Source organism: Prinia subflava, chromosome Z, assembly GCF_021018805.1.
Source record: "Prinia subflava isolate CZ2003 ecotype Zambia chromosome Z, Cam_Psub_1.2, whole genome shotgun sequence".
In the NCBI taxonomy this organism is placed as follows: domain Eukaryota; kingdom Metazoa; phylum Chordata; class Aves; order Passeriformes; family Cisticolidae; genus Prinia; species Prinia subflava.
The window spans coordinates 67,617,616-67,761,794 of record NC_086283.1 but is presented as its reverse complement, the minus strand read 5'-3'; the positions used below and the strand labels follow the sequence as shown (position 1 = coordinate 67,761,794).

At 39.4% G+C, this 144,179-nt stretch overlaps 1 protein-coding gene across 4 annotated transcripts; it reads right to left on the bottom strand.

Annotated features, from left to right (window-relative positions):
- Positions 1-54,556: 54,556 nt before the first annotated feature.
- ZNF608 (zinc finger protein 608) lies at positions 54,557-137,731 on the bottom strand. 4 transcript variants are annotated; one of them, XM_063422682.1, is made up of 10 exons: positions 137,121-137,731; positions 132,995-134,041; positions 99,622-99,877; positions 65,880-65,967; positions 62,959-65,410; positions 60,717-61,134; positions 59,999-60,171; positions 58,919-59,072; positions 57,604-57,685; positions 54,557-56,653 (listed from the first exon to the last, which is right to left on the bottom strand). In XM_063422682.1, the coding sequence occupies exons 2-10, from the start codon at positions 133,877-133,879 to the stop codon at positions 56,647-56,649; spliced, it is 4,515 nt and encodes a 1,504-aa protein (XP_063278752.1). In that variant the 5' UTR covers positions 133,880-134,041; positions 137,121-137,731; the 3' UTR covers positions 54,557-56,646. The 4 variants fall into 4 exon arrangements, with proteins under 4 accessions (XP_063278752.1, XP_063278751.1, XP_063278753.1 ...); XM_063422681.1 differs by lacking the exon at positions 137,121-137,731 and adding an exon at positions 136,567-136,693; XM_063422683.1 differs by lacking the exon at positions 137,121-137,731 and adding an exon at positions 134,993-135,706.
- Positions 137,732-144,179: the final 6,448 nt, after the last annotated feature.

Below are 144,179 nucleotides of genomic sequence, written 5' to 3'. Positions count from 1 at the left end.
GGTTCTATTAAAACACTTATATTTGTAGATATTTCTACAGACCTTAACTTGTTTGTAGAACTGGAATTCCTTGCTTCATTGTCAAAAACCTTTTCATAGATTGTCTGATAAATTAATATGTCAGAGTCTTTTAATTATAAGAATAAAATAGTGCATTAAGGCTCTCTTGAGTTCTGTGTTCTTTTACTGATCATCATCTGCTGCTGTGGGAAGAAGTATGAGAATCAAAGCTGCCAGAGCTCTTCCTCCATGTATTTGCTGTCAGCTTGATGATGGATGGACATGGATCACTGTACATAACCCTCCATTCTGCATGGGCATTCTGGTAAATCTCTCTTCCAAGGGAGAATGTATCTCATTGTTCCATTTGCATATGGCATACTTAAATTTTTTGTCATTTAAAATGACTAGTACTGTTAAATTCCACTGTTCCTCATGCCTTTTTCAGCTTTAAGCTTTAAGATAGTTTTGTTTGTGTGGTTGTTAATTCTTACCTTGTGTTAAACGTGAATCTTCGTTTCATACCTACAGCCTCTGTGTCATTCAGCATTTCAGAGGCTTCTGTTACATTTTGCATTCAATCATTCCTCTTTTGTGATAACAGATTTTGGTTCTTAGTCTACTCAAAATGTATTCATATGGAAGTTCTCATCTCTGATTATCTCTGTTATACTTTTTGTTCTATCCAGTCATGTAGCTCAATATTTTCACATTTCAGACAGCTTGAAATGCTTATTTTTACAGCTCTACAAACTCATGTAGTTTCTTGTATTTAGCTTACCTGAAAAACAGATTATTCTGAAACACATAGCAGTGGAACAAATTTTGAAGAAAAAAATAATATTTTGAGTTTATCTTGGAGAAATGTCTTAGAAACTAGCAGTGGCTTAGCATGTCTAATATTTTTACCCATTTTAATGTCTATAAAAATAATAAGTTTAAGATTTCTAAAAGACAATTAATTTAATCAAGAGTCTTCCAAATAGTAGAGAAAGGCAAGTCATACTTGACTCAGTAGATGTTCAAATATATGCATTGCAACATTATTCTGTGACAAATTGATATGATTATCTTCAGTTTGTTCCCCCACAGTGATGCACAGTTCATGGCTATCCACAGCTGACACTACTGTGTGTAAAACAGCAACATTTGTGTTTGATAGTGTTTCATCTGTATCACTTTTATTATATCACTAATATTTTTATATCTGAAAAATAATTTAATTTTAAATCTATTTATAGATAAATACCTTATGAAACTTGGCATAAAGTAATTTGGTTAAAAGATGGATGATTTGTAATGATGGTATTGCATGTAATTTATATTTCTTAAATTACAAAGGTATAATTCAAAATAAGAAAGCTTAATTTTTCTCTCTAATTATATGGTTGTCACATGTATGGCACTGGGTGGTCTCACTACCTCTGCACAAGCATTAACATAGGTGTCCTTACTATGTCTCCATCATTTAAAATCATCATTTTCCATATTTTATAAACAAAAATATTTAGGTATCCAATTATTGCATTTCTTAAGCTGTTAAAGGTGTCAACAAGCAAAAGTTAAGATGATCAGTGAGCTCACACTAAGTGATTTCCCCAGGATCAAGCTAGAAAAGCAAGCACCAGAGTTTGCCAGGCAGGGGGAAGACATGTCATCTTCCTTTCTAGACATTGTCTCCTACTTTAGACAAAATACCTCCTATGCTTTGAACCCTTTCTTGAAAAACTTCAGTCTTCAGCTTATTGCTGACTCCAAATACAGCTGCTCTGATTTTCCAGAATTTAAATTTGTGCTTATCTTTGGAAGAGCCTTGCTTGTTTTGCTGCATCACGCGTCAGACAGGCAGCTGGGGGAGAACTGCCTGTCAAGGGAAACAAAGATCCATCAAAGATTTAAACATGGACTTAAGACCAAAGCCAAAGACAAGCAAAGAAATGATTGAAGCCAACTGTAAGTACTGGTTTTTTGCCACTGACTAAATGAGATTTCAGCAGGCAATTTAACATGTACTTATTTGGAGTCAGTGGGATGCAAATCAGTGGGATCTATATATACCATGTGGGAGAATGGTAGGCTTGTCTTTCCAAGTCACCATTACCCATGATGGGGCCCTCCTCTCCTGGAAGTGGCAGAACAGTTATATCTGCCTGTCCATGGGAAGCAGTGAATCAATTCCTTGCTTCACTTTCCTAGTGTGCATGTCTTTTTCCCTGTTAAGCTTTCTTTATCTCAACCTGCCATTTCTATGGTTTTTATCCTCTCATTTTTTTTCCTGATCGCACTGGTGATGCAAGTGAGCAGGCAGCTGCCTGGGGTTGGCTGCTGGCTGGGGTGAAACCACAACACACAGGTTCAATCCTAAACAAATTTTGAAGCAATAAGACATGTCTAAGGATTTTATGCAAACATAATTTGTAAGGATTGCATTTTATTGATTATTAATTAAAAGAAAACATGCAAATTTCTAATAATTTCACAGAAGAGTACAAAATGTGTTCTTTCTGGAGCCTCCAGCACCTTATTCAGAGAGGCAACTTTGGCTATATCTACCACTTTCAACCATAAACATTATTCAATTACATGAATTATATAATTGTATGGTCTAATGCATCTCCTGAAGTAGACTGCACTTATGAGATTAGATTGTTTTAGGAAGCAAGAAAGGCAAAAATCATTTTGAAACATAAAAATTCCAGCTACTGATGGACAGGTCCTCTGTATTTTGTGCACACAAAACACTTATTATCCTACACTATGTGTTCTGCAAGAGTACAAACGTAGGAAACTCCCTAATCCTGCAAATGTGGAATAACAATAAGGCATCAACATAATTTCTTAATCTATTTCTCTGCAAAACAAAGATGTGTTGTTTGCCACTGTAAGACAAAAATGTCTTATTGTAAAGATGTAATGTGGAAAAGTACAAAAAGCTAGCAATACAGTGGCTGTAGACTATGTTTATCCACTGAAATTCTTAGAGAAAGAAAACCATTGTGCATTGCATTTATCTCACTGTAATATTTGACAAGGAAAAAATATATATCCTCAGCTGACTGTTTCACTGTTGCTAAAAACAATGATAAATTTAACACTGGTAAACTCTTCCCAACAGTGCTTTTTTTGCCTAAAGCAGGAGATGTGTGCTGTTTGATGGGATGTAAAGGGGTTGCATCCACCCCCTGATGCATAGCTGGCATTTGGGAACAAAAAAGAGATTCCTCTTTGCTGTCTAGTCAGGAGTGGGGAGTGGGGAGGGGGGAGGGCAGAACTCCTTTGTGCTGGGTCAGTGTATTCTTCCCTGAGAGTCATGGGAGTTAGGGTGTCTCTTGTTTGTGATGGTCATATTCTTTCCTTCATGTTTTTTAAAAATGTAGAGCTTGTGCAGAATCTCTTAAGACTACAGTAGATGTTTCTCCCCTTCCAGTACCTTAATTACACCTTTTGGAGACTGAATCCTTTCTGAAAATCTTTATTATGTGGTATTTTTTCTGCAAAGAGAAAGCTCATTTGTTGGACAAAAGGGCTTTCTCTTTTCTATTTGTTTATGATAGGGCAATTAGACTTCACAGGAAGGTTCTCTAATAATTACACAAAGCAAAGGGAAAACCTTAATTAAATTTTAATGATGAGTACAACTGTGCTGATTAGGATAATGTGGTCATTATATCCTACCACAAGACTTTTTGTTTATATTGTATGCTGCTAGTACTTATGAAGCTTATCTCAAAGTTTTATTTATCTGAATTTGGTAATCTCTGCAGTTATTAATTACGAACTCCACTAATACTCTGATCACTAATATAATACACGTTCTTCAAAAAGACACAATTATATGAACCACAACAACATTTCTGTAATAATTTTCTCATGCAAGTTTTAGGAGCTCAGTGACCTAAAGTATACTGGACTTCAGATATGAGTAAATTAAGTGTCCAAAATGGTGATGTGGATGTTGTCTAAAAGAGTTTTTGCTTCCTTTTGGTAAATTGACCAGATATCTTATAAGGTGTGTGGGCTGAAGAACTTGATCTCTTCTTCTGTGACAATCATTGTAACAATTTTGAGCCTAGCAGAAATGATTGCAACAGAGGGCCCTGTGTGGAGAGACATCTAGACACCTAAAGGCATGACTTAGCCTGCAGAGATGTAGTACAACAGCACTTCTGGTATGCTGTGATTCCCAGTAACTAGGCAGGCACCTGAGCCATGTGAGTTATCCATGAGGTGGGTAAATTGAGAGATGTTGAAAGTCCAGATGCAGACCATAGGAAAAGCTAAATACAGGTCTGTTTGCAGAATTTTGTGGGGCTGGCCTGTGCCTTTGGTATCTTCATGTGTTTCAGATGTACAGAGCCAGATTTTCTGGAACAGCAACAGCAGCCTCACGAATGAGAAACGTGATGAATCACATCATTGAGGCACTGGGTTACCTTCCTCTGGTAAAATAATATTCTTATATCGAAAAAAATCATATGTATAAAGTCAGCAAGATCAAAGCAGGAACTCGTCCAAAAACTGCCCCTGACAGTGCACACTGGGGAGAAGAGCAGACTGTAGCCTGGTAGCAGTGTGTCTGTGGCAGCAAAACCTCTGCGATATATAAGCAAACTAAGGCCAGGACTTCAATATCTGGTACAAGGATAACATCAGAGGGTGAGGTCTGACATTAGCTTTAAGCACACTGTTATGAAGTAACAAACTGTGGAAAATGAATGTACCACCCTATTTTGTTTTAAGGCGTTACCTGGGGTGCTATGAGCCCAAGCACTTTATAGCTTATATCAAGCTGAGGTTTCCAGGTTTCCACATTGCTTACTCAAGCACCAAAAGCACATGCAGTTAGAACTTGAACATTCAGATATAATAGATCAATGCACGTTTCTTATGTTCACACCTCTGTGGAAAGAAATGAATCCATGAGTACATGTAAACTTTACAGCTGGCTGTGGGTAAGAAAGTATAGAAACACCAGTGCTGTGTCAAGGGACATCTGAGGAGCAGAGTCTTAGCTTATGGTCTGCACCTATCCCTTTTGCATCAATATCAAGATAGGACACTATCTCCTTCAACTTCTGTTTCAATTTTAGAGTTCTCATTTGCACCAGCAGGTAGCTTGGGTAATATTTCTTGTGTACCCCAAAGCAAATGATCACTGGCAAGCTTATTGCCATCTTAATATACAAAATGGGTAATGACACAAGTTATGGTATCATTCAGCATCCACTTTCCTTGGCATGTCGTTAGAATAGCAGCCAGTTCTCAACTGGCTCCACCTTCTCTGCAATTTCTTTGCAATGGATCTCCTGCAGAATGCTGCTTGCTGAGGTTCATACAAATTGTGGCCTACCTGGGGGGAAGGCTGTACCAGTGCAAGTGTAAATTACAAAATGCATCAGAGATTTGTTTGGCTGATTAACTTTTTTGTGCTTTAAGGTGGCTGAAAGCAAACAGCTTTGCAGTGTCAATGATTTGCCACAGCTCTCGGTCCCTCATGTAGGATGTGATACTTCAAAGGAAAGAAGTATGAGCTAGCAGGGGCAGAAACAAATAGTTTTGGGTGAACAAAGGGCTCAGTCTTTGTAATCTAGTATTTCAGATTGCAGTGGCAAAGGTATGGAGGACAACTTGGGGTCTTTATTAAAGGATGTCTAAAGAAATAATGAAGCGTGAAGAAGTGATGTGATCAATAGATTAGCTCCCGTTTGCGTTTGTTAAAATTCTCACCTAATTGCTTATTGGGTCTGCCCATGGCCTTAATTGCATACTGGTATGTCACCTTTGAACTCTGCTCTGTTAATTTTAATTGTAAACAATGAACTGCCTTTTAAATATTTCCTCCAGTTTTCCTTCTTTTCTGTCACAACTGAACCTATGCCTCCCTGACGTATTATAAAAGGAAATGTTTTTTCCTCGTTGTGCCTGGAGACTTCTTCTAAGTCAAAAGTCAGAAGTTACTAATGGCCTGGGCCTAACACTGGCTCTAGAAGCATCACCACTACTTATAATAAGCAGGAAAGGTGACTCACCAAGTATGAACCCTATTTAACACACCTGTGAGCACAAGCACGTCCCTGTGTCCAAAATATTTCAAAACACCGTGAGAGATAGAAATTCTCTCAACGGCACAGCAAATGTTGTAGAATTTGTGGATTAAGATTTTTTAACATTGCCGACAGACCTTACAGAATAGTATTGCACCAATAAGGTCCTTCAGCTTAATATAAGTGAGGAACAGGTCTTTCTATCCATTGGGTAGCATTTACATTTATTCCCTTGTATGTCATGCAGAGCCATTAATCATTCTAGCAGCCTCTCTACCTCATAGGAGATGTAGGGCAATGATAATGTTTTATGTGTGCAATTAATTCTGTACCAGTTGTGTAGTTTCCAAGACTACTGCTATTAGAGTATTGACAGGATTCAGAACAAATATGCGGGCACCAGTTTAGTAATGATTTTAATATGATAATATCCTGTTACTCAAAACACAGAATATTCAGACCTTAAGTTTTACATAAGTGTTATTTGTTAAGGCTTTCAGAGAACTAAAAGAGGATTTTTTATTCCTGCTGCTGCTGTTAAACAAATAGCACAAAATTAACATATCAGCTGGGTGTGCATAATTCCTCAATTCTCCATCACACAGTGAAAGTCACCATTTGTGAACTGAGAGAGGTAATTTATAATGAAAATAAAGGTTATCCAGGGCAAACAAATGATGCCAAACAAGTTGCATATACTTTTAAAGGTTTGCTTTTAAAGTTATTCTACCTTTCATTCCTGCTAAAAAGATTTCCTTAACTGGATTCTCAGCAAAGCGACAGATTCAATTACACATCATAATAAAAATGAGGGAAGTTAAAAAACTTTTAATTTTTTTTTCACAAGGCAACACCCTTGCATTGCATATAGATCTTCAACTGAGGAAGGACAGGACTACTACTCCTATATCTTTTTATGCTTTTTCCTCATCAACTTTTCATTTTTGTGTTACTGTATTATCCCTCATTTTGCCAGGAGATGGGTGTACACATGAGCCCCTCAACTTTGAAGGCTACCTTTTAAATGGACATGATTTTCCCCACTATTTTCAAAAAAAAGTATATTCTTTCTAATATGCATAGAAGTGTGAACTGGTGGCGGCTCCTCCTAATTTCAAATCACATAATATACATGTAGCTAATATGTCTCCTTATAGAGCGGAGAAATATCTTTTGTAATTAGTTTGGACCAATTTGATTCTACAGTTTGATGGAAATATTGAATGTATTAGCCAACAGCCCTCAATTTGGCAGACCTGTGTCAGACTTGCTCCTCAGAAATATATGTGGACCAATATAAGAAATGTTTTGCCTTCATTGGCTTCACAGTGTGGTTATTAAAAATGATACATAAGTACAAGTTCTATTCTCTCTACTTCACAGTTGTGGAAACTGCAGAGTGAAGGGAGATGTAGGTTTTCATACATTCCTTTCCAATTCGCTATGCCAGATGCACACAAGAGATGGAGGGAACCAACAATTTCTTGTGTTCAGGACAGGACTTGGGGAAGAGGACTACTCACTGGAGAAAACTCCAAGAAGCTCTTGTGGTTGTGAACACTGCCTACTCTCCACTTTTACCTTTGCACCACTGTGCAACTTTTTCAAACATGGAACTGAAAACAGCCAGACATTTTACAGGACTTGACAGACCTGCTGCTCATATGCCACACGTGGCAAAGACTAGCGGGAGGGAATTCCAGCCCCACTGTGAGCAGTCTCCACGTCTGCTTTCTGCAGTGCAGCCATGATTCACCTCAAAGTGCCTGCTTCTCAGCTCCTTCACAGCCCTGAAAAGCAATGCACACAGTGCCCTGTTGCCACTGGGATGGTTTCACCTCCTGATCTGTCTCTCCATCAGTAACTCACCGTGCACAGAGAGGGAAAGGGTGTGTGCCTCTGTGGACATGGGTGAGACTCAACGGTGATAAATAACCCTCCTTATTCCCCTCAAGGGTCTAAGATAGCTCAGTCCTTCTCAGGCCTAGGAGGATTATATCAAGAGAGACAGGAAAAGGATTCAAAAGAGGCTCTCACCCTTTCTTTGCTGCAGCGATCTTTATTCCAAGTTGATGTCCCAGGAGAGAGGGAGATCTCAGGGGGACAGGGGCCTTTTCTCAGGATTTCTGAGGGAGGGGCAAGCTGGCACACAGCCAATGGGGTCAGAAAGGGGAAGGAAGGGTCAGACTACATGACAGGAGTTCCAGGGGTCCCTGAGGGAGAAGACACCATTTCCCCAGGGGAATGTAACACAACGGCATGTATAGCAACAACCGCCACCAAAAAAATCCGCGTGACCTCGGTGGCTGAATGCTTTGAGTCTGCTTAGGAAGCATAACTTTGGTAGGGTTTCTATTAATTTTAATTGCTCCCTTTCACGGCTCTGTGTGAGGAGGATATTTTGACCTATTTACTTGTAATGTTTTCGAAGCTGTTTTGCAGGACTGGAAACTGGATTGTCAATTTTATTCACAGACTCTACTCATGATGAAGGTGGTCTCAGTAGAAGGAGGTCTCTTGGTGGCCTCTCCAGAAGCAGGATATTCATCCAAGAGACACTGCAAATGTATAGCAAGTTTCATCATCTGTGTTAGATATTCTTATACATTATGTGATACTTCCCTTCCTTGATCCACAGGTTGAAGGAGGATTTTTCCCTTTTACACCTTCTTCTGCAGAAGTAGTAACTACAATATGATTTCCAATATGCTGAAATACTACTTCTACTATTGCTATTTAGTAATTCTATTACATTATTACTAAACAACTACTAGTAGTACTAGTAATATTACTACTACTATGACTAAAGTTCACATCACCTAAACGTATGTTTTATGGAGAATTTAAATTAGCAAAATGATGTACACTTCGCAGTGTATGTATGTATTACTTTTTTATTATCTTCTGTTTATATAAAATTAAACTCACTCCATATTTTAGGTTTTTTTCCACATAGTCTATAACTATAAGTTCTCTGCATACATTGAATTGCTGTTAACAACGTAATTAACTGTAGGTTTTTTTAGTATTAAAATGGTGAAGGAAAAGATAATAAACATGTTGTCAGAAATGCTAGGAATGCCTGAATTCTGTGATTAATATCTGTGAATCTGTGAGTAGCTGCTTGCCAATTTGTTCCAATTAAAATGTGAAAAAAGGTTATTCATTATAAATAGCACAATTATTACATACACTGCTCCTTTCTTTCTCTCTCTCCCTCTCTCTTTTTTTATGTTAGAATGAAGATAGTTTCTTCATTAAAGAAGCAGTATGTAGCAAGGTTGGAGTTGTTGCCCCATTTTATCCTATCTAAGTAACTTTGTTTAAAACAAACAAACAAATGAAAATATGCAAACCAAAATATTAGCTTCATGTTCTGTTTTTATTCATACAAAGAAATAAAAAAGGATGGCAACTGGTCAAATCAAGCATTTGTCCAACAAGCAGGAGTTAGCATGAGGTGCTTCAGAGTGGGACACAGCATACTTTAGCACAGCGGACCTACAGCATGGTGTAGGTTCTTGTTTCTGGCAACTCATGGACTAGAGACACCCATTGGAAGTTGAATCAAGATCCTCATTTTTAGTCACTGAGTAACCTAATTCTGTGATTTTGTTCAAATCTCTATTGGTGTTCCCTAATGCTCAAGGCCTTCGCAGTTCTCTGAAGAAATTAATAGGACAATGTTAGTTATAACTGGTATAGAGAAAAAAAGTAATTTTTGTTTCTTTTGAAGTTATTGCCTAGGATTTCCATTCAATGTTTCCTATTCCTGGTATTACCAGAAAAGTAGGGAAGCATTTCCTTTTCACATTTTCAGTACTGTTTATTATCTTACAGGTGTCTGTTCATCACATTTCTCCAGACTTGTCTTTTATCCCACAAGACCTTCCAAGTCAATTAAATTTCTGTGTTTAAAAATAGCTCCATGTGCCTGAGAATCCTTGGTGTCTCTTCCTGTGAAACTTCCTCAGACAAGGTGACCCTATTTATATTTAGGAATCAAGATTAGTGTTTTTAAGTGTATTCAAGATTTATAAAGTAGCATAATGCGATTTGTTTGGTTCCCAATTTCTTCATATGCTACCATTCCTTTTGCACAGCTGATGGTTCATCGTGTTCATATCTGATTTGTTTTGGAAGAGCTGAGTTAATGCTGGCAGCAAGGCTAGAGCAATAGGAAAAGGCTGCAGGAGTGTTCCCCTTCCCAACACTTGAGAGATGCCTAAGGGCACCTGAATTCCATCAGCTCCTGGGAGTGCTCCCCAGATAGCAGTGAGTAAAGTCTCACAGAACATATCCACAAAGGGGCTGTAAGTCTGCAAGATGTGTTGAACAGAAGCGAGTGGAAGAAGCCAGGAATGAAAATAAGGCACAGAAACTGGGCACCAGCCTAGATCCAGGCTGTTTCAAGGTGGTTCAACTCAGTAATTTGCTCCTCCGTTCCCCCCTGGATTTGCAAAAAGCAGGTTTCACTGATGATTTGGCCTAAGCTGTTCTGTAGAGTCATGTCATGCAGAATTAACTCAACCAGTAGTCTTTAGGATTTTCTCCTGAGTGGAAAAATAAAAATAATCTAGTTTATTTCTTTATTATAATTTCTATCTTTCTTTTCCACATCAAACATGTAGTAGTTCCACAAGTTCCCTAGATATGTTCTTGGTTCTAATGTACTTAAAAGGAAAGAAAAGGCAATTTTTTGCGTTTGATAACTTACTCTTCAAAACCTTTTCTAGCTTTCTTTGTTTTTGCTTTAGATTTGTCTTGTAAGGGTTAATAATATTTTCTATTTTTTTAATATATAGTGCTTCTGTATTCTTTTTATTAAGGATATCTTTTTAACTGCATCTCATAACTACAGCTTTTAATTGTGAAAAAAAATTAAAATATCATTTAAAAAATTATCTCGTGAGGCACTGGAACAGGCTACCCAGGGAAGCTGTTGATGCCCCATCCCTAAAAGTGTGCAAGATCAGTCTGGATGAGGCTCTGAGCAGCCTGGGCTAGTGGGAGGTGTCCCTGCCCATGGTGGGAGGTTGGAACCTGATGAACCTTTCCAACTCAGAACATGCTACAATACTTTGGAGGAAGAAGAAGCTGGGTTTTTGGAGTTGTAGTGTTTCTGCAAGCATGGAAATGGGGACACTGCACCCTTTTTTCTCTATATCTTGAAACTTTATTGGTTCTACTGGTTGGCTTAATTTTAGGAATTTTTTAGCCTTGATGTTGCTTGACCTGAAGGCACACCATTAACTAATTACCATAGGCAGTCTAAAAATGAAAAAGAGAACCCTAGAGAGTCAGGTGAAAATAAATTTGAATTTAATGAGGTCTCTCTGACAAATAGCCAAGACAAGAAGGTAGATAAATAGAAGACAATATCACTAATTTTTGTTCTTAATTTTAGCACAGAAGGAAATATTACAGATCAAGTACAATTTCTTTCAAGACTAAAGCATGCAAAGAATATAGTAGTAGAAGTAACAATAATAATAATAATAGTAATAGTAATAGTAATAATAATAATAATAATAATAATAATTAGAATATTTGTTAGCTGGTTCAGGCTAAGAAATACATGACATAAGTAGATCTGTTTTCCTCCAGCACATAGGGCACACCTTCCTTTTATGCAGTTTGCCAGCATACACTGACTACTGGGTTATAACTGATTGTGTGACATGGTTTATTTGGAATCCAACCTCACATTTTTGCCATATACACTTGCCAGTCCTATCAATCATTTCCAACATGAAAGACACATTGTCTAACTCCTGCCCAGCTGCAGATTTTCATGTTACTAATTTGAATTATTTACAGTGTATGAGCTTACCCTAAGAACCATGCAATGCAGTATATTGTTTCCCTCTTGGCACTGTTTATAGCTGTAAGAGAGGAGCTACTGTAATTTTTGAAAATTGACATAGTATCTCTTTATGATGTCTTGTTAGCACATGCTGAACCTGTTTGCCCTATCACCTCCTTTAAAGTAGATACCATGATCTGTGGAGAATCGTTGGCTGCTGCGGCATGTGAAGATGTAATTCAGCCTCATGCACCCTCTCTTCCAGGAGAGTTGGGCCAGAGAGAAATGCTCAAGAAATTCCATGCCGTTAAGCAGATTTCAGATTTGCTTTGTGAAAATCTCTGTCATGCAATAAACCATGCATCGAATAAACTGTGAGTAAAAATAGTTTTGTTATGCTTTCAAGCTTCTGGCATATCTCACCAAAATATGCCGAGCTAAGGCAAAATGGCTCTCCAGTTTTAGTGAGATCTCCTACTGTTGACCAAGTAGCAGTGGCAGAAGTAATGTTGTCTCACAGACCTAATTTTTATCACTGCATTATCCACTGTTTCTCAGAGCAGATGCTTCTTGATTTGTGCCAAAATGTACTACATTCAAGCCAGTGACACCCATATGAAACAGTTTAATCCACAGCTAATCTACTATATTGTGTGGTCAATGCTTTCCTGTGCTTTCAAAGGTGTTACTGTGTATGAGAATAAAATATTCGGTAATGCTGCTTTAACAGCAACTTTAATTGAACCCCTATCAAAATGATAATCCCCCAAAAAAATCTTACAGAGCAAATGGGGGAAGAGTACAGGGCTTTTTTTCGTGATGAAAGTTGCTATGGGATTGATATCAGTGATACTCACTGTGTTAATATATGGAGTAGATATTGCATCAATATTAATGTAAATGGATTTACATTAATAAATGTAATTAATAAACCAGAGACATTGACTCTCTCTGGTTAAACCTGGACAAGGCCTAGAGGAAATATCTTTGAATGTTTTTTCTTCATCACTCATTTTAGCTTTTCAGCAAATATCTGACATTTTTGTGTTTAGAAAATAATTTTGCACAGCAAACAAAAAAGCATTCTGTAATACAATTGCATAAAATGAGTCATTAAGGGGTTGATCCAAAGTCCTTTGAAGTCAATAAGAGGTTGCCATTGACATCAGTACCTTTCGGATCAGATCCTCTAAGGGACAGATATAATAAAAGTTGATGACAGAGAAGAAGGTAAAGCTAACAGGTAGATAAAAGGAGATGAAAGGGGGGGAAATTGCCACACTCACCCTAGTTTCATAACACTACCAGTAAATCCATTAGCATATTTAACCACTTAGGATGAATAAGTTTCTCTTTCCCATGGTCTGTTAAGTGATAGGGAGAATACACATACAATATTACAGATTTTCTATCAGTGCAGGCAGATATAAAAAATCACGTTCAAACATAATGTTCATAAAACACTGCACTTACAGAGGCTGTCACTGATTTACGAGGCAGTACAGTTTGCAGTGAAACACGTGTGAGACATTCAGTGTCTTCCCAAGGGTGGGTCTTTCCTCATAACCTCTCTTCAGCCAAGTAGTGCAATGCCAAAGAGCTATAGCATACCACAACTCAAATGCCTTTTCAAATATTATTCTCTTTTCATGGCCAGCTCCTTTCTTCTTGAAAGACCTTTCTTCCAAATACTATCTTCAAGTATATTTTGCTTGGTTCTTTGTTTGTTTGAGTTTTTTGGTAGAAACCCTCTGTCTTTCCTTAACACCCTTCTGCAGCATCCATTCTTCAGCACCGTGTTTTAAGTATGCATTTTTCAGTAAGAACAAGCTGAAGTTTAAACAAACATAAAATATTTTTTCCAGTTGTAGATGGCATTTTTAAATATTAATATGCATTTATGGAAATACACGCTGGTGAAAGGCATCTCATTAATATCAAGACAATATCCAGCAATGTCGTTTTGAGACACTTATTTCTGAGCTATGTGTTTACTACAACGTGCACACTTCCTGTAGCTCTTGCCTGCTTTTTCCTGCTATATATACATAGTCCAGCTGGGAAGAAATGTGAGCACCTCCAACTGAAGGCCAAGCCAAATACTAGGTCTTTGTGTGTCTTTGAATTTATAGAAAACAATCCCACACAGAGTGCAATAGTACAGTCAAATACATGCAGATAGGTTTGAACATCTGATTCATTTAAATGCCTTCAACTTCCATATTTGCATCAACCCTGAACTTCATATTCAGCTCCTAAAAACACTTTTTACTTTTTTAAGCAATATACCTTAAATGCCTTTCTACTCAGGTCATAAATATTTAACCATTATGTCTTTTGTTAGATTTTTCTAATAGCTCTTTGAGAATTTTCAGATTTGAGTATAAGTAACAGAATACAACCAGCTAGTCATATTATACTATAATCTGTGTTATTTGAGGTCAGGTTTCTTTTGAAACCTCACAATCTAGACTTTACTTTCATGATTTATTACATCACAGCTGCAAAAAATTGGCATTAAGTTGGACTTGGACTACTTCACAGAGTGCACTGTGAACACATGTACCTGAAATAAATGAAACAACAAATATTTTCCTTGAGCAGTGCTAAATACCAGGGAAGATTTAGAGAGCAGAAGCACTGACCTATTTAGGACTGCCTACTGGGGGACTGGGCAGGCTTCCTATCTATCCCTATGTCCTTAGATGGAAAGAAAGCATTTGACAGTGCCATGTTGAAGTATTTAATATTTTTGAAAGGTTTATAATTTTTGTCTAACCTTTATTAAGAAACTCTAAACAAAGGGAAGAGGTATCATTCAATCAAGACCTTATTTTTGTGGATCAAGTTCCAGACAATCTGGCCTATGGTAAGTAAAATTATCAGTTAGGGTCAAGTAATGCCTAGTGGTAAATATGGCACCAGTGTGGGAGCATCACTTCTGCTTGTACATAACCACAGAGACTACATGTTTTTAAGTAAGTTTTAATTGATTATTCAAGGCAACCCACACAGGTAAGGAGGAACATGTATTAATGTAATTAAATATTTATGCAAATGGAAAATCTTGGATATTTTTTACAAACACTTAATGATTATGTTGGAAAATTTTACTCTGGTCTAAAGCAGCAAAAACAAGTAGGTTGAATCCAAAACACAGGGGCTGTGTTTTGGATTTGTGCTGAACACAGGGTTGATAACACAGAGATGTTTTTGTTATTGCTGAGCTGGGCTTACACAGAGTCAAGGCCTTTTCTGCTGTTTGTACTTCCACACTGGTGAGGGAGTTGGGAGTGCATGAGAGGCTGGGAAGGAGACACAGCTGGGACAGGTGACCCCACCTGACCAAAGGGATGTTCCAGACCATGTGACAGCATGCTCAGTACAAAAAGCTGGGGGGAAGAAATGGCATTTGTCTTCCTAAGTAAGTGCTACACATGATGGCTGAACACCTGCCTGTTGAACACCTTCACTGATGGAGACCAGTGAATTAATTCCTTAATTTAATTTATTTGTGTACATGATTTTTGTTTTCCCTATTAAACTGTCTATATCTCAATCCATTAATTTTCCAGCTTCTAGTCCTTTCCCTAGTCCTGTTGGTGGGGTGAGTGAGCAGCTGGGGTCTTGGATACTGGCTGGGTTTAGACCATGATATATCATTAGAGAATAATGGCTTCTTTTGGTGGGGTTGGTTTGGGTTCTTTTGCATGCTTGGCTTTGGTTTTCTGGGATCAATCATGATGTAAACTTACCATGCTAGACCTGTGCAGTCTCTTATTTGCTGCTTTTTTTTATGCTGTGCATGACTTTATTTATAGCAAAGAAATAATTATAGAGTTGTCATTGTATCTCAGTACCTTTCAGAATCTGTAAGAGGTAGACAGAGTAAATCTGGACTTTTCAAAACAGCAATAGCAGCTGAATAAAAATTATTATAAGGTTCATTCACATGACAGCTATTAGATAAGAAATGGTCTGAGAGCCAGAACTCCCCCCTGTGAATGCTTAGCAACTGCTAAGGAATTAGAGTGATGCTTCTTAAAAGCTTTTCCAGGATATTACATTTGAAACCAAGATATTATAATGCCAAAATGTGAGGAAAGGACTGCTCTTCAGATGGTCAAGCTCTGTGTCCCAAGTCACCACAAATTGTGATCTCAGGATAGCCAAGTATTTCCCACAGCAGGGGCCAAGTGGCAGCATGAGCTAGGAGCCCAGAGGCCATCTGGCTGCCATGAGGAGGGCTCAGCAGTGTCTCTGGATAGCTCTGCTCATGGCCCAGAACCTTCTGCTTGTTCTTCTGCTGGCCCACATGATGGGGAGTGGGCCCAGCCTGAAGGAGCCATGCTTCTCTAATGGGTCTCGTGTGCTTGCATGGCAGGGAAGGGATTCAGGGAGGTCAGAGCATTCCTGTTGAATCAGGCTGCTCAGGGCAAAGACCAGTTATTTTTAACTCCCTCCAGCTCTCACAGCATGCTGAATGCTGCAGCCCACTGACCACCCTGCTGGGCCCACCTCTGTCTTACACCAGGGAATCAAAACAAGACACTGCATTTCCAGTGTGGTCTCACAAGTGAAACCCCACAAACACTTACCCAAGCAGCCCAAATCCCACTTTCTCCTTCCACACTGATGGAACTGCTCATGAATGAGGGGATGAGTTCCACTGCCTTCACACAGGTGTTGTTAAGAGATGTCCTTTCCCAGACCTTTATGTGTCTGAGACACCCATTTGCTTTGTGCGTAGTTGAAGTCAGAGTTTAGGAATCCTGTGGCTTTCTGGAGTGGCAGCTGCAAAACCATGTCCCTAGCCTACTCGTGAGGGCAGCTGAGCATCTCCATCAGTGGTCAGTTGTAGAAAGACACTCTAGGAGATACTCAATCCTGAATATCAGGTGGTACCCTAACAACTTTCTCTGTCTCTTTCAAGACAAAGGTGATGGCCTCAAAAAAGTCATCTTGTGGCACATACCTGGCCACTCACTTGATTAAGCATGTGCCTTTATCTCTGTTTCTTGTCAGGCGCTCCACCCTAAATACTCCTCACCTGCACAGACTTCAGTGCTAGTCCATTCTTTATGCTGTCATGAACACCAAAATGTCATGATTTAGAGTCCTGGTTTACAGCTAGGCCAAATAGTTGTATTTAGCATAGAGTATGTGGTGCGGGGCGGGGGGTATGTTGAGTTGAGTGTTTCTTCATATATTTCTGAGGCATAAAACTGCCAGGAGGAAACTGAGAAGGGAAATTTGCAGGCAGAGTAATAATGGAGGAAAAGACATGCTGTAATTCTGCCAATTCCATTGAATTTAAAAGCAGAATATATATCTAGGATAATAAAGTCCTTGGACCTTGTGTGAAAATTGGCCGCTGGTAGAGGACAGAAATACCCCCAGTGCCCATGCAAAGGGGAAGAGTGGCCATGCCCAGGGACAACAAGCTCTGCCTGAGAGCAGCTGCCTGTTCAGCAGTGCAGAGCTGCTCTGGGGCAGACTTGGTCCCCTTACAATGGGGTCAGCTGAAAGGTTGAGGGGCAGCACTGACTATGTGTCTTGGTTTGAAAAGGTATCTGTCAGGGAAAAACTGGAGTTTCCCTTGGAATGGAGAATGTAAAAACCCCTCCCTCCAGATTATTATAATTTTGCAATTAGGAGCTTTCAGGCAAAAGATATTGGAATAGGAGTAACAGTTCTTTACCAGGAATATTAAAAAAAAAAAAAAAAGGCAAATACAGTAATACAAAAAAAACCAAACAAGCAAACAAACAAAAGTCCTAGAAAACCCTGATGGAGTCAGGGATACGACCTGACACCCTGTCGGTCAGGGTTTTGGAAACAGTCCAAATAAGTCCTCCTGGAGTGACAGATGTGGTTCTGTTGGAGTAGTGATGATGACAGATGTGATTTTACTGGAGTAGAGATGATCCTGCAGTGGCAGTGAGATGAGTCCGGTCTTCCTCTGAGAATCCTGTGGAAAAGAGGATGCTTGGTGTTCCTACAGCTCAGTTTTTATCTTGGTCAGAACAGCTGGCTCCCCCCTCCCTGCACTGGGTGGAGCATCTCACAATGGGATGGTGTAATGTGTGATGTCACTGGTGAGCCTTAATGGCCCATTAACAGAAGATATCCCCCAGAGGGTGGACAGTGGTGGAAGAGATAAGAAACACTGCCCCACCTGGTTTTAACAGCTGGCTCTTTATCGGAAGGCATCCACCCCCCTCCTCCCGTGAGGGGAGATAAGAGATAAAGACAAAACATCTCCCGAACTGGTTTCAACAGATGAAATAGAATATATATTTATTTTGGTTATATAACCCAAGACAGGATGGCACTGTCCAGGTTAAAGCATGCTGCTCTGTAGAAAAGTAGGTTTCATTAGTTCTCCTATTCAGGAAAAAGTATCCTTCGAAATGGAGGTATCAAATCACCAGTAAGCTCATGGAACTAACAATAATGTGTTACTTGATTATTCTGTTTGTCTAAACACCTTCACCTCTAGTCTTCCCTTTTCCTGTCAGTTTAGACTGATGTTTTTAGGGGCAGAGCTTGTCATGCTGCAGGATCTTCACAAATTATTAAGAACATTTTTCTCAACAACTGTTCTTAATAATCATGAAAGTCCCGCGGTATGGCTCAAAATATACATATTATAATATATAATACATATACTGTTCAGAAATGTTGACTGATTTAGAGCCCAAAATAACCCAGATGAGTAGGTGAGCTGGTCTGGAGCTGTCAAAACTGGCTCAGCACCACAAATGTGTCAAACAACAAGCTGAATAAACAATGTCAAGAGAAACCAATAAGGTATTAACACGGGGGTTGACAGCAGGTGTTGGGCCTCACAATTAACTACCAACTACAAATAAAATCTATGTAATGCTTGGAACTACAACAAGTTAAAACAATTTAAAGATCAATCGAGTGGTTTAGTTTTGGTTTGGGTTTTCTGTGCCAGAGAGGACAGAGCTCACATCAAGCTCTGGCAAAAACTGGAGACCGTGGTTTTTTGTTTGGTTATGCAGACCTGTATCAAATGCCAAAGCTCCTTTTCTAGACTGTTTTCATCTGGTCCTTCTAAAACCCAAGCATAATCTCCTGAGCCCAGTGAGTTTTCGTTGTTCCCTGACCTGGCTTAGGAAAAATCTTCCAATGACACACACAATGGAGATATCACACCATGCCTATTTGGCTTTCTGACAACGCTGAAACAGACATTCCTGTTTTCCTGATCAGTGGCACTCGCCTCCAAGCATGCGGTATTGCACTGTGAACTGACCTCTGCCATAAAAATGCACACATGATGTATATAGATGTGTATACATATATTCATTTATATTCCCAGTACAGTAGATGAAATAATTCTGCACCATATATATTTTTGTGCTGTTAAGATACATTGTTGCTTTGCAAGCAAAACAGTGGATCTTTCATTTGCCGGTGACATTGCACAAAGTGCTTATAATTCAGTGTTAGCTTATCAGCCGTCCAATCTCCCACTCCAGGGAATGTGTCAACCATCAAAAGGAGTGGAGGAGGTGTGCTGAATCTTAATGGCTTCTGTTTCATCAGACTCACTTTCTTAAGGGCATTTAATCAATGAGGACAAGTAGTAGGCAGATTTTTAAATAAATGTGTCACTTTAGGTTAATCCTCAGTACAGTTGAATGTATTTGTTTATGCGATTCCCCCGAATATGTTGCTCTGCTGCTCAGCTGAATTGATAATCTGTAAATCAAAACATGTTACAAATAGTTTTAAACTAGCCCTTGAGCAATGACTTCATTTGACCTACTGGTATCTAAACCATTCAGAAGTTTCAGATCCAAGGGTGTTTAATGTCAGTTTTCTGTTCAGCACAGTTTCAAGTAAGCTTTTGGTTCAGTGAATCCAAATTGGGTTTTGGTCATTGCATGCATATAGGAATATTTTTGTATAGGTTTTTTTGTTTTTGTTTTTGTTTTTGTTTTTTTGGTTTTTTTTGGGTTTTGTTTTGTTTTGTTTTGTTTTGTTTTGTTTGTTGTTGTTGTTGTTTATTGTGGCAGATTTTTTTCTCTTTTTCTTTCTTTCGTTTTTTCTTTTCCTTTTGTGAAGCAGTCTTTGGGAAAAAAAAGGTCACAATCATTTGCAATATTTAAGCATTGCCACATTATTACTTATCATTCTCATATAGCAGGGAATGCAACTGTACACTAGGATAAAACAGATAACTTTTTAGAAGCATATTTACTTTTAAAGCAGAGAAAACACAAAATCAAATAAAATTGATCAGATGAGTGCGTAGATAAATTCATTTGTGCTCGTGCAGGTGATAAGCAGCTACCCATGAGTTCTGATTTATGATGTTAACTCCCTGCTAATTAAAACACTGAAACCATTTATCCTTCTCGCTCACATATGAGACAAAGATTAGCAAAAAACTCATGGAGGAAAAAAGGATCATGCATTAGCATACATTAATCATGTTAGGCTATTGTAAAATGGATCTAAATTATAATTATACCAGTATATATCAGTGTTCAGAGAGAGGTAAGCTGGCAAACTAGTGGGAAAAAAAGCTAGCCCATCTGTACTTCAGACTTTCACTGATGTAAAACATTGGCAAGGCTGCTTTGATTTACACTGATATGAACAAGATTATAATTAAGCCTAACAGCTAGACTGTATGCTATTTGTGCTACTCAGCTGTGAGAACATATAAGGCCTGAACGTGCAGCCAAAATCCCCTTGGAGACCAATGCAAACTTCACCTACACAACTACCACGGGGCTGTACTGTGTAAAAATTATTCTCTGCTTTAACAGAAAACTTTTACCTACAGCCATTTATGGAGGCCTTTTGCAGAAATACTCTGTAGATCAAAGTATGTGACATTGCAAAGGACATCTGTGATTATGCGAAGCTGCTTGTGTTATGTAATATAAATCATTTGGGCATGGGCATCCAACCAGAATATGACTTTCCACTTCTTGTGAGGAGTAATTAGATCTGCGAGAACACACCATGTGCACGGTAGTGAAATGATATAAAATGCATCAATGGATCTCACAGAAAAAACAGGAAATAGGGCTGAGGAGATGTTACAGGTGCTCTCAGCAGTGTTGGTGTGATTTCAAGGGTGATTTTCACATGACCTTAACCTGCACAAATTCTCTTTTTCAAAACTATGCAACACTAGTTTATAAACATATATATACATATAATGAGTACTTTCATATCTTTATTTGTCTACCGATGTGAATCCCAATTTCCCTTTTCTCCATTCAAGTTAAATTAAGCTAATTCCTGTGCATTCTACTCGTATATTTGTCTTCCTGAGACTGCAATCTATTTTACTTTCCTACCTTGCTGGAGGGTTTGAAGACCTCACATAAAAAACGCCACATTGCTTAACCAAGGATCTTTAGTATGGATCTGAATGCCATGTAAATCAAACCATTCTGCAAACTGTGCTTCAACCTCTTTAAACACATCTCCATGTTAGCTTTAACATCATTATGTCCCATTGTGATGAAAATGGACTTTCTGTATCCTGTGATAATGAAAATAGCCACTTTATGCAGTTTCTGTCTGCAATTATCCAGGCTTTTCTCAGACTCTAGAGGAATCTAAGCTAATTGCTTTGGGACTTTTGCTACATTTCCATAAATTCTTTGTTAATTTTTCATGAGAAACAGTTATTGCAGTTGGCCTTAAAGTTCCCATTGTATTCAATAATGTAAAGAAGTCATTATGAAAACATAACCAATTCACTAATGCCTCCATCAAAGCTACACTCTTTTATCTACATGTATTCTCAGGTGAGACTGAATGACTCACCCAAACCCTTCATTGGCACTGCTTTTTTTTCCCTTTTCTTTTTTCTTTTTTTTTTTTTTTAATTTTCTTTTTTCTTTTCTTTTTTCTTTTTTTGAGACACTTCTTTTCATTTGTGTTTACTCAAAGTAAATTTAAAAGTGGTTCTATGTGGTGCATGACCTTGTCATTATGGGACATGAATTGAGTTTCCTTTATCTCGGGGCAAGCTTCTCAATGCAAAAAGCAGCAAATTTGCATTCATTTTGGTGGCATCGTGCCGGTTTACACTCCCTACAGCACCAGCCGCAATGAAGTCTGTGCTACAAAAAACCAGCAGTGCAGGCCACTGAGATGATACTTTAAAAGTCCCCGAATCATATGAAACTTGCTTGGCCCCCTCAGAACCCTGAAACATGCTAATAACAATGAAAGCACCTACGCATTTTAAGAGCTTACTGAGTGTTAATGATTTTCATCTTTTAACTCTTTCTGCTGCTGTCATTAAATACTGCCATCTTTGAAATCAGACATGTCGCACTGGCAGCTCTGAAGCAGCTAAGGCAATCTGCGGTGCAAGACACACACAATGATTTTCTCTTGAATGCTGCAACAGAAGAATATGTAAACTACCAAGAAACAAAAGAAAAGTACCACTGTGAAAAAAATCACAGAGGAAAATTAGGATAGGCCAGTGTTTTTCTAGTTAAAGAACCCTGCTTAGAGATATGGTTTACTGAAAGCAGAGGCTTTGCTGATATCAATAGAAGCCATTATAGATTAGAACTGAATCATTTAGTGACCTATCTTTCTCCAAGGTCCTCTAAGGTCTGATTGCTGAAAAAGGCAAGGGATTGTAAGCAAACCTCAGAAATCTCTAAGGTCTGACTCAGAAACATGCTCACAAATCCCATTGCTTATCCTAAGCTTTTCTAAACCTCTTTCCTGTGGTAATGAAGCAGATGATCATTGCATGATTGGATCTCTTATTCTCTTTTAGGTAGGTGGTCTAAAAGAAAAGAAAACCAATATTGCTTGTGATATTTATCTTAAATGAAAAAATCTTAAATAAGTAAAATGTTAGGGTACTTTTTGCTTTCTTATCAAAAAGATAAAGCTGGCTTCAATCTTGTCCACAGATTAAGTTTTTTCACATTTGTTACTGATTTTCCAGTGCTGGAGACTACCAATTCAAGACCTGTGCCTTTTCCACACTTCCCAGGAGCTGTGGTGCTTTATTCTCCAAGAAAGTGACTGTTGTGAATAGGGATATTGACAGCATATGGCACCACTCAGGATGCCTGAGTGGATGACATGTTACACTGGAGGGAGATTTACTCTGCTGCAGCTCTTGTTGTGCGTGTTCCCGGGCAGGCACATTCCCAGACTCTCCCCGATGGCAGTTTTACTGCTGCTGCTTTCCGAGGATTTGCTGCCACTGATGCTAATAATGAGACAAGTGAAAGAAGCTGCAAGGATGAGGTTTTGGCTTATAAGGAGTCTCAACCATTGAGTCTTTTGTTACTGTAGTAATATCAAAAATAATAAGTGGTATTAGGGCTCTAAGCCTTCCATGTGTACAATTTCAAAAGTGCTTGAGCACTTTACTACTTCACCGTCTCTATTTTATCCAGAGCACTAGATATATTTTTTTTTTCCCAAGAGGTACATCTGACTCTCTCCACACTGGTTTTCTTGCATACAAAATGGGGTTTGCTTTGAAAGAGAGAAATGATTGAAAGGCCTCCAAAATCTCCACCTATAAGAAAATTAATGGTCTTAAGAGCTGGTCTGCCTTTCTTTTCATCATCTTCCCTCCAGCATCTGCTCCACGCAGCAAATTTGACCCCATCCAGAGTGGATCAGGGAGGAAAATGGATCCACTGGCAGGGTTGGTCTCCCAGCTCATAAGGGATGTGCAGTCATGTCTTTCCCTATAGTTTCTGAGTGGACCAGTGGATACAGGATATTATTTGGGGTGGCTAAACAAGGTGGTAACCAAGAAGGACGGAACAAAGGTTATAGAAGACAGGTGGGGCATGAAGATCTGGAAATGAAGAGATACACCTTAGAAAGAACAGAAACGCTTGAATGAATATGTGTGCACATCTGTCTACTCACAGGATTGATGCAGGGGGTGAAAGAAGGCAAAGAGGAGTGGAAAGGTGAAAATGCAGGAAGCACTTCCAAGAGTTTTGCTCAAGACTACAGCAATGGCCAATGTTTGTTGGACAAAGAGCTGCAGCAATGCAGGAAAATATACTTAGAACTTCTGGGGAATGTTTGGCTGTGCTTCCCTAAGTAAGTCATCCTGCTTTGTTTGCACACGATAATTGCAACATGTTTTACAAACTGTAGCTTCTTTACTGGTAACAAAAATTTCACTTGGGTAAATTCAGTCCTGTAGACCAGGTTTATTGTATCCTGAATATATTCACAAGTTCAAACAGGCTAGGTAATTCCTTCTTTTGTAGCTTGGTTGTTTTGGAGGGGGGTTTTACATGTCGATTTCTTTCTAGCTTTGTTATTTTTTTTTCTGCTCTGATATTACCTGAACCAAGACAGCAAATGAAGTGATTACACGAGCTAATGAATGTGACGGATCTTTTCCCTTTTCTTCGCTTCAGTATCTGCTAAATAAGTGAGAGAAAGACAGCTGCCTGAAATCTGTGTGGAAAAAGACTACAAAAAAGAGCAAACACATACATTAAATAGCTTTGATTTTTCCAAAGTCCTTGGTGCTTACTTTCAGTATAGCAGGCAATAAAGATTATTTCAGGAAAATATGCACTAGGACAACATAAATTTTTCCCAGAATTGTTAGCTAGATGTAAGACTGATGAGAAAAAAACAAAAACAAAAACAAAAACAAAAACAAAAACAAAAACAAAAAAAACCAAGCAACCAAACAAAAAAAACCCCAACAAAAAAACCCCAAAAAAACAACAACCCCCCCCCCGCCCATTCATTCTTAAAACATCCTTTTTCTACTAGCTGAATGTATGGGGAAAAAAAATCCCTTGAAATATATATATTTAAATATAGTACCTGTTTTCAGATAGATGTAGACCTATCACATTTCAGCTAGCTACAATCTGGAGACGACTGTTCATTGAAAGCTGTTGGGAAGATAAAGTTCACATGCTTTCAAAAGAAGTCCCAAAACAAAACAGAAAACACCCTGAAAACTTTTGGCTGTTAAAGTCCATTATGTTGTCCTTTCCTTCAGTGAAGGATCTCATAGAAATGCTGTTACAACAACAATGAAAAACACATTGCTTTACATGGAGCTTCATTTGCAAACTCCCTGTGGCTAGTGCACTTCTTTCCCAAACTGAAAGAAATGAAGTGTCATGTGTATCAGCTTGTTCTTCATTGCTCACATTCCTCTTTATGTTGATGAGAATTTTTCAGTACAAGCATTCAAGAATGGTACTTTACTTAAAGATACTGCGTTATATTAAGCAGACAGTATTGTCATTATTTAGCAGCTATGGTATACTGTGGATGCAGTCCTGTTGATTTTATTAAAAAGAGGCTGTCAGGATCTATAATTCACACATCATTAACTGCTTCATTAAGACTACAGCAGCTCTGTGAGCCCTAAACTTGTTGCAGTTGCATGACAATACAGGTAAATGTTCACTGGTTGAGACATGCAAGCATCTCCAGTGACTTGTTCACTGGATAATTAAAAGCCAGTACTGTTTTTTAGGACACACTTTTTTCAAACTGCAAGCATAAATGCATAAAACATGTTCACTTAGAATTGATTTAAGTTAAAAGCATTACTTTGCAATGAGGTGTGCAATCTCACATCGTCAATCAAAAAAAGGCAATAACATACCAAAATGTACAGTCATTTAAGTATTTTCATATGGTTTGGGTTTTCTTTCCTGAAATATGAAGCAACCTGTGTGCTGAAGCACTATGAAGCAGAACTGTTACAGACATGAGCAATGTGAATCATATTTATTTAAGAATTTAGAATTAATGAACCATTAATTAAGCAGAGAAAATTTTCATTTTCCTATAGTTTTTACTGAGTCCTGCCTTGGTTTGAGGCAAGTTACGAGGATGTTTCCACCCTTGCTTTCCTCTCTTCTCTTTCAATAGACATCTCCTTCCCTCTCTCCTTGATTATTTTGTTAAGGCTCCCAGCTCAGAGATAAAAACAGCATGGATTTTGAACTGCACTTTGGAGCCTGATAGACTTGAGCAGATTTGGAAACAAGCAAAAAGATTTGCACTTCATGAATTATGTAGGAGCCTTCTCGGTGGGATGCATGAGCAGTTCTCACAGCACCACGGAGAGACCACTGAGAGCACCACCATCACGCTTCCCCTCTCTTCTCTGTGACCTTTTTGCCTTCTTCCACCCATGATCACCACTATTTGCACACCCCTGTGATGAAGAAGTGGGAACTGGTCCAGCAACTCATGCTGCTGGCTTTGGTCCAGCCACCTCTGATGCCTTGTCCCTCAGAAGAGCTCTTTGACACCAGGACACTGTCCATATTCTGCAAACACACACTTGCTGTTGGGAAGGTTTCCTTCTGTTGCTAGCCACCACAGATTTCCAGCCTTCCTCACCTTTGGAGCTGCAAGCACACCATGCATGGGGTCCCTGGGAAGATCCTGCCCATCTACTCCAGTGACTGCAGCCTCCCCTCATAACCCTTTACCTGGAGTGATGCCTGAAGTTTTAGCTTTCATGTTTTTCAATTCTGTGCTGCCTAGGTGTGTAGTTCTGAGCCTCGTATTTAGTGCCAGCAAGCTCTCTTCAGAGAGCAGGTAGACAAAACAAATCCTTTTCCTGCTGAAGACCAAGGACAACTTTTAGGTCCAAAAGCATAAACAATGGTGGACTGAAGGGAGAAACAAGACGGATGAGACCTCACAACCTGAAGCTGTAATTGTACAATTGAACCTTTACATGCAAATTGACCAAAACCTGTAAAAGTGTGGGACCTTGTGATCAATTGTCCATTTTTTGTGACCGTTCCAAGTCCACCTTGGGTCTAGCCTTGGTCAGGGTCTTATCCTGCCCAAGGCGTACCCTGAAGGCCTTTCAAGAAATATTTACTTTATTCTCTAGCTCTGTCCAGTCTCTGTTTCAGGTCAGCCTTCCCAAAGCATCAGGAGCACCCTGATCCCTTGGGACACCCCAAGAGCTCAGGAGCACAGGGTGTTTGGGCTGCCATGGCTGGAGCTGGAGGACAGGTGCTGCAGCAGCTGCTCACCATTGATGTCACCAGGCTTGGTGTCCCAACAAGTCTGCAGCAGCCTTCCTGGGGCCCAGCATCCTGTACTGACACACCCAGCAACAGCATCCTGCATCCCTAAACCAGTGCTCTGGCTACCTACAAGTGCTCCCTGACAATCAGAGAACAGAAATCTGCCTTCTTTCCAAGAAAACAAGCAAAGGTTTTCCAAACAGCTTGGCAGCCCTATGTGAGTCTCAGTGTGATTCTAGATCTAGGGTTATGGTCAAAAGAAGAGCAAGGCCAGAGCTACTTTGAGTGGATCTACAAGGGGGCTGCCAGACAAAGCTAAAGACAACCTGGTAGTCACACTTTTCTCATTTTTTATCATTTCTTATAATTTGGATCTTTTGGAGGCTGCTCATAAAATTAATGCCATGATATTGTATTCACTGTTATCAGTCGAGGAGCAATATGCAATGCATAGTTGACTGAGATTATTTCAGTAGTTAATTTGAAATTTTCTAACTTAATTCCTTGAAGCTTTACTAACAATGTAAATACCACAGTTGTTGCCATAATTTTATTTTTTTTTGTCAGTAAAAAAATTATATGTTTGTCAGCAAACATATTGGACATTCCTTAGAGCCAGTACATGAACATCTATACTGACATTTTTGTAGGGAAATATTCAAATTCTTATTCTCAGATTGTTTATTTATTTAGGTGGTTGGTTTTTTGTTTGTTTCTCCTCTGCTTTTGCTTAGAAAGATGTGCATACATATTTCTACTCAGTCACAGTGTATTCTTTCAAGATTAAATTCCAGGTCTCATGGAGAATGTATTATTCTCTGTGTGAGGTGTCAATGTTTCTAATAATACTCTAATCAAGAAAAAAAAAATCTCACCAATAGCACAATGCTGCCAGCTATTTTTGCTGAAGGACAGTGGCTAATAAGGGTCACCACTCACAACATAGTTACAATTTATAAGCATGTTTGGGCCAGAAAACTTTGGCTAGGCTATTCTTCCTATGTTTTGGTGTACTAGTGATTACTGAGAAATAAGATGAGCTATAATTTCTAAGCCTTTGTCTTTAGTGCTGCTCAAAAGTGTTGAGTGTGAAAGGACAAAGCCCCATGTCTATTTCCTGTCATTATCACCGGTGAATACTTGTGCTCTCAACAACAATGGTTACATTGGGAGATGGCAGATTTTGTGCTGAAGGGTAGTCACTGTCTAAATAATTACAGGACAATATTTTTCACTGTGACCTTCCACTGACCTTGACCATGAAGTATAAATTTCTTTGCTAGAAGTAAAACACAAATTCCTTCCTGTCTTTCCAGGAAGGATGGCCTAAGATGTGGTAGTAAATTCAATATGCCCAAGGCCATTCTCTAGCCAAACTACACAGAACAGGACACATCCTTTCCTCTAAATTATGCTATCATTCAAAACAAGGCAACCAAATCCAAAACTCTAACTTGAGTATAGGTCCATCTCTGTCCCAGAAGATGGTGTGGGCCAAATCTGGCATGAAGGAGCCCTGGTATTGTGTTAGTATGAATGGGTAAGCCTAGAGCCAGCATGGTCCCCAGATTTCCTTAATTTAGCAGTACAGAAAGAGCAGGACACTTATTCTGATACTTCTGAAACTTTCTGGGGAGTAAATCTACTCCTTCTGTGTTAATTTTACTTGGAAAACTTGCAAGAAATACAAGGAAGGTCAGTAGTCACCACCGCAGCATCTGAGTAACTCAAATCGTATTTTACACATTTTCCAGCTCAACTAGCATATTCCTTTCACAGCGTTATGCTTTCCCTTGAATTAGTGTTCAGCTATCAAGTTGAAAAAAAGAGATGAGAAAAATCCAATCAGTTCAGATATTCCTAGCTGATCTGATTGTGTGGGGACCTGTTTGTGCCCAGATCAGGATGACCAAAGCATTGTATCTATGGTAAATCAATGAGCACTAAATGCTACAGAAAGTTAGCAAAGCTTAAGTAATTGGCCCCGCAAGATACCATGGGGCAATTCTACAGTAAAATATTTTTCCTAAGAGACCATCCAACTTCAGAAGAGTTGAAAAACCCAGCAATCTGCAATTATGGACTGCAAACAAAACACTACGGAACTCAGCATGTCTAAATCTTTGTGACAAATGATTGCAATTTAAAAAAACCCAAACAAACAAACTGGAAAAGAACAGAAATGTTTTTTGAACAGATGCATAGCAAGCTAAAGGGAAACCTGCCCTATCCATCCCATGCAATTCCAGAAACCCGCAAACATAACAAAAAGATTCAGGGGAATCAGAAAGTTTATGTCCAACATTGTCACAAACATTTCTTCTGGTAGAATCATCATCGTCATCATGGTCATCATCATCATCATCATCATCCTTTAGTGACCTACAGCAACCATGATGTTTGCACATGTGCTTAAGTCCTGTAAAACTGAAAGGTCCCCTTAGGAATATGTAGGTATCACTGTCACGTTTTTAATACCTATACATATACTTAAAAATACTTATATATTAATATATACATATATTTAAAGTAGACATATATGCCTACTGGATCTCAGCATGAAATAGCCTTCAGAGTTTACACTTTATGCCTTAACAATACCTTAAAAATCAGCTGTATATGATGGCCTATATGACCAGTATTTTGGCTTACAACAATTTTTATAAGTCATTCTAAGCCAGTTCTTAACACTCTGCCTTTCTAAACAGTAATGTAAACCTCCCTTACTGAAACATCATTTAACTTCTGAGTTTTTCTACAACAGCCATGAAGTTGCTTTCCTGTTTTGGAGGCTTTTTACTTTGTTTTAAGACTTCCACCTCTGATTAGATTTTCTCAAAACTGAAATCCTCCCTATCTAGCAATTCTAATTCTCCTTCAGATTCACTCTACTCAGACCACAGCTTGAAGTTTAAATGGCCAGAAGACAGAGAGGGCATGGAGCTGACTTCTCCCCACTGCTCACTGGAGAGGGATTCTTAGTTAATGTGTTCCATGCTGCTTCATATCCCAGCATGATGTGTTGATGTGTTCACAAGAGCATGACATTGTTGACATTGTTCACTTTAATCCATGATAAACCCCTACAGAGCCATTACCTAACCGCTACCCATATAAGTTTGCTTTCCTCACCTGTGCACCATGTTTCACATATCTCTTGCACTGCACTTTTCCAGTTTGTGAAGACTATTCAGCAGTCCAGTCCTATCCCATTCCAGTTTGGGATGAACTACATATTTTGTAAGAGTACATACTCTATTTCAATATGTAAGCTGTTGATTAATATACTGAAGAGTGGTCTCAGAGCAGCTGAATGGGAGTCTCTTCTCAGATCACACACTGGATTGACCAAGAAGTGTGGATAGTTATTTTCCAAACATAGACTACCAGTCACATTTGTTCCTACTTCACAATAGCTTAACAGCACCGCTTTTCTCCGACTTGTGTTTGGGAGTGTTGTGTAATACACAGCCAAAATATGTATTGGCACAGTTTGTCTCTTACCTACAGTTAAGATGGGTAACATCTGGTGCTATTCTCCCAATGCCCTATCAGAGAAGAAGATGGGGTTATTTTAAAATTATTGTTCTTTTTTTGTTGACAGCTACATTACTCCTAGTGATGCCTAAAGATTTTCAACTTTGTATATATTTTTCATATATTTGTCCTATTGTAGATTTTTAATATATAGTTGTATGGTTTCTAGCACTTTTTCTGCCCTTTCTCACAATAAGGTAGCCCTTACTAATACATTCTTGAAATTCTGTTTAGTCCTAGTCTTAAGAAGAGAATCGCTGACAAGGACATCTTGTTTTCCAACAGAACTTAAGAGACACAAGGGGCTGGCCCAAGGGTTATTGGGGCAACTGAGTTCCTATTGGATGTACCTGCTAGACATACTAATTAATTAACCTTATAAAAATCATAGAAATCCTTTATCATGTGTGCTCAGAGCCATATTTGTTCTCCTGAAAGCTTTCATTAAAGAGGTGGTTTTTATATTGTCACTCTTAATACCATTTGGAAAGTTTTTATTCCATCCCAAGTCATTACGAAGAGTGTGTTTTCCTTTTATTGTAGCATTATTCTATGACTTTAAATACAAACTCATCTCCTAGCCTCAGCTAACAAGCTGCCCTAACCTGGATTGTCATTTTCTTCACCACACAAAAGGTTGTGGAATTATTCCCACACCATGGCACAAAAGAAAACCAACTAGTACAGTTTCCTGTTTGACTTTGGCAAAGAATCCCTTTCTTCACACTTGCACAGGCACAAAATAAAAACTTCAGATTAGAATTAGACTTGTTAAGCACCTTGTGGAAAGTCAGAGGTTTCAAGCCCAAATTTCTGTCATAAGCAGTTTATTCGTGTCTGGTAACACAGCCTGTTTGGCACATAACTTCAGAACTTTCAAGCCCAAGGTTTGGAAAGAAAACAAAATTCAGGAACTAGTGATAAAAGAAACAGATAAAAGCCTATCAGAAATTAATAAGAGTCTCCTGGCATAAACACTTTCTCCCTTAAGGTTCTTAGCTTTCTCACATTTGTTCTGATGTCAGGCTGAAAATTCTCACAGGTCCTCAGCAAAAAGTTAAAACACCTGATAAGTTTCAAGGTGGAACTAGACTGTGGCTTCAATTTCAATACTACTTTAAATGCTGTCACAATATTTCAGCAGATGTTGAAGCAAGTTGAATTACTATCAAAACAGGTATCAAAATCTTTCATCAAATCCCTAGAACAAGTTTGCACGTCATAAAATTCAATTGCTTACAGAGTCCTTTTAGCTGTATGGAAACTCAAATCCCAAAGAAGTTTTGTTTTCATATTTATCATGCATTCCTAATTCATCATGTATTTTGTGTTTATGGTGTGCTTCATATTTATGTTAGGTACATATCTTTAATCTTGGTAAAGCACTACTTGAATCTAGATATAGGATAGTCTGAAAAAAAGATAGAAGGTTTGCATGAATAGCTCCAGAAATAAAAGGTGCTTTATAAAATGTCTGTCCAACATCATTGTGCTAATACGAGTCTGAACAAGTCATCAACGTATCTCCAGTAATTTCTCAAAAAAAAGAGCTTTCTCATTGTAATAGTATATTCACCATTAATAGTTACCAAAAGCTGCTGTAATCACACAGACATATGAAGATGAAAATTCCTCAGAGTGCTTCTGAAGGTTGGCAATTGCTATAATGCTATTTATACATCCCCACTGTCAGGTACCATGCACTGCTGGGTTTTACTGGGATCCAGTGCACACCAAATTTATGTGCATGGCCAGGATGTATGTGATATACAGAACATGCACAACAATCAAAGAATTTCTCATGTGGCACTGTGAAAACACAAACCCTAACACAAACACCAGCCTGATCAGCACAATGAGCTCCTCTGATAGGCAAATGGCTTTTATCTATCAAGTATTCGTTACTGTTTTTCAGCTTAACATTAATCAAACCAGGCAAAACTTCATTTACAGATAAGCATGTTTTAAAAGAATTAAATGGTAGTGGCTTTGGAAGTGCTTTTTCTATCACGGAAGTAATGTGAGGCCGGCTAACTCAAGATGAGAATGTTAACTGGAGTTGATAAAGTGTCTGAGTAGAGAGTTGTATGGATTTATCAAGTGAAGCATGTATCTTAAATGTATTAGAAAATGATCATCTCACACTGATTAAGGATGTAACATTTCTCTCCACCGAAATGTGCTTTATGTCTGGGAGGCTGCAATGTGTCTTGCAAATGGCTTCAGTATTTCACAGACAAATTATATATTTCTCACTTCCATGTGTTCTGTCACTAAGTGAATGGAGATGCTAGAAAACTCAGCTCAAAAAAATGTTCACCGAATTTCTGTCCAAAACAGTTGTTTCATTACAATCCAACCTTTTTTCAACGGCTTTAATCCATTTTGAGATGTTTCTCTTCTATTCCCCCAGCAGGCTATGACACAGTTAGACAGACATGAGGAAACTTCAGCCCTGTGAACACTTGCTCAAGAGAGACATGTAATCCCTGGGAGTAGTGCTTAATCACATTCCTCAGTCAGGTGTCAAACAGAGCAAAAGCACAAACACACAAGCAAGTTTTGTTTAGAGGACCTCAAAAAACCAGCCAAGTGGCAAATTTGGACATCTGTGCTAGACTGTGGCTGTCCTGTTTTTTCAGTCTAATCTGTCAAGATAACCATTTCCCCATTCTCTTAAACAAACACAGACTTCCTTGTTTAAACACTGCAACAGTTCTACCAGAGCACAGGTTTTAATCATTCTCTGCTAAGTACACTAGCAAGAGGCTCAGAAAAGAAGCAAAACATCTTAAATGTAAGCTGCTGATTTTGCTGTGTGCAAAAAAGCAGGCCATCTGACCCTCAGATTTCAGATGAACTATAAATAGTGGGCTTGTAAGGAAAAAAAACCGTGACTCAAAAGGAAATGAGCTTTTTTTTTGGCCCCTTAATTAAAAGAGGCCAAATTAAATTAGATTCTACTCTGAAAAAATAATTAAAATAATGAATCTGGGGGGAGGGTCACTTTTCCTATAGGGTAGCCTTTCCTACATATTCCCTCTATTACTCAGATTATATTAATGTAGCACTAGTAAAAACTATTCCATGAATGTTATAATGACAAAATGGGATAAATGCAGCACATTATTCTATAGATGGCCACTGATTTTAATATCTCAGAAAATATGCCTCTTACAGAAAGGTTGCTAGATATAGACAAGCAAATAAATACAATTAAAATCCATCATCTATTTTTTCCTGAATATTGGCTCATCTTTTTATTCTCTTCAGTCTTTCCCCCTCTTTTTTTCTTTTATTAGTTATGATTAATTTCATTCATATCTGTATTATTTATCTTAGAGTTTTATTGTTTTGCATGTTGTTCTCTTGCCTCTCTTCAGTAATTATTTGTTCTTTTTCTCTCTGAAAGGAATGTTTGTTTTCCATTCATTCTTTAATGCTTTTATGCCTGTCACCCTTTACTGACTCACACACTTCCACTCCTTTTCCAGTGATCTTTCATATTTTCTTTTGTCTGATTCTTTTCATTGCATTCTACTGTATATTTTTGTGGGGTTTTTTTCTACCACGTTAATTTTTCTTTATCCTTTATCCCCAAAGTCTCTTTTTTTCTTGACATTGAATCCCTTCCTTTATCTCTTTCTCATCAAGGGATTTCCCTACATCCTAATCTCACATCTTTTCCTACCCAACATATGGTGTCTCCCACCCTCTCATTCCTGGTGGGGTCCTCCTTCCTGTAGTGCTTCAGAGGATACATTTACATTGACAGAAATACTATTCTCCCATCTTGCTCTTTCACCTCTTGCTTTATTTACACTACAGCACAAGCTGAGTCTTACCACATGCTTAGCAGTCAGTCTACCCAGGGTCTGGATCTTGTGATTGCCCCACAAATTATCCCAAATATTTTCTACTCCTGATCCACCTGCGTGTAATGTGGGTGCGTGTGCTTTGTTGGGAGCCTCCTTCTTGCTTGGGAACAGGGTCCTAGGCAAGTCAGGGAAGAAACCCTCAATCACAAAGTTTCCTTGGTCGCTCATATAATTTTCCAAGAGCTCTTCTTTTACAGCACTCTTGTCAAAAATGTTTTTCCTTAGAAACCATTGTTAAAGAAAAGAAGAAGGAAGAAATTTTTAAAATACTTTATTCTTGGAAAATGAAGCAACCACATCACAAACAAGAATACCTGTGTTTGTCTCTTACATAGAGCTTATCCCTCCCACAACAACTCCACAGGCTCAGTACCTAATTCAGGCAGCTGTACTCCTTTCTTGCTCTTTGCTACTCTCCTGTTTTCCAAGATCATCTCATCAATTAAGTGGGGACAAAGAGCAGGTAAGTCTGGAGAGGATACACATCTCCTGCTACACTTCTGCTCACCTGTCAGGTTACTCATCACTTTGTTACCCTGGTCAAAATGTTCATACCCAACTGTCAGAGAAAGACTGAGACAACTGGCTTCCATTAGGCAGTCTAACTGCTCTTGGCAAAGACAGCAAACAAAACATCTTCTTCTACTTCTTACATTCAGGCTAAAAATAATTAGGCATCTGGTTTTATAGCACAAGCTGGATAAAACAATCCAGAAGGAAAGTGTCATGGACAGTGAATATGAAACACAGCCTGAAATGAGATACAGACAAAACATCATGTTTTCTTGCACAGAGATGTATAGACATTACTTCCTGAGTGATGTACAGGCGATGGAAATAGCATGTCACAAAACATTTCTTCTACCCAAAAGGTGATCTCCTCAGACTAATACTTCAGTTTGAACAAAACAGTAACTCTTAAGTGTTCCAGGGACACAGCTGCTCTTTTTGCTCATTGCTGAATAGTGAAAACTTCCAAACTACCTTTCAGAAAATAGTGGCATCTGAGAATCATAGGCAGTTCAGATACAGAAAGAAATGGAAGGTGTGAATCAAAGTCCCAGCAGGCATAAATTCTCAAACCCCCCCTTGAGAAAAAAGACTGAAAATTCACCTAGAAAGTATTCCCACAGAGAGTATTAGTCATAGTCACCAGGCAAAAGTGAAAAACCAAACATGAACTGACTAATTGAGGGTGAGGAAAACGACAAAACCAAAAAAAAGATGCAAAACCTGGCTGGGACTTGTGACCCAGGTTCTGATTGTCTCCAGAGGTGAGCTCCTCTCACACCAGTCTCATAAAACCCAAACTGCAGTTTGCTATAGTGGTTCTGAAAGTGCCAAATGCAGAACAGCTGGTTGTCCATACTCCCCATCTGAAAGCATCTATCTAAAGCTTTGCAAAGAATTCTGGCTGTGCTTACACAGAAACCCTTCTGTTGCTGAAGAGTTTGAACACACTCAGAAAATCATTGAACTTAGAATTTATTTAAAGACAGATTTTAGACATTTCTAAAATTGTACTATAATCTCCTGTGCTTGCAAAGACATATCCATCTTTGGAGCCTCTTGAGATGCTGCTATCTCGATATTGTGAAAAATTTCATGTTTCACAATTATAAGTCCTATTTTACATGATTTCTTCTGTCTTCTGTGTTCAGGCCATCCATCAAAACTACACATCATTGCTCTGCAGTCTCCCACTTAGTGGTGGAAAGTTCTGCTGAAGGCTTTTATGTTTATGCAATATCATGATGCCTTCCATTAGTTCTGATAAGACTAATAAATTCATGGAAGGATCACAAGCTAGAGACACAAGATTCAGATATCCTTCCATATATTCCTTGCAATCCTGCCCTACTAGGGGGTCAACTAAACAATTTCGTAATCCATCAGACACTTGAACATTCTGCAGTTATTAGTCACCTGGGGAAATGTACGGCTTGGGGGAAAGGGCATAGTTCCAACATGAATGCAAACATTAGCGGAGGCTGAGGTTATGAAGTTAAAGGATTTTCACACAAAGGGAATATTGTCCTGAAGATTTAAATGTCAGAAGTATATGTGGGAAAACAGCATCTCAGTGGAAAAAAAAAAAAAGAGCTTTTCATAGAACTAGATGCAAACAGCATGAAGGAAGGAATCCTCAGGAAGACAATATAGTCCTGCAAGAGTACAGAATTGGAGCAGAAACATCAGAAGCATCAGAATGGAACAAGTGATTAAAAAGGAGAAATCTGAGAATGAAGAAATAGTGTCCTGTCAGACATGGTGTATGAGTCTGACTATGCATATATCAAACTGGCATGACAGCAAGCATAAAATTTGTCCTGATCTGGCCCAGGACTCCCTTGCCTTGCCACTGAAGCCTACCCCTAGCTCATGCTTACCTTTGTTGCCCATCAAGAACCAAGGGACCCCTCCAGACAGATCTCAGCCTGTGCTTTTGTTTTGGATTACTGCGTCCCAGGAGCAGGAATCCACATTTCTCTTTCTTGAACCTTGCACATCTCTTTACAACCCAATCTCATCTCTCTGTAGAGTGGCTCTGCCCTTCTGAATATGTGCAACCCTTCCTGTCATGTCACACATGAACCTGCAGCAGCAGGTACACTCAGTGCTATCATCTGGGCCAGTTACTAGGATGCTGAGCACTGCTGGCCCCAGCATTCCCACTGAAGAGCTCTGTTTATAAGTGGCACGCAATTCAAGCTGTTGACTACCAAAAGCCAGTCAGACAGTTTTCCATACTCCTCATGGCCCTTCAACATAATGGGTTGCCAGCCAGGACACAATTGCGTCAAGCATCCTGCGTCAAGGTGAGTGACAACCTCAGCTCTCTGCTCACCACCGAGCAAGTTGTGCCACCGCACGTGGTGAGAGGAGAGGTCAGGCACCATTTATCATTGGCAAATCTGTACTGGTTTTCCCTGTCATATTTTTGCCCTCCATGTGCCAGGATAAAACAGCTGGCAAGAGGACCTGTCCCATAATTTTCTCAAGGACAGTAGCAAAGCATCCTTAATCTGCACCTGCTTTGATCTAATTGTGATTTCCTGTAAGTGTTTTCAGTTTAATACCACATGTAGTGGAAGGACACAAAGGAAGGGCCTCCAAAGTTTGTGTGTGGGACTTGGCAGGTCATGCACAGCAAAAGTAGATGCTGCTGTAACACCTAGGAAACTCTTCAGATGTTCATTTGGGTCATACAGCATTCTACAGTTGAGCTCAAGGAACAACTGGAGAGTTGTAGACGGAGCAGAAAAGAAAAATCCTGTCTGAACTGTGAAGAATGTCTTCAGCCCAGCACCAGTGATTTTACCTTTCCTCTTTTCCCAACAACGCCACACAGGTGCAATGCTGTGTTGCCCAGTGCAAAGCCCTACATGCCTTTAAAGTCAGCACCTTCACTAGCCTGCCCTCCATGAGAACAAACTCGTATCTGCTGGGGTTTTGCCTGCCTGGGAGGTGCTATGTACACAGGCCAGGGGGATTGGCTTACATCTTAAGATGTCTCTGTTCAGAAGCTGAGCCTCTTGTCTGAGTACCTTAAAGATACAAGGGGAAAGCATTTGTTTGATAAATTCAAGTATTTGGGTGCATTTTCTAAAGGAGAAGACAAAAGAGGTCTTGCAAAAAAACAAAGACATATTTTGAATATACGCTAAAAGAAGAAATAGATTTGGCAGAATAATTTAATAGTGAAAGAATTAAGTTGTGACTAATGTATTTCTTCTACTGTGGTACATTCCTGCCTTTACTTTTAGGCAAGGTTATTTCACCGTCTACACTGTACAGCTAGCTCATAAAGTCACAGCAAGGCTACATTCTTTTCCAGAGGAATGTAAATATTAGCTATTCAATAGTGAGATGGATTCAAGGCCTATGTTGGCACAATCAATGCAGTTTATGAATACTAAGTTTATTAGTGTCATATATAATTAATTATATCCACGTAGACTTCTTTAAAAAGCAATTTGCTAATCTGTCCAACAATACAGCAAAAAAATACTTTGCTAAGAGGCATAATTTTTAAAAAATATTAGTTACTAGATTAAAAATATGAGAAATACTTTTCTTCTGAACATGCGGTTCAGTTGCAGAATTGTCTTCACAAAAATTCACAACTATGTAAGGTGGAAAAACAAACAAAAAATGTTATTTTAAATAATGAAGATTTTAAAAATGTAACATACTACAAGAGATATTTCCTATCCGATAGAGGTGGTAAATTAATGTATTACTTAGTTCAGAATGATTTAAATATTGCTTAATAATTAATGTGCCGCTGTGCTAACGTGGCATTATAGAGAAGAACTAATTCAAAGGCAACTAGTAGTATTAGATGAAAGTTTTGCTTTGGGGACTTTTATTATTTAGAAGCTATTTTTTACCATCAGTTGAAACTCGATAGCTTACAGTTAAGCTTAGGCAGAGACGCATGTACTCAAGTTGGTGAGCCCTTGCAGCTCAGAAGAGCAATGCCAGAACAGCTCCCTGAATTCAAGCTGTCCCATGGGTGTGCAAACATTTTTAACCCTGCCACGCCCTCAGCATTGTAGCTAAGATATAAGGGAAGAATGCAGCATCCTGGCATTTCTCGCACTTCAGTACTATGGAAAGGCAAAGGTTAAGAATGAGGAAAATTAGGCAGACAGCCCTGTGTGGCCCAGAGAAAGACAGGCTATTCTGTGGGGACCACCTCCCCTGACATAGATGGGAGAAAGCTCTATGAATGAGATCATTTTGACTTCCTTTGCTTCCATGCTAATGCGGGCTCTCTCCCTTTTAGCCGAGGCAGGTCAGTGGTGCGCGAGGCCCAGCGCCGCGCTGAGAACCGCTCCCGGTGCCTGCGCTGCTGCCCGGCTCCCAGGCTCTGCCTGCACACCCTCCCTGCAGCCACTGCCACAGGGGGCTGCGCCCTGGAACACACCACCCTGCTCACAGCAAGAGCCAGGCAGACAGGCCCACGGTGGCCTGCACGCACACAGGGTCTAGGGGAAGCTGGCCAGGTTTCAGACCATCGTTCAGGAGTTGATTAAAATCACATTTGGGTATGCCAGCCCTCTTCCACAGCATTCCCTTTGGACAAGGGGGCAGCATCCCAACATTTAGGGGTGCTGGGGATCATGTACTAGTCACAGTGACCATTTACCAGACAGACACTCTTTCTTCTGCTGGTTCTTTGGCACCTTTTTTTGATCCTTGGATTACTTTCCTGTCAAACTCTTTTATGGTTTGCTCACTGAATTATGTTCACTCCAGAGAAGTGAATCCAGTTCCTTCTGTTCCCACAGTAATCACCAATTCAAGCTGAAGTGAAAGGGTTAAATTCAAAGGCAAGAAAATGGTGGTGTAAATTTCTCATTAGCAAATCAATGCAAATCTGAAATTCGGTGTCATTGAACCACAGTCAGCCCTGCCATAAGTGAAAATAAATTCCATTAATTTCTATGGGAATAGAAATATTTTTACACTCCATTTTATCCGCTGGGCCAAGTTGCCTCTATAACTTGGCACTGTTATGAATTTGAATTTATCAGGGAGGTCAGCATCTCTGGCACAGTGAATATAAATCTGTAGGATTTACCTGCTGAGAGTGGAGTGGAACAGAAGCAGAAAAAGAAAGAGTCAGTATAAGAAAATAAACTTGGCCACCATAACACTTTCATCATCCCTTTGAACCTCGCTGGTGGTGGCAACTTCTACCTTCTCAAAATGTGCACTGCATTACCCTATCCAAACACTCCAGGAAATGATGAGCAGATGCCTGGGAGATAGGACATAATGGACCCAAAAGCAGGCTGCTGTGCATACAAAGAAAATGCCGTTCCTGCTGTCCCAAAGCCTGTCCTTGACTGGCACGGCCCCTCCAGACTGAGTGATGCTTCTGGGAGAAGAAAAGCAGCAGGACCTCTGTTGAGTATTGGCCAACCATGTGCTGAGAGGCAGTATGTTATCTTACTCATATTAAAGTCCTCTGGAACAATTAGAAGTATTGATGAATGAGGAGAACCTAAGACAGTCCTCAAAACCTAAAAAATGTCCTCCAACCAAATAAAGACTCACCTCACAGCTGCCCACAAGTGTGCTGTCTGATCCCCTGTCCAGAGGATCCCTGTGCCTGGCATGCCAGGGAGGATGCAGGCAGTGTGCCACCCTTACTGCAGTGATGCAGGTGGTGGCATCCACTGCTCCTGCAGCAAGAAGGGAAACCTGCCACAGATATCAGCCAGGACTGGGATGTACTCTGGGCTAGTGGTCAACAGCAGCTGGCAACTTCTACATCCACATTCCTTCTCTGTTTAATTCAAAAATATCTGGCTTATTTCAAAAACAGCCTTCAAAGCTTCTGCACTTAGAGGGAACTTAGTCAATTATTTCACTTATGCCTTTGAAAATATAATATGTATTTAAATGTCTGAAAGTCAGTTGTAGTTTTACATATTTATGTGCATGTATATGTACTTATATCAATACATATCAAGTTTTAAAAGTAGACTTACATATAATATGTATACATACATATAATATTAGAAATAAGAAAAACAGAAAGAAATACCCTTGACTATGAAATTTGGTCTAATTATAAGCTTTTCAATGAGCCTTTTGTCATTTAAAGTTCACATCAGAGCCCATTTTCTCCTCTTTTTCAAAAGATTTTAGCAATACTCTGTCATATTACAAACCTTATATTATAAACCTGTAAGAGACCTAATTTCTTGGGCTGGATGGATGCATCACTCAGACTGGGTCACATTCAGCAGTAATGTTGCCTAGGTCAGCCTTGGCTGCTCTTTTTTTTATTATTTGTTTTTCGCATTGTCCAGATTTGCCTGATATTGTTTTGCATTTTTAGCACTTTTATCTCTGAAAACCAAGATGAAGAACCATTATACCAGATTCATCTTGTCATCTCTGAAATAAGTATGAAGCACAAAAAAGTGTGAAGTTTAAGCAGTTTGGAATCAATGCCATATCCAACACTGGAAATATTTAGTGGATCAGATTCTAGTTCGTCCCTTTAGGGAGAACTGTTTATTCTGCTCACATACACATACACACACAACACACATACATCTAATACTAATATCCTCTTAAAGGAGCTTTGTATGCCCAGGAGCTCCACAAAACTTCTATCAAGGCTAAAATGAATTTGAGAAGAGGCCAGAACAGGATGATAGCACCTAAAGGTGTTAAGGTCACCAAACATATGAGCACTTGCCCACTTTTCCTGCCATAGCTATCAATGTGTATTTAGGCAGACCTTCTTGTCTGGAGGAAGAACCAAGTTGTTGTTGTGCATCTGACTGCCAAACAAATCTGGAACTGGAGCTTGGTTTGTAATCTGCAGCATTGTTCTTCTTCTGACACTCACTAAACGCACTTTTCTGGAAATGGTAAAGATTTGCAATAAATTTCAGAACTGCAGATGTGAAGACACACAGTTGGAATAAAATTACTGTCTCGGAATATTTTAAATTTCAGACCTGGATTCCAGCCTGAGCAGACAGTCAAGGCTGGATTTGCTGTGGTCAGTATCTTGTGAGTTGCTGATTGTATTTCCTATAAAAATAGCAGGGATTTTATGAAAGTAGCTGTTAGAGGTTTTTTTGCTATCCTCCAGATTGACTTCAGCTGATTTGCCTTTACCTGCCCCATTACTCTTGGAAATGTGCTTCTGTGTGCTCTGTGGAGCAACTAAGAGATGAATCTGTATCACCAGCAGGATGAAATGACTCACTTTGCCGCTTTACTCCCTGGTAGGGTTATAGATGTGAAATAATGCAATGGCAGACAACTGACTGAGGTAGTACCTAACACAGAAACTTCCAGTACTCTGGTGAAGGCTCTCTCTGCCTCCCTGCTGTACAGCTCCATCCCTTCTGCTGGGAACCACAGGAACATCAAGAGCAACACACACAGCTGCTGGATATTGTAAAACCCCAAGTATGCAAACTAGCAGTTAAAACCTCATCTGGTCTTTGCAGATCTGCCCTGATGGAAATCACTTTAGTCTAAGCTGGAGCATCCTGCATTGCTTTAATTTCTACTAGCTTTTGATGACCCCCTCTGGGGTGATTATTCTATTAGGATTTAACTTTGTAGTGCACATGTTCTCTGCCCTGGTTGTACTGCACATACTACTTCATTCAGCCAATGCTTCAGGAATTAATTAGTTGCTGACTTCTAGTGAAATTCTTTAGATCTAACTGCCTGTTTTTGAGGAACCTAATTAAAAACTTGTTAAGGATTTATTCCAACTCTATGTGGATAGCATTTGCATCCTGGTCCTGTCCCAGGATTAGGATGCAAATGTTACCCACAAAGAGTTGAAATCAACTCTAAACATAGAGTTTATTCTATGTGGAACAAGAACTGAGACATGCTGTTGCCGTCAAACCAATGCATCAGGTCATGGCAGCTAAAAAGATCTGAGTGTGTTCAGGCCTAAGAAAGGACGGAAGAAGGGAGATCTGACTGCTGGCTACAGCTACCTGGTGGAAGGATGAGGAGAAAGTGAAGCCAGACCCTTCCCAAAGCTAGACAGGGATGGGTAAAAAGACAAAAGATACGAGATGGAACATGGGAAATTTCAACTAGGTAATTTTCACCATGAAGGTGGTGAAATACTGAAAGAGAATTCTAGAGAAGAGTAGTATTTCCATCCTTTATGATAAATTTCTTCAGCCCTGACCAACTTCTTCTAATCATAACCTTTTTGAGCTAGATGCTGGACGACACACCTTCACAGATGTCTTCCAGGAGAAATTATTCTGTGATTTTAAGAGCAAGCAGAGGAAGTAGATTTAATAAAATAAGGCTGATGGCACACATTTCTCATTTTCTTAAGTTGTTTTCCAAGAAGAATCCTAAGCACTGTGTGTCATCTGCTCTATTCCAAGTGTGTCTAAAATCCCAAGATAATTCACAGCAAAAGATTAAAATGTCAAAGTGCCTCCAACTCTAAGTGAGTGTTTCTCTTTCATGCTGGAAACATTTTAAGCTTTGTTCCTGTATACCATTTCTGGCAAGGGAAGTCCTGCCTCACAAACCTGTTGACAGTCAGGGGACTCGTGTTTATGATAAAGGGTGATCCAAGCAGACGGCTCCTATTTGGCTTTCCACAAGGCCTTTAACAGGGACCTTCACCATGCCTTTTAAAGAGACATAAAAAACACACACAGGAAAGATTACCCAGCTAAAATTAGGAAGTTAAAGGCAGGAAGAAATGGGCTGTACAGCAGAAAGATAGATATGAATCCCTGCATCTACAGAGGATATATTATAAATAGAAAAGTTTCAAACAAGAATGGCAAGGATGTTTAATAAGTTCCACATAGGAAAAACAGAATAAAAATTGGGCTGGGAGTCCTTAGTGTGGATGTCCTTAGAGGTGATTTAAGGTGGAATATGTTGGACATTAGAATCATGATAGTACAGTGGAATGACTAGGAAAGAAATTATTTTGCTGTTACTTCCAGTACAAGAATCCTTGGTTGTCAAAAAAACGTAAGAAGGACTGTATCCAGGACACACAGAGAGTCCTTGTGTGATTGTCAATGCATGTGGGAAAATTCTTGGCAAAAGAAGGAACAAAAAGCTCATACTGAATTCAAGAGGAGATTGAAAAAGCCCTTTGATGGTAAAAAAAGAAAAAATATTTGTTAATAATTGCATAGAGAGCTACACTAGAAACCCCCTGACTGAAAATTATCAGAAGGCAGCGGAGCATCAGCATTAAAACATTCCCTACTCTTGCTCTTCTCCAGGCATTTAATCATGGCCACTTCTGATGACTGGGCTAGCTGGAAAGTGCTTGAGTTTATGTTCTGTGACCTTCCTTTGGCCAGGCCAGAGATCCATCAGAGACCGCCATGCCATGCCTGAGTGCAGCTGGCTCACCCGTGTCTTCCCTGTTTGCTGATGAGTTCCCCACACAGCTCAGGACTCTGGGATGGCCGATGCATGCATGACCTCCTGAGCAAAGTGAGCAGGTCCAGGGGCTGCTGCAGGAGCTTGGCCATGAGGACAAACCCCAGCAGACCTGAGAGGATGAGACTGGGAGTGTGAAACAACTGCTGGCCTCAACAGGAGAAGCTGGATTTCCAAAAGGATTCAAGCTTTTTGCAGGAATCTCAAAACATTCTTTTCAAGATAGCTACCAGATGCCTAGCTTCCCTTGACTGCAAAGTGATAGCACTTCTGAAAATACATGAGACACCTATCTACATCTTTAGTGCTTAAATCTCTCCAGTGTGCTGACCCTGTGCCCTCCAGAACTCAAAAATAACTCTGCCTAATTGGGCTCCTACTTGACCCCGTGTAGTTTGAGGCCTGCTCCATCTGCATAGGCTGACAGGGCAAATGAAAATATACTAATCTGAAGTGAAAAGCACTTATTGCAGATGGAGGGGGATCCCTTGAGTTACCTACCTGGTCCCAAAGTTATGGATGGACAGGCATGGCAATTTTAATATTAATACTATGTTTTAAATAATAGAGAAAGTGTGACATTGTCAATTTACGGCTTAACAAAATACAAATCACACTGTTTTACAGCAGGTTAAAGGACTGCAGTTTATAACTTTTATGATTCTCTATTACAAGGATACTTGTACTGGTAAATGCTATAAGAGGAAATTTCCTTAGGTGGGGCTTTTTTTTCCTCAACAAAACAAAAAAAGAAAGAAAAGAAGAATGAAAACACTGGGGACAGGCCTTTCCCTGCAAATGCATTTGTGCAGCACTAAGCTGAGTAGGCTGGAAGCTCTGGTGGGCAGGATAAAATAATTTAAACTTCAAACAAAAGAGTTCAGAAAGGCAAAAGACTGAGCAGGAAGCATGTCAGAGAACAGTATTACATTCACTGTGATTGCATGTGTGCCAAAGCTGTGATAACCAGATGATCTCACATGTATGCATACTTATCTAAGCATCTCATTATTTTTTTTTCTCTCAGAGAGCACTTTTGTTATCAGGCACTGGCATTCCCATGTTTGGCACACTCAGGACTCATTTCCATGCCTTTGCTATTTTTTTCCTTTCTTGTTTTCCACTTCAGTATAAGGCACTGTAAGCACATTTTTTTGGCTGGTGAATAGGCAGAGAGATCTTCCTGTCCAACTCAAGGATGCATTCTCTCACATTTTCAAAGCAGATGATTAGCTGTACTAGGCTTTGCCAAGACAGTGGGTGTTGCATAGCTAAATCCTTGTGCAAGCCTTTGAAATCATTCTCTCTTGATAACTAATTGCAGCAGCTGACCTTCCCAGTTTCACATCCATCTGCAGTTTCCCAGCAACCGTGCAATGCACCACCTACTACACCAGTTATCCACTGACCATTATTTGCAAAACTGCACAAAAACGTTTCCTTAATACACTGTTTTAAATTCAAAAGCAGGTAAATAGGCAATGTTGTGATCCTGGATTTGATTGTTTCCCATCTGACCTCAGTGGTGACCCGGAGCTTTGGGATATTGCTACCACCAGCTCTGTGCCATGCTGCAGGACGAGTCCTCAGCACAGCAGACACGCTCAGCCATGAGGCAAGCAGAGCACATGTGATGGGAAAACTCCCCTGCTCGCCCCCAGCCTCGGCAGAAGCGGTCTGCAGTGCACCTGCAAGGCTTCTCTGAAGCACAGTGATTATTAGTGGAATGTTTACTGGGTCACTTCAAATGGAAACAGAATGTCTTCAGAAACACTACACGGGGCATTTGATTAGCAGTGGAGATGAACCTGTATCAGGAACTCAGATTCAGAGAATTCATGTTCAGACTTTGTGGCTGTAACTGCTCAAGTCAGGATGCCCTCTTCCCCCAGCTATTTATTTAGCTGAAACACATAATGTTCTTGTTAGTTCAGCTAGGGCTGGATATTTCTTTTTTCTATGTTCCAAGTGAAGCATTGTTCTACAAAGGAACAGCTTGAGTCTAAAAGTAAATAGGTTAGAAAAATAGCCCGTGCCAATGGGCAACAGGAGCTCTCTGGATGGTTAAGTAAGAAAATTGGAGTTTGATTTTTGGTGCCCAAGTTTTAAAGTATTTGTTTATGCACCTCACTGAGTCCTCTCACACCCTAATTCAATTCATATTACCCTTCCTGTATAGCAGAATGATGAATCCTAAAACTGTATGCTTCTTGTAAACAAACTGAAAAAAAAAAAGAAATCGCATTTGCACATTCAAGGGTAGTTATCTGAGTCATCACAGTGATGCAGGTATATTCTTTGCATATATATTCTCTGCATGGTGTTTTCTAACACTAAATGTACAAATGCATGAAAGCAAAAAATGATCCCCAGCAGCCGCGCCAACATCATTTGAGCATTAGATTATTCACTTTCCCAGCTAATCAATAATTGTTATAATTAAAATTGATAGTTGCAAATAACATGACAGAGTGCTGCTGCCAGAATACTGATTGTGTATTTGGCTTGAAAAGATAGGCAGTAGCGTGGAACACTTATTTTCCAATTTGCTTTTAGCTGTGTGCAAATTGCTTTAGCTGTATCCAGCTGATTTAGACCTTGCCTGAAGGTACACTAGATTAATTGGGAGCCACACATTCATTGCTTACAGAATGGACTCTGTAATTGGTGAAATTTGTTAGTGCCAGTTATAAAATAACTATATAGTTCTGCTTTTTAGTCATCCTTTCATTAATCCTTCAGGAAAGGAAAAAAACAATTAGAATCTTTCAGATGACCAAAATTACTTTTAAGTCTTTATGTAAAACCACCAATGTGATTACAGTCAATACTTTATGCAAACCAACATTAGTGTGAATATAGTATTGATTTTTTTTCAAAACTGAAAAAGCTCTTCAGCATGCATAAGAGGGATTTTTTGTCCTTGTTGTGACTGAACTTTAGATAATGAAACCATTATTACCCAGAGGTTTCAAAAATAACTGTTCTTTTTTGTATCTTAACTAGCTTACTATTAACCTAGAAAAAATCATTGTTGTTTGCTGGCACCCAAAAGCATTTAAAAGAGACTACAGCTTTTTTTAAATCCAGGCTCCTTTTTAGCCTACGTGTATATAATAACATGAAAAGCTTATAGCTAAATACATAAATAAAATAGACTACTTCCAAGTTGTATATTCTCATGATTATTGATGGATTTAATACTCAAAGCCATGACCTAGGCTTTTTTTTTGTTTCCCTTGCTCATAGTTGTACCCTAAGACTAAATAAATTCCAAACCAGTTACTTTTGTTTACAACAGCTGCTACAGAGAAGATTTCTGCACCTTACTCATGGTGCAAGACAGTGGAGCAGAGTTATTTCACAGAAAGGATCCATGGCCTGGCCCTGGACACCTCCCATCTTTGTTTGAGAGCATCTTTTCCCCTCTGTTTCCCCAGAGGGGAAAAGATGCTCTCAAACACACTGTCATGTTCCAGCGTTTTAACTGCTCAGGAGACACGCACAATAAGGGCATGCAGAGGAGACTCTTGCAAAGCTCCTATTTACAGTTCCTGTGACCACACCAAGTCTACAACCTTTCCCTAGCACAAAACATTTGAGCCCATTGACCAGTTGCAAATGAACTAGATACACCGAAGACAGTCTCTACTTTGACAAATATCGCTAAAAAGGCAAAGCAGGGATGGCCTGTCAGTGGCCTCATCTAGGAAAAATTAAGACGATCACGCTTTATTGAACATCTGAGGTTCTAAAGAGAAAAGAGATTGTCTGAAAACTGATCTTTATTAGCCTCACTGGTCACAGAACTACTTGTTGTTGTCTACTTTCCTTAGTGATTAGCTAGCAATTTGCTGTTGATGGTGTCAAAAGATATGGGTAATTCAGCTGTTGATTCAAGTAGAGTATCCAACCTTGATGCTATCTCTAGGGGCTAATGGATAGCTAATTTACGCAGCAAGCCGGTGGCAAAGAATAATCTAAAAGGAGTGCGGGGTTGTGAAAGGGAGATGGGATCTGGTCTGCATCCCTAACTGCTCTTAGCCACCCCGATAAAGCTTCCTGAAAACTGTCCTGTGTTTGCCTTGCAGACTCAAAAACAAGAATGTTTTCAATTCTCATCCTACTGATCATTATATAGTAGTCAAATAAGTCTTAGCGTGAGTCAGAGGGGTAATAATATTACTGATAAATGTTGTCTTCATTAAATCAATTACTTGTTTTGAAATTTGTTTTCCCTATCAGATACCAGATCCTGCCAAGAAGCTGAATATTTTGGGAATTAATTTTGTCCTTTTAAAAAAATGGGGGGGAAAGGCCCCAGCCTGTCAAAGTTGCTCTCCTGCAAACTTATTTTCAATTGAACAAGGTTTAAAACAAACACACACACACAACAAGGAACAAAATCACAGGACTGTAAAACATTACTAAATATATAGGGCATTGAATATGAAAGTAAAGTACCAATTTTGAGCTTAGGAACAGATGAAATACTGCATCCTGAAGACTGAGCTGAGCTCATCTAAGCTGCACACTGAAGTGCTAATATTGAAAAACAGAGCTGGCAAAACAAAAGCAAGTACAAAATGATCATATCTCACAATGGAAATAGCCATCTTTCAGTGAAAAACACTCAAAATGGCTTCTTAAACAGGCATCAGCCTACTAATGAGGAGATATGGGCCCTTTACACTGGTGACTAGTAATCTAATACTGCCATTTAAAGGGGCCCAAAAGAATGTAAGAATTGATAATGATAACAAACAATGAAAGAGAACTGTACCAAAGGTTTCAACTTACTGCCATGAGAGGAAGTGTAACTGGAGACGCGCACTTCTGGTTTGCCACATACAGTCCCTTGACTGATGATTTTCTACTCTGCAATAAAGTTATCTATCTCTATAATTCACTCCTGTCTAGAGATGGCAGACAGAGAAGGTGTATCCTCGCTGCATAGCAACCTGAAGCAGGAGAAATCACGTCCTTTGGGGCAGGAGAATTTCACATCAGTAATACGACAGGTGTGCTCTCTAAAGACAAATTTTTGTCAGGCTGTGCTTGAACTTAAAGAGTGATGCTTTATCCCATCTTATCCTGTACGTTGCTCAGATTTATAAGGGTAACTCGCCTCTCTTTGGACTATAAATACCCTGTCCCTTGATGCTGCAGGCCTGTGCCACTGAGGAAAGCAGAGCACGCTGAGAGGGCAGCTCATAAGCTGGGGCATGTAGCAAGCACTCAACAGCTTCAGAAGAGTCAGAACTGTACCGAGGGCATTTGCTCCATGTTAGCTCCACAGTGAAGGTCTGCCTGTCCAGTGCCAGAGCTTTCTTTAGCAGGACTCACTGCAGTTCCTAGTGCCAGTCTGGGCACTCACCTGCCCCTGCTCAGTGACTGATGTGACACCACTGTTCCTTGTGCTGCCTGGGTGACCTTGCTGGACCCATAACTCTCCAGCTCTCCAACTCCACAGCTCTCTCTGTATTTCACTACAGAGCTCAGCAACTAAGTCTTTATAGCTGACTCAGAAGTATTCCGCCAAGTCGCTTTTATGCCAATACCTCCTGTCCTCCCTTACACATCAGGGCCAGATTTAATTGTTCCCTCCCCTTTCTAGGAGCACATTGAATGATTTGCCAGGACAATACACTGATGTACATATTCTGCTCTCTATAACACAAGTGGATTTTAGTGTATGCTCACTAACCCTTTTAGAAGTAGGACAGGTTTTAAAATCTTGTGACCTAGTGTGAAGTACAGATATAAAACTCCAAAGCTGAGCAGTCATTGCTATTGGAGAGCTGTTTTATTGTCGGTGTGTTACAAAAGCAACCCCTAAGAAAACCGGTATCAAATAATGCATATAGCATTTATATGTGACCCTGTAACACAGGGGAGAGTGAGTACATGAGCATCTGAGAGAGTACATGTCCATGTACCCAAGGAAAAAGGAAGGAGCCATACCAACTAGCAATTACTTGCTCTGCCTCAAGAGACTAAATCCTTATCTGAGCTGCAGAAGAGCCTGCCTAAGCCTAATGAAAGTTGTTCTGGCATAAAGAACTGGACTCTGTCTAGCTATTTTTAGTTTTTTCTTTCTCCAGCAGTTTCTTCTATGCCTTCTTTGGAGAAATAAATCCAAGCGTGGGGACAAACTCCTGACAGATCAAAGGGAAAGTGGTCAACTGGTTTCAGGAAAGCCACAAGTAATTTAGAGTCTGAGGATTTGGTGATTTCTGTGTTCAAGGATATCAGCTTCTTTTCAATCAGGAAGATCATGAATTAGGACTGCAGATACTTGTGGCAAAGCTTGGTATTAAATTGTTATGTTCGAATGCACGGCATGGAACATGTCATTGACATTTTAATGACCTTTTCTGTCTGGAGCTCTACTTGAAAATCAGAGGCTTGATGAGGCTCATCACTGCAAATACTTAAGCTTAGTGACAGAAGGGGGAAAGGTATGAACAAAAGGAAATTATAAAAAGCAAGCCTTACTCTGGCTTTTATAAGCAAAGGAAGAGCAGAAATTTTAGCTGTCTTTGCAGTCCATGTAGCCCTTGTTGTGGTTCCTCCCACTCTCTTCTGGAGAACAGAGAGACCCAAAGGAAGAAGGCAGTCAGCTTGCTGAAACAGGCAGCAGAGCTGACCACTGCTGAATAGAGAGCTCATTAATGAGAAACATGTTCTGTATACAGAAGGTGCATAGTTTGAGTACATGTATTAAGAGCTGGCTCCTTTTACAGCTATTTGTCCCTTTCAGTCACTCTCCTTGGAAGAAGAGAGGAAAAAAATGCTCCTGTAGCCTCTAGCTATTTTTACTGTCACTTGGACTCTCAAATACAAGTCTATACTGTTGAGGAAAGAAGGATTAAAAAATAAGGAAAAGAGGGACTGGTTTTTCATGGTGGCTGTTAGCTATGCCGGGGGCTCTTTAATCTGGAGCTTTTTCTTCCATACCTCATTTCCACTGTTTGATTTGAAACACATAAAGACAAAATTCCTCTTGAACCTTACATTTGTCTACTGAAGAAAATATTAGCAGGGATTTTACTGAAGCCCTTTCCCTGCATAACATTTTGTAAGAAACAGCCTAAACACAAATCCCCTAAGAGCAGAAACTGCACATTCGAGGTCATTCTTGCAGCCAGGGCTGGGGGCTCCTGGAGGCTGGCAGGTCCCACCCCACTGACCCCAGCAAAGGGGCAAGACAACGAGGGTACAGCTCTAGCCCAAGGCATCCTCATCCCTGAGTCAGAGATGAGCAGCCTGGACTGAAATGGGAGTCCTGGGCCACTGAGAGGAGGAGGGGGGAGAGGAAGCTCCTCGGGATGCTGGGCAGGGAGAGCAAAGCTTGGTAATACCCTCAGGGCCTTGGAAACAATTAAAAGAACCAAAGTAATTTACTTGTCAAGATGGATGCTTTAAAATTAGGCTCCTGTATTAAGGGTTTAAACAGGCTTTCAGAGAGCCTTTGCCTAGTGATCTAATTCTACTTTTTATCAGGCATTGCTGCACTGTTTCATGAGGAAATCCTGTAGCATTATGCCCAAAGCAGTAAGCAAGCACTGTCCTACCATCAACGAAGTCAAATGATAGATATCATACAATCAATTAACATACATCATTCTACCATTCAAAATGACCACAGAATGCTGTTGAAACATCTGTGAGGCTACTGGAACTGAACTACAGGTTTCAGCTCGGTCTGCAGGAGTTTGTTTATAACAAAACCTATTTTCATAGCCCTAGAACACTTTTCTATTGTGTTAAAGTGGAGATTAACTTTTCTTCATGATAAATATTTCTAGGCTGTAAGCAATAATTACCTTTGCTAAACCTTTAAGTTTGCTAATTTATCAGTCCTGATGAGAAATTGCACAGTTGCAACTGAAGTTGAAAGCCCTATTTAGTGCATGTTGCACAGAAATTAGTAACAGTCAGGGTAAGAATTTCAATGGTGTCTATCTTCCCAGCACTGGAACATGCACAACTTCAGCTGATGTCTCCTCTCCTTAATGAAAATTTCTTAATAACAGTAAGATTCAATCCTCTCCAAAAGAAAAGAAAAGAAAAAAAAAAAAAAAAAAAAGAAAAAGAAAAAAGAAAAAAAAAAAGAGAGAGAGAAAAAAACCCCAACCGTGGAAAAAAGGCTGAAGCTATGAGAACTTAGGAAACACTGACCTAGAAAAAAGAAAACTTCCCGAGGGAGAACTGTAGTTCACAATAATGCTACAAGGTGTTTAGTGCAGAGAGCTACAGAGCTACATAAAGTGCTAAAAGTGAAATCAGAGCCCTTTTTCTTAAGCAGAACAAATCTGGCACATTAAGTAATGACTGTATGCCTCCAGTTCCCTCTGATGCAGGGAGATAAAGGCTCAGACTTCCTATGTGGGCTTCGTATCATTCACAATTTCGATTCATTGGATAGTTTCAAAATACCTTTGAAAACTGTAGGTTTTTTTCAGTTACTTTAAGCTCCTTGTTAACAGTGGTCTGTCACAGCTACTCATGGCACCTTGTGCCATCATCCATGATGGGCTGTCGCTATTATTAAGAGGTAGCTATAAATATGAACTACGCTATATGAATTTGAAGTGAAACATGTTCTCTGTTCCAAATGCTGTAGGCTAAAGAGAGGCAGGATACATTAACACAGTCTAAGATAAAGGTGCAGGTCAACAGACGCATTGTGATAAAAGGAAAGAGAGAGAACTAATCAAGGGTCAAGCTCACAAATGTATGCAGAAAGCTTTCAGATGTGCAAATAGAGTTTTGATGGTATCAGCTGGCTGTAAGAGGGCTCGTTAAGCTGGCAAGCGGCACAGAGAGGGGAGAGGAGAAAAGAGGATAGAATGTGGCAAACAAACACTAAAGTGAGATTCTGGGATAGAAACATGAGGACAGTACTTTTGTCAGTTGTGACAGTGACAAGACTCTGATGCTAGGAATGAAATGTGAATTAGACTCGCTGCCTGATTCTCACTGGCTCTCTGAGAAGAGCCAGAGTGGAGAGTTGCAGAAGAGCATGATAGTGTCCTTTGTTTACTCCAATTTCTATGCTATCAACAATCCCTTGTGCATGTTTTAGGATGGATTCAGGGATTATCTAAATTCATGTTTTTTGGGGTCCTTGTTCTTACAGCAGTGACAAGTGTGATCCAAGACCAAATGGTTAAGCCCAACCAGTGCACCTACCACAAGCAAAGACGTGACACACAGCACAGAACTAGCTCTGTGACTTCTCAGGTGTTCCCCAAGGCCACCATGGAATTCTAAAATTACACAATTGAAGCTATGTTTCCCTTAGACACCATTTTTACCAGCCCTAGGCCAGCCCTGGTAGCCAGCCAGCCAGTTGGTTAGACACCTGTCCTGTTTCAGTCCCTAGAGCTACATGATCACTTAAAGAGCACCCCACCCCCACTTTGATGTTCACATCCATTTTTTTTCCCTCTGCAAGTATCACAGGGAGTAGCTCTCTGGCTGGGTTTTTTGAGTTTATGTGATGGGCTTGCACTGACAGACCTTTCATTTCTCTAGCTGCATTTACATGGACAGACTTAGAAACTCAAATGAATGTACTGCATAAGCCCCGCTTGACCTTTGCAAGACATCCAGCAACATGTGGATGAAAGACAGAAGCAAGGCCACTGTTAGCTGCTGCTGAAAGGGCAGGGTGGTAGAGGTCAGCTAGAGACAACAAAAAGTATAATCCCATCCCGTGGAAAACAGAGTGCAAATGTATCTGTATCAAGATGATTCTGCTGCCCCTTTTCAGTGACCAGCCTCTGCAGCTCTTAGTTCCCAGGGGTATAAATTGTTTTCCTCGTACTACTGCTTCAGTTTGCTCTTCCTTTGGATGCTGACACAGTGGTGAGATGACTGACTGCTGCACATCAGTGCTCAGACACGTGGGTGCATACCCTTTGGCTCTGGGGAGTGCTGAACCAGAGTGACACTCTGGCACAGCCCTCAGGGAGGTCAGTATGGCGAGTGTTTAACCAAAAAGAAGGCCATGAAGCTAGATGGAAGACACAGTAATCTTAAGTGGAGGAAGACAATAAATGGCAACAGATGTTAGCCACTCTTACAGACTTCAAGGATACAATAAAACTATAACATTAATTGTAATTTTAACAGTTGCTTACCTTTATCAGTCAGAGTAATTCACTCCAGTTACTTATGAGATTCAAACCACACTAAATCAAAATCACCAACTGTGTGAATTTATAAGATCTGTTTTGCTGTGGTAGCATTAATGATTTGGGTGGAAAAAACCAAAAGTCTATGGTATGTTTTAACACAAAAGCCATCTGAGCCTTTACTATAGAAGTAATAAGGCATTTATTATTTCAAGAGCCCTGCATTCACAATATCCCCTTTTTCAAAGAAAACACCCCTTCCTTCCCATTTTTTATGAGGCTAACTTGTAGTATGTCACCACTGTGAGACTTCTGAATGTGTTCAGAACAAGACAATAATAGTAAGCCACAGATGAATGATGTGTAGTAAAAATCAATAAACCTTATAACTATTCACTAAGGGAACTGATTTTATGCCTATAAAAATAAAACAATTATAGCAATATTAATGGCAGATTCATCATAGTAATATAAAAGTCCAAGTGTGCTTGTCTGTTGGGAATCTTTAATTCATCCTTCTGTATCCAGTATTCACAAAGTAGAAGAAATGGAACCAACTTCAAGAACAACCTTTAACTTGCAGTAATTCACCCTGTCAAAAAAACCCCAACAAACACAAAACAAAACAAAAAAACCCAGTAAAACTTTAAAAACCAGTTTTGACAATCAATGTAACTGGGATATGCAGAAAAGGTAAAAAGTTAAAGCCTCAAAAACCTGACCAGTAAATCTGATTTTTTTTCATGTCACAATTAACGATTTCATGTTACTGTGTACTGTGTTAACTGCATTGTAACAAAACAGGTGGTATAGTCACATTAAATATTTATCTTGTGGTAATGCAGGTTAGACACAGCAAAGGAATTTTATTTTCTTTTTTTCAAATTGACAGGTCCTCTGTTTTTAGGCATCTATTTATTTTGGGGGGGAAGGGCAATACCGATATTATAGGAAAAAGAATGCTTATAATTTATAGCATACAGAGCTGCTCTAAAACAGGTATTAGAGGCTTCAGTTCCACTAATACCATCCAAAGTGTTGCCATGGGCCTTTTTTGAGCCTATCAGGGTCAACAGAAAGAGGTCCATCTGCCATCTGGCTTGGACTCTGCATTGCCTGCTGGGAGAGGACAATGGCACAGGCCCAGCAGGAGCACGACTAGGAGCTGTGCCATTGCTGCACCCTCTGATATTTACAGCTATGACACACCTTTCAAAGTGGCTCAAGAACACTCAGAAATAAAACAAAAACAAAATTAAAAAAAAATCAAAGCTTTTTCATTATTCTGATTGCCAAATTATTTAAGGCAAGTAAAAAAATGAAAGCATTTGATATAGGTTTGACATAAAATAAACTAGGTTACAGCATAAAACAAGTAAACAGGTAATGGCATTAAAGTCTCTCCTCTAACTCTGGGTAATTGTAAACATTAAAAAAAAGACTGCAGGACTATTCAAGTAATAGAACAATCACAGATGTCTTCTCATATGCAGGCTATTAGGTTATCTGCCATTCAAGATTATCAAAAAAGACATTTCATTATTCACAGATGCTCATTATCTCCATTTAAAATCTATACATTATATACAACACAGTTTTTGTGGTACTAGAATCCCCATGCCTTCCAAAGGTATATTTTTCACAATACACAATTACAATGAAACAGTGAATACAGTAACATTTTACACTGATGCATCTTAATAGGAACCACCAAATAGACATCTACATTGTACCAAAGTGTCATCACAGTTAGCCTCTCTGAGAGCTTGTGGGAAATACCAGAAGGGTATGCAAGGTTCAGGCACACTGATACATAACATTATTTATTTACAATTGGAAAGGAAAAAAGAGAGAGAAGAGAAAGGAAAGTAAGAAGAAGAGAAAAGAAACAAACAGCCTTTTGCAGTTAACGCCTCCTAAACATGACAAATACATATCTCCATTTAGTGTGTGGTTCGCAACTTAGCAGCAGACCCTGTGTGCGAGCCTTGGTACTGATACAAAAAAAGTAAAGAATATATATATATTTTTATATATATATGTATATATATATATATATACGCATATATATATATATAAAAACAGAAGTCTAATTACAGCAACATTTGTTACTCTGTGATAAAATCTGCAATTTACAAAAATGAAATGACTGGTTTTTGCCTGCCATTAAGGCATTTCAAATTAACACCATGGAACTGATGTCTGTAATAAAGCGCTTCCTCATGTGATCCAGTCACATGACAATGTTCATCCCCAAATTCATCATTCTCTGAAAAGAGAAAGAAGAAGGTTTTAGTAAGCAGCATCCTTTCCTCACACTTTCTTTTTCCCAGTACCTTGAATATGTCATGAAATCAAATTTGTACAAGTATTCTCAAACCCAAGAAGAAAAGACAGCAAGCCCTGTCCTCATCCCTCCCTTGCCAGGAATAGCATCCTAAGCAGTAACCTGTGGCAGGATTTTTCTTCTGGGTTCTGAAACCCTATCGTCCATTGGCTTTTCCAGGGCCACAAACCTTTCTTACTCAAATAATTCTAGCTAATGGTTGCTTGTTTCAGCATCAGCTTTCAGACAGACACCCGTAACATGGAACATCACGGTTCAATTTGATACATTAAACTCTGAGTCTTAACATGGCAGCAGTGAACGAAAGCCTAATGTTAAAAGATGATTTGGAATTTTCACTTGATACGGGACCATAACACAGAAGTTTTCCTCTTGACAACCTAGTAAATAACTGAGAGGCTTTCAGGCATAAAGAAGCATAACACGAATGTGCAGCTTATACACAAAGCCGTCGCTAACGGGCTCCCAAACAAACCTCTCTAAAAGTAAGATCAGCAAGGCAGGCAGACTTGCAGAATAGATAAAATCCTGTTTGTCTGGTCATGCATGGAGCAAACTGAACACTAGTTTTAAACTCATTTTATTAAAAATTTGGATCTTAAATTGAATTTCATAATCTCTTGTTTTGTCTTAATACCAATCCTTAAAACACACTCTATGGAAAATCTCAAAAGACAGACTATTTTTTCCTTCTTAATGACCTATGTTACAAAAAATTCCAAAACCAAACTTGCAATTAACCCACAGAACCAAGTTTTTCCTCAGCCTTAAAAACTGTTTCATACAAGGAAATGCACACCATCAGGCTAAAAAACCCCTGTGATTTGCTTTCTCCTCTCTATGTTACGATATATAATTTATTGGCTATTTACCTTCTTTGTGCAGGAAACATACCAGATGCAGATGCCTGTGCAGCCACCTGCTGAGTGGCAACAAGGGCAGCAGAGGTCAATCCTGAGGGAAAGAAGAAACAAAGGAATGTTGATGTACTTCTGGTTTTAATAGATTTTTGTGGTCAGAGAAATGATAGGAAGGATCTCTAAGGCAACAACCAGAAAACGTAGGGGGGTTAATACTACATAAATGACAAATATTGCAGGCAACACTTTTAAGACAGTCTGCCCAGTATGATCAATATACCTTTCTGTAATAAACTGAATTGGTTTTGATAGATATTCTACAAGAAATTAAAGCATTTCTACTAACTTCATTCCTTTCCAAATACTGCACTGCATGAAGCTAAGTGGTTTGTATGAGAGTTCATGAATAAGAAGCTCTGTAGAAATAATAGGTACCAGGAAACAACAAGAATCAAAACACAGACATGACATGCCATCTGCTTACGATACAATACTTCCATAATATCTTACCATTTTTACAATTTTGCTACTGAACAAGCATAATGCATCCCAAAAGGCATTTGGAATCACTGAATCACACTGAGAAATGTCAAGACTTTTACACAGGAAAAATAAGTGCTGAGGCACTAAGTCAACATAAAGAAGAAATGTCATTTAGCCACCAATTGTGGTAGCATGTACTTTGCTGCATGGGAGGAAACCTCTTTTTAATTCAGCTAGAGTCCACAGTTAAGAAAAACCATTCAAAGACTGGTATAAAACCTAGGGAGAATAAATTGTATCTCACTGTGCTGCTTTTTCCCTGACTGCAACTTTGCGCACGGCATTTGCCAAAACACAAAGAGTCCTCTTTCAAACAGTCAAATTATAACAAGCACAAACCCTTGTGACTGCAATGCCTTGTACATAAAGTATGTTCAGTATAAAAAGCTTTTGTCTTTGCTACACTTCCTCCATTGCTTACACAACCCTAATTATACAAAAAGGAGGTTGTTTGGTTTGGATATTTTACCGCCTTTCAGCCAGTTAATGTCAGTTTGCAGGAGGAATCAAAACATTCATGTGGATGACAGCCTAACTGGTATATCTTTAATAATCCTCTGACACCCAGTTTTGGAAACAAAACTTGGTGTTTTTCAGGCATGAAGCTACTAATTTATTGCTAGTACATGCTGCGAATTTTCAAGCCTTCTTCCTAAATGTAAAGCACTTCTGTCCTAACAACAGGATCTCTATTCAAAATGCATCATGTAGGCACAATTTCCAGTGTCAAGGCAACAACTCCATGAGGCAAGCTGATCTCATCCACTGGCAATTCTCTGCTCACCTTGAAATGGGTCATACTGTCCAGGTATAAGGGGGTAGCCCATTCCAACGTGTGTGTGGTGGTGTGTATGGAGATGCCGCTGGCTGAAAGGAGAATGGCGGTCTCGTTCCCTCTCTGCTTCCCGTTCACGCTCTGCTGGTGACTTCTCCACAGGCTAGCGACAGAAAGTGAATGAAAACTGATGTGAGAATTTTAAAAGGGATGAAATCGCAACAAAACCATGTGCCACTGCGTGTCAAAAACCTTTCAAACGCAAATCATGAAACCACCTTTTCTGAAGAAGAATTCTCTACTGGAATATTTGCACTTGATTCTAATCTAAAACTAATCTTTCTGGTTAATGGAAGATTTCTCAAGGCACAAAGACTTTGAGGCAACACACTACATCTTGAAGACACCACAGTGACATCTAGTTTTGGGCTCTCTGAAGCTCGAGTGGCTTGCGAATGCCTGAACAGCCTAGGTGAGCTGCTGAAAACGGATGTTAATTAATCCTCAACCTTCTAATGCTCTCTGGGGATCAAGTTTGACTGAATAGCAGAAAAACCTTTTAGAAAATAGAATGAGAGTCAGTGACTTGCTCACAGTTAAAACCAGCAACAACTTATCTGAAAGTGAAACAACAGTATTTGTTCCAGTTTTGTAAATCTTATTTGTAAATCTTCAGAAATGGGGGCTGGTAATCAGCTACTTGGAAGATGTGGATTCTTGGCAAATACAAGGAGGGGATATTATCAAATCCCATGGTCCAACTCCCACAATTTCATTGTGTTTCCAAACCGGAGGTTCCTTTTTAACTGCAAAAAATCTGTGCACCAGGAGGTATCTCTGAATCTGTATTTCCAAATGAGTCCATTCGAGACAGGAAACCTCAGCACAGAACTGTGTTAGATGCGTTATTACTTCCAGTTTATGCCACAGAAGCATTCTGACTATAAATTGCTTCTATTTTATGCAGTACTATAAAGAAGAATCATGCATTCATAGCTTGATGCTAGATTGTGAGCTTCCCACAATTATGTTCCTCCTCTACCCCTTGCCGTATGTGACACTCTTCAGTAAGAACAGATGAAGCCTTACAACGGGTGACTTGCTGCGATACTGGTTGGCATGCTGCTGGAGCAAATCCAGTGCTTTGGACTCAGTGGTTGATTTTGCATTGATGCTCGGGCTGGTATTGACCTTCTCTGCCTCTTCTCTCCCTGACATCTTCCCATAAACTGGATAATGAAATCCTGGAGGGAGATAGGCCCCTGTGGGTAAACAATAAATACCACGTCAAGTTGCTGTTTTTACATTTTGATTATATCAGGCTAGGAGGAGACAATGTCAGAACTGAGAATTACATCAAAACTAGATCACATGACTACCAAATGGCACTCCTGCTCTTCAATTTCATCACCTAATTTACCCTGATGAATGGAGGATATAAAGAGGGTTGAGTTGATAGCCATTTCAGACATTTATGGATCCTCTTTAAGTAAAAAGAATAGTAACTATAATGGTTCTGACAGTAAGTGCTTAGAATATTTTTATAGGCAATAAACTATCTGTCAGTCTAACAGCAACAGCAGACTGTCAAGTGTTGAGAAACTTGAGAGTTCATAAAAGGAACATCTTGTATTAAATCAGTTTCATCTACAGAACTTTCCCCAGTGGAAGCACAAGCAACACAACGCCACCCATAAAGCTTCTAATTTAGCCTAGCTAATAACAGATGAATATTAAAACGCAGGCTTTACTGAGGCTGAGGACACAAATCTTAGCTCATGCGGAAGGCAGGTTTCAGAATACATACCAGGATAGCTGTGCATTAGGACAGGAGAGACTGCACGATAGGCTGGATGGTTTGGATCGTACATCTGCGGATACGGGTAAGCATGCAAGTACTGGATGTATGACTGATGCTGACTCATTGGTGAGGAAACTGCTACTCTAGCACCCCGAGAATCCTTCCAATTTACAGGAGTCTTTTGATCATCGTTTTTAATCTTGCTCTCATCCACTGATTGAGAATCAGAACGCTTGACCTCTTTAGGCTCCTCTTTAATGCTCGCTAATGAGACAGGAAGGTTAGGCAGGGAACTTTCCTTGTTAGGTGTTTTTCTAGGGCTGTCTTCTTTTAACTTTTTCTCACGATCAAGTTCTTCTGATTTTTGCTGATCAAGGTATTTGGGCTGATAGACATAATGATGCCATGTTCGTGAATCTGGATCCTAATACAGAGGAGAAAAAAATTGTTCTGAACTTAGACGTAGAACTAAGTTTGTTATTAGTATTTCCCACATTTCAGTTAATGTATTTTTAATAGCTGTTTTAATACCATATCCCCATTACATAGAGGAAAGGTTTGCCTGCCACAGAGTGCCTCGAGCTCAAAGTCAAACCAATATTCCATGAAGGAGCAGAAGTCTATTATCAAAATTTAATTCAATTGCTTCATCTTATATCCTTATTCATGCCTTTAACTAGTTTAATCATGAAATACATATGCAATGTAATGAAGTTCTGAGACCATGTTATTCATAAAACATTTTAATTAAAGCCCACAGAGAGATTTTTCCCACTAGAGAGAAAAAAGTATCTGTGAACCACAAAATTAGAGCCAGCTAATGATATGCCAGAGCACTTAGAATACCTGGAACAATGCACATGTAAAGCTGATCTAGCTGGCAAGGTTCTAATACTGCCTCCAGTGTTACAAACATCCAGGACTCCGTGGAAGTCAAGCATTAAAGCAGACTTTTTCAGCTGACAATCTTATTTTAAGTTTGTAAAGTTACAGATGGGCAACTATTTATTGGATCATGATCACATGGTTTAAAGAATGTGTACTGGGCACTGTAAATACTTTTTTATATAATATATTACAAAGACCAGTTTATAAACATGTCACAGAACTAGAGAGGTGAGTTTTTTACAGTACCACACCAAATCAGTATGGAGAAGTAACAGGAAGACTTCTTTTTCTAATACAGGATATGCAAGAGCTAATTGCCAGCATTTTCTCCACCTGACAGGCATTTATGGCACACGCCACAGAAATATAAGCACGCAACTAAATGCTTGGACAGTCTGGTTCAAATACTCACTTGAATCAGCAGACATCTTCTCCTACTTAGGGCTGTACCATCCCACTTCCTTTAGAGCTCTCTACTCCCACTCCCCTGATCCCACTGTACCTTGAAAGACAGCCTGTAAGGGTGAAGTCTGGGATGTACCATACACCAGAACATGAAAGCATCAAGCATTGAGGCTCCAGTTCAGAGCACGGAGACAGTCGCATTGCCTCAAATGAAGGCAATGTGACATCTACGAGGGTCAGCATGAAGCCACTGGATAAAATTCTGGTTCCACTGAAGTCAATGGCAAAACTATCACTGACTTCAATGGAGACAGGATTTCATCCATTGTGTAGGTCTGTAGGGGCTTGAGGGTGGCTGAGGAGAGAAGGGGAACTTAACTGCTTCAGAAAGGTCACCTTGGGTTAAGATAAAGAGCTGTGCTTTAAGCCAACTCTTCAAAGAACCAGCTCACCCATCTTTAGTAAATGCCAACTGTCATTTAACAAAAAAAAGAAACACTTCAAACCATGTTTCAAATCTACTTTAAGTCCTCTCACAATAAAAGCTGCTTATTTTGCTTGAAATTTCTTATATCTAAACTAAGCAAACTACTTAGAATTTACATCTAAGAGAGAAATCTAATTCTATTTTAATCATGCATATAATTTAAAATAGTCTGTTCAGGTCTTAAGCCTGTGCTCTGTCACCACCTTACTAGACCTTTTTTTTTTTTTTTTTTTTTTTTTTTTTTTTTTTTTTTTTTTTTTTTCTTTTCTTTCTTTTTTCTTTTTCCAAGCAGCTCAACTGGAAGGTTTATTGGTCTCTTCACAGACTACAATACCATCCAGCACGAAAAAAGGATGATCGAGCTTGTTTGGCTGCAGAGGTAGAAGAATGTAGGAGAATCAGAAGGAAAATATCACATGACTTAAAAGATAAACCAAGACACTCTTGTTCCATTTTCTGTGATCTCACCTGTTTAAATCTTGTGGTTGGATCTACTCCTGTTTGTTTCATTGAGTCCATAACAGATTTCATCTCCACAGCCTCCTTTATAAGCTGGTGATTTTCCATTTGTTTGGCTTTGAAAGTGTCAGACTGAAGCTGCTGCTGGTGATTGGAAAGGAGCTGTGATTTGCTTGTCTCCTCACCTTTGTTAGGAACTAATGATCCTATTTTAGTGTTATTTTTGCTGGACTCCGGAGTTGAAGGGGCCTTTGAAATAGTGGCAGATGGAATATTCTTCTGCTTGTTGTCATCCTTCCCAACCTCCTTCAAGGGGGGATCATTCTTCCTTTCACAGTCCCTCCCACTTTGTGCCATTTTCTGTTCTGCTAGTCTCTGGTCCTCATAGTATTTTTCATACTGCTGCCTGTAAGCAGGGTTGGAGGCCATTAAGGACTTTTGGTCCATATAGAGCCCATAAGCATACTGTCCATAATAAAGTGACTGAGCAAGTGCAGGGTGTCTTTGAGTTATTACTGACTGATGTTGTGGCTGCAAATTAGAGGAAGTGCTTTCGCTTTTCTTGGCATCTGACGATTCTGCCTTCTCTTTCTTTTCAGCCTCTTCCTCAGTCTCTTTTTTAATCTTCAGCCCCTGTGGGGTACTGCTGTTCCCAGCTGCTGGGGCACTGACCTGTCCAGAGTGCAAGTAACTTGGGGAATAATAAGGATCGTAGCCATGGTAATAGGGAGAATGAGACTCTTTTGCTTGAGCTGATTGTGCTGTGGTTGAAGAATGTCCTTTTACAACACCATCTTTATTAGAAATAATATCTGATGGAGAGCTGGCCTTTGACCTCATGCCCTCTGACCTGCTGTCAGAGCCACCATCATCAGCTGCATCAGAAATGTCCGAGTAAGCGGGGCTGTTGGTTTTAGCAGCCGTGCTGTCTGCGCCATTCTGTGTCAACACGTGCAGTGGGGCCATGGCAGATTGTCCATTCACCAAAGTGCTGCATTCCATCCTGGAGGCACTCCCTATGGAAGGGCTGGGCGCATTGTCTGTGAATGTGTAAACTTTATCAGCTTCAGCCTTAATACTTGCCATCCTGCTCTCCTGAGACTCTGACAGGCCATTGGCTAGCACTTCATTCTTGTTGAGATGGTCTTTTAAAAAATGTCCAGGTAAGTCTTTTCCGGACCCTTTTGAATCCTCCAGCTTCCCCAGCTTAGAATCCATCTTGGGGCTGCCCGTCTCTTTGCTTTCTTTGTCCTTCAGCTTTCGCTTCTCCTTTTTCTTTTTGTCTTTGAGTGATGTGAGAGCTGGGTTTACAGTGCTTGGCTCTCCCATAATTGTGGGCTTTGGTTGAATGGGTTTCAGTGGAGGGCTCTTTGGTGTAGCCTGAACAATAGTAGTTGTTAGAGAGGGCAGTCCCGGTATTGTCCCTGTAGTTGTGGTTGTAAAGGCTGTAGTAGGTATAGCTATTAACTGGGGAGGAGTTGGTGCTGGCGCTGGAGCAATGGGCCTGGCTGTTTTCAGCTTGGAAACGTTTTTATCCACTTTGCAATTGTTCGATTTCTTGCCTTTATCACCAAAACTCTTCTTGTCAATTAACCCTTCAGCCTCCAATTTTGGCATTTCGGTTTGCAAATTGCCATCTGCTACTGAGCAATTATCCAGTGTGGCTGCCATGTTAGAAATTACCGGAAGGCTGTTCAATTCACTGTTCAGACCCTTCTTTTTGCCAGAACTCTTGCCAGTTTTGGAACTGATAACCGAACCAGGGCCATTGCTGGTCAGTTCCCTCTTTCCTTTGGGGGTCCCTGGGGTAGCAATGGAGGAAGGAGATGTTGGTGCTTTCAGCGGATCAAAGCCTGGCAAATTTGTGCTTTGCTCACTGCATTCAAGTGCCACATTACTCAGTGCTTCCTCGCAGTCTGAAATTTTGTCTTCACTATCAGGCTCAAACTCCAGTTTGTTTTCTGGGTCTAAGTGTGCATGAGCCTGATGGTAACGTAATCCATTAATGTGCTTGTACTTCTTGTTGCAGTTGGGGTGAGGACAGTCAATCAGCACTGGGGAAGAGCAGCCTTGGTCCAAAAAAGTAGTCTCGGGTTTCCCCTGTGGGGTGGTGGGAGTGCTTCTAGAGTTAGTACGGATGCGTTTTCCAGACTTATTGTCCTCTGAACTGGAGTTCAAATCCAGTTCCATAGGAGGCTTAGTTTTCCTCTTGTTTGTGGAGGAGGGGCTGGCTTTGACTTCATCCAAGGCGCAGTTTGGGGGTGTTCTGCGCCCACTTGAGTTAAGGCTGCCCCTCCTGCCCTTCCCATTGGCACCACCTCGGTTTTTATTCTGAAGTCCTCTGGACTCTGCAAAACTCGCATCGTTCCCAGGTACAGCCGCAGCTGCAGCGGACCTTGCCCGCTTTCCCCTGCCCCGTCCTCCGCGCATTTCCAGGTCACTTGTTGGAGATTCACAAAACCTGTACAAACAATAGATTTCATCAGCAGGAGCTGTGAACCGAAAAAAAAAAACCACCACCACGTCCCGTAAGAGAACCTTCACACACATTAAAGGAAATATGTCCTTCTGACAAATGAGAATGTTACAGAGTCAAAGGCAAAGTCATCAAAAAAAGGGCAAAAATGGTCCATATCCACCTAGTTAGAACAATGGGACAAAAAATCCTGCTAACTTACAGAAATGCATTTTAACATTAACTGCTCTCTGACTGACTTCTATGTATTTCCCCTTCCCTCTCAAAAATACAAAAGTAAAATAAAGAAGAGCTTCCACCCCATGTTTCACTCTGGAAGAGAGAACTACTCGTTTCCCTGGTGCATGTTTTCAATTACAACCAGTTGTGCTTTATTAGTCTCTGTACAGTCTCTTGCCTGAGATTAGAGGTTAAAATACAGCAGAGAAAAAACAGACTCAGAATGTTTGCCTACCTAGGAGGGGCCCAGTCATGCTTTGTGCAGTCCAACAGTGTTCCCACGTAAGTCTTGTTCCTCCATGTAACGTTTACCACCAGGACACCTGTCAGTGAGAGAAAAATAAAGTATTACCACAGTTAGAACAATAACTGAGATAGGCTTTTTGTTTTGCTCTTTTGTTTCTTTCATCTTTTTTTTTTCTATCCTTCCCCCACAAAGTGAGACGTTTATTCTCATTTGCTTTCAAACACTTTGGTCTATATTCTTCCTCTTTTCTGGTTTCAGTGACCTTAAGTTAAAACCCACAGGAAAGACAGCAAACGACAAAGAACAAGAATGTGTGCAAGCATGTGTGTGTGTAAGACAGCTTGCCTGTGTGACTGTGTGTGTGTAATCAAGATACAGCTGACAGAAGGAAATGGGTTTTGCCATGTCCTGCTGTAAAACAGCAACACTCACCTCTTAATTTTGCTATTATTACACATAATTGCTTTCACTTGGCAGCCAGCCAGCATAAACTAAGCACCAGTTACAGTGTTTAAATCAGAAGGTGACTGAGCAGAATAATCTGCTTTGCTTTGAACAATATGATAATGATGCTTCTATTTACTTCAAATTACTCATATCCAAACACACAAACATACACACGTATGCACTGCAAGTTTTGTTCAGCAGACATAGCTGGAAAAATGTATTATTTGCCTTGCTTTTGTTTCTGTGGAAAGTGAGGGACTAGACATGAAACTTCTACCATACAGCAGCGAAGGTAGGAATAGCTGAAATATGTATTTATGTAGGAAGAGGGATCCTTCAAAAAAACTACTGTAATTTAATTGCTTTTCCACTTATGACTTTTATTAAATGCAAATTTGCCTGCCTAAAGCAGAATTCTAATTCTGTTTTATTTGAATTACCCATGTCAAGTTTGTGAATGATAGGGTTATTGTAAATAACAAGAAAATAAATGCAGAGGATGTCATTCAAATGTTTTCAGGTTGCCCTCAAATGCTTCCTCATATAATTTATCATCATGTTTATGGACTAACCAGCATAATGACCCCTTTAATTCATTAACAGCCACAGATAAACTGAAGGTAGTATTATTGAATCAGACAGCTCTTCTCATTAGAACACACATTGAAATAAGAAATACATTTTATCTAACAAAGAAAGGCACAATACAAAATGTTCCCAATTTATGAAAGGTGTGAAGACACCAACTCGCAGCTGACAGACTTGTTTTTCCTCTACACTTCCCTTATTCTATCTGCAGTGTCTCTGTAACAGATACGATTATGGCATTGTGCCAGAATGTTTCCAGCCCATCTTTTTGCTTTGTCTGACCAGAGCAATTTCTAATTTTGCACTAAAACCATCCCTCTCTGCTGCACTGAGGTGAAGTTAACACGCAAGCAGCAGCTTATTTCCTCAGGGGGTCTCTTAGCAGCAGGGAAGTATTTTAAATGTTGTTAGCAGAGATGCCAGGGAAGATGATACTTCCTTGAAAATTTTCTGTAACAGATTTGAAATTTATCCCCCATATGGTTTTCCATTGTGATTAGGCAACTGGAATTTTGTACACTGGGATGAACTGGTCTGAAGCATGAAAGACAAACTGCACTTCCAGCCAGTGTCAGAGTCAGGTTTTCAGTACCTAGAAGGAAGGTGAGGTGAAGGTGTTTAAGGACAGACTTAATGTGGCCCTTAGTCCCATGGTCTTCTTGACAGGGTGGTGTTGGGTCATAGGCTGGACTCAATAATCTCAGATGTGCTTCCCAACTTAACTGATTCTGTGATCACGGTTAAAATACCACGCGCTATTTTTATGACCTATGCAAACTAGGCAGCCTACAAAGACTCAAGGCTGCTTTATATTGCCCCTTGCTTAGGCATGGAGGTAGCCAGGCGGTGCTGGGCCCAGGGAGGAGGAGGAAGAAGAGGAGAACAACCCAGAACATCCAAGAGGAAATATCTGTTGGTGGAAATGGGGTTTCTTACAATGCACAACTCCAAGCTATGCTCCCACTTGCCATTCACACCCTAGAGAAAAGAGATTGCAAAGGTGTTTCTCTGTCAGCCTAGATGCCTTTCTTCCACTATAAAAGCTTGTAATCTGTGATTCTGTAAGTTCCAAGTGAAAACCATGAGTATTTTCTACTAGTAAACTGTATTACAGCATGCAGCCCCTCTATCTGCAAGCAGTGCAGTTGTACCAGCGTTTGTCCAGTCTCCTAAAAGTGCCAAGGAAAGAGAACTCTCTGACATCCCACAGCATATTATTGAAGAACTATCTTTGTCATTTATCTTCCCCAGCTAGTTAGTTCACCTTTATCCTTTTTTTTTCCTTTAAGTAATTGCTATTGTTGTGGGGACTTTTTAAGTGTGGGTCTTTCTTTCTTTTTTTTGGAGGGGGGGTTGTTTGTTTTGTTTTAGGATTTTTGTGGGGTTTTTTGGGGGGAGGTTCTAATGAAGGTTTATTCTGACCTACGTATCCATCTTCCCTGATATTTGTAATCTTGGCTATCTCTACATGCACATAATTCACTTATTTATAAACCAGACCTAGGGATAGTTTGTTACCTACTGACACAAAAGAGGGCAAGGTAGAAGGCACAGAATAGTGAAAATAATAAAATCTCCTGAAAGCAATACATATTTCAGTAATTCTAAGAAGACATTTAAATGACCTTCCAGTGTAAGAAAGTCAGTATTTCAAAAGCAAACACAAGTCAGTTCCTCCCTTAAAGTCTGCTACATATAGCATCTCATTACATTTGTTAGGCTTAGCTAAGGCCCCGTGCAAGTAGGAGGGAATACTAATCTCCACGCTGTGTTACAGTAGGTGTGGCAAGGAATACATTTCCTTTCCCTAATGGACAACAGGCACATTGCTCAGCCACACATAAGATTCCACAGAACTGGCAGGAAGGTAACTCATTTATTCTAAGGTTATCACAGAAATGGGTGAGGAGAATATAAGTAACAAGTGAGGTAGGACTGATCTAAGGAAATGTGCAACTGGTGGAAGCTTATTTAAACCAAGGCACTAGAAAATGAAAATTGAGATGACTAAGCTGGCAATCCACACAACGTATTTGATGCAGTGCTGAAGAGAAATGATTATTCTTCTAAATCAGGGAGCATTGTTTGTGCTGGCACAGTACTCAAGCTCAAACCAAGAACCTCTGCTGAGCCTGCTCTGTCCCAGAGGCAAAGCTAGAGCAGTGGCCAGCTCACCTCCCAGTATCACCTCTGAGTACACTGGCCATGCACACTGGGATGCAATAATCCTTCTCTGGGTCCTTCCAGGTCCTCTCTGTGCATGTGTGTGCCCATGTAGCCCCTCCACCTTGGTAAGGAATACATCACACACAGGAGGAAACCTCTTGGGGGCTCTGTCAAATCATAAGAAGTCCCTGTAATGAGACTTTCTATTGCATTAAACTACCTATCATGTAGCAGTAATTTATTTAACATTGCCTGATCAAGAGAGAAAATGCAAAGACAGTTCTGAAGAACCCACCCACGGTTTCATACTATCTGAACACGGAGATGCATTTTCACCTTAAAAACAGCCCAAGAGGCCAAACTTTTTAAAATACCCACTACTGAAGACTGGGAAAAATTCAGGCACTTGTAATGAAATGCACTTGGGGGTATTTGGACTCTCTGAGATTCTAACTCAGGAGGAAACTTATCCAAATATCTAATTCTGTTTTTGTGAGGTTGGGTCGAACAACAGTGAATATATACTACACACAAATGCTTCTTCAAGCAGCTAAGAGTGTCATCTTAAAGTCTGACCAATTACCAGAGCACTGTTCGCAAGAATTGGATGTAATAGAGAAAAACTTGTCTCCCCCCAAAATGGACATAAATTTCTTTAATTTGATTGATCATTCCATTTGCAAACTATGCAACTATTCACAGTTACAGTATATCTGAAACTAGCAATATTTTCTGCAGTCTTCAGTGTCGTATGTTCTACATTAAGGCAAACAAGAATATGAAAATTAAAAGTTCTGAAGTTACTAACCACGCTACTCTTTATCATGAAAGAGTAGACGCAGTAAGTGGAGAATGTTTTATGTGTGGGAATAACAAAATGGTGTTATAACATAAGAAAATGGGGTCATGTTACCCAGAAGTTTTACAGTTCACCTACTGTAGTTTTTCTGCTAAAATCCATTATTAGCCAAGGCAGGATCATACCCAAAAACATTAATGTATGACAACGGTTCACCCAGGATGTCATCTGGTGCCCACTGCCAATTGAAGCTGCTTCTTTAACACTAAATGTTATCAGCCTTTCAGGAACAAGAGAAGATTCTGTATTTTCCTGTTTTCCTTCACAGTATGCGTATTATTATGAGCTCTTTTCCTTTACTCATCATAATCATAACCACAGTGTTAATGGCAAAAAAAATTTCAGGCAGGAAAAACTAACACAGGAGGAGCACAAAGCCATTTTACATAAGCACTTCTGATAGGTAACTGTACAAAACAACTGTGACGATTTGTACTTGAATTTTACTACAGAATGAAAGGTCACATCACAAAAGTGGTATGTAAGAAAATAATTTCAGAAACCTGCAGGAAAAAAATCTCACTTTTTATGAGTTCTGTTGATATTATGTAGCTCTTCCTCTCCTGTTCCTATTTCTTCCTTTCAGTGACTGCATAACGAAGACCGGGACCAAAATTTGCTATTGACTATTAACTGTATCTCAGAGAATGAAATATATCATCACAAAGTGGAAATTGAGTAACTAAACTTGTTGCTAAGAAATGCAGATGTGCTATTTTGACATAAAAACATCACAATCAAAGGCATTACCAAGTAAGGGTATTGCTCATGTGGGCTACTCTGGCACTACACATTTAGCAGACACATATACACTCTTGCAGATGTTCCCTCATTTAAAGACAAAAAACCCTCTGAAGTACCTTGTCTAAAACAGATACTAATATCTTTGTTATCTTGACTCTGTTTTCTGCAATGAACATAAGGTAAGAATTTTTATGTTTGTATTCAAAACTTTGAAAATTAGATTATGTGGTGAAGAATCAAATTATCACATCACTACCTTAAATGTGGGCCCCATCTTTTAAAAATGCTGGCATTTAGAAAACAAGTATGTTCAAATTCCAATACAAGTAGACACTACTCAATTAATCAGATTGGAAAGCCTGACTTAATTTTTAAAGCATAGGCTTCTTTTGTGTTCAGATCACAGCAAAAGCTACAAAATCCTGGTTTAGTGCAAACTGATTATTTTACCAGAGAACTCAGCAGACCAGTTACCTGAGTGGATAAGCCTTCATTTTTGTAAAAGGAGCTCCTGCCTCTGCTGTTAATACAGAGTCTGGCAGAAAGCATCTGCAAAATTCTGGAGAAACCAGATGTGCACAAAGTCTTTCTGAGGACTTCTGTAACTGATTTGTTGAAGAATATTTAAATGATATTTCAAAACTAGGAACAATTTGTCTACTTTTCAGTCATCAAAGGTCATGTATGTATGTTTAAAAAGTCATGTGTATTTTAAAAGTCACATAAATCACTCATGCTTAAATAAGTCAATTCCTCTATGGTCAAAATTCCAAAATTAACAATTCTACCCACTATCTTTACTATCCTGAGTATCATTTTAAAGCAACTTTCTCTGATGCCAGAAGATCTCTAGAGTACTACACTTTGTAGAACTTTTTGCGTAAGATTATTTCTTTAAAAGGTTGATATGATAAATTCTTGTAGCAAAAATCTCTGTGGCACAGTAGTTCTTCAAGGTTGAAAATGCAATCCTTGGTATAGAGAAGCATCACATAATTACTTGATGTAACACTACAGCATAATCAACTCCTTGTATCTTCATGATTAGTGAATTCACAAATTTGTTTGCAAGTCAAATTTGATTTGCCTTTTGTCCCTGCCATGCCAAGTACAAATAATACAGACATGCTGGGGATAGCCAAACCATGGCATATCTGTCATCAGTGACTACACCACCACCATCAGTTAAACAGGTTTTATTCCACATCTGGCACTGCAATTTTTTTGGTCCCACGTGTATCTCTTTGACATCACTTTCTAACAATACCTAAGAAATGCAAAAAACTGCAAGATGCAAATCTGTATTCTTAGGATTATCTCAAGTTTTTTTGTTGCTGCTGGTTTAGTAAAAGCAGTACAACTCATTTGCCTCATAACCACCATATCCATCATACCCACCATACCCACCATCAATCCCACATCCACATATACACCTGCAATTCATCCAAGCATAAAAAACACAGAACAATTTTTTATTAGACTTGCAATGCAAATGGCTTTTTTCTCCCTGATTGCTTCCATCCAGAAAGTAATCTAAAATTAGCAGTAAACACTCTACGTATGAAGCCACATCTTATACACTGAATGCTGATCTGGGAGGCGTACAGTTTATTTCCTATTTTAATCACATTCTCTGTCTAGCATGGCACAAGAAGTTAACTACATTACAACAGATGCACATGTGACAGGCATCAACATCAGCCAGCCTGAGAATGTAATGATTGTCAGGTGGCCTGAAAATGCAAGACTGGTGTGTTGGCTTTTTTTGTTTTGTTTTGTTGGTGTGATTTGGGGGATTTTTTTTTTCTTTTTTCTTTTTTTTTTCTTTTTTTTTCCAAAGAGCTCTGTTGCAGCAGAGAATGTTTGAAAAGTCGCTTCAACCACATCCTGTAATCAGACCATCTGGAGCACAGATCTGCAATTAGTCATGCTGGGCACTGGACTTTATCTGAACAAATACTGTACAGCAATGAAGATGAGAAGATTGGATAGCATCAAGGAAAAGAAGCATAATGAAATACTGCTGGTGTAGTCATAAACCACTGAGGCGCTTAGCTGTGGTGTTAATTCTGTATTCTGTACTTTATGAAAGCATAGCAAGTTTAAAGGTTATAGGGCCTGAGAGACTAAACCCTGCTATTTTATTAATGTTGCTCTGCTGGTGGCTAAAGCTGGGCTACAAACTACAGTAGCTTCTGCAGCAGCCTAACAGAGTAAGATCATATCTGTGTGATTTCCAGTAAGTTCTGAGTAATGACAACCTAAATTTCATGGATACTTTATTTGAATGTAATACCCTTTCTTTTCTTTTCATTATGAAGTCATTGGTAAAATAAAGGTAATATTGACAATAGGAACTACCACCTTAGTTTAAAAATAGTTGTTTTATAGAACCTATTCCCTGTACTTGCATTACATACACCCATTTGCATTCAAAAAAGAAGCAGCAATTATACAGTGAGGAGTAGCTCTTGGAAACATGGAGCTGGGCCATCAAGCATACCCCTTTTTAATCCCATCTAATAATTACTGCAATAGATTTTCTTAATCTAGAAGTTTATCCCAATGCACATAAAAGAATAAACACTGCAATAACAGAAGAAATCCTGTTTCCCCATGAGCCCATGTGCTTAATGCACAAAAGAACACAAGCTACTTCCATCACTGTCATGTCTCCCGCATCCTTTGTTCTGAAGCCTGATGGGCTGTATTGATTTGGGAAAATCATTGAACTTCTTGGAAAACTAGACTCTAGCTTATTCACCACCATCTATTTCTTTCTCATGAACACAGCTGGTCAATATTCAGTTGAATGGTCAGCTAAAAGAAGCTCTGCTTTCATTTCTTTTTCCTGCCTCCCTAGCAACATTATCCTTTTCCAGCTTTAGTATAAAAAAATCCCAGCATGTTAGGAAGGCATGTAGCTGAGGTTAGCTGAAACAATGGTTCCCCTGGACAAAGCTATGACTGAAATGCTGGGGGCAGGTTGGTTCTGAAGACAGGGCAGCATCTAATCAAAGAGCTCATGTCCCTTATTGGTTATAATGATAACTGTTGTATTTTTTTTTCACTGCATATATTTCTTCTAAAGCTCATCTGCCTAACAAATAACCAGTGACCAAGATCTAAATGCAAATGTAGAGTCAAAAGAAATATGAATGGTCCTAATCAAATACAAGGCTAAATTTCACATTCATTAAAAGACCAATAAAAGATTCAATGAAAACTGGGTAATACCCCAGAAATTACATCAGATTGGGTCTCAAATGGCTTATTGATTTATCCACAACTAAACAGTTCTACTAAAATATGAGCTACTTAGAGTGGTGATTTTGAAAACTATGAAGCCACAACAACCCACATAATTTTTTCTTGCCAGATTTATATCAAAATGATTAGAATTTGGCAGGACTAGGAAAACTTTTGGATAAACTGCTGTTACACCTCTTGAATGTCAGACCACATAACTGCAGTGTTTACAGAAAAATGTGCAATTAATGTTATTATAAACTATTATAAACTATTATAAACTATAAACTATTATAAATTATTAATAGGCTTCTGACCTCTGGAGTACAACTAAAGAGTTAGTTTTTGTGCAGCCCTTACCTTTTCTTTGGCCAGAATAACTGAACAACTTCACTGCTTCACTGCAGCTTGAGAATAAAACTGCAGTCTTATTTTATTTCAGCTGATACTAAAAATGCAAGTTGAAAATCATTTAACATCTGTGTGTTCTGAAAAAAACACATATCTGTTTCAGAGATAAAGTATTCTGTTTCTAGCAGATTTTTTTTCTTTTTACTTCAGTAATCATAACTGTGATTCACATAGCCTGACGCTGAAAAGTGTCACAGTCTCAAGTTTAGAAGAAGGAAATGCTGTTTTGTAATCCCTGAGTTTCCTACTCATTTCTCAGGAGTGTTATTTCAGCTCCTATGTTGCTGGCCTGCTGAACACATGGACACTCCTGACTTCTTGTAGAGCAAAAGAAAAAGCAGCCCCACAATCCATTGCCTTTGGTTGTACTCCAGGACCATATGTCACTTGAGATAAGCAACAGAACACAAGGCTTTTCAACTAATCTGTCACACTTGCTTCCTGCACTTTATATTAATTACAGGAACTCTTCAGCTACTTACTTCTCTCCCAAACTCTTTCTCCCTTAAAAGCAAGTAAATAGCAAAGCAAAACAAGTCAGGAGCATGGGGGAAAGAGCCATTGTTTCAATGCAAGAAGTAGGACCAAAAAAAGGGAAAACAAAACCAATTTTTTCTCGCCCAGACAAGCACTCAGGAGTTCCTTTTAAGAATTATCTGCCTCATTTCTATTCTTCTTCTCAGACACCATACCACAGAAATATCAGCAGACTGTTGAGAAACAGCTGCAGAAATGGGGAAGCTGGTATAAATTTCTGCATGTATGCATGTCTGTGTGTACCTAAAAAAAGAAAAAACCTGACAAAACCCCCAAAACCTCTTAAGGACTTCAGAGATGTTTTTTTTCTTCCTGAGGCAAGTACTAGGGCATCTCAGTAGAAGTTTATCCCCAGCTCTGAATTCTGCTACTGTAGGAACTTGATGAGTAAAATCCAAGAAAGTAACAAATGACAAAATGCACCTATAAACCTTCAGGTGTCTTTGGTGATTCGTTTCCCAGCTCTGTACATCACGATAAAGAGCTGCCAGGTGCAAACACTGGTACAATTATTTATCAAACAGTAGATTGGCTAATGAAACATAAAGAAAGGGAAGACAGAAGAGGGACAATTTATGGAAAAGAAACAGCATGAATAAAGAAACAATTCCAATCCCAAACCATGAAAATTCTTCCAAATCTGTAGACTGCAGATACCAGAATTGCAGTCGAGCCAGACAGACAATTCCGCTCAACCTCAAAGAGCTGCTGCTGATCCATGTACCTCATTGGGACTGAGAAGCAGAGCCCCTTATAAATTATGATGCTTTATTTAAAGTCAAAGCATTTATTTGCTTTTGTGCCAGCTTTGGATCCTTTTCATCTCTAGCTTCCAGGCCCAAGAGAGAACACACTCCTGTAGCTCTGCTGGCAGCCAGCTGTGGGCCTCAGTAAATCATAAAGCCTCCTAACAAGACATTCTTTACAAAGGCCAACTGCAGTTAGTAGACATGATAACTTCTCTATTATTCCACTCACTAGAATTTAAAATAGCAATTTAAAGCAGTGGCTGAAAACATTTAAATCTACTGAACTGCATTTTACATATCTCTCTCTCTCTCTCTCTCCCTCTCCCTCTCTCTCTTTGCATTAAGCTTCACAGATTTCATGAAGAATTCATTGTCTTCAGCCTGGGAAAAGGGTAAGTAAACACGACAGACAATCCAAGACAAAGAGAAGGGAAATAAAAACATTTGGGATTTCTTCTGCAGAACTCCCTTAGGTTTACTTTCAATAGCTAACAGAAGACAAATGGCTCTTCTTTCATTTAGTTTGTGGGACTCACAGAGACACATCCTTTATGTTTGGGGATATCAACTCTATTAAGATCTTAATACAGTAGTATGCCACCAAGAAACCCCATGGCAAAATACATAAAGATGAAAGTGGTGTATAGTCAAGCATTGGGTGCACATAGGAGTCATATGAAAACTGCAAGTGTGAATGACGAATTCTCCTTCTTCTAACTCTTTCCCACTCATGCACCAAAAATGAATCAGTTTGGTGTGGCCAGGCCCAGCAATCCCATTTTTCCTCTGTCTAAAAAAAGCAGATCACGAACCTTACAAATCTGGGGCTCCTCTTCCTACATAATTGCTTCGGTTTAGGATTTGGTATAACCTAATTTTAAGGTCTTTTGTTACTAAAGCTAACAGATTGTAAACCAAACTATGCTTGAAACTTTACCTTCTAGATTTGAATCAAATACCATGCATTGCCAAAGCTATATGCTGCATAATTTTTGCAGTTCTTATACCACAAACTAGTTTTTTTCTTTGAGAAATAGCAGGGAATGCTATCCTTCCCATTATAAAATTCTTGCCATTTTGTGGTGGAAAAGATGCACCTAGCAGTCAAAAGTGTTTCAGTTACACACTTAAGATACCAGTTCAGTTTTGTAAACAAGCCTAATGAACCGTGACTAATAGTGCTCTCCTTGAGCAGAAGTAAGGTAAAAGGGCTTTTGTTAGCATCTACTGAAGCGAAGTAGTCATTTTGCTGGAACAGAACAGAAGTGAGCTACTTGTCAGCTAACCTGCTTCAATGGTGTCAAAATTCTGCAGAGTAGTTCACCATGATTTTCTTCCCTATATTTTAAATTATCTTCCAAGTGGATAAACTAGCAAACCAGGTGCCTTTACTCCAGGTTCTCGACAATACTGATGCAATGCAAAGGCAAGCTACCAACAAAATGAGTACCCACTAGAGATGAGTAGACTGTCTGTGAGACTTTCCTTCTCTTGCCAGCAACTGGTTGAACAATTTTCCTGTAAATATCCTTTGTGTGTGCTGTCCCAATTTCTCCACTTACTAATAACAGCCTGGCTAGTTTACCCAGGCCTACTGTGATCTCTGCCTCCACTACAGCTTCTCTTGGCCTTTTCTTGCACTGGAGCTGATCAACCTTTGACACTCATGGGTTTAGAAACAAAACTATTTAGAAGCTGCAGACAGCCCAGTGTTGCATAAAATGTAGGCAAAAACTTACGATGCTAGAAAACCTAACATAATCAGCTAAAAATCTCTACTTTCTTTTGGCAATGTAGCATCCATTAAAGGATTATCATAAGCATGCTCTCCCTCATCAAAAGTAGAACCAGTATAATGACAGAAACACATATTTCTGTACTGGGAGACTGTTTTCCCCTGTCACTGAGGGGAAAAAAAAAAAGGACTGGATTTTCAGACATGACTTAATTATTTCTTTTGTCAGACAAACAGTTTCAAGATAAAGCTTGCTTTACTCCAGAATCTACACACAAATTTCTGTATAAATTATTGACTGCACTTTGGCCTCATCTGAAATGTTGGCCCCTGAGGCTGATAAGCTCTGACCCCAGGTGACACATCCAGCCCTCTCACAAGAGGCAGTAACATTATTGCTTTGCACTGAGGACTGCAGCCCAAGAGCCAATCAATCAAGCTCCCTGACAGCTTTTACAGCCTCCTCACATTAGGCCTAAGTCAAACTCCAGGGCTCCTATTGTTCACATTATTCTTTTCTTCCTCTGCTCTGATGAAGTTAGAGCAAGTCCAAGGCTTCAATAAGAAAAAAAGGCTATTATGAGCAGCTTGGATTTTATTGACTCTGAGCAGTACAACAATGGCCCCAAAGCCTTTTTCTTGAAAGCAACACATTCCTAATTGCTAATAGTCATAGATAGGTAACAAAGATCAGTCCTTGGACTCACTTATGTGAAAGAAAGGTGCAGCACTGGAACAGACAGAATTGTCACCTTTACATAACAAGAAAGATTTTGGAAGATAATTTTATGCACACCAAGAAAGAGAACCTTTCAGTCACACAGAACTTTCATACGTATGTTGCCATGTACCAAAATATAGCTTGCATATTAGAAAACCAGTGACCCTAGCAGATTTGGTTAAAAATATCCCTAGTGGAGTTGTGCTATGCTAACTGTGGACAAATGAATATTTTCTTCTTTAGTTGCCCTATAGTATTTCAAGATCAATATCACATTGTGCTCAAAATGGAAAAACATTTTCTGAACTAATCATGATGTCATTATTTTTTCTAAGCATTGTTCTGAGGTCTGGAGATGACTTAAGTGGGAATTCTAGATTTTGCAGTTGGCAGTCTTCCTTGTCATTTTGGGCTTTTTCTGGGTTTCTTTTTTTGCCTTTTTTTGGGGGGTGGGAGTGTTTAATTAACTTGGCCGCAGCCTTAGATGATTCTGCCATTGTAACTTTAGCTTCTAGGAAGGGATCATCTCAATTTAAATTACAGACAAGAAATTGGTAGCCATAAGTGAAGACTTACATACTTTCTTAAACCTCTACTAAGGCAGTGAGACGTATTTTCACTTAAACTGTTTCATCCACATATTTTTAGTGCTCCGACTTCACAAGTGCACTGAACTGGTATAAGACCCAGAGAGCTTTCTGCAAAGGTGCTCGCTGAAAGAACAGCAGTTTCCTTCTGCTAAATCCTCTGACACAGCAGCTTGCCTTTTCAGCTGTCATTCAGTCCAATGTGGCTTTTCATATAAAACCAGAGGAGATCAAGTGCAGACTAAAAGCTTGTTTCAAATGAAGGATTCCCCCCCTCCCTCTCTTTCAGTTGAAAGCATATTTACGCCCTGAAGAATGAGAAGAACTTGTAACTCTGAGTCCATCAAATAGCTTGTTTTTAGACTGTGGTGAGGATAAAGTTTCACAGTTATTTTGGTGGACATCTGAATAAACAGAGCAGTAAGCACTGGTGGTGCTGGAATAGCATAACAAAAATAAAAAAACTGTGTGACTTTCAATTTATTTATGTAGACACGTTGGATCAAACAGTCACAATATTAGTAACTTTTTATCTTTACGAATGTTCTTTTGTTTCCTTTCTTTTAAAAAGTACCAACATTAATTTCCTTGTCCCTACAGGGACATACAACATGACTAAAAAAAGCCAGCCAAGCACTGTGAAAAAGGTAAGCACTGCATCACCTGGGACTGTACAGGACTTGTAGCATGCAAGGATTCCTGTTTACAGTGTTGTCAATTAGCTTTCACTCCCAGGCACTGTGTTCAGCATGAGCATTTTTGTTAAGGGAAATAAATGCAATGCTATTCTTGTCAACTTACAAAGCCGACAAGTAATGCTGCTATATTTAACCTAAATGCTGTTTTTCATGGGTACTCTGAATGATACCTAATTTAGAAAAATGACAGTGATTTTGCTGAGCTCTGCAAAATCAACACCCATTTTAGCTGAACAAAACAAAAGGCTGCTGAAGCACATTTATCTCCCTGATGATGTATATTCAGTAAGTACAGCCCATAACCCACCTACTCAGAGCTGTTTTAGACAGCTAGACTCACCCACAGACCCATACCATTTAATGAACAATCATAGCCAACAAAGCTTTTACCAACAGCCTGATGGTTGTTGCTCCTTCGGACTCCGGGCCCAAAAGAGAAATTTGTCACAGCTTAAATAAATTTTACAGATGTAATAGGTAAGCGCAATAAAGAAAATGGGGCTTTTATAAAACAAAGATCGACAGAGCAGAAAGCTGTTCCTCAAGACTGTGCGCAGGCGCATGGGGCTTCTGCTGAAGTAAAATAGACAATGAAGGTTAGGAGGCATGAAATGACAGCCTTCTTTGCTTTTCAGGGAACGTAAATTTTATTCACAGAACGTAAATCTCAAAGTCATGGTTTTCAATCTGCATGCATGAACACACAAGATTGATTTAAAGGAGATTTGGAAGTATTTAACTCATGGCTCAGAGATGCAAATCTCATCTTGTACAATCATTATTGTAAAAATAAGAGGAAAAGAGATGGGTGACATTTCAAGGGCTCTGCCTATACGTTTTCATTTTTCAGATAGTCACAGATCATTAAGCTTCCATTTCAAATATGGACACGTCTGTATTGAAGCACCCAAATAAACCTGTGTAAGTTCTGCATGTATTAGGGCAGCTTAAAACTCTTAATGAATAATACAGCTTAAATGAATGACAGTCCTGAATATGTTTGCCACAACATAAGATGCCCATGACTACAGAGTTCTCCCTAAATGAGCAGGAAAACATAGTTCAAATGCTTCAATAAACATGGCAGTAGACTTAATGTGGGTGCAGTGCTGAAAAATTTTTGGAAATGCAGATAAATATTATTTGACTTTGGCACATCTGTTGCAGCTCAGAGTGGTTTTCTGATAATGCAGTACCTCCTTCATGATACTTCACTGCTTATCATAAAACCAATCAGGTAGAAAAAACTGTTGTTTAACTAAAAATCCCAACCCACAGATTCTTAAGCATGGTATGTCAAGTTAATACATTATACCATTAAAAAAATTCTCTGAAGTGCAGCCTTTTCTGACAGAAAACAGATCTGTTCTCGAACCCATATGAGCTTCCCCTGTGTCAATAAACACAAACTAATTCTGTTTAAAACACAGAGGAAACTGGTTAATTTCTATCTCAATAAAATTTATGAAGCAATAAAAACTTTGTAGTACAAGCTGCATGGTTTCACTTCCTTGTCACATGAATTAATAAGGAAAATCCTTCCATTCATTCTGTTATGCAGATTTGTGCCGGAGAGTACACCATACACTGACCAAAAGCCCCAAGGGCCTAATTCTGAGTTCCACGCCTCAGCTGCTACTTCTTCATAAATTTTGGCAAGAAACATTTTCATTTTCCACCTTTGTGATGGCAGTGCTTGTAAACTCAATTGCCACTACCCTGTGAATTGTGCTTAGTAATGCAGTATAACTGATGGGAAGTTAAAAGCTGGGAAAGGAAAGAAAAGCCATGTATGAACTAGGGTCACACTAGTATCATCCTTCACTCTTTATTTATGATACTGAAAATAGCAACAAATTTGGATTTTTGCAACCCCTGCCTAGGAGCAAGACGGAGGGGGAAATTAACTGAATGCCTCAAAATATATGCCTGTAACAGCAGGAGCAGAAAGGACTGATAAAGACTTTATGTACAGCATTTAGTCAGATTAAGTACAACTCCTCACTCCATGTTTTATTGTCATTTATGTTCTCTTTGGCCACACGAAGAAAGCTGCTTCTGACAGGCCATAAAAGCAAGGCTTCTGGGAGTGTTTTGTTCTTTCTCTTCAAATCCTCTGATGCCTTAGTTTTCTGATTTCTCTCCTAATATAAAACTACAGCTCACTCCTTACATGATCATCTTTGTCACAACGACTTCCACTCAGCGGCTAATCCACTACAGCTAATGGTTTCTGTCAGGAAGGAAGCAAGGGAAATGATGCCATCATTTACTACATGGAATAATCTGCATATCTCAAACAGACCTCCCCTTTTGTGAAATACCAGTGTGATGTATCAAACCCTTATAAAATCTACCTCCCTCAGTCCTAATCTGTGAATGCGGTTTCATTTAGGCAATGCTTTTTTTCTTACACCCTTAGAGATTGTGGGGGTTCACTGGAGTGGATATTCATTCTCCTATTGGCTGGGACACAACTGCATGGTAAGACTGCTCTTCTGCTCTTAGCTCTCTACACTATTTACATAGTTAGGATCTTTCAACTCACATACTTGCCTTATGAAGAGGAGTCTTTTATTTCAGGAGACAAGGTTGCCTGCAGAGATGGGTAATCACCCACCATAAAAAGTTTAACAATGAAAAGTGGCAGATTCTGCATCTGGGACAGGACAACCCTGGATGTACATTCAGACTGGGGAATGAGAGGCTAGACAGAAGAAACGAGTGCAGAAAGGGCCCTGTGTCTGGGGGTCCTGGTCTGTGACAAGGTGAACATGAGCCAGCAGTGCCCTGGCAGCCTGGAGGGACAACCCTATCCTGGGGTGCATCAGGCACAGCATCACAGCCGGGTAAGGGAGGGGATTGTCCTGCTCTGCTCTGCTCTGGGGCAGCCTCACCTCAGTGCTGGGGGCAGTTTTGGGGCCACAATACAAAAAAGACACTGAGTTATTAGAGAGTGTCCAAGGGAGGGCCATGAGGATGGTGAAGGGCCCTGAGGGGAAGCGTGTGAGGAGTGGCTGAGGTCACTTGGTCTGTTCAGCCTGGAGAGGAGGAGACTGAGGGGAGACCTCACTGCAGGTACAACTTCTTGTGAGGGGAAGAGGAGGGGCAGGCACTGATCTGTTCTCTGTGGTGACAATGACAGGACCTGAGAGAGTAGCCTGAAGTTGTTTCAGGGAAAAGTTTAGGTTTGGTATTAGAAAAAAGTTCTTCACCCAGAAGGTGGCTGGGAACTGCAACATGCTCTCCAGGGAGGAGGGCACAGCCCCAAGCCCGAGAGAGCTCAAGAAATACTTGGACAATGCTCTTGGGCAAATGGTGTGACTCCTGGGATGTCCTGCATAAGGCCAGGAGTTGGACTTGATGAAAGATAATTTATTCTTTCCAATATTTAACCATCACATGACAATCATGGAAGAACACTTCTAATAAGATTTAAGCCAATTTTGGTCTTTGTTTTTGAAAGCAAAGGTATTTCATAAAGAACATTTCAAATTTATCCAGATTTCAGAGCTTCACAATGATAGTCAGTGCAGACATAAAGGATGAAATTGTGTCTAGATTCTAAACAACTTTAAACTCACTTTTTTGACTCTATATTTCACCTGTCCTACCTAGAGAACGTAGAAGGCACAATCAAAAGTTATGTGGTTATTGGTTAAAGATTTTTTTAAAGGTCTTCCCAATGGGAGATTAGTAAACTATCTGTCTACACCATTAGAGAAGTATGAGGCTTTCTCTTGATGTCTGTGAGATAATATCCTCTTTCTTTTAGAGAGACTGTAATGCAGAGATTATTAGATAACAAAATGCATAATGACTGCTCTTTGGCAAAACTATATGGCTGTCCAAATGAGAAATTCATATGAGGTATTTAGACTTCATAAAACTTCAGGAGTGCAAAAGAAGACTGGGGAAAGAACCCAAATTCTTGGGTTGAAGGATGAATCAAAGAGAACATTAGTGGTAAAGCTCACTATTACTCTTTGTCACAGGGAAATCAGCTACAGGGAAAACAACACAAAACTAGGAAAATTTTAAATACTATTACCGTTGGATAGCAGGAAGAATGAGAGAAATGGGAACACTAAGAGTGAAACTATGTCTCTTTAAGGCTGTCTGCCAACTGTCTTATGGATGTCATATATCAAATGGATTTGGCCATATCTCTGAGACCTTGAGAAGTTGTTTTTTTAGTTCCCTCCAAGCAAAACTCAGCATACAACCAATATCACTCGAAGAAATAAACAAAAATGCCAGTGAAGACTTACTGCTAGAAAAACATTCCATTGAAAACAGTTTGATAAACTGAAGAAGAGCAGTATATCCTCATTACTCTCCAAACTGAAAGCAATAGCTGTCCTCACAGAAGGAAGATTAGTGTTATTTACGTGCCTCCCTCAGACTTGATGGCATTCTTGGATCTCAATATGCTGTACTATGTTTACAACACTGCCTTCCCTCATTTTTCATATGACAGCTCTAAAAGATTATGTTGCACAAACGCAAAGGTTACTGGAGAAGCATCCTTCAAAATGATGAGGTATTTACTACCTAGGTACTGGTATGAAAAATTAAAGCTGAAGCCAAGCACAGGGGTAAATTTCCAGCAAAGAGTACCTCCACTCTCTTCTTATTCCTCCTTTAGCTGCAGGGATTCAACAGTTGGTCTTCATTACTAGGCTGTTCATAAGAGAGTTGTTCTCTGTTCCATATTTGGTTCCCATGAGCCATTGATTAATAGCTGCCTGCTATAATTTATATATAGTCCTTATTTAGGCAGAACAAGTTCATTTTTATGGTCTTTTAAAAATATTTCACTAATGCTGTTCATTTAATTTTTAATCTAAGGAAAAAAAAAGGGAAGAAGGTGACACACCATGCCCTAATTTCCTAGGAAATATCCATGTGAGAAGCAGAAAAACCCAAACCAAACCAAACCAAAAAACCAAAAACCCAAAACGAAAACTAGACCCAATTATGAACTACCGTGCTCTCAGAACTGGACTACAGAGTGAAGAGGACTTCAAGTGTTGCCTAGTCCACCCCCCTCCTACTTCTGAAGCAGTATCAGCATCTACCCTGAAAAATGTTCATGCAGGCAGGGATTTTTCTCTAGTGGAAGACTCCACAAGTTGCTAGATAACCTACTCCACAGCCTCATTATCATTGCTGTTAGGAATGCTTTTCTAGTATCTCACTTGAATCTCTCTTACCACAACTTAAGGTCATTGTTTCCTGACCATTCTACCATGGTCACAAAGAACAGACCAACCTGTGATAAACAAGATCTCATCCGACCTAATATCCTCTCCAAACCAACTGAAAAGAAACCTGCCAAAACAACAACATCACCTCCCCCCCAAAAAAACCCAACCCAACAACAAAAAACCCAGACATGAAAAAAACCTAAAAAGTCCTATGCCAATAAATAGTGTGATATATTTTATAACCTATGCTGTGAGGTTGTTTTCAAGGCTGTGAGCCTTTTCCAGTCAAGATTTGAGTTTGAATAGAGCTGAGGGCAAAAGGAAACTTATTAAACCCTGTGATTAGGAACATAATGATATTTACTAGTCAATTTCCACCAAACTATAAATGCACTGTGGCTGACTCAGGCGAACACCTCAGTGTCATAAACACTTTATACTACAGCAGCAGTTAAGTATTACATATTTTCCAAAAATATTTCAGGGAATGTGTGTGGAGGGTAGGGGTGTTTTTAAGGACCAACTAGGAAAGACTGTTTTGCATTGCTTATAATAGAACCTCTTGTGAGGTCTTCTAAAACAACAATTCAGCAAAAATTGAATGTGAAGCCACTGAATCAGCCCCTAACAAGCTTTTTTTTTTTTTTTTTTTAAGGAAAAGGCAGCTTTCAATGAATACACTTTAAATGTTTCTCATTCCCCTTCCCCAGTTATTCTTACATAAAAACTCTCCCTCCCAACCCTTTCTCTTTGGAAATTTGGTAACCATAGTTTCTGTGTCCTGCTGAGACTTGCTATGTAGAGCTGTATTCTACCTGCTATTTAGCTGCTGATAGCAGTGTTTCTGTTGCAATTTATGAGAAATGTCAGTTGAAGGCAGAAAGTATTGTACACACTATATTTTCCCAGCTGGATATCTCCGTGAACAGAAAGCAAAAACATGAATACACAAGCACCGTACATTTGGGGGAGGGTAGGAAGGAGACTGCAGGGGAAAAAAGGCTGCAGGTTAGATGTGATGTTGGGTGGTCTGAAGAAAATGAGCTTGTCAATGGGAAGGTACATCTAATATTATCAGAAAACACCAGAGGTTTTTAACACAGTCCTTGGTGCTATACGGTCAATACAAAGACCCCACTGTTGACTCTGCAGATGCCGCTTCCCTTTGCACATGAAGTTGTACTGTTGCACTTAGAAAACTGTCACATTCAACTATCTGTTTCTCTGTTTCTCTGACTAAGGTCTGCAGGTTCTTGTGTCGTGTTTAACACAAGGACATTTTAATACTGAATACAGTTTAGCCACTTTAACAGTATTTATATCTGAAGATGTTTTGGGGGTCTTCCCAGAGAAAAATGAAAAACAAGTCACCAAGCACAGGAAATACAGCTGAGTCTCATCATGTTCTTCAGTAGTATTTAACTTACTACTATGATAGTGATACTATATAGCAATGTCTCCATGGCAAAGTGTCTTTCCTGGATAACAATAATAGCAATTTTCATGCTGCCTCATCACACTGACAGCTGAAGGTGGTAAAATTTCACAAGAGAGGAACTGAAGTCCAGTTCAGTGAAGAGTAGGAATTAAAGCAAAATGTTGGTTCTATCTCCCAAAGAGAAGATGTAAAAATAATTTTTTCTTCACTAGAAAGTATTGAAGATTACAGTAGAAGGTATACACCAACGCTTACTTACTTGTCTCTCTGAAGATCAGTATTTCATGGCCATGACATTTTCTAGAGAGCATACGGTATTAAACCAAAAGTTTGCAGGAAATAGTTTTAAAAAGTCTCATAATTTATGTATACTTCACAGTCCACACTGTACAGAAATATGAATCTGTCAGTAAGGAACTACTCTAGATGCAAAAGTCACTGGTAAAGAAGAAACTAATTATTAGAGCAGCAAAATCATTCATTATGGAGCACATGTTGCTCAAATAGCCTATGTGACTTCCTAAACTCCTGTCAGGAGTAACTAGCTTCCAAATTTGCAATTAATCTGTGTCATTGCCCAAATCACCTCCTCCATTAGAAGCACAGAACTGAAAATAATGAAAATTCCAAGTCTGCTGAAGTTAAAATACTCACAGTAGAACTAAGGATAGATCCAATTACCATTTAAATAAAAACATGAAACTCTTTGAAGGAAAGGCCTTTTGATCTCGAAGATCCAAATGCTGAGTGAGCAATAAGAAACTCAGTTCTTTAAATTTCCAGGGAAAAAGCTACGTTAAAAAAAGGACTCTGATCCAGGCTGTCAGTCATGTGCTTAAATTTCTAGCATTTTTTACTCTTAAATGTAGTCCTCTTGGTGTGTAATTAGTGGCTATGTCATCATCAATACCACAGTTAATAAAAGCTTTAGTAACTTTTGCTTGCAGGTTGTTCTGGTGTGGAGGTGCCCAGGGTAGCATGAAGTGGTGAGAGACAGACCAACGGTGAAACATGGGTTGTATTTTTCTTCTTTCTCCCTTGGAACTTTAAATGTAGGATTTCCAAGTTTTGATCAACTCACACTTGGTTATTACTGCAGATTTTGAAAATGTGAATGTCTTGTTAATTTCAAATACAAAATAGTGTAAGGTCAAACAGTATTAAAAATCTCATTTGGGCAGAATTACGATCCCTGTGCCTTTTGAATGGCAAAGAAAACCAATAAAATTGTACTGAACTGCAGTTCCAATTTTTGTCATTTTTTAATTCTTACTCTGGAGAGCTGTGAATGAACGATTCTTTGAAAAGTACTTTAGCCTTGACAATCTATGGAGTTTGCTGATGTCACATTTCCTAATTGACGCAACGCAGGGTCTGCATGGCATACTTCTGCAACATTTGTTTTACAAGTGCACGTTTTACAGGAAGCCAGTGATTAATTTCCCAAAGACTTACAGGCATACATTTCCAAAAAGGGAAAAATAAAACTGTTACATATCCATACAAATCAAAATTTACAGAATCGTGGCAGCCAGCCAGCAAAACTACTCCAGGTCTGCTTCCCCCATCTGTTTGGCCTGTTAACTGAAAGAAAATAAAATCAAATTGCTCCTTCTGTAACTAATTTTCAGAACTCCCAAAAAAACCCAACTTCAATGATACAATTTTAATAACTCAGAACACCTTACAACTATCAGTAAACCTTGTTAGCACTGTGTAATGTAGACCAATAGCTCAGAAAGGGGTACTGAGACAAGAAGAGTTCTCTCCTCCCCAGCAATGAAAAGGTGCTGTGCCATGCCAATACTGCTGATCACAAAAGTGACCTCTTGGCCCTTCTAGCAAAGGGTGCCCTCCGGCAGACCAACGTGGCCAAATCGTGGTGCAGTGAGTGTTACACCCTCCTGTACATCAGCTCCTGCCCTCTGCTTGAGGCTATAGACCTAGAAACAGGCAAGGTACAAATAAATGTGTGCCAGATCCTTGGTCATCTGCAATCACAGCATTAATGTAAATGAAACTAGTGCTGCTTTAGGCAGGTCTGTGAACTTGCTGGCACTGGGAGCACGCACAATCCCGCTGCTGCCTGTGCTAAACCAGAGGCAACCTACACAGATCAACTGGCTGAGCAGCTGAGGTCAACAATGCCTTCAGCTATTTGTCTGCTGGAGCCCTGACAAGTGATTTTCATTTTATGGCAATGTACCATGTCAAAATCATTACTTTTTCCTTTTAATCTTTAATTTATAAATTAAAAAGCCGTCGTAAAAACTTGCACAGCTTTTTTCTGTCTACCACTGGAATGGTACACAGTAATTAATATACTACAGGTTTCTACTTCACAGATTAAAAAATAATTTGACTAGGAGCACTTTCAACAGCTGCCCATAAATCAGCCCACTCTCAAGAGTTCAACTCAAGAGTTATTGTGTCTATTGTGCATCTTAAGGTTCAAAGACAGATTATTCATGCATTCATTCATAGCCAAGAATGTATCCCAGCAATGAAATTTACCCTTCAAAGCTGACCCAAGCTTAACCACTGGATTGACTAAATAATTTAATTGCTCAATGATGTGCTATATCCCTCTACTGAAGATTGTCGTTTTGGTGAATTGAGCTAGTTTTAAACCAGTGGTATATTAATAGCACATACTCCAAAAGTGTAAGCAGCTGCTGCCCACCAACAATGCCAAAATGAATAACAGGAATGCAAACAAATCTCCTGGTGCACAGTTAGCTTTTTTTGCAGTACTTAAAAATTGTAGTGTTACAAAATTACTTCTGTGAAAGAAAGAGGCAGAAAATAGATGAAAGCAAAGCTGTTATTTACAGAGAGCCCCTAATAGCTGAGTAATGTTGCCAGTGCAAGAACATTAGTTCTGTCACCTCCTTTTCATACCCCACAATTTATTTTCCATTCTGTTTAAAAGGTTTTCTGCCACTAGATGCAATGATGAAAAGAACAGCCAGCATTCACCTCTCATATTACAAAGTCAAGAGTGCTGGAATAACTTTGCCTCACCTGTTAGGGTAAGCTAGCTGGTGCAGCTAAATCAGTCAACATTCCAGTCCTCTCCTAGCCACATTAAGCCAATGCATCTAGACTGAAGATTAAGGGGAAAGGAGACAATTACATTGTGTGTTACTGCCAAAGATGCAAAGACTCTAAATCTCCTTGAAGCTGAAAACAAATTAGCAGCTTTGCCCGCATCAAGCTGTCTGTCCAAATGGAGGCTTCTTTTCACAACAGCATTACTAACTGTGCTTCCCAAAGATAATGCTTTGGGGATACAAAAACATTTTCTCTAAGTTATTTCCTGTCACTTGCTTGTCTAGACCAACAGAATAATTTGTAATGCAAACACCACCTACTGCCTTGAAGCAAAACCAAGTACAGATTTACTCCTGCCCCTCAAGAGTCCCTACTCCCCCTCATTTATACTAATTTCATGTGCCACTTGTGTGGGCAGAATCAAAGTAAAAAGAAATAGCATTAGCCTATCCACTCATATTTTATATGAAAATGCATCAGCTAATAAATCTAGACCTCTGTGCTGCCTTTAATCTTCATCTGAGGAAGAAATTGACTGTCAGGTCTTGCAGAAGAACCTTCAGTGAGTATCATGAAATAAATTACAAAAATGTTATCCAACTTCATCCCCACTGTCAACAGGAAGGTGTTTGCAGGGGAGGTGCAGTCATTCAAAACCCATCTCAAGTCAGCTGGCACCTACAGCTTCCCTGTTCAGCAAGGGGCAGTAGCTTGGCACAACAGCACCATGGCTGAGGCCCACAGAAGTTTAGGTGCTGGAATAAGGAAAGTTCAAGAATCCAGTCTGTCCAGCTTTTGGGATACACACACACACACAAAAAAAAAAAAAAAAACCCAAAACCAAAAAACCCAAAAACAAACAAACAAAAAAATCTATATCTATGAGGCTGCTCTCAAGCAGGATGTACACACTGGCCAGAGAAAGCCTAAATGCTGAGGAGATCTCTCCAGCAACACTTCCATCACCAGCATTGCCACCTTTTCTCCCAGTGTGAAGTATGTCTGGACATTTTCCCAAATAAATCTGTTTTTAACCAGACTTGATTATGCAGTTTAATGAAAAATAAACTTCTATGTAATTATGTTTCAGACCCCAGGTCTTTCACTCCTGTCTGAAGCAGTCCACACCCTGAAAGAAATGGGGCCCAGATGGAGTTTGCAAAAAATTGATGAAGTTGAAAAATCTCAGAAATTGTAAGGGCTAAATTATTTTTCCACTTAAGAGTCACATGTGATTAAAAATGCTGGATTTTAAATTTTTATAAGACTATCACGGAATTTTTTCTTTCTTTCTTTCACGCAATAAGAGAAAAATGAAAGACTTTTTCAAACGTGCACAACTACATGGGGATGCCATTCTCTCTTCAGCATTCAGCAAAAATAATCTGATCTTTATTAAAGTAATGAACATTAGTAGCATCTACTATCCTTCCTTGTGGTTGTATCATGTCTAAATAAAGGTGTCAGCCCAGAAGTTGCTGGAACCTGGGAGCCTATTTTTTGATTTTTTTTTTAATTGATCAGTCTTGTAACCAGTGATTCTTCCTAGTCTGAAGCTACATGAAGTCTACCAACAGCTAGTGATTCTTTTGGATGAAACTGGACTGGATGCAAACAAACTTGTACTGCCTTCAATGTAAAAGGTGTGAGTGACATCTGAACAAAATCTCCAGGAAGCAATATTAATTTGTTGCAAAACTTTCTCCACAGAACCCAAAGTCTTAACTTTTAGGACTTTCAGAAAATTGTAGAGAATAACCTATAAGGTAAGCTTCTTTTTAAAATCTGTAACACGCTGGAAGTAATGCTGTGCTAAAAGCTGACATCAGTTTCTCTCTTCCCTAAGGAAAACAGCTCCTTTAGTGAAACCTGAGACTCTTCTTACTGTTTCTAAATCCCAGCTAGCCTCAGGGCTTTCAAAGATCCACAAAAGCCAGCTCAATATAAATGCAAGGTTAAGAAGTACAGGTTCGGTCAATGCAGGGGAAAGTAAACAGGCACTAAAACATAATTACTTGCTTCAACCTACTTAAATGAAGAAGTTTTAAGTGATGGCAGAAAAAACCCCACCGCTAGATTAATTGAAAATTGATTTGGAACTACCCCCGCTTGAAACTGATTTTCCACAACACTTATCCTCAGTGTTAGGGACTGGCTACAGAATTGCCATCTCCTGACAACTAATGTCAGTTCCATTTTATTAATGGAGATTGTTATACTATTAGCTAAATTACTACAGAACTAGGAAATAGCCTGATCTGCCTCTAGCACTCAAATAGAAACAAGAAAACGGAAACAAAACAAAATCACTTAAATACACAAAGTACTGACCCAAGTGAGGGCCCAGTAAACATCCCAAATAAACTTAATTAACATCTTAAAACAGAAGGAAAAGAAAAAAGTAGGGGAAAGAAGGTGTTTAAGGGTTTTCTTAAATTTTCTTCTTTATCCTGATTAAATCTTTAACCAGGATGGTAAAAGATCTGTCTTTAAAAATTAATTCTACAGCCTTTTACTTCCACAGCTATATCCCCTTTAAATTCTACTAAGCTTTAAATTTATAACTAGTAAACACAAAATAGTACTAATTTTGATGGATGTATAAGTGTTTTGCTTTAGTTGATACTCCTTAAAAGAAAACAAAAAACAAAACAAAACAAAACCCCAACCAACAACAAACCCCCAAACCCAAATTAAAGCAAAGTGCTCTAATACTGGCCTTTTGTTTTCATCCCAGATGTTTCTAGGGGGTTTTATTACACTAAATTTCATGTCACTTGGGGATATAAAACGGATGAACTTCAATTGTGCTTTTCATTGCAACACTAGCTTCTGTAAAGAATCCAGACCTACTTTTTCAGACTAAATCAAGAAAGCTATTTCCCTTATGTTTTTTTTTATATATATATTCTTCTTCTCCCTCAACCTCTACATTTTCAACCTCTATATTTCCTGCCTCCCTCTTTTAGAACAAAAACATAAGCAGTAAATCTTTTATTAACCCTGAAGGTCAAAGGCCTCTTCACTGTTCAAAATTTTTAATCTGAGTTTTTCCTTCTCTTTTTTGGATTGCTACTTGCCACCAAAAATTCCAGATTAGTAGCTGGTTACTACTACATCGGTAGCAACACGAAAGTATTACAAATATGCCTCAGGATATCAAAATACAAGTGTCTACTATTTCTTTAAAACATGAAAACCTTCTTGTTAGGCCAACCACTGATCTTATACTGGAAAGTTAGTCTCGATGCCAAAAGCAGCTTTTCATGATGCAGCCTCAAACAGTAAAAAATTATTATTTTTTTAAATTTGTATTAATCTGTGTTAGTAAAAACATATAGTCTTATCTTACCAATTGAGAGAATCTCTCGTTCACCACAGCACAAAATTGGCACTGATTAGGAGTGCAGCAAAACTGGAATACAACAGCTTGTCCTAACTATTTAAACTACATATAAAATTAATACTGACCATCTTTAAACAGAGAACATCTTTAAATAAGTGGATTAATTCCTAAAGCACACCAACTAAAGATGCCCTTTCAGCTGTGCTTTCATTCCCTACTCCAATGGTATTTATTTAGTCAGGAAACACTTGGATTCACACACACTTCATTAGCAGTCATCCCTCCCCCTGCTATCTACAAATCTAAACATCACATGTTCCAAGTATTTTGTACTGGAACAGTCTCATTTCTAAGCAATCTGCTACTGAGATTTTGCTTTTGAGCAATAAATGCTGAAAACTGTTGCTTTTCTTGCAGCAACTCCTTCAGTGTTCATAACCTCACTGCTTGAGCAGGCTCAGTTTCACATTCAAATAGCTCCAAGCAAATGTTTCCAATCTCAATTATCCTCTTTCCTTTTTCTAGGCACCCTCCCTACCCCCATATGCTTGTTTGTAAAACGGATAATTTTCTATGTATGTAGAAGCAGCGCAGGGAGTCTTCCTCTGTAGGAGTCTGGTAATATGCAGAGTTTTATGTAAGCAAAACTGTCTGGAATTTGTTAAGTTTTTTCATTCCCTGCTTTGGGTTATACCATGAGAATTAGACCCAGATTCTCACTCAGTTGGAATATGTGGCCAGGTCCCTTTAGATAAGCCACCTCTTGGTACCCAGGGTAAATAAGACACTTCTGATGTTTTTGGTCAGTTATTGTGACTGTATTGTGGTTACAGTTTGCTTAGCATTACATCAGTATCATAAGAGTGAACCAACAGGAGAAGCACTAGGCAGTAAAGAAATCACACATTCCTCCATGCAACAGAGGCGTATAGCCTCTCTAAACAAGTCTGTAGGACTAACACTGGCTAGACCCTGTGGGGTGTTTATGTTCAAGGAGGAATGCTGGCATTTAAATACCACATTTAACCAATAACACCACGAATTTCCTAAGTGCTTTTCTTCCAGTGTTGGTCTGCAGTCTTCAAAAATCTGAAGCGATGGTATTGGGAAGGAAAGGGTGATGAGCTAGCATAACTTCTCTGCTGCACTAAGCCTTCTGAGGTTCTGCTTTTACCTCTTTTTTTTTTTCCTTTTACAGATCTGCACTAAACTGTGGTGATTTACACCACCTATACAAACAGCTTCAAACATCAATTTATGTTTTTATGAATGACTAATTGAAATTTTTGGGAAAAGGAGTTCTTTGCAACAGAATCAAAATTAAAACTCAGAAAAGGCAAGATATCTCCCATCTCCCTTCCTCTGCCAGCAGAGACCATCCATAACCTATTTTGAATTTCTGCTTCACTAATGTTTATACTGACATGATTTATGTACTGTTTGCTGAGAACAAAGAGCCTGCAAAGTTTTGGTTACTGTGACCCAGCTGATTCAGGGCAACTCACGGAAGCCACATCACAACCATGTGCACCTGGTTCATGGAGGCAGTCCCAATGGTTTAAAACCAAATGAGGGGCTTCTGTGGATACTCTAAAATTACTATTTGCTTCATTTGTTTTAGATGAAAATGGTATAAAACCGGCTACAAGTAATAGGCACTCCTTGGCTCTAACACTGGCCAGCACTTTATGTTTCAAGGAAATTCACAAGAAACAGTGCAAGAGCCAGTTAGAGGTCAATGCCAGAACTTATGTCCCTAAACAAGTGCATACTCTGATAAGGTCAGGCAAACAGCTGAGGTGATCAAAATGGCCCCTTCCTACATGAAAAACCTTGGTTTAACTACCAATCCATCTTGTAGTATGAATTGTACAACTATTAAAACTTGTTTCAGACAGTCTGTGCACATTCCAGATTCCTTCTGTAAAGTAGGTAGAGCTCCCACAAACCACAAACATTTTTATGCAAGAATGTGGCTTTCTATTGTGAGATGCAGAGCATATCACTTCCGCTACAAATTTCTATGTAACACATAATATGTGTTAGACTCCAAGTGCCTGAGATAATACAATGAGACAGCTGAAGTCTACAAAAAAATCACATATTTAATGGTTCCTTAAATCCACTGATTTACTGGGTCTGGCATCATATACAGTAGAAAGAGCAAAAACTAAACATAATATGTAAAATATAAATACATGTAAAGGCTTTTTCCTGACAGATGGCATTTTGGGAGCGGGTGATGTTCATACTGGGTCAGCAGACAACCCATGCAGCAGGAGAAAACAGCTGGATTTGAGGTGTTCTGTTAATGTAGCTAGCCAAAAAACCCTACTATCTTCACAAACCACTTCTCTGTAACATGGACATAATAAAGCCTGATTTTTGAGCAGTGGTTATCTTTATGCTTCTGTCATATAAACGCACAATTCTTAACTAAATGTGGTTAACACTACCCAAGCTCTGTACCCAGGAAGTCAATGGTCTACATAACACAGGAATATAAATGCACCTAGTCTAAAAGCAAACCTGTTTTTTACAACTGTATCACTTGGTTTAATACAGCATATTACCTCTCTCAATAAACCTTGCTTGAGCTCAAGACAACAGTGTGACTTAACATTTCTCTAAATTTCTACGAATTGTTGTAATGTTATTTGATAAAAATCTCCAATTTCTACATTTATTTCCTTAATTATTTGACATGGCTTTCAGCATTAGAAGTTTCATTGTTTCATCATGTCTTTGTATTTGTGAAGGTAAGAAAATGTGGTTGTTAAACCACAAAAATTGTAACAGTAATAACAGGCAGCCAGACTACTACTTCTTCTAATTCTATTTCTGTTGACACATACACACCCTTAGTTACACACACATGTACATACACATATCTAACCAAAGGTATTTTAAACAAACTGTTTTTTTAAAGTAGTCTGCAAAACTAAGACCACATAGTAAGTCAGAGAGGAATCCACATTAGTTCTGTGCAACAGATAACATTTTCAAAGCAAACTATGCATATTACTTGCTAAAGTGGCAGGCTGGAAAACGCTATACACAACAAATACCAGCATACCTCTTTGTCATCTAAGCCTTCTCCTTTCTACTTATTTTCTCTAAAAATTCTGCAAGATAGTGTCAGAACTGATGTTATGATAAATTTGGAACACCCTTGAAAAGATACCATCAGGATTCTGAGATCCAGCATATTCCTGTTTCCTCTATTTGGCGATCAGTCTCAAGTTATAAAGACCAACAAGCAAACCCTGATTAAAAACCACAACTCATTTCCCCATTATTTGTGACTGAACAACAGCAGGTTGCACCTGATCTGCACAAAGAGGAAGAATGTCACCACACGCAGACAGCTTGTTCTGCACACAAAGGCAGCAAGGGCTGTCTCCTACGTAGTTTTAAGGAAAAGGAGACATCAGAACTACTGTTTCCCACCTAAAAGCAGACTCTACTACAAGATGCAGAACCAAAACCAGGACGTGACCCAGGGCAGCTGTGTGTGAGAATCTGAACAAAAATGCGAGCTCTAAGCAATTTAGAAAGTTGGTTGGTGGTTTCCATTTTTTCTGGGTCATTTTTATTTCCTCCAGGCAGTAAGAAGCAATTATTGCTTGCTTAGAAATTGTTTTCCCAGATGATAATCACACAATTTAGCAAGTACCTGATTCAAGATAAACTTTTTTCTCTATATAGCAATAGAGACTTTCAGCAGCTGCTTCCCAGAACATCAGAATAACAAACCAAACCAAAATATACACTCCAGTTAACACAACCAAGATGCTTCCTGTGAAGGATTTTTACTGCAGATAGCTTCTGATGTCAAATATCCACATCAGCTGCCAGTTTCAGGCTGACTTGCCCACGTACTTGTTTCTCTTTCCCACAGGGTAGCCTCAGACAGCCCCTTCAGTGCTCTGTTTCACAGCCATTGTCACCACTTTGCACACACTACCGAGTTACACTCAAACAAGGCTCTTATGCAGATGACAATGCCTATGGCATACATAGGTAGCAATTAAACACTACACAACTTAGTGGAGCAACTGAGAAATGCCCATGTGAGAACCAGCAGTCTCAGTCAATTGTAGGAGTAACCACCCATGGTTAATTACCACCCTCTGTAACTAAATAAATAGCACAGACTTCAGATGCCAGCTTCCCTCTACACCTCTGAAGATTAAAACACTCAGTGAAAAATGGTCTGATTCAGTAAATCAAGTCAACTAGATAGAGTGGTGTGGAAGTAAGGAAAAGAGCTGTAACAATGCCCTTTTTGATCTTTCAGAATTTTGTCTGAAATTCAGTGTTGTGTTTTTCCCTTGCCCCCCATCCTTGGAGTGTTTATCTTAAAAATATGACTCATAAGCCTGAACTTCATCATTTTTCTGACCCCAAATACCAAATGCAACAGAACGTGACAACTTTCTCAACATATATAAAGAAAACATATTATTTCAGATATGTCCATAATAGGAATTCTCCATATGTACCTTCTCTTTTATAAAGTATGTATTACATTTATGCTAATGAGTTCTGCCTATACTATTTGATTTTATGTTTCTCCACTCAGGCTACTATTCTTGTAATAACTGTGATTCTTTCTGTATTTGCATTCCCACAGCTGGTTGCTGCAGCACACCAAGGCTGCTCAGCAGCACATTTGGTTCCCATGAGTATGCAGCCAGCCTACAAAGCGCATCCTTATCACCTCACAACTCATTTTAGAGAGTGGCTAAGCTAGATACAAAATAATTCAAATACCTCAAAACACAAGCTAGGGTTAGAAATTTTCATACTTTCCTTAGCTTCTTCGAATTGTTTTATGTCAAGAAGCTATGGGACAGCCAGAGAAGTGTCAAGTTTGCATGTGTATTTTTATCAAGTTTTGGAAAGCAGTAAAGGGACTGAAAATTAAAGAAACACATGAAAATCACAAAAGAAACTTGTATGTCATCACGAACATCAAGACAGCTTTAGATGTGCCTAGTTACAAAGACTTCGGCTAGAGTAAGCTGGATTTACACCAGTTTAGGAAAGGTTGTGTTCTGCCCTAAAGTCAAAATCAGTACTCTAGAAAATGGGTATCTGATACTTTTTTTGCTATCAAAGGTAAAAAGAAAACCCATCTGTAAGCTGTTTCCTAGAATTTGGCAGAAATTGCTCCATGCAAGCTTCTATATAGCTGCTTTCATGAACATGTCATAAAGTCTGAAAACATGTAAATACTTACATGTGTGCTCCAAACATCAAAACCTAATTGCAAAAAAAAATTAAAAACTTAATTAAATTGCAAAAAAATAGGAACTAATTTTTCTTAGTACAGTGTTGATTGTGGGCTCTGGGATAAACCAGTCAAATTTGTATGATTTTCTTCAGTCAGCAGGGTCTGAAACACTCAAACACAAAGAGCATCACAATATGATGTCATATCAGCTATCTTCAGTCTCTTAATCTACACTCTAGCTATATTCCTAGAGTATTTTAGAATCCCATTTTATCTATATCTGTAGTCGCTCATAGCTGTAGTGTTCCCAAAGAGTGTTTGTAAATATATGAAAACAGGCACACTCATAGCAGTTTCACTCAAACATGCCAATCAGTGAATTGTTTCAGAAAATTGTTTTAGACAAACTAAGAAAAGGCTAAAGGAGTTAATTTGCATTAACTAACAAGAGTTTTTAAACCATTAGAGTGCTGAGATACTGCTAAATGGAATGTCACCCTGACCAGAATGCACTTTTTTTAATACTTCATTTCTGGTGCCAAACCTTCCACAAGGAAGGCCTCTTAAATTCAGTGGGGGTCAGAAGTTTAGTTTATTCAGCAAGAATAACACTGTTAACAGCTACTGCTCTTTCATGTCAACACAGTTAACACCCACACATTCCAACTCTGGTTAATACAGGCCAGCCAAGAAAGATTGGAGTTTCTAAGGGCAGTCATCTCTGCAGGGATATTTTAAAACAGAATTTATACTGTGCTTTAAAAACAATCTAAAAGGATCAATCTACCTTATGAATCTGCTGTAGACATACACAGAGAGAAAGATGGATGGATGAAAGCATACAAAAGCAAGTAAATCTGACTCTCTCTATTGATTTTTGAGAGGACAGCACAGAGCACTTTGGTGAGGTCTTATAGATCACTGCGAAGGACGAAATGCCATTGTGCACAGGGTCTGAAGCATGTCAGGATTTATAATGAAGTGATGCACTGCCATATTCTGTCATTATATCATTTTGTAAATAATCTTGTTTTCATTGTTGAGGAAGGTACGTCACTAAAAATTAAATAATCCTCAAAAGAAATACAAGAATTATTACAGGAAGATTTTCACACAACTATAAATGAAAACACCTGCTATTATTAAATGAAAAATGCATAAGTTTAGTGTACACATGCAGTATTTTTAGCAGGAGAAAGCTAGTATTTTAAAAATGAGCTTAGGAAATCCAAAATGGAAAAATCTGCATATCACAGCACAATCCTCTTCCCAGTTATTTAGTTCTAAATCATAGCAAATCAATGTTTACTGCTCCCCAAAGCTCTCCAGCACTCCTACTCAGACAAATGTCTTCAAAGGATATTAGAGAAATCAATCTGGTTTTGATAGCACTTCTTCACTACATGGAACACTTTTCTTCAAGGCTGAAAGCTTTCCTCTTAAAGCACATTTTAGATAACCAAAATACAAAAATAATCACATCAAAATGATTTTTTTGCAGAGTCTCTGGGGCTTCTATTGTTATGTAATGGTGACATTTCTTATCAGCTGAAATATTCAGCTTTCTAAGTTTTCATCTAAACTATTCATATATCTACTCCCATCACACAAACACCCCCTCATGAAGTACATTTAAATAGCACATTTATGCTATTCTATTAGCAATTTCATCATACACTTTTCTTAATAGAGAGAGAGAGGACACAGTTCTATTATTAGCTGGCATTACATGGTAGGTCATTTGGAAAACACAGTTCCTTTAAATAATAGAAAGATTTGCCATTTGTTTTTAAATTAAAAGCTCACTAGCTGAACTGTAAAGCTGTGACTATCATAGTATATAAGGGTTTTCCAACAGACTAGCAAGCCTTTAGCTAGCACCCAGGCAGATACAGCACGTATCCCCTTGTCCACACATTCAGAGACAAACCTAATGGAAAAAAACAATTTACCTTCTTCAGTTTCATGCCACACAATTCCTTCCAAGTTCACGCTGGTCCCAGGCTCACAGGGTCCAAGGCATTCGGGTTCTGTTACTACTCCAACCTCGCAGGTATTTACACCCACTGAACGCGTCCGTACCAAAAGCTGCTCGACTGGTGCTGCAATATTGGATGAAGATGGGGAAAAGTAGGAAGGCAGAATCTGAGGTGTGATACTGCTGGAAATCGGAGGTGGAGGTGCAGGCACTGTAAACAGGGGATCAACCTGAAAACAACAGACAAACTTACTATAATGGTGCTGTGAGAGTTAAAAACATAAAAAATAAAAACAAAACAAAATAACATAAATAACATAGCAAACATAACATAACATAACATAACATAACATAACATAACATAACATAACATAACATAACATAACATAACATAACATAACATAACATAACATAACATAACATAACATAACATAACATAACATACATAATTTTTTAAAAAAGTAAATGCAGTTTGCCAAGACTGCGTTTCTTTAGGTAAGGATTTAGTGTATCATAGGTAATTTCATTCTTAGGAGTTAAAATTTTTTTACATTAGCCCAAATGCTGCACATGAAAAATCAAGTATAAAAACATCTATCATACATGCTTAACAAGGCAACTTGCTAAGTTTCTACTAGACTATTCCCTGCTGTCATAGACTGTTAGTATGAAGTAATAATAAGTTTTTAAAACAAGGATTGAGTTTACTTTTTTCTTGGCAGTGACAGAGACTGAATTGTGGATGGAAATTAATTTTGTGAACTGGGAACTTCATGGTCTGTTTAAAGAAAAACATTTATAAAGATGGGTACAAAGACACAAATGCTATTCTTTCATGTGTATCATAGAGAAATTAATAGTTTAAAGAATTCTAATATCCACATGGCAGCAAAGACAATCTCTTGTCCTCCAAGCATTTAAAATACATTAGGATGACCCACCTTATACCTTAAAGATAGCATTTAGATCTTCCTGCTTGGAATAACAGAGAGAATTGAGCCAAACCATCTAATTTCTCAGGGTTTCTAAAATGCATTTAGAAGAACACATCTAGCCAGACAACCAGTCTGAATAGAAGACAATTCACAGAGACAATATCAACATAGAGCTCAAGAAGTTATCTCTCCCATATGACTTCCAATCTGCTCAGTGGCAGATTTTCTGCATAAAGATTTGGCTGAGGGTTTTCAATATTTCACTTTGGCTCTAAGGTCCCTTGTCCCATAAAAGACAGCTAGATAAGGATGTGAGTGTACCCAGTCAACTAGCTAAACTGCCTGGAACTCATGTTCATGTGGGCCATTGGATCACAGATATCACAAAAAGAAATCACTCTTCAAGCTAATGATTTTTTTAAAAGCGCTGCTTTGTAGCTGCATTGAAATAGATGACCAAATGTCTTCAAGACTATGCTGTTTTTAATTTTGGATCTCATAAGACTCAACAGGAAAGACATAATGACTCACTACACATCACCCAGGTTTTGCTCAAATGTATCTTAACATATATCAAAGTTAATTTTGCCTTCTTGTAATGCAAAATGGGGATACAAAGAAAAGAACAGACTAAAAGGTATTACACGTATCATAGATCAGATCACTTCCTCAAATGGACACTTTTCATAAAGAGAAAACAAAATGACAAATTAGGAGGAACTTTTTAAAAATTGTAACAATTGTTACTATTGGCCTTCCTAACAATTCTGATGTTTTTAGCATTATCATAGTAGATGCAAACTGACAGCCAAGGCTTTTAATCTTGTGTACTAAATAACTTTCAATAATTTTTTAAAAATGTTTTGCATGATCTTTTGTATGACCAGACTGGATTCTGATCTCAATTACATTAGAGCTAAGCAGGAGAGGGGAAGGACCTATAACCACAATCTTCTCCAAAGCATTCCTCATTTAGAGGGGGTTCTTTCTATTGAGAATGAAATCTTCAGGTTAGAGGTAAGTAAAAACACAAACAAACAAACCCAATAAACCAATTAAAAAACCAGAACAAACAAACGAAAACCAAAAATCACCCAAACAAAAAACCACAATCAATAAACCACAAAACCCCCCGCACCACCAAAACCAAAGCAAAACATAAATACCAATGGCATCCCTAGGGAGTAAAAACCTACTAATACCATCAAAATTCTACTGGTTGCAGCAGAGTTCCTGTGGCATAGAACAGTGCACTCAAGCAATGATGTCTTTTCTATTTATGCCAGCAGAGCTGCAGAGTTAAAGCACAGGCAGAAAGCTTTGCAGAGCAGACTTGAATGCGCACAGGAAAGCCAAATACCAACTGACCCCCAGCAGCAGCTGTTCCTTGCAGTGTCTAATAGCACACATCACACAAGACCATAGCTGTGTGTGCTGTGCGTGGGGAACTCCTGCTGCCTGGTGCCAAGTCGAGGCACATGGTTGGATGGCACAGAGCCCTGCTCCCAGGCACTGCCTGTGTAATGGTGCTCTGCCAGTGAAACGGGGTCAGCGTGTACACCAGGCATAATTTAGGGGTTCTTAACAAACCTTACTTCCAAACTAGAAGACAACCAGGGTCACTAACTGGCAGGTAAATGGAGCCTAGCACTTTGGAAAAGCTAAGCCACATCCCATTATAAACCCAAAAATGCTGATGAAGAGCCTGCTTTATAGTTTACATGGTGTTCTGTAAAGCTGTGCAAAACCTCCTACTACACACGCAACATCATTCTTCTGTAACGTAGACTCATCACAAAACCAGAGCAAGAAAAATCCAAAGTGTTTTCTGTGATCATACTAAACTAGCCAATGTTCTAAATGAATGTAGGCTAAATTGGCAAATGTGTTTTCCATTTCTGAGTATTATAAACAGTGAGAGGGAGCTAACGAAAGCATGGATCTGACAGTGTATCCTATCAATTTCTTCATTACAAATATTTGTGCTCAGTTCTGCTTTATTTAGACCTGCTAATAAATGTTCATGTTTTCCACCAGAAACGTTCAACTCAAGATAAGGCCAAATAGGGATGCTGGCAATAAATGAGGCTGTTTCTCTGTGAATTAGAACACTAAAACTTTGGCTGAGAAATAAGTGGATACTTACTGTCACTGAGGTACATGTTCATTGCACAAGTGTGACCTTAGTCACAAGAAAAAAAATATACTAAGCCTAAACATTGCTCCAGATTTCCATGTTTTAAAATTATCCCATCTTGTTTGATAATCATTACAGCACTGCAAAGTGGTGGTTCTTAGAGATCATTGTGGTGACACAACTGTTTTCATGAATTCTCCAAAGGGCACTGATGTAAGCTATTAGAGGCAACAAGAGGCAGGAAGGCCGCCATCTCCAGTGGAAAAAAAGGCACATAAGACTAACATCTGGTGGTGGCAGTCTGTCAAACTGAGGAAAGTTTATGTCAAGAACAGATGCTCTGCAGTTTCTCACTGTTATTTTTTCATTATTATTGCCAGGTGTTGGCGCATACTGAGCAGTAGCCTTGCTGTTTATCACAAAAGAGATTCCAATATGAGATTGAAAATCTGAATCTGAAGAAGGTTATTTACATAGATGCTCTCTTTAGACACACAATCAAAGGAGTACAAGAAGACAGAAATATTCAAGCAATATTTTCTTCACCTAATTCCAAGAGCTTTTAAAAGCTGATTGGTGACAAAGGCTACAAAGCTGCAGTGTTATTCATGGCAGTTTTCCACTGCCAAGTGTTTGATCGTATCAGGGAGCTATGATGCTTAGTAGCAGAAAGCTCACAGAAAATGAAGACCTCCTGCCAAGTAATGTAGTTACTGCTCCACGGAGAAATCCTTTATCTGAACATTTATTTACCAAAAAAAAAGACAAGGAAAAAAAAAAAAAAGAAAACAACCGACCACCAAAAAAAACCCAACAAAACAGCAAAACAGTCTGTTTTGGTAGCTGCATAACATTCATCAGTAGGAGGAAGCACACATGGAAGACAAAGGAAATATATCAACAAGAAATAGGGAAGACTTTTCAATAAGCGAAGTTGCCATTCAGTTACTCGGGCACTTTACATCCTGGAATCAAGTTCTGTGTATCAAAACCTTCCTGATTTAATGAACGTGCGTCTTTGAGGATATATCTCAACGATAACATAGCCTACCTACCTAAGACCAAAGTAGGTCATACAGTACTGCAGTGTCATCCACCAGGTGATTTTGAAATGTACATGCCAAAAGCCATTTAATCCATCTACACCGCCAGGAGAAAGGCAGAGGAGCAGGTTTCAGGCTAAGTATAAGCTGTTCCCAGAAAGCACTGCTTTTTAAATGGAGATAGAAAGAAAAATCTACTGTAAGCATTCCCAGTGGGAATGTCTGCCCTAATAGAAAGAATGTGAAAAGAAGATCTGAATCGTATTATAGGATCTAACTAAAAAACCAAGCCTGGCCCTTTGCAAACCTAAAACCTAAATCCTCCCTTCTAAAAGACAGCAACATAAAGACAGAAAGGACTAAGAAACTTCTAACCTTGAAAATTACAGTAGCAAGCTCTTTAGAGTTATGAATTAATACTTCACAGAATCACTGTGTCTGGAAAGGAAAACAGTAAATAAAGGAATTCAGCCCTATCTGGAAGTTTTGAATCCTACAAATGTCTTTCTTTAGATTTTACACTGAAAAGGAGACTACATTGTTTATACATAAAGTACACTTGCCTCTATCTTAATTTTCTAAAGTAACAGTGACCCCAGAAGACCTTCTTTTAATCTCATGCACAGCATCATAAATCAGAAGTGATTTTAATGAAATTAACTGCTTTGGAAGAGAACAAATATGGGAGAATGACAGGAGAAAAACGTCTGTGTGCTCAGAAGTATGTCTGCACTTCCAGATATCTCACCAATATTTAACTCTCCTCTTGCTACAAACCTTGCCTCACAAAGAATTAACATATCCAAAACCTAAAGCTATTCCTTCATATTCTACCATGTAACAGGAATTACCACCATGAAGAATCTTCATTTTGTCTAAAAGATCCCATTTTAATCTCAGTTAACTATTTCTTGCCTATAAATCACATCAGAGGCCAACTCAGAAGCATTGTGACATCATGCTTAACAGAACTGATATTTTGGGGTTTTTTTCAAGTACTCTGCATCAAATTATTGGGGAAAAAAAAGGTCAGTGCCATAAAGGACAGCATAGAAAAAAAGAAATACTGTAAGACATGGATGTAGAAAGGAATTTCTGCCATAGGACAGGCATCTATTACATATTTTACATATATTACATTCAAAGCTCAGGAAGGTCAGAGGTACTACGAAAATTACTTGTTTTGGTGAACTTGAGAATCACAAGACCTTAAATATAAAAGAATGACAAAGGTGATTCAAACTGCCTAAATTTCATCCAAATTTCACACTTTGAATCCTTTGTTTGAAAAATAATATTTTTCTTTAAAAATGTTTGTGCTTTACAAATATTTTACTATGAACAAGAAACCTGATGCGTAATTGCATTGAACTGAATAATACAAGTAGCATCTACTTGCAGTTTCCAAGTATTTCCTACTCTCAAAATTAACTTCTCCACTTCAATCAACTGAGTAGTTGGAGAGAGCAAAAAGACATTAACAGAACTGACACTTTTTTTCCTAGTAAAGAGGCAAATCACTCACATCTGGGAGGATTTAAATATTCTGAACAGTTGCTATTAAGCAAAAAAAAAAAAAAAAAAAAATCCACTTAAAAGCCTTACAGTGCTATTAAGCTTTCAATATAGGGATCACGGAAAAAAAAGTCCCCCTTGTACCAAAGATATTCTTTGCCACTCACATCAGCTGCATTAACTAGCACACAGAGTTCTGCAAACTCATCTTTTAACAGTGGCATGTTCTTTTTATATGGTGACCTCCAGACAGCCTCAGACCTTATGTGACTATATGACATTATGGATCTGCAGCACCTCCACAGACATGATAATGCTAGTATTTTATTTTTAGATCAGTATTAATGAAGACTATGGTGAAAAGTTAAAGTTCTGAGCAGGGTCTAACACAGCACAACAGTGCTGAACAACAGGCAAGGAAACTTCTTTGTCCTCTCTTGGATCTCTTATTCTAGCTCAGATGAGTGGGATTTCCCAAGTCATTCATCCATTTTACTGGGTGAGAAACATTAGCATTTGACAGCTGTCAGTGATACCCTTTTGCCAAGGCTGCATCTGTGAAAAATTGTATGTCAACTCTAATGCTTGGCAGAGATCTGGGAGGATGCCCAGATCACCACCTGCAAATTTCCTGTAGAGGCATTTCTCCTCATTCAGCCTAGGTAAATCACATTCGTGGAGATAATTGTCTCTAGAACACCTTACAGCATTGAATCTTCATTTCTCTTGGTCAATCTGCACTTCCAAACTTTTCTTCAGTCAGCCACTAAGCTCTGCTAAGCTTTAGTACAAAATGAACAAGTAGTAAAATTCATTCAAGATACATATCTGCTGTGTAACGAGGTATACTATTCCACATTCAAGAAAGGAATTATTCTGAATAGTCAAGGAAGAAATTTCTCTGTATTGTCTGGGGCTGGATAGAAACTGCATAATGATGTCCAGTATCTGTCAGTGTCATCCAACTGAATATGGTAAAACACAAGGCGTGTTCACTTGCTGGTGAGGGTTAGATACTGCTTCGTGTATGAGCCTTTAGAAGCTTTTCATTTTAACAATAACAATCACTTCTTTTTATTCAGAAATTTCTCAACCTCTTAGGGTTCTGAGCCTGAAAACAGACACGGTATTTGCTTACATAGGTCTTTCAGCATTATAAATAAATATTATCCTCAGTTTTCCTGTGTTTATTTCTAATACATGTGAGACTTTTACCTAGGAAAGAAAATATGGTTGCTCTGTGTAAGATCAAGGCTCCAACAGACCAAGGAAAATTTTCTCATTCTCAATTGCATATAGAAAGAGAATGTTTAATTTGGTTGCATCATCCTTTAACTGCTCCACTGCAAATTTTCATTCTTTATATCCAAACAAATCATGGCTCTACGACTCCAAAGCAGAAGTTTTCCACTTCCAGAAGAGTTTCAGTTACTTGATGATGTGACCATAGTCTGGTGGAAGAGCTGCCATTTCAGCCATTCTGGAGTACAGAAGACATTTAATAAAACATTGTGAGTTTTTCCAGGACTCCAGTAATATTGCCACAATAAAGTGGCAATAAAACTCAGAAAAGAAATGGCTTCTTTGTACTTTTTTGACTTCATGCATGTCAATAGCCCACTGTTGCCTTTTACCCATTTGCTGACCATTCACTTTGCGGGTGCAAAGTTGCACACATTATGACTGAGGCTGTTGCTTCCTAAGTCAATAAATTTTTGTTAAGAAAATTTGTTGAAATTAAATATTTGTCTTCCAAAAGGTTGTGAGGGACCTTCTCTAGTCCTCAGGAAGAGAACTGAAGTTCCTTGATGGCCTATGTATACCAAAAGCTTTAATGGGCCTGACTACATTCTTACAGATGGTATTTTTTGCATGTTCTGAAAATTGAGCATTTGACCCCCATATTTATGTGATAAATATGGCCCCATATTTATTAGTGTCTACAGACCCTAAAATTTTTAATTTAAAAAGCCCTTAGGCCTTTTAGGCAAGACATGTGGGTCTTTGACAAATATATCCCCATATGATTGTCTTAGAGGTGTCCTTGTTCTTTTGGATAGTATTTAGGAGCCGTGTCAGTTAAAGTTCTTTCTGTATTACTTAGACCTTAAATATATCAACTATAAACACTCCTAAGCATACGGTATTTTGTCCTAGCTTTATTTAAAGAAGAAGACAGTATTATTACTTTCAGAAATGGGACATAAACATTCATGATTATTTAGCAAGTCACTAAAGGAAAAACTTCTAAAATGATCTTTCAGCTTTCCTTTTCCCTGTGATAGTTCAACTGAAAAAAGAGCTGAAGCATTATTGTTTAACTCTCCTTGAAATTACCCACTGTTGGATATCTAGTTAAAATCTTTGCTCTCAAATGAAGTTTGATGTATTTACAGTGTCTTCAGGAAAGACAATTTATGACAAGTCTTTTTTTTTTTTTTTTTTTTTTTTTTTTTTTTTTTTTTTTCCCTCCTAACAGATGTAAACTATCATTGGTATAAATCCAGGGTATGTCCACTGAACTATAATTGGGCAGCACCTGGACTGTAGTGGCTGTTTCAGCAGCGAGAAAAGTAGATAGCATTTCAAATAAGAGCTCTACACGAAATCCAAAAATAATACATGTACAGTAAAGAATTTTTTTAAAGGAAAATAATCTATGAGGGGAGGAAGCCACTTCTATCTGTTCCCTCCAAATTATTTTGCCAATTATGGTGCCAGTTTCTGACACAAAGTGTCCAATAAACCTTAACAATGAGACTGAAGGATTAATCTTACAGTATGAAGGCAAATACAAGAACCAGAGTCAGCAAGAAACACCTTTCAAAATTTTCTTACCGACTTGTCTCAACCCTGAGGCCATTCAGTTTGGGCAGAGAGAAGAAACCCAGATTTAATGTTAGTTCTTTTTTATGAGAGTATCTACCCTATCAGCACCCATGTTATCTGATTACAGGTTATCTAACAGACAGACAAATCTTGTCCTTTCAGTGGCTCATAATTCTGATCAAGTTGAGATCTCTGGTTTTATGTCCCTGTCTCAACATTTTTACCTACTGACTTTGCCTTTGTACCTTAAGATCCTCATTAGCATGCTTTCTAGGAACCCAAACACAAGACAAAAATTTGTATTTGAAGAGTTTTAATAAGTATTTTTCATTCCTTCCTGCTGAAAAAGAAGGGAGGCATGCAAAGGACCCAATTTCATCCAGAAAAATCCCAGACTCCATTGTTGAAATGCCTTGTGTTTCCATATTTCTTCTCTTACACTCTCACAGACTATTTTTATAGTGTAACAACATGATCAACGTGTACTACAAATGAAGTTCTCTTTCTGTTCAAATAAAGGAAAAGAAATCAACAGTCCAAGTATTCCACTTTTCATGTGTTATATTCTTCAGTTACTCACACCTTCTAGGATGATCTGCCCTAACTGTGCATATCCTTTCTATGCTACCCACTGCAGAATAAGCTTAGACAAAAACAAACAGAAAGAAACATTTTTTAGTGCTTGGTAGAAATTCAAATATCTTGTTCATAAAAATAAACCTAATCTGAGCTGTTACAAAATCATGAAATGGCTCTGGCAGTTGTATCAAACTATATAGACATGTACAGACCCTTTGAAGAAATGAAACTGCACTTTATCAAGTGTGATTTATAAGCAACACTGATTTAGCTGGGAGATAACACTGCTGTCTAATCATTAGTAGTCAGACAACAGCCATGTGAACACATCAATTATAGGCCACTGCCAAAAGCCCTTGAGATCCCAGAGATTAACAGCCAATCCTCTGTTTTACAAGCTCACATCAAAAAGAATATTAATAAGAGGAGGGGCGATGTGAAAGCTTGTTAGAGTAATTCACGCACTAAAACAAGGCATTTTTCCCTTTGCTCTGCCTTGAAGTGGTCCATGAAAAAAGCTGGCATTAGCTACAAAGCATGAAGCTGCCAATTTCTCAGAAAATGTTTTTCATTAACATATGTGAAGTTGTGAAAGGCTGGAAAAGCTCTATTTAATGGACAAAGGCGACAAGTTCTGTGTGTTCCTTTCCTGAATGTATCAACCCTGCAACTATTATTCAGATATATTGAAATGAACATCCGTACACAGAAGTGTTTGATGACTTTTCTCATCCTCAAAATCAGATGTATTTACCACTATATACAAATTAGCCAGACTTCAAGGCATGCATTTACTCTCTATTGCTAATGATTTTGAAAAACTGAAATAGTACCAACTCATTTTTCAGGTTTATCTGTGTCTTCAAACGTGTGGGGGGAAAAATCCACAATTATGCCTTTCTTATTGACTTCAGTGGAGTGTGGTTGACTAGAGGTTTACTCTCCTTGCATATAAATGAATGGAAACAAGCCAAGAATGTAACTCCAAAGGGAACAGTTATTCCTCTGTACGAAAGTAAACATGCCTATAAAGATGGACCTCAAACAAGTTGTTGCTGACGTTTTAAATGCAGTACTTTTAGCTGGATGGTTTAGTCCCATCACTGCCATCCCTTTCTGGACTCTACTCAAGGGTCTAAAAGTAGGGGGGTATCACAGCATGGCTACAAACAACCTGAATCCAATCCTGCCAATACTGTGTATTTAAGGGAAGAGAGAATTTATTTGCAGGGATTTTCCAGAGCAACCTTTAAAAAACCTATCTCAGTTACTGCTGGTAATTAACCTCTGAGCAAAGAGGAAGCAAGAAGCAGGAACCTCTTCGACTCCTCACTGTCCCAGAGCCAGTAGCTTTAGGCACAGCTCCAGAATACATATTCTGTTCTGACATGAACCAGTTTTAAAAGTTCCCACTTTGCTGTGGCCTTCCAGACAATCATTCCCTTCATGTTTCTTACCTGGAGTACCACACATCTCATATCCTCCTTCAGGAACGCATACTGTTAGTCAAATTGACACAGCTAAGAGGGTCTTAACTACTCGAGGAAGCACACAAAGGCACCAAGTATGTTAAGCAACAGACTGATATTGTGGAACCCTCCTTTAGTAAACAGCTGGACTAAGGAGGTATCACTCTAGACTGTTTGTTCAGGCAGCCGTTGCAATGCTAGCTTCCACAGCTTTACTGCTCCAGGGATACCTGTAATGACAATTTTAGCTAAGGGTACAGTCCTGTATCTTGTAGGATCTGACCTAAATCCCACAACTCGTCTCATACGTTTGGTGGCATTCATCTTGACAGGTCAGCTCATTGTACAAGGTCCATGAGAAAGTGTGGCAGTGACAGCTCAGTCTGAAACCAGCTTCTGCAGAGGTGGAACCACAGCCTCCATGTGAGCCTTGCACCAAAGGTGACAGAACTCTCTCCTACAATCATTCTGTCAGCACATGCAGATGGCAACTGCAGCTAGAGAAATACAACATCCTAAACTCACTTGATTAAGCATTAATGAGCTTAATCACATAGCTTAATACTGTGTGTGAGTTCCCTTGTTCATTCAGGTTTATAATTATTTTCCCATAGCAAAAGCAATGTCTCAAACACAACAGGTTCGTAAAGATAGATCACCTGTAGCTTAATGGCTGACACAATTTTAGAAATACATTTTATCTTGTCCTAGATGTGCTTTTGGAATAGATCTGTTTTAAAAAATTATCTCTGGAAGATACCCAAAAAAGAACACCATGCTATGAGCCTCACCCTAAAGCATCTCAAGATTTTCATTTCAGTGAGTTCCCTCTTTCTGTCATTCCATGATATGATCTTGTAATTCAATTGCTTGAAAGCTTACTTGGGGAAACACTCATCAGGCAGACCTTGTCCAAAGTAGTAACTTTATAAGCACTGTATTAAAACAAGAAAGTGATTCAACCATTATATAACTGATAATGACAAAAAAAACCCTGATTCAAAGAAGTTAAATTTATTAAGAGGCCATGTTTCTGTTAAGCTCGCTGAGACAGTAAATTTGTTTTCCAGGTGCTCTCTAACACTTTTTTCAAATATCAAACGTTTTCAAATTTCAAAGAATGAACTAATATGAAATAATACCAAATGTTGAAGTTAATGCATCAAGTGACATGAGTTTAGTCTGACAGGAGTGGCCTCCTAGTATCAAAAGACACTGTTTACCTATTTTTAGACTCTTAAAAAAGAGGTCAAGACTTTCTAAATTTCCATCTCAAACACATCATTTTCAGAAAGCAATCCATCGGCAGTCTTTGTACAAAAATATGGGAATTTTCAGATGTCTCATACCAGATGATTAGATCTCTTAGATCATCACTGAAAATGCTAAGAGCATAAACAACTAACACAGCATCTGGATCTATAGGTTTCTACCAAAAAAGCAGACTTTAGGTTACTGCAATGACTCTTATATTGGCTTCTACTATGCCTCCTAAGTCACTACTAATAAACACAGGACAAAAGAACAAGTGAAAAGAAACCCTTTTATAAAGTGGAGGGCAGTACTTAAATCAATTAAGTTATTTTTGTAGCAGTCCTGTACAAAGTGTTCTGCAGATTCTGCATGGCACTACTCTCAAGAAGTGTCAAAACAGTATAGACAGGAGTGCTGTAAAACAGGGAATGCATTAGAATGGAATAATTGGATGACAGCCCTAATACAGAGCTCCTGATGATGCACAGCAGCACAATCTTTATTCCAAGCAACACTGGTTACTTTTCAAATTTACTATTAGAAAGGTTTTCAGCACTAAGTGTGTCAAGCTCTAAACACTTATTTGCTTTAAGACAGTGTTAATGAGTTGGCTAATCACACAATTTTATAGTTCTATAATGTACTGTGCTGTAAAAATTAAATCAGTGTTTATTACACCTCTGCTGCCTTTCCTTTCCTTCTCATTGGACTGACTCTTGCATGGATTAAATGGATTAAAGCAGGAATATAAAAAGTGCACCAGTTGACAACAGTTCTCAGTACGTATATAAACAGTATTTTAGTTCAAAGCCCACCTGCAAACTAAGTAATTCAAAAACTACTTATGGATACTGAAATTGAGGATATGTTTATTTTTCAATTTTGAGGGAGCTGCTTCATTTTTATTTGCTTCTGGAATCTCACTCCCCTTGGACATTAAAACCAACCTGCTCATTTCTCCTTTCCCTATTGCAAATACAAAAGGCAAAATACAAATAAATTTTTATTTTTGCAAAATGACACATTTCTGTGAATTCTTTGATGTCAACAGTGTTTATGTGACAGAACTTGATGCTGAACTGTTAAAACTGCATTGAGAACAAAGTTTCCTTTATCACTGGAGAATCAATATGACTAATGGCCAACCAAAAAAGACTGGATCAAAGATACCTGAAGATGCATTGCTTGTTTGAGGATAGACAAAGAAGGCACACACACCGCCAGACACTGGAAAAATCACACACCCAAAATACAGAAGTAGAATTAGTGGATCTTTGAATACATGCAAAGAACTTCATAAACATTCTTACATTTCAACCTAACTTTTCTACAGAGGAAAAAATTGGCAAAAAAAAGAAAATCAGATAAACACAACCTTCTCTGATCTCAACAGCCATGATATAGGAAGTTCTCTCTTACATAACAAAGAAATACAGATTTAAGCTACCCTAGACTGGATTAATTTGAGTACCTTCTGAAGACTGACCACTTGCTTTCAATATTGTTTAGAATTAGAAGAGAATGACCATGTGTTTTATTAGTGTCAGAGCACTTGAACTCTGATGAGTATTTGTTTACTGCTCCATAGAACAAACACAGTATCTGTTGTTCTGCCCACAAACAACTGAAAATTATTTTGCATTCCCAAATCAAGGTAAAGAGTCTGAAAATAATACAGTAATGGATACAATATTGTATTGTACGGTGAGGCATGGCTAATTTTCATGCCATAATGTCAGAATTTGCTTTGCGGTTTTAAAACCTAGGAATTCTGAGATCACAGACACATTTGGTTTGGTCTGTATGTAGGCATTAAAAGCCACTTTTGAAGGAAATATTCAGTATTAAAATATATTGACCATTTTCAGTAACTCAGTGGTTTTGCCATCTCAGTTTCACTGACTATAAAATGAAGATAGCATTTTTTTCCCCTTCTTGCTTTCCTCAGTGTATTGCAAAGCTTATGGCCAGACGGTGTACTTTATTTAATTAGAACTTAAACCCCGGAACTGATGCCAGATTTCCAAGATAGCTCACAAATCAAAACAAGGGGCCAGATGTTCAAAAGGACAAAGCACATTGGGTGCATGAGCTTTCCCTCAGATCTTCATAATGGCAAAGAAGGTGCTAGCCTGTTCAAAGAAATCTTGCCAAAGTTGTAGGTGTTAACCACATTAAAAACCTGTCCTTGATAAATGAACTCATAATGCATCCAATTGCAATTTGGTCCTTGAAAGATGACTAAAATAACCACGCATTGAAATAATTAGACCAAATTCCAGTTTACATAAGCAAAAAATGAATATTGTGCTTACTTTTTCCTCTGAGGGCAATTTTAGGGGCAAAAATAAGAGACTTGATTCTTTTCCTTAGTATCACAGAGAAAAAAATCGGGTGTTTTTTGTTTGGTTTGGTTTTTTGCACATTTGTTCTAAACAAAATGAAGACAAGACAACTAAAACTCGAATAGGATAGGATGCCAGTGGATAACTTATAAATTATACTGTGTGTTCTTTTGCTACACACCAGCCTTCAGCTCAGTCCAATACATCACACAAGCACAAGGGAGGAGGATGTATTGGATTTTTCTGCTACACTTACATTTGCATGAAAAGGAGCAGTCAAACGAAAATTAAGCACTTAAACAGCTTAAAAAAAGCACTGGTTCAGAATACTGTACTTCAATAAAACATTCATTGTTATTCAATGCTTGGCAAATGACATTGCCATCACATACTAGTAGAAGAACCGTGAAGAATAAATGCTGTCTGAAAAAGAGGTTTTTACTTATGCAGCGCTAATGACCATCTAAAAGAGCGATTCTGCATGGTTACATCCTCTTTGAGATTCACAGCTGCAGCTTCACAAGAGCAGTCATACATCATAATCTGCAGCCATTTTAGGCTACCCCTGTGCTTTGGAGAGCAATATGGGAACCAAGGAACTGCTACTCTGTAAAGTTTCAATCAAAACCAACTTTATGCAGGGGTGATGAGTGAATGTGATGACCCACCTTTCCCTTACCGGTGGGTCATCACAACAAGAAGGAGGATGAAGTGGTATTTAAATTTTAATACTAACAACACCCTTGATTGTAACAGCAGCGTCACACAGGGAAAAGAGATCCACATTTAGTTTCACTAGAGAGAAAACACACTCATTATTAGATTTTGATTTCTAATTCAATATAACAGTGGCACGGAGTAGCACACAAGCCGTTCTTTTAAAAGGTCAGATAACTGCATTTTAAGATTATAACACTCACATTTTAATTAATGTGAAGGATTTGCTTTTTGAACAACATGCTGATCCTATAAACATCATTAATTAACTGAAATACAGTGACTTTTCAGAAAGTTAACAGCTTGGGAACAAACAGTATGTCACTGTACTTTGAAACTGATAATCAAAGGCTATATTATTATCCCCTAGATTAACCACAGATTTTGCGGGCAAACCACGGACAGACTCCCTTTCTCTGGGCTCAAGATTTGCAGCCACACCCATCCCACCAAAATCTTTCCTCCAATTATGCACACCCCTTTAAGCTTCGTTTTAGGGAAGTAACTATGGCTCTCTGCACAATGCATAACTTATGAAACAACTCTCTGGATCTTTAATTAGGCTAGTCGCCTACAAAGGCGAATAGTCTGGAAGCTACTGTCACTACTAGGCTTGTTTGCCTCACACATTAAATATCTTTGTCTCTACTTAAAGCACATTTCCCAGATCAGGTCAATCAAGCTAGCCCTCCACTGCCCTGTAAATGGAATCTGTCATCATCCTAGTAACTCCCACCTATCTTTATGTACAAATTTGGATGAGGAAGCTCAGGAAGAAATGGGGCTGGTGCCAGTTTCAGCAGTTAAGAGTTCAACCAGAGGTTAACTGCAACCAGGAAAGAAAGAAAGAGTTTTGGTTTCAGCCCTCAGTACTTACACAGTCAATATACATCTCTTGTATAAAAACATTTAGGCTTCTCTTGATGAAAGTAGCTTGAAATCCAAGTAACTACACACATAAGCATCTATATGGAAATGCTGGCATACTGAAGAAAAAATAACTCTTCAGCAAATTAGTGCCATGGCCTTTTCTGCTCTGTGAAAACATATCTAACAGGAAGGAACTTACAAATGTTTGTTGATTTATAATGGTTACTGAGAAGCTACATTTCAGCATTAAACATAGCACCATCAATAGTACCTGGCCTAGGTCACAGAGAGAAAGAAGCCAAGTCACTTTTGTGCTACAAGATGAGCAACTCAATCAGTGGAGAGAATGTCTTTTCCCTGCCAAAGGCTTACAGTGTCTTGCTTCCTAGTCCTATACAAAAGAGATGATTTTTAATTTCTTCATCATTGAATATCTTATGGAAAGCCACCTGATGTGTATTAAATGCAGAGGAAAAGAATGCCACACCTGGCTCCCTTAACGGCAGAGATTTGCACTTAAACCCAGAATCTGTCAAATTGCATCACTTCCACTAAGAACTGTATGCTTACCTATTTCCATAGGTTATCATAAATTAATTCATTGGGTACACAAGACACTTGACAGACCAATGAAGGAACAAAAGACTGTTAAAGACAAGGCTGTTCCTATCTCCAGCCAGCTACAGCAAATGTTTTCCAGAGTCTGGTGGTGTGAAAACAGTGGCCAGACAACAAAACAAAACAAAAAAGAATACAACAAAAAACCACCAATCAACAAGAACAAACCAAACAAACACAAACAACAACAACAACCCCTAAACTCCTCTGACCAGATAACAGATGTTGTTCAAACTCCACTCCCAACCTCACTCACAAAAAAAAATAAAAAGAGAGAGAGAGAGAGAAAAGCTTCCCCTGAAGAACTTGTGTGCATTTTCATCCAAGAGACCTTCATTTATATCAAGTGACTCAGTTCCAACTCCGTCCATTATGCCCAAAAAGTCTGTCCTTCTTGCCATCTGTGATACTCTTCCTAGGTATATCCGGAGCACCTAGCCATCAGACAGCCAGTTAAGAATTTCTAATGTTGCTAAAGAGATGTTGCTAAAGAGATGGAGAGTTCCAAAGCAGGACAGCAGAGACAGGGATTTCAGCAACTAGGTTTCTACAAGCACTGTCTCTGCAGGTTAATGAAAGCTTTTAAAAAAGGAAAGCCCTGACAAAGTGTTCCAGATACACAGCTTACCCTCGAGACTTCTGTACATTTTTGCGGTTTCACAACATATTTTCCTATTAATTTGGAAAATACTTTTCTCAGTAGCCAGCTAGTAAGTTCACAGAAACAACAGGGGAGACAGACACAGTACACCATGGACTTGACTTCATATACAACCTGTCAGATGAACAGGGAAGTCTTGAGGAAACTTTTCTTCTTATATTCCACCTCTTCTACTAACACTGAATGTGGAATGAGATGGGAAAATATTAAAATGCACTATAATGTGCAAGGAACAAAAATATATCACAAATTCAGGAAAAATTCTGAATAATCATTCATCTCATGGAAGGAGGAGAAAGAATTGTACATAGTGATGGCCTTCATGAAGAAAGCATGCAATATTATGCTTACTTTTTTAACAAATTGCTGTTTATCCAAATTCCAAACCTCGGTCTAAATGCCCAAATAAACTCAATAAATTTAGGTTACAGTCACATATCCTTTTGCAGCTGAGGCAAATAGAAATGAGGGTATCAGTGAGGGTAGGTACACATCACCAGCCCCATCAAAGCTACTCTGGAAATCACTGCCTTTCTCTTTATGTTGTCTGCATACCCTCCTCTTTCACCCCAGCCAACTTTGACATTTGTTTAGAAAAAGCACACTATTGTGGATCACCTGGACCTTTTATTGAAGCAGGCTATGGAATGTCCCATCTTGTAGAAATATTCCTCAGTGATGTATATTGATAGTATTCCAGGTAGATGCTGTTAGAACCCCACATGGGATTACAGCTTAAGTTTCATTTTCAGAAACGTAACAAAACTGTTCCACTGATACCTGCAGGCTGAGCCATGGTCTGGTCACCAGCTTCCAGTTTTGTCCTGGCATTTCTACCCAAGTCATAGATACAGCTTTTGCAGGAGAACTGGGCAAAAACATGACTTTTTGTGTCCAGAACTGAAGAAAACAAGATTTACCATAGCCCACTTCAGTGGAAAAGCCAGACTGAAGAACTTCTGTAGTGCTGTAATAGGGGTTAGACCTGGACATACTGGTTCCTCTAAGTGCAGCCTAACTTAAACCATACCGAAGGAAATATGTTTTCCTACTCTAAAGGCATGTAATGATGCTCTGCTCTCACACCAAACCAACAAATGCAGTAATTCAATTCTCAAGTGGGCTACAAGTTTAATTTTAAACAAAGCCTCAATTTAAAAGGAGATTCATTTGACCTCTAAGTAAGATTTCCTATCTGCTCATAGCCTAGTCTGTTAGCAAAAGCTTGAAAAATTTAGTAACTAAAAGAAACAACTAAACAACTAAAAGAAAGTCACCTAATTACTTGACAAACCTGGTATACTGACTTGAGGTTTCCAGATCAACTGACCTAAAAGTACCTAAAGTACAGGAATGAACCACGAAAGTGTCACACTCGTCATTCGTGAAGCTGATTTTTATTCACAAAAGCAAACAAAGTGACTTATTGTGCAACAATGGCAAGCCGAACAGGACAGAGAAAACTGTGCTCTGACCTCTATACTTAAACTCATCAAAGGCTTATTTGCTACAAAATACTGAAATCTGCAAGTGCAAGTTACACCACTCACTCCCCATTCAATATGGAAAGTAATATTGCATTAGCATGGCTCTTCTAGAAAGAATTAAAAGTTGATAAGCATAATTATAAGAAAGACAAGCTCTTATGACACCATAAATATTATCCAGAGCTATTGTTATTCTAATGAGATAAAACATGAGCAACTCCTTTTTACTAGCCCCTTGGCTTCTAGTACAAAAACAATAACAAAAAAGTAAAACAAATTTCCATCAAATTTCTCCAAATACTAAGATTAAATTATTTCTTTGTCTAATTGTTGATTTAGAATGCAATTTTCTTTTGAATTTACTGAGACCCACATTCAGGGCGACATTGCTTAATCATTGGTTTTCACTCTGCCAAGGATACAAACAAGTTTATTAAGTCCATCGAGCACTTGGTGAGGTACTATGGATAAAGAAAATATGGTCCTACTTCACTACATTGACTGAAAATGAAAAATTTATCCTGGAGTTAATTTGTCTACTGGTAGTTAAACCTCACACACATACACACACAAAAAAGAGTAATTTTGTTTTGAAAATTTATGAAACTTCACTTGTTATTTCAATGTTATAATTTTTAACTTGCAGTCTGAAGACCAACTGTGTCCTCTGTTAGAAGCAGTAATAACAAGGAAATTATATATGTGTAAGTAGATGCAAAATTACTACCATTTTGCCTTAAATTTTCTTACTGCAAATTTCTTACTACAAAGTGGTTTAATAGTTCTGCCAGTCACAGGTTTTAAAGTACAGTGTGAACAACATCACAATGCCATGCATATAATGTAAATTTCTTTGATAGCCACTAAGAACATTGCTTTCCATTACTTCAAATATGTCAATGATCATTTCACCAAACAGATAGCAGATAACAGCCTGGTTTAATGTTCCCACAGACAGAGTCATTTCAGAGCCTGGGGAGAATACAAAGGGGCGTAAACATACACAAGTATGTTTATAATTAGTCTGCATAGAAAAGACACAATCCTTACGTAACTTCCACAGCAGCACTCTTCTTGCAGAGATGTCAGTGCTCACGTTGCTGCTCATTTTGAAGCAATTGGCTTCTGTGCCTAAATGGGGATGGGTGAAGTGGCCTGTTACTAGGGAAAGCGGCTAGGAGCACTTTTCCGTGCACTCTCTCTCCTTCTTGAGATCGGGAAATGCAGCAGAAATTAAATCTGAAGCAAGAAACACTATTAAGAATATTTTTCTCGAGTCTGCTACTTAGTAGACTCTAATTTGAGGGAGATGTATTCCTAAAAGCACAACCCTCTAGCAACACACCCTGCATTTGTTTATGCATAAGCGGAGCACAACATTTCATCTCACGTAAGTGAATTTCAATCAAGCAATATGTAAAAAACCAAGGCACAGCATTGCCAAGCGCTTAAAAGGTCACACCTGAAGCTCATTAACTTTTCCCTTGTCCCCTTACAAAAATTACACACTAAAAACTTTCCTGGATTTCAAATAAGAACAACTGACAGGATCTTTTTTTCATGCATCTTTTGGTTTTTTCTTTACAGAAACTTGCAACTAGCCAAAGGGAAAAAAATGTCTATATTATTATAACTATAAACTAAAAATGTATTTTGTTACTAGAGATGACCAGGCACAACTTACCAAACAGCTATATCTACTCTTCTTCCCATATAAATTACTACAGCCACTGAAGACAGGAAATGGAATAGGTGTTTTACATGGGCCTTCTATGAACATATTCTTGATGGTTTATAATCTGATCAAATGAAAGCTTATTTCCACACAAAAAATCGTGACTTGTTTTCTCAGAAGGCTCTGCTGACCAACTACTGACAGCAAGCATGTTCTGTAAAAAAAAATGTTTTGTTTTCCATGACCTGTGGACCTATTCCCTTATTCCGACTTTGTAAAATCATTTTCAGTAATGACAAAGAGAAGTCATAGAAAATTCTACTCAGAAGGTAAGAATTTTGAAAGGCTATAAATTACTGGAAAAGTGAGTTTTAACTGAAGAACCTTAAACAGCATTTACTGTGGAGGTTACTCCATTTCTGCTATAATGCTTTCTTGGCTTTGATCTTTAAACCAATGACTCATGAAAATGATATCTTCAAATTTACAGGCCACCAGTAAGTGGGTCTTTTAAAAAATGTTGTACAACAATAAAGCCGCAACCACAAGCACTTCTTAACCATTTGAACTGTCAACTAATTAATTATGATACTGAAACAAAGGCCTATCAAAAAACCTCTTGCTCTTAAAAAGAAGGGAGGAGAAAAAGCAAGGCAGAAAAAAGGGGGATAGGCAGTTCTAGTAAGCAAACCAAACGGTATACTGGGGAGAGAGGTTCAAGAAAATGTATTATGTTTGCTCAAATTAACAGAAGCATTTCTCCCCCACCCCATTGAAAAGGGAAACAAAATAGGGCAGCTCTTCTTGCCACAGACTGGTGCCCCTTAGCTGGAAGCAGCTCCAGTTGTCAGGTTCCTGTCAGCACTTAAGTGCACTAACACTTCCCTTCTCCCACTCTTTTGTTCCTACTTAATATGTGCGGTTTGTTCAGCAGTCTTTGCTGTTAAACAATTCATTTTTTCCTTGCCTCCTCTACTTTAGGAGGAGGCAAAAATAGCAGGACTTAGGCACAAAATATAAAGCTCATTTCCTGTACCTTAGAGCCTCATTCTTTCACCTCCTTGTCCACAGGATTTAGCTACCAATAGGTCTTAATCTGTAAACAAATGATTTGCTCTACAATTAAGCCATTCACTTCTTTTTTTTTTTTCCTCCCTCTCTTTCTTTGGCTGCTTGGCTGCTGTCCAATGTGGAGGCTCATAGGTTCTTCTATTATTTAGTGCTGGTTAAAAGGCAATAAGCTCATTTAGAGTTTATAAAACTATAAGCTATCAACAAAAGCATTTAATGATTTTCTGAAGCACTGTGATCTTTGCCTGAAAAATTAATAAGGTGTGGTTGCAAGTTTATATGTGTGTACACATACATGTGGATGATGTGTGTGGGTGTTTTTTTATATACTGGCCTGGTTATTTACCCGGCATGTCTTTAAAAAGTCAGTTATTGTAAGATGCGAATACATACGTTTCACTCGAATTTTAATTGACTGTGTACTTTTTTATCAACAACTGACAATCACAGGAACTGATTCACCATGACTACAAAGCTGAACCTCAAACACTTTGATGCTGTATGAGAAAAAAATGCCATGGTACTGCAGCATTTCACAATGTTTGCAAATATTGTTTCTTTATAGAACGATGTTGTGAATCACAGGAGTCTACTAGAGTAAGTGAAACCTTCACAGAAATAAATAACATGTTAACTTTTTCATCTCTGCAGTTAAAAGTCACTGATGACTCAAGAGAAAATAACATAGATATGATTTTCCTTTATCTCTATTTTTAAGTTTTTGTTCTTTCTGGGGAATCAATTCTCAGGGATTAAAACCAGAACACAACATGTATATATTTGCCTTCATGGAGATGTTTCGACATACAACACGGGATTAGCAAGCTACCACTTCAATGCGTGACAGTAAAGACAATTAAATTTTTTTTAAAAACATGTCTGTATGTTTTTAATACTTAATACTTTAAGTAAGTAAAGTATTGTAATTGGATAGATAAATTTACAGGTGTAAATCTCATTTAGAAATGACAGGTACTTAGCCATTTCAATTTCAGCAATATACTTCCAATGAAATTCTGCAAGCCTATTTAAAGTCTATTACGGCTGCTGACATCAATCTGCCAGGATTTAGAGTGCTAATCTCCACTAAAGATTTTCACCTACAAGTTTAGCTACTGGTATATTTGAATTAAATACTCTGTGTTCCTCTATATAGGCAACTACAGACATAAGGCATTAGAGGTGGATGGGCAATAGAGCAGAATTGTCACAGAATACCTAATGCTAGTTTTGCCTGAATAAGGAATGAAGTTCCAATTCCCATTAGATTCCAGTCCTCTCCTCAGGGTTTTAGTCCTGGTTTTCACACTTTCCACTCAAAATCTCACTTCTTCTCCACTGAATACAACATAATCCTACTGTAGCTGCTCATAGCAGAATGAACACTACACAAAAACACCCTCTTAAGGTATAATATTTTAAATGTACACCTATGCACGCATGTATATGGATGCATACACAAGCACAGGTCCATACAAAAGAACACACAAAAATATTTTAATTAGCTGTACCTATTAAGACTCACTAGAGATCAAATGAGTCTTCATCCCTCCCCCCAGCCAAATGACAACTTCTGAAGTTGCAGATAATAGGTGGTAGTCAGAGAGGTGTCAGGTATGTATGCTCATCCTGAAAAACTACTTAAAGGTTCCAAAAAAAATCAAGCTAACCCTGCAGAAAAGAAATGCCCCTCATGCTGACCTGACACAGCAATCGCATCCATATTTAAATGTTTATTAGGTGTATTGTTAACTTAATTTATCACAATACAATGTATCCTCAATAATTACCAACCAGTTGGAAAAGGTTTGTGAAAACTAAGCAGTAAGAGGCATTTGAAACCTCTAAGAAATATTTCAATTTGAGAAAAAATATAAATCTTGGATGTAGTTTGAATGTAGTTGGCAACTTTTCCACCTAGAGTAAATCTGAAGGCTAAAAAATAAATATTCAAGAGCATTAATTTGTTTCTAGATGTGTTCGTGCAAGTAAAACAGCAGCCATAATGTGGAAATTTGAGTCACATTTTGCAACTAATTGGAAGCAGATTAGAATTCTGCCTCAGGGGAACATTGTCAAACTAGAAGCTGGAGCAAATGAAGAAAGAGGTGAAAGCATCGTGAAGAGCTGACAGATTTACAGTGCTCAAGGCAATAAACGGGTACTAGATGAAAATGAATGTGCTTCACTGTACTGCATGCAGTTTTCAGTCATATCTCAGCAATAAGAACATACAGCCATGAAACAATTATTTTCAGAGAGATGGTGAAGGAAAGAGCAAGAACGAACAAAACACTATTCAGGTGGCGTGCAAAAAAACTGTAAATCATACAGTGGCTCAAGTTGTTACAAAAATAATATAATTGGTCATAGTAGGTCCTGTTCTGCAACCTGGACTCATCTCAACTACGGGATTACAGAGACATAAGACAAGGAACTACTTACTTGAGTTGAAAAAGGACAATAAGCCCTTGCTCAGTGCAAGATTCCAAGCCTCAAGCTCTTAGGAAAAAAAAAAAAAACACCACACAGATTTCACATTTTTAAAGCTAAGAAAAACATAGAACTCTGCAGACAGATAAATCAGAGGTAGAAGGGGAAAGGCCTTTTTAGGAGGTGATTGGGAAAGGTTGGAAGAGATCATAAAATGAAAATAAAGTGCAGAGGCTAATGTACGAATGCTGTAATGGAAACAGCTGCTAGCTTTCCCCTTCAGTGCTTGGCATCCATTGCAGCGTCACGGGAAAGACTGTTAAAAGATCTGGACATGAAATGTAAATAAAACTATTAGCCAAAACTCAGTTGCTGTATTTATAAAACAGTAGCAGCTCTCTTTTTCTTTTGTGTATGTATGTACATGTATGTGTGTGTATATATTCACACCTCCAGCATGTACGTGAATATCTATATTATGTGCACATGTGTTCGGATAACCTTCTCCTTAAGCAGCTACTAGTAGCACTATTACGAAATATTGCACCTTACTATTGTCTAAAGAGAGCAAGAGCATCAATTTATGTTTTCAGTAAAACTGCGTGTTGAACACCAACCTTCACTGTTCTCAAAATGTAGCAGTAGTTTTCTTCAAATTCCAGAACTCCAGGGCAACAAATAGTGCCAAAGATTAAACCCAGAGCAAAAATTAACCATCAAAACTTTATGTCAAGTATGTTCATTATATCCATAAATACTCATGGAATATTAGATCCTTATAGTCAATGCAAGCTAACTAAATAAATGCCTCAACATCTACTAAATCAGATTTAAACTCCTACCAGCAAAACAAAGTTCAACAAAGTAATGAGGTCCATTTCTAATTGTATTTGATTCTAACTATTACCTTTTGTTGAAGAGATACAGATCTAGTTTCATTTCCCTCCTTCAAAAAGAAATAATTGGCAAGAACATGAAACCCTGAAACATGCAGATACTGCCATTACTTCACTGCTACAAGCCTATAATAAAGCACAGATTTGGTAGTACTATCCATGTAGTGTGGCGAACCACACTCAAATAAACAGTTCTCCATGAAGAATGAAAACCCAAAGACCAAACTCTTCCAATTCAAACATTATTGTTGCTTTTAACATAAGCCATCCACAGAAATCAGCCAAGGAGGTGACAGGAAATCCAAAAATAATTTGGTTTGGCCCTGCGCACTATGAGAAAGGAGTTTATAGTTTGCTTTTCACTCTTCTTACTGGCTGAGGGAAGGGGTGAAAACTATGAAAGCTATGCTTACGTAACAAGCAACTATGGTACCCACAGACCTATTTCTACAAGAGTTCAGCACAGCATCACTGAAATTCATCAATAAAGGTGGCATTTGAATAGCATGAACTTGTGTTGCAGGGCGATAGGCTTAACAAAACCCCTGAATTAATTCAATGGATAATGCAAATTACTAAATGTGTGCAAAATCAAACTGTCTAGTGAACACAGTAAAAGAGGCCAGATGTGCCTCAAAATTTCCTGGGAAACACAGGCCAAACTTGGCTCTTTCTTTTATCAGAATGAAGAAAGCAAGCTCTCAGAGTTTACGAAAGTGTGACCAATTGGAGCTTAGTCTTCTGTTGCTAATTGAAGCATGGAAAAAAAAGCCAGTTTCTGAGGGCAAACTACAAACATATACTTTTTATATTCCACTGCCACATGATAAAAAACAGTCAAGCTGACTGGTAGAAATTTGACTGGCAACCAAAGATCAACCTATTATTTCAAACTATTATGGGAAAGCAATAAAATTGCTACCAGGTCTCCTCATGTTACTCTTCAATAAAAAGAAGCCATCGGGGAAATAAAAGGAAAAGAAAACATATCAAAACCTCTAAAGTTTCTTCAAGTAAAAATACACTTCTCTTGTGTTATGCCATCTGCTTCTTGGTTAACATGACAAGACAACTCAACAACTAGAATGCTAGTGTTTTGAAAACACCAAGTAACCACAATCAATAGATTTTAGCTTGCTCTTTTGACTGCAAAAACTGCATTCACATGCCACTATTGGCACATGCTTCAAACATCCTCATGAGGTCATTTTCCTTCCAGTATTATTTGGTGGAGTTTCTCTGGAGACAAACACCTCAGCCACGCTGCGTTTGTGCACAAAAGTGAGATTTAGGCTAGGAAGAATCAGAAGCTGTGAGACGACAAGGGAACCAAATGTTTAGTATTTTTTTCCTGAAGATCGGTTGGCGAAGATTTATTATAAAGGACATACAGTTGAATGTAGCACAATTTCACTTCAAAATTAGTGAAACAAAGAGCTTCACATTTAATTCCTAGTAAGTATTACAGACAGAAGCTAGAGAAGTCGATCCTTTCACCTTGAGATTTAGCAGTATTTGTCAACTTACCGTAAAAGCAGACATAGTATAAATCTCTGTCACTAAACGCAACTTTCTTACTTGCAGTTTTGGCTTAAGAGTTCAGAAAATTTAATCAACACCACAGTGACCCTAGAGCTGGAAAACCTATCTACACCGACATGATTCCTACTTCATTGCATTCAACTTGCCCTGAACGCTCACTTAAATTGTTCAATCGAGTAGTGTTACACATATATAAGGATATATATTATGGAAGCACACATGTCCATGGGGCGTCAGAGCAAACTACCTATTCCAGTCCTTGATGTTTTATCTCAGCTTTTTTGGAAAAAAAAATTACAAAGCACCTGCTTGTCGGTCAAGTTGCTCTGAATAGTTTTACAACCTTTCATTCAAATGCAAAGGCATTGTTCCAATTGCGAAGACCATTTTGTAAGAGTTAAAAGAGAAAGTGCAACAGAGAGTGCTTACTAGAATCCTACAGCACAACCAAAAGTCATTCTCTGACCTTGTTCTCTGCCCAAATGGCTACTCATTGCCTTCAGTAAATTCTGGTATTAAATCAAGAATGTAATAATATTCTTTTTTTAAACCATGATTTAAAATCTCATTTAAGAAATCCCTCAAATCCTGCTATAACAACTGGTTATTATATTTATCAAAATTACCACATTTCAAACATATTTTAAAGCAAATTTAAAAAATGATAGATTGTGTTACTGGTCACTTTGGAGAAAGGCTGCACTGAAAAAGAGCTGTACTGGGCAGAAACAGAGGTACAAAAAGATAAACAGAAAGAGGTTTATGAAACATTATATATTTATATATGTGTATATGTGTATATATCAAATTTTCTGATTTTTAAAAAGGTATTTATTTATGCAATTATTACATCATCAGAAATGTTCATGAAAGAGTGTTTTGCTGTCTTTCACCCAACAGGAAATGTTATGTACACACTACATTTTTTAAAAAACATCCATATGTATTCTGTGATTGTTAAGAAATAAAAATAACTCCTTGATATGTACACATACTAAAACAAAAAATATGACAAGCCCTTCAGTTGAAGCCAACCCACAGATCCGCAGGTGTGAGTCTATCTGAGGACTCAGGGCAAGATGTTTTTCTGTTGTAAAAATGAAGCACAGTTAAGAAGTCAGACAATCTCCAGCCATTTAGGGAACACAGAATATATACAACGAATATACCACCATGTGCATTAGAACATCATATAAGTACAATATAAAGCTGCTACAATGTTAAGAATACTGTAAAAATAACCTGGTTGTTGGATCATTTGTACAAAGTATATTAGCTCAGACCACAGTAGACTCTAAAACCTGGCTACATTCAGCATTTCCAACTGTATACTGTGGAACAAATCTGAAACATGTCACTCAAAAATTGAATTCTATATTTGAGAAATACAGACCATGTGGCAACAACATAAAACTGCCTAAAGGGTGGGTGACAGAAGTCCAAAATGTATGTGTGTCCTTATCCAAAATGGAAGTAAAGGATAGTTGAAGTGTTAGTACTTCTGCAACAATACTCCCGATGATGTTTGTAAAACATGCTCAATATCACGTGTATCAATAAGAGTATAAGATGTGAAGAAAGACGGGGTTTTTTTTATTCTGTTAGAAATGCAAATCACATGGATAACACAGGGCACATAAAAGGGAACCTGCACTCAATGTGCAAAGGATGTGTCCAGTTAACAGAAAGCAGACCCCAGGCTCTCCCACTAATGTCAGTACTACGGAGATAACACATTTCTTATACGGTGGAGGAAAAAAAAGCACCAGTTTTAGCACGCAAAAAGCCCTGCAGATTTCAGATTTGTGATTTACGTTGTTGTCGATAAAATAGCTTTCCAATTATGAAGGAATGCGTTCTGTGTTAATGATCACAACCAGGGGTCCAAGCTTTACTCTTTTGTCAGAACTACAAGCAGATCCTCCCCGCAGCTTCACCATTAACATGTCTGTTTCCTGTCAGACCACTCAGAGATAATGTCATTTATCTCAGGGCGGCACAAGACCAGTCATTAGCTTCAATGAAAGACCTCAAACAAAGGCCGGATGGCGTTTTATCCAGGGCACATAGGCTGCAGCCAAGAATCTCATTGCCTAACAGTTTAGAACAAGTTATCTTTAAAAGAGTGATTTTCTCCCTATGAACAATCTTAGAACACTTCACTGAACAGCAGTATAGTCTGCATGGAAAATTTTAGTCAATGGTTTTATCATATGCAATTAGGTAACTGATAAGAGCTTGCTAAAGTTATCCTTCAAGAGGATGGGGTGGGTTTTTTTGGTCGTTGTTGTTGCTGGGGGGCGGGGGGGGGGGGGGGTTGTGCGGTTTTTTAGCCCTTCTTTTTTACTTCGTAAGGAAAGACATAGCAAATCAGGTTCTACCTCAACAGCAAGACCTTTGAAGAACTGACCTTTATTGTGTTTGCCTGCAGGAGGTGATTCGCTATTATAAATTCTTCAATGACTGAGCTCCTGGAAATCTCTTTAAATGAAAGTGGAACTGGTTAACTGTATGTACGAACATGTGTTTTCACAGTCCCTCCTGTATTATTGCATTTCAGAAAGCTTCTATAAAGTTCCAGGTGAACTTTTTAAAATAATGATAATAATAATAATTAAAAAAAGAAAGAGTCAGAAAAATACGAACAAATCTCAGCTTTTCAATTCCTGGGCTTATGCTGAAAACTAGAAACAGATGGTACTTTCCATGTTACTTGAATCTGGTTATTGAACACCTCTATAGTTACGGGAGATTTTGCTTAGCACTTTTAGCATACATTTCATTTATTGGACTATAAAATGCTACTTTGGAAAAACAAGTCTTTATATAGCTATAATTAAAACAGCCTTGCAGGAAAGCCCTTTAACATGGAGAACACAGTTAACCTCATGACATCTGGACAATCAATCCCTTCCTCTCTACTGGGTATTCATGAAACTCTTAAAATTGTAAAATTACTAATGCCCAAAGTGAAATATTTTTCCAGTAGTTCCAAACGTAGTCAGCTTCCCCACTTTGTCTGATAGATGTTCTAGACCAGCCTCCATTGTGCTACACTAACTCTTGCTTTGCACAGGAATTCAAAAGAAGATCTGGTCATACATATTGGCAGAGGTCAGCAGGTTCACACGGAAAGCTTTCCTCGGCCAAAGGGCAACACCTCTTCACCCAGCTCAAAAAGCACCGTCACACTACTAGACAGCACTACAGAACTTTAAGAACCTTGAGCTGTGCTTATTGTTAGACACCCATACTTATCAATGTTTTTAACAGCTAAATCCCTTATGTAGCTTTCAAAACAGTTTGCTGTCAAACAACAATAGACTTTGTTCTTTAATTACAGCAAGTGACCTCCGTGCCCTTTTATTTCACAGTGAATAAACTACACACAAGGCTGGCAAGAAAAGTACATGAAGAGCATATCTCCATAACATCATTAATCAAAGCATGTACTTAAACGATTTACATCAATAGATAAAATTCACCCAGAGATTCTTGAGGTGTACTCACAAACCGTAGCACTAGAACACAACAATCAAAATGAAGATAAAATAAATAGTTCTAGCCAACATGTTAATTTGCTAAAGACAACTTTCAAATGCGAAATGCAGTCTTAATGAGAAGCACCAAGCTAAAAAAAGAGAAAAATTCCATCCTGGAGTATCACTAGACTGATACATTTAGAACTGTAACTAAACCCTTCTGATTACAGCTTTGTATCTTCTACATTAATTTCATGTAAACATACTGATTTTCATATACCAAATAAAGTTTTCCCATATTTCAGAGTAAATTATGACTGAATGAATTCCAAAATCTCCTCACAATGCACACAAAGCATATTTTGTAGCTATTCTGAACACTTTTCAATGTAACAGCTGTTAAAAATACAAAAAACTTAGCTGGAACAGATGAAGAGTTCATGCTGACAAACAGTCAGTAACTGTGCTAAAAACAGTATGGATGAGAAATGGAAAATGGAGACAGGTTTTAACACTAAAATTCTTAGGAGTCGTTAGCCTACCTGTCAAAGCTACTTATTCAGACATGTCACTGGTGGCTTAGCCACAAAATGGACTGCACAAATATAGCTCAAACATCTTAGAATTACAGCACACTTTGACTTTATCCACATATTAGGGGAGTGGCGACTTTTACAACATACTTGTGGTTTCTGCATAAAAGAGACGGCAGAACACAGTCACTGATTTAATTAGGCTTCATAAGATCCAATTTATCATGTTTTACATGACTTTCTGCAGCAAGGAAACATAATAAATAGACTAAAAATATAATTGAAGCATGCTGTGAAAGCTAAACAGTGACTACAACTCCTGGGAATCTGCTCCAAGCTTTTCACAAATAGTAAACAAATGCAGTATTATATTCCACACCACATATAAAAGCATGTAGATTTTGAATCAGCAGTCATGAACTCACTTGATTCTAAAAGGAAACTTGCAAATTCATGAAGCATGTCTTGCACAACATTAAGATAACTGAACATTGATTTCAACATGCAGGCTGAAAATTATTATATCTGTATTTATCTACAGATATAAGTTGCTTTGTGCAAGTATGGCATATATGTCCTAGCAGACCAACAGCCAAAGCAATAACACTTCAACAATCTAAAATCTTGAAAGAATTCTTTCCAATGACGATTAACCATTTGGGGGAAAAAAAAGGCAGAACAACAAACATAAAACACTTGAATATTACTAATATTACCACTGTCTGGACTTAAAGTATCAACCATTATCAGCAACAAGCTAAAGTATTATTGTTGCTGTTGTTATTATTATTAAATATAACATTCTTGGCTAAGAAAAACTCTAAGGGACGTTACTTAAGATCGCAAGCAAGCACACCATTGTGCCAGACAATGGCCAAGGCTGCACGACTCTGATGTGCAAAGCCTGTATTCAAGTCGGTGTGTGCCAACAGCAGCGGCTGCTGCTGGAAATGCAAGCTCCAGACCTCCTCCTGGAGCGACATCTACAACACACAGAGTGTGCCACTGACGCTGAACTCCTCCATTCGTGTTTGCTCTGAATTTGCATGCCATCCCATTTACATGGCACATAAGATTACTCGTACGTATACAGATTCTTCATACAATTTCCTGTGTGACTAGGGAGTTGAAAGAACACAAAAACGGGAGAAACCACACCACCCTCTAATCTCTGTTGCCATGGCAGCAGCCTTTGAGATACTGAAATGTTCAGATTGCCAGCTAAACAAAATTGTTGAATGTGAACATTTGGCTGAGAGATTAAAAGGCTAAGGGGGTTGCAAAAGGGCAGTACCTCCCACATTCCAGGCAGCCACTGAATCCAATCAAATGGCTCTGACTCTTTAACCACAGCCATTGTGAAGACCGGATTAGGGCAATTTATCTAGATAGTTAAAACAGATTAGAGAACTGCAATTTGAAGACTATTGGCAACAGAAGTAAATGCCTACTGTACTAAGTTAATAAAGAGACCATGAGATTTTTGGACACCTTTCTGCCGTGAACAGCACTTTTCATAAATCAAAATGCAAACGTATACACGTGAATTACACAGCAATCTGGTTTTCTCATCTGCATTTAGACAAGGTCATAAGGCTCATTCAAATTCATCCATAGATATGCTATCTTAAAAGCAATAATACGCATACAATATGAAATTTAATTTGTTCCTTGCCTTGAACAGAACGCCTAGGAATTATCTTCCAGTACTAAGAAATATCTGATATCACAAACACCCAAATCTAATCCTCCAGTCGACTTAGTATTACAAAAACTTCATGACTGAAATACAAAAAGCTGGTAGCCAGTCGTAAGAAGACGTAACTCCCCACTCCCTGAGACCTTCAGCCCTCCCAGACGCTTGCAGATCATACACTTAACACCGACCCGAAAGTTTCACCGTTGCTGACCGTTCACTTGGGAAAGTTGTAAAAGCAGGTAATTTAGGACCAACAGCTGACAATACAGTCACAATCTAACACCCTGAGATTGTTCATTTGGAAGATGTTGGTTTGCTTTATTTTTCAGGCAGAGCAGATTCCCTTTGTTTAACAACTTGTAGAATTTACCATACTTGTAATCCTGGGCCAATATTCGCCCTCTGGACCCTCAGGAGATGGCTTCTGCCCTAGGGACAGAACTCTCATCAACACCAGAACATCCTTGAACCAGCAGTTGACAAAAGACAACAAGGTCTCCCTCCACCTTTCCCGAAAAATAGAGAAGCAGCCATCTATTCATACAGAAAGCATCCTTGTAATAGAAAGGCATAAAACCACACTCTCCCATCTGATTTCTTTCACACATTTCAACTGCTCAGCAAACAAGCAGCTCAAATCCAAGAGCCAGCGTGGCTCAGAAAGGAAAACTCCCCCAGACAGGAGACAAACTGCTCCACTCTGTTCCAAAAGCTGTTTTGCACACAGGATTCTCAGCACAAGGTGCATTTCCCTCCTCCCAGCATCCTCCTTCCAGGAAAACAAGAGGCGCTGCCTGTCTGCTGGCTCCTTCCTCCCAGTTGCTACAGCAGCTTCTGGGACCTCTGGGCTGCAGTGCCACGGAAGCCCCCGCACAGTAAGCATCCTGCGTCTTCACAAGCACAGCGGCAGAGACCCGGCCTCTGCCGAGAGCTCCTGTTTCCTCCCCCAAGCACAATCTCAGCTCTAGGCAGTGGGTCAGAGAAGGGAGAGGGCTTCCTTTAGACTTTGGGAGAGGAATGGCCACGGCTGCCTTCTGATGTGGTGGAAGAGTCAGCACATACAAGACCTGCTGTGCCTGGAGCCTGAGCTATGCACCCCCAGCCTGTGAACACATGCCATCCCACTGCTACTGCTGCTCTCTGCTAAAACTGAGGACACCTCAGTCAGGGTCATCTCTGTGTTTCTCCCTCTGGCCAAGTGCAATTAAAACGAACAGACAAAACAGAAACGTTCTCCAGGTCTGAAGACAGGGAGACAAAATCACAAGGAAGAGCAGCACACTGGAAACATGGTATTTTCCGTGTAAGGAAGAGGTCTCTAGGTTTGGTGGTGTTTTTTTGGTTTGGTTTGGTTTTTTGGGGGGAGGGGGGGGTTGTTGTGGGGTTTTTTTTGTTTGGGTTTTTTTGGGTTTTTTGTAAGGGAAGGAGGAAGGACAAATGTCACAAATACACAGCTGGAAGGACTGAGGAGCCAGACATACAGTCATGGGACACTTATGGGACACTTATTATAGACATGGGGAAACACAGAAGAGGTGGAGAGGAGCTTTGTCCTACCTTTTCTGTTTTCAATTTCTTGATTCGCCTGTGGCTCTCCTCCTCCTCCTCTTCCTTCTTTACCAAAACAGAGTTCCCCATTAACCCTGAATCCGGGGTACTTTTGCTCACCTCCCCCACAGCAGATGAGGTGCAATGGAAGGGGCTGCTGCTTCCACCACTGCCTCCCTTGGCCCCAAAGCCATAGAGGTGCCCAGAGGGAATTTGGCTATTGCCACCTCCACTGCCATTGGGGTGTCCCTGCTGCAAGTCATGCTGCTTGTCCTTCCTGGATTTTCCTGCATCCTTATCCCGCTTGGAGCCTCTGCTGCCTGGGGCTTTACCTGGTTTCTCCTCTTTGTTTTTCCCACACGAGGACACGGTGGTGGTGCTGCTGGTGTTGTTATTATTGCCGTTAGGGTTACTGCTCACACTTTGACCCAGTGCTGAATTCATGCCAGTTGCCTCTCCAGGGCGCCCTTGGACTTCCTGCCTTTTGCCAGCACTGCTGATCTCAGGAATCCCATACAAGGCAGCAGAAGGCAGAGATTTATTAGCATCCTTAGAAGTTTTACTCCTTTTCACTTTTGATTTGCTAGTCTCTTTGTGAGAGGAATTCCCCTGGGGAGCAGAGGGCTGAACAGAAGCAAATTTTAGGCCATCAGCTAAGGCTGAGGTAGCATTAGCCCCACTGGAAGCCAGACCCCCACAATCCTTGGAGCTGGTGTTGCTGCTGGTGGTGGTATTAGAATTATTCATCTCAAATTTCTGTCTGTCCTTCTCTAAGTCGGCGTCCAAATCGATTATTAAATTCCCAACACCGATTTCCCAATCATCACCACTGTCATAAGTGTCAACTGCGTTTGGATCCACACCTTTTCCTGCAGTGGAAGTGTTCAATGACATCCTGAAGATGAGATCTCTAGAGTAAAAATCCGATGAACTTTCCTTTGGAGATGTGGGGACATTCGTTTATCTCCGTTGGGCTCTCTCTTAAGTTCAACTCTTCTTGTCTTCCTCCCCTAGGTGTGTCTAAGCCCACAACCTGCAGTCCACATCCACGTTGTCCTGTGAGGAGGGAAAAAGTCAAGTATTTCTTGTCTGGGTGTTACCACGATATAACGTCACTCAACAAAGAGGGGGCAAGGTAGGGGGGAGCAAAAACATTCACCATTGCCATGTTCTTTAGTTTGTTAAGCCAGAGGCAGTGGCTGTGGTGTTTTTGTAATGAGCACTTTTGATCTAGTTGTGCACCAACATCCACAACCTCTCGTAAAAAGCCATGTCCATAAAAAAGAAGAGAAAGAAAAAAAAAAAGAAAAAAAAGGAATAAAAAATTATCTAAATTATTTAAATCCACCAAGTTCAGGAAATACAGTCATAGAAGTGGTGCCTAGCTGTTGGAGCACATGTTGTAATCTAACCCCTTGGACCACCACCTAGGCACGAAAAGGAGAAAAGGAAGGACACGGATTCACTCTTCACTGCATTCCATGGATTTTGTGGCTTTAAACCAGACCCTTGAAGTTCTGTGACTCCCCTGTATAATCTTTTACCCCCCTTCCACTTAATCTCTTGGGGGGGTGGGGGAGGAGAGTGCTAAGGGAAGTGGGAAACCTCATCTTCCCTGCACAATACACCTTCTGTTAAAAACAACAACCTACAAACTCAAATGTTTACTGAAAAATATTTAAAAATTTTAAGGTTAAAATTTAAAAACAGGTAAGAAGAAATAAAAATTCTCTTTTCTTTAAAAAAATATCCTTAAGACAACAGTACTAAAAGCAGCTCTAATGTATTCCTAGGTCACACAATTGTTAGGTCTGTTAAATATAGTATTACTGACTGTACAGGAAACTGATTAAGACATACACTTTAAGTGATCTGCACCAAGGTGGCCTCGGTGACCGCAAATGAGTGTGTGTTTGACAAAGCTTAGTTAAAACGATTTTTAAAGGGATCTCTCCCTTTTACAGTCGACTGCCGAAACATTTATACATAGATATGCATAATGCTTACCTTTAATCCTTTATCATTTTTAATTAAACCAGCAAATCAAAATGCTGTTCCCACTCGTCTCAGCAACAACTCTGTGCCTCATTTTACTTAAAGAGCAAGTGATCAAGAAGTAGAAAGCGAGTATCATCTCAGCGAGTATAAATCGGTCAATAATATATCTCCCCCTACTTTGGCACACGGATCAGAAGTCGGTTTTTTGTTTGTTTTAGTTTTTTTCGTCCTTGCTTAAAGAAAAAAATAAAATAAAAAAAAAATGCTGTGCCTCACAACTTTACGAGCTGGGAGGTAATATTTCACATTCAGAAGTGAAGCATCAAGGACCAGATTTTTGTTTGTTTGCTTTTCCTGAATAAGCACCGAGAGGTAATAATCATCAGAGTAATATTATTAAAAAAAAAAAAAAAAAAAAAAAAAAAGGGAAAAAGAACAAAAAAAGAAAGAAAGAAAGAAAGAAAGGAAAAAAAAAATGTTTCCCCAACTTCACACTCCGTCTTCAGCCCCAGACCTGGGAGCCATCCCGATCAGTAAGTAATGATCCCACGAAACAAACCTACAGGCGCCCGGGTGTTACAAGACAGAATGTGCTAACATCGGGATAAATTAGTGAAAGGGAGGAAGGAAAAAAAGAAGAAAGGACTGAAAATCTGGGCTGGATTCCGCCTGTTAGTTGGGAAGTGGCATTTTTTTCGCCCGTCCTGACAGATCTGATTTCTTGAAGTAACTTGAGGGGAAACGGGCGGGGGAGGCGGGGGGAGGGGGGAACGGGGGGGGCGAGGAAGAGGAGGAGGAGCGGGAGGGGGGAATCACTGATCTGATAAACCGGTTATCAAAACATTTTGTGGGAGTGGAGGAAGGACTGCGTGCTCTCAAACGAACTAAATTTTCCCAGGGGTAAGATTTCGGGGAGGGGGATGCCCGTCCCCGTCCGCCCGTCCGTCCCTCCCCTCCCAGTCTTAGATCAGCGCTTTATAAAAACAGGAATTAAAAAAAAAAAAAATCAGCATAGGCACGTATCAGTTTCGAACTGCTGTCTCGGGGGGGGGGGGGGGGGGGGGGGAAATAATAACAACGAAAAACCCGTGAGCTTGGGCTAGTCAGTCATGCGGTAAGTAATTCAGTAATTAGAGTCCGAGGAGATAAAGCAGACGACCTTTTTGTCAGGACAGATCGCTCCCACCTTATTGTTTCAGCAAACCTCGCAGCCTACCGTTATCACCCCCTCCCCCTTCCCTATGTCTCCCTCCTCCCTCCCCAAGTCAGACGGTCTCGGAGCTTTAGCTTAGTATTTTTAATTAGCCGGCGATGGGAAGCTAAAAGCCGTAATGAATTGCCGGTGGCGGGAGGGCGGGGGAGGGGCAGGCGCGGCGGGTCCCGCCGCCCCCGTCACGTGACGCCGCCGGGCCCCATTGGCCGCCGCCGAGCGCGGCCGGGGCCGCCCCTCACACACCCGGCGGGGCGGGCCGCGCCCTGCCCCGGCCCCGCGCCGCGGCCCTGCCGCCGCTGCCGGAGCCCCGGGGTGCCCCTCAGGACCGCCTCGCCGAGCCCCCCGCCGTCTCCCCGGGGAGTGCATTTACCTCGGGCCTTTCCCTTCCCTGCACCTCAGAGACGGCAGAACGAGACGGCGGTGGAAGCGGCCAAGGCATCGACGGCCGGCGGACGATCCCACCCCCACCCCCCAGCTGTAGCCTCGCGTTTCTGGTGTCTCGGTGTGACACATGCGAGGTGCTTCCCGGTCTGCCGGTGCCCCATCGCTCCTGCTAACGAGCGCAGTGCTCTCGGGGCCGGAGGGGGGCGGGGAAGCAATGCAGGCTTGGCTCTAATGGTGTCACTCTTATTCCCCCCTCCCCCGCACTGGGTTAGTTAAAACCCAAAAAAGGCACTACGCTTTAACGGCCCCCAAGTGCACCGTCAAGTATGATTTGTGTGGCTACAGTGCTTTCACCCTCTTACCTCCCTCGAATAACTCACCCTGTTTGTGGGATTGTTTTGGGGTTTTTTTTTCCTCCTTTAAAAATCCCCAAGAACCCTAGTTATCTCAGCTCCCAAAACTCTTTAACACTCCCGTTTGCAGAGAAAAAAAAAAAAATCCCCTCTAAGTGCTATAGACACACCACGCAACCGTACTTACGGTCTGTATTGGATCGAGTTGACCTTTTCCTTCTAACTGCATTGAGTGTGTTTTTGTTGCAGCCGCTTTTTATTTTAGGAAAAAAATTCTAATGTCTTCAACAGATTTATTGTGTTTGGAGGAAGAGAGCACCAGATATCATGAACCTTCCTTTCTTTCTAGAAACAAAATTAAAACAAAGACAAAAACAAAAACAAAAAAAAAAAAAAGGAAACCAAAATAAAAAATAGAAACTGGGCAAACCGGCATGTGTGTCTGTCCCCTCACAGGCTGACACACAGGCACAGGGGACAGGGGCGCTGCCCCCACGGCAGCGGCCGAGGCGGGGGAGTGGGAGCCTCGCTCCGCGCGGTACCTGAGAGGGACTTTTCTTTGTTCGCGATGCCCTTTCCCTTCCGGCCAATCAGCACCCAGCTTTTATGAAACCGGGCCCTGCGATTGGCCCGCCGCTCCTCCTGCCTGCCGGCGAGGGCGAGAGACACAAAACACGCACCCGCGCGCACCCCCGGCACCCGCTCGCCCTCGCGTCCTGTTCTCCGCACGCAGCCCCGGTGCCCCGACACACTGACACACTGCACCCCCGCACACACGCATTGTGTGCTCACGCGTTCAGCACTCACACGCACGCAGACCCTCGCTCTGCAGCCCGCAGCCGACACCGAGCCTCCTTGCTGCAGCCAGATACAAATCGTGTTTCCCATTTCAATTATCCTACATAACATTTAAGGCTTAGCGAGAGGAAAAGAAATGGGGAGGGGGGGAGGAAGGGGGGAAGAGAAGAGGGGGGAGGAGGGAAAAAAAATAGAAAACCAGCGTGGAGTGTAGCTCTGCCAAGACTCACACGTCGGGAGGAAGACTCCCTCATTTCGTTTTAATTTAATTTCAGGGCAGTTTTCGAAGCCATGATGAATGATTTTTCTGTACCGGTTTCAAAGAGGCAATTTAGAATCTCAGTCATAATTTTTAAATGCCCCCTCATTCAAAATTATAACAGCTTGAAGCCAGCGAGAGAGGGTTGCTGATACACATGTGCGATTATTTTTGTGTTTAGTGGAGGAGAAAAGCAAACAGTGTCTGGAGGAAGGGGCTGAGGGGAGGTTCAGGGCGAGGCAGCACCCCCACCTCTGCTTGGGGGTCACCGAGGCGCTGCTGAGCTCTCGGATCAGCCCTCTCTCTTGCATTCACTTTTTCAGCTCTTCATGTATTTTATTACATGTTCATTTTTACAATATGGCTTAAGTTAGACAGGTCGGGGTTTATTCTTTCTTTCTTTCTTTTTTTTTTTTTTTTTTTTTTTCTTCCTCTTTTTTCGGAAGGAAGGGGAGCAGAAAATAACCCTTTTGTTTCCAGACTGCTGATTTACTGCCGCACGCACTGAAGTGTGAATGCCAGCGACCCTATAACTACCACGTGAACATCCTTTCACAGGAATTAGTAACACAAATCTTCCCTATCGGGCTTTGTGTAGCTCGAAAATATCCCCCTTAATCATTCCTTTTGTTTACGTTGGGAGCCATTATGCTACGCCACTGCGTTAAATTGCGTTTAACCCTTCGCGGACGGCGGGGGTGGGATGGGGGCGGCGGTAGCCGCCGCCCGCGGCCACGGGGGGGGGTCCGGAGATGGGGGCGCCTCTGGCCCCGCAGGCACCCTGTTCCTTTTCATACCCTTAAGCACGATCTACTCTTTTCTTTCTTTTTTTCTTTTTCTTTTTTTTTTTTCCTCTCCTTTTTCCTCTCTTTGACTTTTCCCCCCCTTCCTCTTCCCCTTGATCTCGCTGGGACTGATCTCCCTGTGAAAATCGATACGGGGTGTTTTTCTTGCCAAACGTACGCATCGCCCAAGTCAAAATTTCCGGCAAGAAGTCAAAGCGTGGCATTTACGATGTCCTGCACAGCCATGACAGGGTGACAAAATACGTCTTTGGATTTCGCCCAGCTGAGCAAATCACGCGCGTCAGCGTCCCCGTGTTGCAGGCTTTCCATCAAAGGGGCGATTAGCGGAGAGGTACCAGAGGAGCAAACCCCCCTCAGACCCTGGCTTTGCTCCGGGGGCTTTGCGGAAGGTGAAACAAGACTAGTGGGGGTAAAACACACGCCCACACGCCCGTGGTGTGGCACCCGACCGCGCTGTGGCCACCAGGTCACCGTGACAGGGGCCCCGGGAGAAAGGGCTGCCCCTCCAGGTCCTGTGAGCCTGTGACGCCGCGGGCATTGGGGTCACCAAGTTACGCCACCTTGGGAGGCCTTGAGGCTGCCCGGTCTAAGACTGCTCTGTTTCTCCTGTGTAAAAATACTTCCCCTTCAGGGGCTGATAATGAAGGATTTATTAGCAGGGATATGTTCATTGTCAAGGAGGCCCTTGATCACATTAAACGTTTAAGCCATTACCGGGGGGGGGGGGGCGGGGGTGGTCGGAAAGGAAGTTAAAAAAAAAAAAAAAAGTCATGGCATGTGTGTAACACAAACAAGAAATGCTGAGGTGTGAAGAGTGAACACATCCCTGCCCTCCTTCCCGGGCGTTGGGAAGGCGTGCAAGCGGCCACTTGTCAGCCGGTGAAGCAGCGGAGACGGCGGGAGACACTGAGACCCTCCCCCCAGGGAGGGGACACTTGTGCCCGGCATTGCAATTTGTGGAGGAGTGGGCATGCATAATGTTACAAGGTATCGAAAATCACAGTTTCCCCGGTCTAGCTCTTCAGTGATGTCACTCACTGGTTAGCAAAATTTTAAGATCAGCAACACCAAGCTTTAGTCGTGGATCACTTTTCCTGTTTCCTTACAGTATGTATTTTTCAGATTTAGGTAATGGCCCTGATTTTTTTCAGTATCGACCTCTGTTTAGACACGTTTCACTTTGGGCTGCTTCTCATCTGCAAAATTACAGTCATTTTCACATTATTATACCGTGAGTAGGAGACGGTTTGTATTTAGCGTTGGGTGGGGGAAGGGGTATTATGGGAAGTGATCTGCTACGGTCAGCACATAATTTCAGCCCAAAGAAAATTGCTTCTGAATAGATGGTCTGTTAACTAGCCAAGGAACAGTCACTGGGAGCGATTGCAAAAATGCTTCTGCTTTATCTGCCTTACACCATCATTTTAATTTTTGAAAGCAACGGTCAGTGAAAGAGCCATTTCGCCAACCATAGAGGCCAACTGATGGGTAAAGTATGCTTAAAAACCTCCTTAGATCACTAATCTGGGAGGGGAGCCTCCCCTCTATCCCATTCCGACCTGGGCTTTGTGCATGAGTCTACAGGGAAGGAGCCTGTCCAGCGTACCGCATGGTTACCGAAGCGGGGTTTTATTTATCAATTTCTGTGGCAGAAATTACAGCAAGACTGCTCGCCGGCTCGTGGGTGCATGTGCAGCGGCAGATTCCCATGAGTAGCTGCAAAAGGACCGCTTAACTCACATTGTCTTTTCAGGTTGAGAGTCAGTATGCCAAAAGCGGCCAAGGCTCGCTCTGTGATTTAGTGGCTTTTCCGCCTTAATTTCTACCTGCTCGCCAAATTAAATGACAACTTTGTAAACCTGTGCATTTTACAAAACAGACAAAAAAGCAAATAAATTAGCGATGTTTGTCTAATATAGGAAATCCGTGTTTAACTGATGCAGCTGCAGACCGCTTATAATACAAAGGAGATCACCATTCACCCGCCCTGGTCCCTGTCCGGTTTGCTTTTGGTTTTGGTTTTTTTGTTAGCAGGGTTGTTTGGTTTTCGTCGGGTTTGATTTTGGGTTGTTTTGGTTAGGGTTGTTTTGTTTTTTTCAGCCTTGCCAGACATATGCATTGCACACGTTACAAAAACCACCGTCGAAGGTCTCTTTGTTTAGCGGAGGGCCCGCGAGACAGGCCGCTCTCCCAGCCCCCGGGCCGCCGGCGGGCCGCCTGTGCCGTGAGGCGAGGCTCCTTCCCGCCCCCCTCGCGGCCCTCGCCCCCGGTCTCTGAGCGGGCGGCGCCCAATCAGCGTGCCAGAAATCGCTTCCGCGGCTCGCCATTGGCCGGCGGCGCGCGGGGCGGGGCGGGGGCGCGCGCCCGCCGTGCTCCCGCCGCGGGGCCGGGGCAGCTGGCGGGGAAGCGGTGGCGCCGCGCCTGAGGGAAGGGGTGCGGACCCTGCGCAGCTGGTATCACTGGGGTTAAACTTGCCGGCCTAAACTGCAATAGTGCCTCCTAGTCCTATCGTCATTTGCAGCAAAGCGTTAATTGCGTCCCCTCATTCAGCTTCACTCCACTTCTCCCTTTGTTCCCGCGTTCCGTGTTGCAGGGAGCATGGGTGCGCCGTGCCTGCAGTCTCGGCATTACAGACAGCATGCGTGCAAAGATTAATCCGTCGTTCTCGTCAACTTTCCACCAAAGAGAGGGCAAAAATCTATTTCTTATCAGGACTTACTTGTCAGACTAATTATGTAAACAATGAATGGCGTTTCTGTCCTATATAACGTTTTGCACATAAAAGTTTTTTCGTAACAGTATTTGAAAGCAGTGCACTGGAAATTGTATTGATCCAAAAATTTTGGGTTAGCGCATCCTTAGAATCCTCAGAATATCACACAGTATTATGGACAAACTTTGAATTGGTGTGCACAAACTACTGGCTCTGCAGATTAGTTGTGGATAATTTATTGTAGCATTGATGACTGCCAGTGGACCATAGATCAGTGTGGGAACTGATGATACAAACTACAGAGTAGTCATTATACACTTGGCAGATACTTCTGTTAGATACTGCTTTTTTTTTTTTTTTTTTTCCAGAATGCACTGCTCACAATGTTTCCTTCTTCTGTACTCCGCAGACTTTTACGTTTATCTGCATATTCACAAGGAGTCTCAGTTTGATACCTAATCTGGAGGTCAGTGTCTCTGATGTTTAGCATACAAATATAGGTTCTATATGGAAACATAGTGCTGCTGTGTTGTTTATTGAAGAACAACAAAGATGACCTGACAGCTAGATGGAATGATTTATGAAAGAGCCTCTGTGTGTGTATGTGTATTTATTTGGGGGTACAGAGAGAGTGTAAAAGGTAAACAGGATAAAAACTATCCTTCTGAGAGCACACAGAAAGAAAAGAGAACAAATAAAGAAGAAAACAAAAGAGAACAAAACACAAAAATGAGAAAAGAAAATGGAAGAAAGAAAAAAACAAAAGGAAAGGAAAATAAAAGATTGAAAGAAAAGAGGAAAAGAGAAAAGCAACAGCTGAAAATAAATAAATAAAAATCCTCACAATGAAATGTGCTAATCAGTTAAATAAATACAGACGGAATAAATGAGGAGGAAGTTCCTAAGTCCTGTACCATAGGACTTAAAAATTAGTCTGGAAAAAGCATTGAAAATAAATAATATGGGTAATTACTCTATCTTGGCATTAGAGTGGACTGAATGACCCAGTAAGTCTTTTCTATTTTGTAAGTTAACAGCTCTCTGAAGTTCTGCTGTAGAATTTGAATTACAAACCTTTTACCTAGACATGAGTATAGCCTTCATTTCATTGTATAGATAGCAGATTTTTCAAGTAATTTAAGCACCATATTTATTTATGTAGTGCTTTGTGTAAACCTTTAGATAACATTAAAAGCATTTATTTCTTTTGTAATAGAGAGTATGTTCTGGGAAACAAGCAATACATGTTGAAATCTGTTACAGTCTTGTCATAGCCTGAGCTTAATGTTTCAGAGTCAATTATAATTTGTAATAGAAATGATAGATGTGATTTCAGTATTTTAGTAGGACAGCGTGTCCATGTTCTAGTCTTGGTGAAAAATGTACAAAAGGCCAGTGGCTGGGTACCATACTTCACGTTTTCAGAGAGAACAAATGAGCATGGGGAAATGAAACTGAGTGAATAGGATTGGATTACTTTATTAGAGGAAAGGCTAGAAGTCATAGGCCAGGGAGAGGGAAGATGAGTCCTGAAATGGAATTTGCAGAGGAGTAACTAGTTAGACATAAGGAGTCTGCAGCAGAAGCAGGTTTGAGAGGGACTTTCCCAGTGTGAAAGGAGAGCAAGAGGCATGATGTTGAATAAGCAGAAGGAATAGGCCAGATATAAGATCAGATAGCATATGCCAGGAATAAGAGAAAGGTGACTAACAGTCAGAATGCGTACTGTCTGGTAAAGTGAGAAATGACTCCGAAAGTTTTCAGAGACAAGGTTAGGTATATCATCCTCAGGGAAAGAGTGAGGAAAACATGCTGCTACATTTTTGACAGAAAGGAGCTTGAAAACAAATGACCCATGAAAATCCACCAGAGAAGAATCAGAGTCTGTTTGGGTTTAGGTTTAAACCCAATAGGTTTGAAAACTGCAGAGGTGTGGAAGGAGAAAACCTATGTTCTGGGACAAGACAAATACCAAAGATTTTGATATTCAGGATGAGAAGCATTTAAACAAACTAGATATATTAGCTACTGGAGCTGCAAGTGAAAAGAATAACCCTAAGAACTTCTCTGTGTGTACTGGAGCAGGCAACTGTGCCCTCTTGCTTTCCTGACTGTCCTTGTTGCTCTTTTGTTATTTCCTTTGCTGTGTTGGGGCAGGGGAGAAACACAAAGAAAGCTTTGTACACTCAGCTACACAAGAAGGGATCTGCTCTAAAAGCAGCATGAGGAAACAGAGAGCAAGACAGTAAGAGAGAGGGAGAGGGAGTGATGAGACCAAGGGAGTGAGACAGTAAAGACAACAATGTTAGTACAGAAAACGGGGAATTGGGGCTCAGCTGTCTCACAATCATTATGTGACAACTTCTGTGATTTGGCCATCTTGCCTTGAAATAGTAGCTAAAGCAACAAGGGAACATAAAAGCATCAATTATTCCTTTAGCCAAAAGTAACACAGCCATGTTTGTTAATGGATGATAAAACACAATTGGGTGAGACATTACTAATTTCAAGGTTTACATTCTCCTTGGAGCTACCTGAAACATTGCAGAACTGCACTGTTGACATTTGAGGAGAAGACCCATCCAGCTTTTAGATGTTTTCTTCAGAGGTATGTTTGCAAGAGTTTAATTTAAAAAGAAGCCTGGTAAATAAAAGAGAAAATGGAAAAAC

Excerpts from the sequence above, each read along its gene's own strand:
- ZNF608 (XM_063422682.1), bottom strand. The coding sequence starts at position 133,879 with ATGTCATTGAACACTTCCACTGCAGGAAAAGGTGTGGATCCAAACGCA. Across the intron at positions 65,968-99,621 it reads GTGGCATGAAACTGAAGAAG|GTGTCCTGGTGGTAAACGTT; the intron begins GTAAATTGTTTT and ends TCTCACTGACAG. Across the intron at positions 59,073-59,998 it reads ATCGCAGCAAGTCACCCGTT|CCTGTGGAGAAGTCACCAGC; the intron begins GTAAGGCTTCAT and ends TTCTGTCGCTAG.